This window comes from Bos mutus, chromosome 11 (assembly GCF_027580195.1).
Source record: "Bos mutus isolate GX-2022 chromosome 11, NWIPB_WYAK_1.1, whole genome shotgun sequence".
NCBI lineage: Eukaryota > Metazoa > Chordata > Mammalia > Artiodactyla > Bovidae > Bos > Bos mutus.
The window spans coordinates 5,341,731-5,467,858 of record NC_091627.1 but is presented as its reverse complement, the minus strand read 5'-3'; the positions used below and the strand labels follow the sequence as shown (position 1 = coordinate 5,467,858).

General features: G+C 50.9%; 1 protein-coding gene and 2 non-coding genes across 15 annotated transcripts; all 3 read left to right on the top strand.

Annotated features, from left to right (window-relative positions):
• Nucleotides 1–43,896: 43,896 nt before the first annotated feature.
• Nucleotides 43,897–124,404, top strand: PRRC2B (proline rich coiled-coil 2B). 13 transcript variants are annotated; one of them, XM_070378820.1, is made up of 32 exons: nucleotides 43,897–44,054; nucleotides 71,990–72,159; nucleotides 73,145–73,322; nucleotides 75,349–75,451; nucleotides 77,728–77,800; nucleotides 81,756–81,899; nucleotides 83,778–84,019; nucleotides 84,476–84,597; nucleotides 85,032–85,174; nucleotides 88,777–88,867; nucleotides 91,174–91,360; nucleotides 95,347–95,665; nucleotides 97,224–97,417; nucleotides 99,792–99,987; nucleotides 104,357–104,573; nucleotides 105,203–107,269; nucleotides 108,544–108,740; nucleotides 109,305–109,450; nucleotides 109,910–110,051; nucleotides 111,529–111,611; nucleotides 111,919–112,107; nucleotides 112,253–112,450; nucleotides 113,012–113,098; nucleotides 113,605–113,709; nucleotides 113,858–114,050; nucleotides 114,818–114,915; nucleotides 115,809–115,936; nucleotides 116,417–116,657; nucleotides 119,159–119,335; nucleotides 119,788–119,879; nucleotides 122,529–122,610; nucleotides 123,828–124,404. In XM_070378820.1, exons 2-32 carry the CDS (start codon nucleotides 72,045–72,047, stop codon nucleotides 123,960–123,962), a joined length of 6,684 nt encoding a protein of 2,227 aa, XP_070234921.1. In that variant the 5' UTR covers nucleotides 43,897–44,054; nucleotides 71,990–72,044; the 3' UTR covers nucleotides 123,963–124,404. The 13 variants fall into 13 exon arrangements, with proteins under 13 accessions (XP_070234921.1, XP_070234920.1, XP_070234917.1 ...); XM_070378819.1 differs by having other exon boundaries at nucleotides 91,168–91,360; nucleotides 95,350–95,665; nucleotides 111,922–112,107; XM_070378816.1 differs by having other exon boundaries at nucleotides 91,168–91,360; nucleotides 95,350–95,665.
• LOC138990042 (small nucleolar RNA SNORD62) lies at nucleotides 114,529–114,614 on the top strand. The gene has a single exon (XR_011466217.1). It is a non-coding gene; the product is annotated as a small nucleolar RNA SNORD62 (small nucleolar RNA).
• Nucleotides 118,518–118,603, top strand: LOC138990041 (small nucleolar RNA SNORD62). The gene has a single exon (XR_011466216.1). It is a non-coding gene; the product is annotated as a small nucleolar RNA SNORD62 (small nucleolar RNA).
• Nucleotides 124,405–126,128: the final 1,724 nt, after the last annotated feature.

Below are 126,128 nucleotides of genomic sequence, written 5' to 3'. Positions count from 1 at the left end.
ACCGTGGATTCCTGTCCTGGCTGCCGTTAAGGAAGAGCCACAGACTGGCGGCTTAAAACAACCATAGCGTGCTCTCTCTCAGTTCTGGAGGTTAGGAGTCCAAACTCAAGGTGTCGAGAGGGCCACGTTGCCTCTGAGACTCTGGGTAGAATCCTTCCCCACCTCTTCCGTGGAGGCTCAGACCGTAAAGAATCCGCCTGCAATGCAAGAGACCGGGGTTCAATCCCTGGGTCGAGAAGATCCCCTGGAGAAAGGAATGGCTACCCACTCCAGTATTCTTGCCTGGAAAAGTCCATGGACAGAGAAGCCTGGTGGGCTACAGTCTGTAGGGGGGCAAAGAGTCAGACACGACCCAGCGACTAACCCTTCACTTTGACCTCTTCCGGTTTCTGGTGGTGGCTACATCACTGCAACCCATGCCTCTGTCATTTCGGGGCGTTCTGCCCTCGTCTGTTGTCCGTCTTCTCTTCCTCTTGGACTAGGGCCCACCCCACTCAGAATGGCCTCATCCTAACTTACATCTTAATCATGTCTGCAAAGGCCCTTTCCGGACATGGTCACGTCCGTAGGTGCTGGGAGTCAGGATTGCAATATCTCAGGAAGACACGATTGAACCATAAGAGGCAGGATCCTCTGGGGGAGAGACAACTTCCTCTCCCCGCCGCCCCGCTGGGAGTGGATAGAGATGTGGCCCAAGCCTACCTAAGGGACAAGCTGCTGATGATGAAGGGCGGGGTCTCCTGGGCCCAGAGCACCACCCCCTCTGCTAGGCCCAACCCTCCAGCCTGAATACCTTCTTCTCTAGATCCCACACCCTCAGGGGTCACGGTTCCCCAGGGCCAATCCCCTGTAGGCAGGCCCCAAGCTGCCCCTGCTCACCCTCCCAAGGCTTCTCTCTGGAGCCTCCTTTTCATCCAGACCTGCTGGGGGTGCAAGAGCTCTGCCCCTAGTCTCTGCCCTAAAGGAGCTCAGGGAGGCCAGACTCGGCCGGCCACCATGATATCGTTGTTGTTGTTCGGTGGCTCAGTGGTGTCCGACCCTCTGCGATCCCATAGACTACAGCATGCCAGCCTCCCCTGTCCTCCACTATCTCCCAGAGTTTGCTCAAACTCATGTTCATTGAGCCAGTGATGCCATCCAACCATCTCATCCTCTTATGTCCCCTTCTCCTCTTCAGTCTTTCCCAGCATCAGGGTCTTTTCCAATGAGTCGACTCTTCATATCAGGTGGCCAAGTATTGGAGCTTCAGCTTCAGCATCAGTCCTTCCAATGAGTATTCAGGGTTGATTTCCTTTAAGATTGCCTGGTTTGACTCTCAAGCATCTTCTCCAACACTGCAATTCAAAAGCATCATTCTTCAGCGCTTAGTCTTCTTTATGGTCCAACCCTCACATCCATACATGACTACTATGATGAAGACCCTCAACTTCCAATCTCTTGAATGCTGGCTGATCCGGGGTCTTCAAAATACATTCTGCATGCTCCCACAGACGCTCCTGGGGGGCGCGTCCATGCGATGCTGAGCAGAAGGGGTGAGGATGGCTTCCTTTGCCCCTCGCCCCCACCCTTGGGAACCTGGGAGCCTGTCAATGGGGCGAATCTGGCTCCAGCTTTGGACAGGGGACACACTCCCGCTGTGCAAGGCCCACGCCTCCAATGGGCCCCCAGGGCCTCTGCCTCTGCAGGGGTGGGTGGTGGCCTTTAGAGTCTTTAGGATGAGGAAGGGTTTTCTGAAGAACGGAGGGCTCTCGGCAGACCTCCTAAGCTCAGGGTGGGTATTAGAATCCAAGTGCCTAACAGACAGTTAGGAGGATAATCTCCCTGGAGAGGCAGTGGGCAGCTTGCCCAGGAGAAACATCCTGTCCTGCAAAGTGTTAGCAGCACCGGGGGCTCGGGCCAGAGCCAGCACTGACACAGCAGTCACCTCTCCGAGCCTGGTGTCCTGAACTATCAGACAGGGCTGACAGGGGTCCCTGTGGGGTCGTGTGTGACCCAGGGGTGCTCCCCGAGGAGGGGCACCTGGTGCAGGGTCCACCCTGCCATCCCGGAAGGATCCTGCCGGCCGGGGGGAGCCCGCAGGAGCAGAGCCGGGCATGGGGGGCAGGGAGGGGCCTGTGACTCCTTCAGGAACACCCCATTCCTGGAGAGACGCGAATGCTCACTCGCCTATGGTTAACGCACTTCAGTGATGGAAGCCAACAGCCGTTCTCACTTTCTTATGGTGAATTATAATATTTGGTTCTTAATGGTAAGCCCATCCTGCATACCTGGGATAAACCCCACGTGGGGTTACCCTAAGTGAAGTGAAGTGAAGTGAAGTGAAGTCGCTCAGTCGTGGCCGACTCTTTACAACCCCATGGACTACAGCCTATCAGGCTCCTCCGTCCATGGGAGTTTCCAGGCAAGAGTACTGGAGTAGGTTGCCATTTCCTTCTCCAGGGGATCTTCCCTACCCAGGGATCGAACCCGGGTCTCCCGCGTTGTGGGCGGACACTTTATCCTCTAAGTCACCAGGGAAGCCCTAACCTTTTCTAAATATCACCGCCTTGGGACGTCCCTGGTTGTCCAGTGGTTAAGGCTCCACCTTCTAATCCAGGGGCTGCAGCTTTCATCCCTGGTGGAGGAGCTAAGAGGCCACATACCTTGGGGCTAAAGAAACCAAAACATAAAGCAGAAACAATGTTGTAGCAAATTCAATAAAGACTTTAAAAATGGTCCACATCAAAAAAAAAAAAATCTTAAAAAAATAAATATCACCGCATGGGATTAGATAAAGATTCTGTTGGGACGTCCCTGGCGGTCCAGTGGTTAAGGCTCCATACTCCCAGTGCAGGGGATACAGTTTTGATTCCTGGAGCGGGGAGGGGTGAGAGCTAAGATCCCACATGGCAAAAAAAAAGAATTTGTTAAAAATGTCTATCCACAGGGGATGTTCACGTTGTCTCCTTGATTTGTTCGTGTCCACTTCGGTTACCAGGGTGAAGTTTGTATCGAGTTGGTTTTATCTCTTTTCACTCCTCTGTATCTGTCCCTCATTCTTAACCTCTCAGAGATCAGCTTGTCCGTGAAACTGGCATTCAAGCTCGTGACTTGGGGCGAGGCGAGGAGGGAGTTTATGGCTTCCTAAGTCCTTCACCTGCCTCATTTCACTGATTCCTCATCATGACCTTGTCCCTACTTCACAAGTGAGGAGACTGAGGCTCTGAGAGGGAAAGTCATTTCTCCAAGATCACTCAGCTAGGACTTGGCCAAGTCAGGATCGGAACCCAGGACCCAGTGGCCTAGGAGCAGAGAATCCTCTGGAAAACAGAAACACAGGGCACCCCACCAACCTTGGAGTGAGGCTTGGACTGCTGAAGTGTTGGGCACAGGGGTGGGATGGCTTTTATCACTCTTTTTAAATATATATATTTATGTTTATTTATTTGGCTGCACCAGGTCTCAGTCAACATGCAGGATCTAGTTCCCTGACCAGGGATTGAACCTACGCCCCCTGCATGGGGAACTTGGAGCCTTAGCCACTAGACCACCAAGAAAGCCCCCTGCTTTCTTCTTTTTGCAACAGAGAGTCCAGTCCCACTGTGCCGGATGGCCGCTGGTGCTGTCTGAGCTTGCCCTTGGCCAGACTCTGTGGGCCCCGTCCAGACTGGATGTTGGGTAAGACGGGAACAAGGCCCACCGGCCCCGGTGCAGCCGCAAAGCTCAGCCTCGGTGTGTCCTCCCCGCTTCCTCACTCCGACCCACACCCACCCCCAGCCCTGTGCGCCCCTACCTGCCCCTCCCCGAGCCCAGAGTCAGTCCTGAACTTGCCCAGCGCCCTCCTGCCTCCTGGCATCATCCCCAGGTGTCATGGGCAATGTGACCACTTCCCAGAACACAGAAGTTCACCTGGGTTTCTTTTGTCAAGGTCACTGGGATAGTGAGCCAAGAGGGGCTCGGGGACAGGCTGGGGGTGGTCTGGGAAGAGTGATCTTGAGGAAGGAGTGCACACATGGGAGTCAGACCCTAAGGGCCCTAAGTTGTTGAGCCCTTCTGAGCCTCAGTTTCCCCCTCTCTAAAATGGGGATAATGCTACCTTGCATAACGCTGGAGCATCCAGAGCTGTGTGGCCCAGGCGGGCACACTGAAGGGTCAAGAAAGGAAGACAGAGCTTCTTGGGCTGCACCCGCCCCCGCCCAAGAACCACATGTCCCTGCTGGGCACTCAGGCACAGGGCAGGGTACTCTGGGGATCGGATGAACTGGAACCAAGAGATGGGCACCTATCCATGTCACGGCGGACCCAGTGGCTTCTTTTCACAGATGGGGGCACTGAGGCCCAGGAGGGGTGTCCGGCCCACACCAAGTATGCAAGCACTATGCAGCCTGCTCTGAACCCCACCACCCACCTCGTGCTCCCCGGCTTCAGGCTGTGGGCGGGCGAAGGGCGTGTGAACTGACCCCTCCCACCCTGAGTCTGTCTCATTTCTCCTCCAGGTTGCCCAAAACCTCCTTCCAACAGAGCTGGGATTTAGGGCCAAGGAGGTCACCCCTGCTGACTCTGCATCTTGGTAGGGTCTCTACTGGATTCCTAGTTGTAAAATAAAGAACAGTAAGTTGGGGCTCTGAAGACCCCTGGCAGCTATGGCCTGGCGATGGCGAACTGGCCTGGGAAAAGCCCACTGCCAAGAACACACTATTGTGGTGTTAACAGACTGAACTGTGCCCCCTCACCGCAATTCATATGTCAAAAGCTTAACCCCCAGGACCTCAGAATGTGATTCTATTTGAAGACAGGACCTTTAAAGAGGCAATTAACTTAAAATGAGGTCATTAGGAGGGCCCTTGTCCAATAGCACAGGTGTCCTTATAAGAAGGAAAGTTGGACATAGACATTCGGAGGGACGACCCTGTGAAGACATAGGGAGAGCACAGACCTCCACGAGCCAAGGAGAAAGCGAGACTGTTAGTTGCTCAGTTGTGTCCAACTCTTTGGGACCTGTGGACTGTAGCCCACCAGGCTCCTCTGTCCACGGGATTTCCCAGGCCAGAATATTGGAGTGGGTTGCCATTCCCTTACTCCAGGGGATCTTCCTGACCCAGGGATCGAACCCTGGTCTCCTGCATTGCAGGCAGACTCTTTATCATCTGAGCCACCAGGGAGAGGCCTCCAGCATGGACTTCCAGCCTCCAGGAAATTGAGGGAAAGAATTTCTGTGGTTACAGCCACCCAGTCTGTGGTCCCTTATGGTGGCAGCTCTGGTTTATCAGGTCAGCTGGCCATCACCTGTCACCACAGGAAGAGCAAGCCTCAGGGGAGAATGGGACACAGGTCAGGTGAGTTGGGGATCGGGTGTGACAGGCTGCTTCTGGGCGACATGGGGAGACCACTGAACTAGGAGCTGCCCTGGGGGCGGCTCCTCTCAAGACACCGTCACCTTGTCCTGAGCCCCTGCCAGGGGGAGGCCACTTCCGGGCCGAGGCAATTGGTCCAGTTCAAAGTCCCCAGGTCCCAGCCCCTGCCCTGCCTGGGGAAAACTCCAGAAGGGGCAGGAGAAGGGGACAGCAGGAGCTCAAAAAATGCATGAACTCCAGGATCAGCCCCCATCTGGCTCCAGTAAGAGACAGAACATCTGGCCGCAGCGCTGGGCCCGGCATTTATGTAACCCGCGTGCAGACACACGTGGCTCGCCAGGCAGGCAGGCGAGGCTGGGCCTGGGCCCGGGCCGCGCTCCATCTGACCTTCCCCTTGGGAAACGGTCCTCGTAGGGAGAGAGCTGTCGTGAGCCTGCGACGACACCAGGCTGGCATGAGCTGACAGCCAGGGAGCCCTCCCCATGCATCCCAGCCCCCAGCCCCAGCTCGGACACACACGCACAGACACACAGACACGTGGGCAGACTGGCTGGCCTCCACGTTCTCACATGTACAATTACGTGCGGGAGATCTCCAAGCCTCCTTTCAGTTCTAATGTTCTGTGATGTGCGTGTCTGTGGACACTCGCACAGCGGACACTTCATGTGCTTGGGTGTCACACATGTGCATGCAAAACAGGAAAACACACACATGATCATCTTTGCACACAGATACATTTATACATTCACTTCCATATCCCAAACACTTCACAGTCGTGCACCGGCTCAAACACGCAGTGAAATCTCTCTACACATGTCTTCTGGTGTGCGTGCACCCTGGTGACGATGTACACACCTGGCCTTGCATATGTTGATACACACACGTGTGTGCTCTTGCAGGGTGTACACACTTAACCACATCTAATTTCTCTGCATGTCCATTGTTGACAGGTATCAGGCTCACCAGATTAAGCAAATAAAAATAAAGGATCAGGGACTTCCCCAGTGGTCCAGCGGTTTAGAATCTGCTATCCAATGCAGGAGGCACAGGTTCCATCCCTGGTCCAGGAACTAAGATCCCACGTGCTGCGGGGCAACTAAGCCCAGACACCACAATGAAGGACCCTGTGTGTGCCAACACAGATTGCCATGTGCTGCAACTAGGGCCCAATGCAGTCAAACACATTAAAAATATGAATAAATTCTATTACATCTTAAAAAAATTTTTTAATAGAGGATTCAATCTTTAGGATATAGTGATACTCAAAAACTGCATTTATCTGACATATGTAACCAAGGTGTCTATTTTATCTGGCAACCCAACCCTAATATGTAGTATAGATTCACACACACACACATACACATGAATTCATGAGGCCATCATGAGGCCCAGTCCAGGACATGCTGTTTCCCTGGGAGACCCTCTAAGACCTTCTCTGAGTCTGGTCATTAGAGCCCAGCTCTGGCCTCAGCAGAGCTCCAGGTCCCCAGTTACGGCTTTCAACAACCTAGCCCAGGACCCGGCTTGCTAGTGGGGAGAGGCAGGGCTTCCAGCAGGAGCAGCGCGCCAGCGGGGGCGGCTTGCTGGGACCCTGGGAAAGCTCCTCTCACCAACAGCCCAGCTGTGAGATCTGGCAGCAGCGGCCAAGCCCTGGGAACCCCACCCTAGCCCGGTTATCGTAGGGCCAGGACTTGAGGAGGGACGTCCAGCTGGGGTCAGAGAAGCAACGTGAGGCCCTTGAGGCCGGCTTGGCTGCTGCTCCATTCTGGGGCTGCTTCTACTGCTGGGAGACGAGACAGGGCAAGAGGGTCTTGACATCCTGTTTCTTCCGCTTAAGTCCTTCAGCCAGAAAGGTCTGTAGAGGGACAGGATCGGGCAAGGCCCTAGGAGGGGCTTAGCTCTGGGAGAGGGGGTCCCGGGGGAAAGACCCAGACCTGCCCCTCCCCACGTGACCTGGCCGGCCTCCCGCCCACTCCCAGACAAGAGAGGAATTCTCGTCCTAAGCCCGGGGCCGGCAGATGTGTGATGAGTCTCCCGAGAGCCTCACAAAGAACAGGATGAATTTTTCTAAGGAAGTATCTGGTTATCTTGTGTTTTTTTGGTTACATAAGAAGACATTTTCATTATTTCATGGAAAACCAAAAGCAAAAAAAAATTTTTTTTTCTTTTTCCTTGCAGACATTTTTCTCTACCTTCCTAAAAACAGTGACGTGATTTTGACCCAAAAGTCACTGCACGCCTTAGCTTTGTGACCTGCTTTTATCCTGTATAACATATTGTGAATCACCTTTCTGCATCAATAATTCAACATCTCCATCCTGACTGAGAGCAGCCTCCAGTGATTCCTTGTATGGAAGAGACTCTCTTTTTCTTTTCCGACATTTAGATGGCTACCAGTTTGTTTTTAATTGCAGTGAAATTCACATAATATAAGATTAGCCAGTTTAAAGGGTACAATTTGGTGGCGTTTCTCACATTCATCAGGTTGTGCAACCACCACCTAGTTCCAAAGTATTTTCATCACCCAAAAAGGAAACCCAGGAGGGCTGTTTGTCCTCGCCCTCCCTCCCCCCAGCCCCTGGAAGACACGGTCTGTTCTCTGTCTCCATGGATTTGCCTGTTCTGGGCATTTCACATGGATGGAACCACAGACTACGCAAGTTCTTGTGTCTGGCTTCTTTCAATTAGCATAACGTCTTCAAGGTTCAACCGTGCTGTGGTAGAGATCAGTACTTCATTACTTTTTATGACTGAATAATATTCTAATGAGGCTTCCCTGGTGGCTCAGTGCAATGCAGGAGACTCGGGTTCCATCCCTGGGTTCAGAAGATTCCCTGGAGGAGGAAACGGCAACCCATTCCAATATTCTTGTCTAGAAAAACTCATGGACAAAGGAGCCTGGCAGGCTACAATCCATGGGGTCACAGAAGAGTCAGACGCGACTGAGCAACTAACAACAACACTCCATTGTGTGGACGGACCACAGTCAGCTGTCCACTCCTCCCCTGATGGACGTCTGTGTGTTTGCAGCTTTTGGTTGTTGATTATTTTATTTACTGCTGCCCAAGTGTCATAGCGTTGGACACGACTGAGCGACTTCACTTGCACTTTTCACTTTCATGCCTTGGAGAAGGAAATGGCAACCCACTCCAGTGTTCCTGCCTGGAGAATCCTAGGAACAGGGGAGCCTGATGGGCTGCCGTCTCTGGGGTCACAGAGTCAGACATGACTGAAGCGACTTAGCAGCAGCAGCAGCAAGTGTCATAGCTTTATAAGTCCTGATATCGGATGGGATACATTCCTGTCTGTATTCCTCCTCTTTTGGAGTAGCACAATTCTTTGCTTGCTCATATTAAACTTTAGAATCACTGGTCAAATTGAACCTGGGTCTCCCGCATTGCAGGCCGACTCTTTACAGACTGAGCCACCAGGGAAGACTCAAATTCTAAAAAAGCCCCCATTAAGACTTCAGTTGGAATTGCATTGAGTCCACAGATCAATCTGTGGAGAATTGTCATTTTTATGCTAACTGGCCCTCCTGTCCTTAAGCATGGGATATCTGTCCTTTTAAGCCTCAACTTATTTTCATGGACTAGTATAATTTTCTGCCTAATTCTTACCTTCATTTCATTAGACGTATTCTTGCATCTGAGTGCTCAATTGCTCAGTTGTGTCCAGCTCTTTGTGACCGCATGGACTATTATATACCACCAGGATCCTCTGCCCATGGATTTTTCAGGCAAGAATTCTGGAATCAGCTGCCATTTCTCCCTCCAGGGGATCTTCTCAACCCAGGGATTGAACTTTCATTTCCTGCATTGGCAGGTGGACACTTTACCACTATGCCACCTGGGAAGCCCATAGACTTATTCTTGGATACTTAAAATTTTTGCACTCTTAGGACTGGCCCTACCCCCTTTTTTAAAGTACATTTTCCAGAGTCCTAGTATCTAGAAATGCAGTTATATTTTGTGTATTGTTCTTGTATCTAGGTGTCTTGCTAAACTCTTCTTTTTGGTTTCCTATGTCGGTGAGCATATCTGAAGATAATGTGTTTTGTTTTCTCTTTCCCAACCTTTGTGTTTTTTAATGAATTTTTTACAGTATTATTGTTAAGGGAGGATTTCCAATCTCATTGTTGAACAAGAGCAATAATGGGAAGCATAACGTTTCTTTTCTGTCTTTGGCCTCACCATGCTGCATGTGGGATCTTAGTTCCCTGACCTGAAATCAAATCCACGCCCCCTGCAGTGGAAGCACAGAGTCCTAACTGCTGGGTTGCCAAGGAAGTCTGAAACATGATGTTTCTTATGTCTAATCTCAGAGGAAATGTTGCTAATGTTTACCCATTTATCAGCCAAGGAAATTCCCTTCTATTTCTGATTTACTGAGAAGTTTCCTACCACGAATTTATGCTGAACTTTTGAAAATACTTCTTCAGCATCTATTAAAATGATCCTGTAGTTGTTTCCTCCTTTAATCAGTTAATGTGTTAAATGCCATTGATTTCTCTAGCATTAAACTATCCCTTGCAATCTTGGCATAAAGCTCATTCCATCATGTGTATTACACTTTTTTATACACTACTGTATTCAGCCTACTAATATTTTAGGTAGTATTTTTTTAACATTTTATTTTGTATTGGAGTATAGCCGACAGCAAGAAGATCCAACCGGTCCATCCTAGAGGAAATCAGTCCTGAATATTCACTGGAAGGACTGATGCTGAAGCTGAAACTCCAATACCTTGGCCACCTGATGCAAAGAGCTGATTCATTTGGAAAGACCCTGAAGCTGGGAAAGACTGAGGGCAGGAGAAGAGGGGGACGACAGAGGATGAGATGGTTGGATGGCATTACCGACTCGATGGACATGAGTTTGAGTAAGCTCCGGGAGTTGGTGATGGACAGCGAGGCCTGGCACGCTGCAGTCCATGGGGTCACAAAGAGTTGGACACGACTGAGCGACTGCACTGAACTGATAGCCAATTCACAATGCTGCGATAGTTTCTGGTGAACAGTGAAGGGACTCACCCATGCATATACATGTATCCATTCCCCCCGAATTCCCTGCCCGTCCAGGCTGCACATAGCATTGATCAGAGTTCCCTGACTATACGGTAGGTCCTTGTTGGTTAAACATTTCAAATACAGCCATGTGTGCATGTCTATCCCAAACTCCCTATCCCTTCACCCCATCCCCCCCGCCAGCAGCCATAAGTTCATTCTCTAGGTCTATGTGTCTGCTTCTCTTTTGTAAATAAGTCCATTTGAACCATATCTTTTTAGATGCCATGTACAAGGATGTCATATGATATGTCTGCTTCTCTGTCTGACTTGACTTCACTGAGTATGACAATGTTCATTGCAGCACTGTTTACAGTAGCCAAGACATAGAAAAAAAAAAAAACTAGATGTCCATCAACAGAGGAATAGATAAAGTAGATGAGGAACATATATAGGATGGAATATTGCTCAGCCATCAAAAAAAATGAAATAATACCATTTGCAGCGGCATGGACTGACCTAGAGATTTAGTACTTTAGTATCCTTATGTTTTTGAGTGACATGTGTCCCTAATTTTTCTTTATTGTACTGTTCTTGTCTGTTTCCATATCAGCCTGGTGGAGTGAATCACCCTCATTTATTTCCTGGGAAACCTGGTGTGATATTAGAAGGATTTGTTCCTTAGATGTTCACTAGAATTCACCTACAGATCATCAACTCCTGGTGTTTTCTCTCTCTCTCTTACTCCTTAATACTTAAAAGGATATTTAATTCTTTTTCATAGTTTTGTTTGGGGCTTCCCTAGTGGCTCAGTGGTAAAGAATCTGCCTGGCAGTGCGGGAGACACAGGTTTGATCCCTGGTCGGGGAGGATCCCACTTGCCGCAGAGCCACTAATACTGACCCCGCGTGCTCTAGGGCCGGTGCTCTGGAAAAAAAAAAGCCACCACAGTGAGAAGCCCTTGAAGAACCAGGAGAGAAAAGCCTGAGCAACAATGAAGACTCAGCACAGAACAATAACAAAATAACAAAATTTACTAAACAAAAGTAACAAAATAAACAAAGTACTTTAAACATAGTTGTATTCAAGTGTTCTACTTCCTGATCCCATCTTGGTAGGTTATATTTTTTCCAAGTTTTGGACCATTTCATCTAAGTTTTCAAATGTATTGATACAGTTATTAATCATACTCAGACCCTGGACTTACCTGGAGGTACAGTGATTAAGGGGTGGGAGGCGGTCCTTGGAATTTTCTCCTATTTTATGAGACCTGCAACACTTCCAAGAATAGTCTCCACCCAGGGCCAGTGGCTATAGAGCAGGTTTGTCCCTTGGAGCTCCCAGAGTCATCCTTCAGAAGCTGAGGCCCTCAAGCGCTGAAATGTGAGCCTGTTTGCCTGCTGCTGGAACCGCCGCCCTCTGCTGTGTCCCAGGCTTCTCACTGTTGCTGACTCTGCCGTGATGCCCCGGAGGGCTGGCCACTTGCCATGGGGTACCTGACCCCCCACTGACCAGCCAGCCTCCTTTACTTTTAGAGTTCTCACGCCATCCTTTGATAGCTCTCCCCCACCTGCCTTGCCGCCAGACCCTCCGGGGCCACACGGTGCCATGGCCCAGCTTGCCTCACCTTTGGGTCCAGCCTCGCTGTGGTTTGTGCAAAGCGCAACCTGGTATCAGAGCGCTGGGCCGTCGGCATTGACTTTGACAGTGCCCAGCCCAGACCTTTTTCTGCGTATTTTCTTGGCCATGGTTGGGCTGAGACCGCTGGGCCGTGAAAATGCTGTGTAGACAAGGTGATAACTGAGCTCATTTGAAGGAACGGGACTGTGGCCGTGGAGAGCTTGCAGTGGAAGTCAGACAGACTAGGACCCAACCCTGGCTCCTCCACTTAGAGCTGGGTGACCCTGGACTAGCGACCTCACACATTTAAGCTTCAATTCCTTTCTTTTTTTTTTTTTTTTGGCCTCGGCTTGTGAGAACTTAGTTCCCTGACAGGGATGGAACCCATGCCCCATCCACTGGAAGTGCAGAGTCTTCACCAACGGACCCCCAGGGCAAACCCTAAGCCTCAGTTTCTTCATCCACACAATGGGAATCACAAAGATCTCTCGATCTGAGAGTGCTGGGGACTAGGGATGGTGCTTGTCCGAGTGGAGAGGCAGGTGCATGCCTGCCAGGTTGTTAGTGCTGAATCAATGTGTGTGCGTGCGTGTGACCCACAGAGAGGGGTTTGCAGCCCTGCCTCGGGTACCAGCGGCATACTTGGCCCTCTGAGAGGTAAGACCCTCCATCACCTGCAATCTGAGCCTTGATTCTCTCATCCTTAAGGGAGTGGACAGACCAGTGTGTGAGAATGATGGTGCTTTGAGACCCTGCCCAGAGGGTATATGATATGATATATGGCAGAAACCATATATCAATATACAATATTGTAAAGCAATTATCCTCCAATTAAAAAAACAAATAAAAATAAATCAGGCCAAAGAAGCAGCTGTCCCTCCCCCAGGCCCACCTAGCAAGGTCAGCGCTTCCAAGGGTCACACTCCAGCTCCCGGGGTTTTCTTGTGCCAGTTGAAGAATCCAGTGCTGGGGCTTCCTGTTGTAATAACCCCCTTCCTGTCCCTGGAGTGCCCCTTCCCCACTTGGTAAAACTCAGAAGAGGGGCCGGAAAGTGGCAGGCTCTATTTTCCCCACCTTCCAGGGGCGGTTGGGTAGAATGTGTTCCCTGATAATGAGCTGCGAGGGGCCGGGCCAGGGCGGGCTGCCCGACCTGTGCTGTGTGGAGCTGGCTGATAAGGGCTGCAGAGGGCCTCGGGAGCCAACGCCCAACCCAGGGATGGTACCCATCTCCTGCACTGCAGGCGGATCCTTTGCCACTGAACCACCAGGAAAGCTCAGATCCCTCATGCTGCAGCTAAAAAGTCCTTCATGCTGTAACAAAGACTGGAGATACCAAGTGTTGTAACTAAGACCCAGTGCAGCCAAATAAATAAATAAAAATAGTAAGAACTCTGTAATCACCCAGACCTGGGTTTGAGTCTTGGCTTTATCACCTAGTGGTAGCTGACTTTGCTTTGTGGGCCTCAGTTTCTTCATCCAAAAAATGGGAAGAACAGGTATGTTGTGAGACTTGGAGAACAGGCCATGTGTATCTCACCCAGGCTGGGCTCTGGTGTCTGGGAGGTCCTCAGCGAATAGTTTTAAACCATGACTGGGGAGCTCCAAGGGCCGGGCAGTCAAGAAATGATCCACCTCTCCCCCCCCTTGCAGGGCCCTGTGGAAGTCTGGGGAGAAACGAGGATGTTGCACGGGGAATACAGAGCGGCCTCCTGGATACTGGGGTGGGAAGTGGGTACAGAGGGCTGAGAGCCAGGGGCTGGGGGGCTGCTCTCCTGGGGGCGCCTGTCTTTTCACACGTCTGCTGCAGTCTGGCTCCTCTGTTGCCATGGACACACCTGCACGGATCCCTCACCACCTCCTTCCCCGAGCCCAGATGCTCTTCCCTTCAGCCAGTGCCCACCCCATGTGACCAGAGTCCCTGAGACCCAATTCCAAATGTCTGGGAGAGTTCATCAGTTTGGCCATAGGAGGGGCCCAGCCTCTGTCTGGGCCCAGCTGCTGGCTGGGGGACGCCACGTTGGGCAGGCGGTGAGCTCTTTGAGAACCGGACCGGGCTGTTCTCCCACCCTCCTCCCTGCTCTGCCCCAGCTGCCGGGCCCACAGCAACAAGGACTGGGCTGGGCCCCTGGCAGGGCCTTTTCTGGAAGGGCAGCTCCTGCTCTCAGCCGCTCCAATGTGCCAGGCCTTGGAGGAGCAGTGCCTGGACCGGGTTCTCGCCTCCACCTCTAAGTCAGGTGAAGTGACCTGCCCCTCTCCAGGGCCACCTGACTACTCAGACCCGCAGGGCCCCCAGCCCGAGGTGGGCAGGGCAGGCGGAGAGAGGACGCTGGGGAGTCAAGGATATTCCTGACTCTTGTCTTGTGATGCTGAAACTCAAGAGCCCCCTGACTCAGCAGGATATTAATAAGCCTGGAGGACTCCCAGGGGGCCAGCTCCACCAGGGGCCAGAGCGGGAGGACTTCCAGCCCGCTGGCCTGGGATCTCCCTCCCCACATCCACAGCTGGCCCCACAGCCCCAGCTCCTTCCCCAGGGCCCCCTGGGAACCCCCACACCCCAACCTCTCCTGGTACGGAGACCCTCTCCCCATTGCTCAGGAGGCCTGGGTAAACCTCACTGAGTTAAGGGGAACTATCTAGAAGGGACCCAGGAGGAGAAACGGAGCCAAACATCATGGGGGTTGGGGGGCACGTGGTCCACCCTTCGAGCTCTGGGGTCAGGATCAAGTTCAAGCTTTAGCTCTCTCTAAAGTGAAAGTGAAAGTTGCTCAATCGTGTCTGACTCTTTGCGACCCCGTGGACTATATAGTCCATGGAATTCTCCAGGCCAGAATACTGGAGTGGGTAGCCTTTCCCTTCTCCAGGGGATCTTCCCAACCCAGGGATTGAACCCAGGTCTCCCGAATTGCAGGCAGATTCTTTACCAGCTGAGCCACAAGGGAAGCCGAAGAATACTGGAGTGGGTAGCCTAGACCTTCTCCAGCCGATCTTCCCGACCCAGGAATAGAACTGGAGTCTCTCGCATTGCAGGTAGGTTCTTTACCAACTGAGCTATGAGGGAAGCCCCTCTAACTTAGAGACTTGGGCCAAATCACTTAAGGATGCTGAACTCAGTTTCTTCATCTGTAAAGCGGCAGAGGGGGCGCTGACAGCACTTAGCCCAGGTTCGCTGCAAGGACCCAGTGAGGTGGTCCTCACAAAGGGCAAGTCCCGGGAATGACAGCTCCTCCTCACCTGTGACCCCTGCTGGTTTCAGCTGAACAGGATGATTGGTCCATTTGGGACTCGGTTTCTGTCCCACAGCGCCCTCTAGTGTGCAGAGATGGTTATTGCAGGGGCTCCCTGCAGATTGTGTGGGTTCCCCTGCTCCTGAGCTCCAAAGGGTCGAAGAGGTACCTTTTCTGATTGACTCAAGTTCGTGACCCCTGTGATGCACTGGCAGTGCAGACAAAGAGGATGAAGACCCGCTCCCTTCCTTTCAAAGTTCAAAGCACACGGCAGCCTGGTTCGGCATCAGTGACACATTTGACGGGAAAAATCTATCAGATTTCTTTCAACAGAAAAGAGATGTTAGATAGGAAACTTCTTTATATCTTGCATTAAAGGAACAGGAGAATGATTTTAAAGGTTTTAGGAGTCCACTGTGGCTCCTTTGCCTGTGTGTGAAAGGGCTTTCTTGGTGGCTCAGGTAGTAAACAATCTGCTTGCAATGCAGGAGATCCTGGGTTTGATCCCCAGATGGGGAAGATTCCCTGGAGAAGGGAATGGCAACCTACTCCAGTATTCTTGCCTAGAGAATTCCATGGACAGAGGAGCCTGGTGGGCTACAGTCCATGGGGTCACAAAGAGTTGGATATGACTTTGCCTGTGTGTATTGAACTGTAACTTCCTCCAATTTTAAAGAAAAACTAGAGAAACATGACAATAAGTGAAACAAAATTAGGCACAGCAGTCATTGTTTTTACACAGTAGAACAGTTTTTAAAACAAGTTTAACCATGGAGTACTTTTTGAAAATAATATATTGATAAAATATTTTAAATGTATTAATACAGCCTTAAAATATAGCAGAGAAATGGTTTCACATATTGCCAGTAGAAATGACAAAATTTTTATTAACCTAGTATGCAGTAAACGGAGAAGGCAATGGCACCCCACTCCAGTACTCTTGCCTGGAAAATCCCATGGGCGGAGGAGCCTGGTAGGCTGCAGTCCATGGGGTCGCTGAGGGTCAGACACAACTGAGCGACTTCACTTTCACTTTTCACTTTCATGCATTGGAGAAGGAAATGGCAACCCACTCCAGTGTTCTTGCCTGGAGAATCCCAGGAACAGGGGAGCCTGGTGGGCTGCTGTCTCTGGGGTCGCACAGAGTCGGACACGACTGAATCGACTTAGCAGCAGCAACAGCAGACCTCCGTAAGTCCTGTCCTGGGCCGTGCCCCCTTCCAGCCTGAACAAGTCACAACCTCCATCACAGGTCTCAGCTACAAATAGGAACACCAAGCCCGAGAGGCTACACACAGGAGCTGGGCACAAAGTGAACCAGGTGCCTGCACACCAGCACTTAGGGGATTGACTCCAGCCCAAGACCCCCACAGTGGTGGATTCAGAGAGAACTTGAGGACCGGGTCCTCGGGGGTCCCTTTTCAAGGCTGCCCAAGGGGAACATTTGCGGACGGCAGACCCAGTCTGTCTTCTCCCCGCCTCCTAGCCCCTCCTGCTCCCCAGGCTGGGCAGCCTGTTGGCTTAAACAGATGTCTGCTTGCTGAGGGTTCCCCAGGAAACCCCCCTTGCCTGCCTCAGCAGAAAGTACCCACATTCTAGGTCTCTTCCCTCCCCCACCCCCAATAAAACCCTTTCCATCTCTGGAGCTTCTGTGGGCAGAATGGGACCAGGGAGCGCAGGCAACCAGGGAACCAGGGCAGCATGGCAGGTCCTGGTGACCCCGCAGGGCTGGCAGTGAGCTCCCCAACTTGGGGGTGTTTATGCAGAGTGGCTGGTCACGTGGCCAGCATGTGGGAGAGGTGAGCCCACCTGAGGAGAGCTGAATTAACAGATCTTACATGGTAAAGCATCTGCCTGCAATGTGGGAGACCTGGGTTCGATCCCTGGGTCAGGAAGATCCCCTGGAGAAGGAAATGGCAACCCACTCCAGTACTCTTGCCTGGAAAATTCCATGGATGGAGGAACCTGGTAGGCTATAGTCCATGCGGTCACAAAGAGTCAGATATGACTGAGCAACTTCTCTTTCACTAAGGGCCCCTTCCAACCCAGCAGGTCTCTGGTTTTCTTCAAAACTTTCTAATTTCTCCTAATTTTTTTTTTTTTTACCAAAGTCATAAAAGAATAGAATTCAAAAAGAAACATGAGGCCCACCAATGTTCACGGCAGCACTGTTCACAGTAGCCAAGACATGAAAGCCAAGACATGGAAGCAACCTAAACATCCACGGCCAGATGAATGGATAAAGGAGATGTGATACAGCTTCTTCCTGGGTGGGTCCAGTGGCTAAGACTCCAGCCTCCCAGTGCAGAGGGTCTGGGTTCAATTCCTGGTCAGGGAACTCTGCCACAACTAAGAGTTCACATGCTGCAACTAAAGATCCCATGTGTTGCAACCAAGATCTGGTGCAGGCTAATAAAGTAAATAAATGTTTACCAATGACGACAACAAAAGATGTGGTAGAGCGCACCTCAGGGACTCAAGATCGTCTTTCACCTTGCGGTGTGTGACCCCCCGAGAGAGCTCACTTGGTCATTATCACTGGCTGCAGTCCCTGACCCCAGCAGCCTTCTCCTGAACAGGGCAGGATTCGGGTTCCTTCACATTCCAGACAGGCTGGCTCTCCCATGGCTCTGTGATAAAGAAAACCACAGACAGATTCCCACGAACTTGTGACAGCCTCGTTGCTGGGAAGGCAAAGCTTCCTTCTCGCCCTCAGCACTGCCCCAAGGAAGCGGGCAGGAGGCAGGTGGGGGAGACAGAGAGGGTCAACTGTCTCACTTCAAGAGGACAAACAGCTGGGACCAAAAATTAAAGAAGAAATAGGAGGCAGCTCCATGCTGTGCCCACTCCTTCTTCCATAGCAACTTAACCTCTCTGAGTCTCAGATCTTACAAGCCAAACTGCTCTGGTATGTACTCCATTTTTAAAATTAAAACCCATGGGCCCTTTTTCATCCTGTCTTAACATTTACCACTCACATGTACAGGAGACTTGGGAGTTTACAAGGCCGTGTGTGCACGCTCAGTCGTGTCCATGGACTGTAGCCCAACAGGCTCCTCTGTCCATGGGACTTCCCAGGCAAGAATGCTGGAGTGGATTGCCAACTCCTACTCCAGGAGATTTTCTCAACCCAGGGATCGAACTCACGTCTCCTGGGTTTCCTGCGTTGGCAGGCCGATTCTTCACCACTAGTGCCGCCTGCCTCGTTCAATTCCTCAGTCGTGTCTGACTGTTTGTGACTCCATGGACTGCAGCACGCCAGGCTTCCCTGTTCTTCACCATCTCCCGGAGTTTACTCAAACTTATGTCCACTGAGCCGGTGAGGCCATCCAACCATTTCATTCTCGGTTGCCCTCTTCTCCTCCTGCCCTCAGTCTTTCCCAGCATCAGAGTCTTTTCCAATGAGTCGGCTCTCTTCACCTGGGAAGCCCCTTATAAAGCTCATCAACGAGTCAATGCATGGCAAAAACCACCACAATATTGTAAAGTAATTAGCCTCCAATTAAAATAATCAATTTAAAAATTTTTAATGGAAAAAATCTATTATCATAATCAATTCTCACCACAAACTCAGGAGGAAAATAGTAGAAGTCTATTTTCCCACTTATGAGATTAGAAAACCCATGCTCAAGACGAGGTCATCATGGATTAGGAAAGACTTTAACCCCACGACTCGAGTTCTTATATGAGAAAAGGAAAGCGTGGACACACAGACCTGCCCAGGAAGAATAGCACGGGACGAAAGAGGCGGAGGTTGAAGTGACGTGTCTCCAAGCCCAGGAACATCAAAGATCACCAGCGAGCACCAGAAGCTAGAAAGAGGCAAGGAAAAACTGCCCCAGACCCTGCGGAGGGAACATGGCCCTTCTGATACACCGACATTGGATACCAGCCTCAGAACTCTGAGAGAATACATGCCTGTTATTTTGAGCCACCAGCTGATGGTACTCTGTTGTAGCAGCTTCAGGAAACCCATTCAACAGCACGGGAAGAAGAGAGGCTGAGTGAGAGATCTGTCCAGACGCCATCTGGGCCTGAAGCTCTGGCCCCTTCCGACTGGAGAAGTCTTTGAGGATTTCATTACCCATGTGATCCCTCCCATGTCATGGAAATCAGGCAAAGCCCCGTCTCAGTTCATTGCAGAGAAGGCTTTCACAAACATTGTACAGGGTTTTTTTTTTGTTTTTAACTCTGAGTATTTTTTTATTTTAAAAAAACTTGTAAATTGAAATATAGTTGACTGTGATATTAAAAACATATGTTATACATATAGATATAATGATATATGTGATGGAATATTACTCAGCCATTAAAAAGCCATAATAAATAATATCATTTGCAGCAACATGGATGAACCTAAAGATTATCATACTAAGTAAAACAGGTCAGACAGAGAAAGACAAATATTACATGATATCATTTATATGTGGAACCTAAAACCATTCCCATCAGTTGGTCTTAGCACCCTTGTTGAAAATCAATTGATCATAAAGATGACTGTTTATCTCTGGCCTCTCAATTCTATTCCATTGGTTTATTTATCTAGCCTTATGCTAGTAACACTCATTTGACTACTGTAGCTTTATGGCACATTTTGAAACCAAGAAATGTGAGTCCTCCAAATTTATTCTTTTTCAAGATAGTTTCAGCCATTCTGAGCCCTTTGAAATTCAATATGAATTTTAAGATGGATTTTTCCATTTCTGCAAAAATACCATTGAGGACATCCCTGGTGGTACAGTACATAAGAATTCGCCTGCCAACACAGGGCACATGGGTTCGATCCTTGGTCTGGGAAGATTCCGCATGCCTCAGAACAACTGAGCCCATGCACCACAACTGCTGAGCCCATGCTCTAAAGCTCTCAAGCTGCGACCACTGAGCCTGCATGCTGCAACTATGAAGGCCGTGTGCTCCCAACGAGGGAAGCCACTACAATGAGAAGCCTGTACGCCACAGCAAAAAGCGGTCCCTGCTCACCACAACTGGAGAAAGACCACACGGAGCAACAGAGAGCCAGAGCAACCAAGAAAAGAATAAACGATTTTTTAAAAAACACCATTGATATTTTGGCAGGAACTGAATGGAATCTGTATATGTCTGTGGGTAGTATTACCGTCTTAATAAGAGTTAAGTCTTCTAATCCAGTAACATGTCTTTCCATTTATGTAGCTCTCTTTTCATTTCTTTCAGCAATATTTTGCAGCTTCCAGGGTACAAGACTTACACTTCCTTTACTGAATTTATTCCTAGTATTTTCTTCTTTTTCATGGGATTATAAATTCATAATTATTCTCTTTATTTCCTTTTTGGATTGATCATTTCAGCACCTAGAAACACAACTGATATCTGAATGATGATTTTTTTATCCTACAACTTTGCTGAATTCATTTACTAGCTCTAACGGGCTTATTTTCAGGTTCTTTAGGATTTTCTACATATAATATTGGGCTTCCCAGGTGACTCAGTGGTAAAGAGCCCACCTGCCAATGCAGGGGGCTCAAGAGACACAGATTCAGTCCCCAGGTTGGGAAGATCCTCTGGAGAAGGAAATGGCAACCCACTTGCCTGGGAAATCCCATGGACAGAGTAGCTTGGCAGGCTACAGCCACGGGATTGCAAAAGAGTCCGACATGACTTAGCGACTAAACAACAGCAATGGACTAACATATGCAGAACACTTGCCCAGACCTGCATGGAAACAGAGAACCTTGGGTATTTGTGGGTTGTCATTGTCTTCTCTAGGGGATCTTCCCAACCCAGGGATTGAACCTGGGTCTCCTGCACTGCAGGCAGATTCTTTACCATCTGAGCTACCAGGGAAGCCCCCTGTGTAGTTATTAGTTATTATTATTGCTGGGCTGGATGAAGCACAAGCTAGAATCAAGACTGCTGGGAGAAATATCAATAACCTCAGATACGCAGATGATACCACCCTTATGGCAGAAAGCCAAGAACTAAAGAGCCTCTTGATGAAAGTGAAAAAGTTAGCTTAAAACTCAACATTCAGAAAACTAAGATCATGACATCTGGTCCCATCACTTTAGGGCAAATAGATGGGGAAACAGTGGCTGGCTTTATTTTGGGGGGCTCCAAAATCACTGCAGATGGTGACTGCAGCCATGAAATTAAAAAATGCTTACTTGACCAACCTAGATAGCATATTCAAAAGCAGAGACATTACTTTGCCAACAAAGGTCTGTCTAGTCAAGGCTATGGTTTTTCCAGTGGTCATGTATGGATGTGAGAGTTGGATTGTGAAGAAGGCTAAGCATCGAAGAATTGATGCTTTTGAACTGGGGTGTTGGAGAAGACTCTTGGGAGTCCCTTGGACTGCAAGGAGATCCAACCAGTCCATTCGGAAGGAGATCAGCCCTGGGATTTCTTTGGAAGGAATGATGCTAAAGCTGAAACTCCAGTACTCTGGCCACCTCATGCGAAGAGTTGACTCATTGGAAAAGACTCTGATGCTGGGAGGGATTGGGGGCAGGAGGAGAAGGGGACAACAAAGGATGAGATGGCTGGATGGCATCACTGACTCGATGGACGTGAGTCTGAGTGAACTCCGGGAGTTGGTGATGGACAGGGAGGCCTGGCATGCTGTGATTCATGGGGTCGCAAAGAGTTGGACACGACTGAGTGACTGAACTGAACTGAACTACTCCTTGGAAGAAAAGTTATGACCAACCTAAACAGCATATTAAAAAGCAGAGACATTACTTTGCCAACAAAGGCCCATCTAGTCAAGGCTATGGTTTTTCCAGTAGTCATGTATGGATGTGAGAGTTTGGACTATCAAGAAAGCTGAGCACCAAAGAATTGATGCTTTTGAACTGTGGTGTTGGAGAAGACTCTTGAGAGTCCCTTGGACTGCAGGGAGATCCAACCAGTCCATCCTAAAGGAAATCAGTCCTGAATATTCATTGGAAGTACTGATGTTGAAGCTTTAACTCCAATATTTTGGCCACCTGATGCAAAGAACTGACTCATTTGAAAAGACCCTGATCCTGGGAAAGATTGAAGGCAGGAGAAGGGGACAACAGAGGATGAGATGGTTGGATGGCATCACTGACTCAATGGACACGAGTCTGAGTAAACTCCGGGAGTTGGTGATGGACAGGGAGGCCTGGCGTGCTGCAGTCCTTGGGGTCCCACAGAGTCACACAGGACTGAACAGCTGAACTGAACTGGACTGATTGATGTTTCAGCAGTACGCCCCCTGCTGGTTTTGAAGAACTCACCGATTTAGCAGCTTTGGTTATGTGACAAAAGTAAAAATATGGCTAGTCCTGTACTGATAGAATAATCTCAAGTGTTTTTAATCTTCCTAGAAAATTGAATGACCTGGGATGCTCTTAATGATCTGATTTGGGGGCATTTTCAAAACAGCTATAAGGCAGAATGCTCTTCATGTTGTCTATTTAAAATATATGTATATTTATTTGGCTGTGCCGGGTCTTAGCTGATGCATTTGGGATCTTCTATCTTTGTTACGGTTTACAAACTCTTAGTTGCAGCACATGGGATCAAAACCGGGCCCCCGCACTGGGAGCATGGAGTCTTAGCCACTGGACCACCAGGGAAGTCCTTCCTGTTGTCTTTTTTCTATCTTCTATGGCACCTCTTTATGTGCCTGTGTTCCCATGGGTCTCTTGGAAATACTGTTATGAAGGTGACTGGCTGAACGGACCTCACCTTGTAGTATCACTATGTCCTTTTGAGAATATGTTACCCTTGTTCAAGGCCAGGGTGCGCTGTTGCAGGGATTTTCACTAGGTGGGAAAGTTCGCTTCAGTTTATTAAATATAATCAAGGGGCATCACGAGAAAACCCATCATGATTGTTTTCTGTTGTCCCTGATATCATGGAAATTTTGCACTTTATTCAGATTGTTGCTGTTGTCACTCTTACCACTGTAATCCCACAGGCAAGTACACTGTGCATCGCTGAGAACTCGGAGTAAGCTTGCAAAAAACCTTCTCCCAGAAAGTGAATCGGATCTCTACTAGGGCCTCAGACACCTCACTGATGAAATTGTTGATCCAGAAAAATGTCTGGCTTTTTGTGGTGATGGGTGGAGCCTTCCATTTAAATTCTTCAACTTTATGACTTTTTTTTTTTTTTTTTTTGCCATGCCTGGTGGCTTGTGAGATCTCAGCACTGGACCAGGAATGAAATCCAGTCAGTAGTGAAAGCGCCGGAGCCCTAATCACTGGACTGCCAGGGAATTCCCAGATGATCCTGGTAGATAAGCTCATTTCCCCCAGATGTTTGTTCTTCTGCAAGAATTGTGTTCAGGACAAGGTTTATTCGCCCCCCAGGTCACAGAGCTTCAGACAGGAGAAGCTGTGCCCAGATTTCTGATTGCATTTCTCCTGGATCCTTCTCCCTTGGTCAAATGTCTTCAATTCCTCCATTTGGCTCTGGAGATGAGTTTATAGGCTGACAGGCCTCGCTGTTAGCAAACAGCGTTTTTATTTGTCTTTTCAGAGTTCCCTTGCTTATAAACCTCTGGCGGGCAGGTCATTCCTCTGCCGCAGAAGCTCCACCTGCTCAGTCACACCGTTTCCTATAACTGCTCCAGACATTGTGGCTATGTGCTTGAGCACAATCTTCCAATCCTGGGTTCCAAACCACTTAGGACTTCCTAGGCTCGGTGGCTTCCCAGGTGGCTCAATGATAAAGAATCCACCTGCAATGTAGATGTCTGTTCAATCCCTGGGCAGGGAAGATGTCCTGGAGAAGGAGATGGCAACCCACTCCAGTATTCTTGCCTGGGAAATCCCATGGACAGAGGAAACTGGCGGACTACAGTCCATGGGATCGCAGAGTCAGACACGACTTAGCGACTAAACAACAAGGTTCGGTGGCAAAGCGGGCGCCCTGCCAGGGGTCTCGTGTCAGACTACGACGTCTAGCTTGATCGAAATCTCCTCCACCAAGGTGCCCGATGGCATCGAGGCAGGTCGTTCCCGGGGCAGCGGCCGCCATCCCGCCTCGCCTGCACCTTTGGCTTCCCCTGGCCCCTCCATCCTCGGGCCGCACCGCCTGACCGGCCCCACAACCCCTAGGCCCAGGGCTCAACCCGTGCCGCCCAAAGGAAAGCACCGGGAAATAAGCGCCCACCCGGAGCGCGAGCCTACTCCCCGCGTCGCCGTCGGGACAACGCGAAGGTTTGGCCAACCCCTCACAGCACCTCGGCCAATCGACGATGCTCATCGGTAGATAGGCGGCGGCTTCGTCCAATTGTGTCCTTCCGATCACAAGCGGCTCGCCCAATCGCTAGGGGACGTAACCAAGGACGCCTCCGGAAGAAACTGGGAAGGCGGGGGAAATAGAAGGGGTGTGGCCACAAGGCCCCGCCTCCCATTCTTCGAGGCGGAGGTTCTGCGCGTGCGTGATGGAGCCTGGGGCGGCTAGGGTGGCGTCGTCTGGGCGTCCGGTCATGGTTAATTCTTTACTGGAATCTTTTAAAACCTCTTGTCCACCCTGTGAGAGCTAGCTTAGCCGAAACTAAACATATCACACTGATCCCCTTATCCAATGACTGCTTCTGTTTATTCTAGAAAAAAAATCAGTAATATAAAATTTTGCTTATCACTTCTTGGCCTTTGGGCTAAGATCAAGTGTAGTATGGGGACTTCCAAGGTGGCACAGTGGTAAAGAATCCGCCTACCTGTGCAGGAGACGCAGAAGACGCAGGTTGAATCCCTGGGTCAGGAAGATCCTCTGGAGTAGGAAATGGCAACCCGCTCCAGTATCCTTACTAGAAAAATTCCATGGACAGAGGAGCCTGGTGGGCTACAGTCCATGGGGTCTCAAAGAGCCTGACATGACTGAACACAGACAAATTTTACTAATACATATACAGATGGATCCTCAACTGAGAGAGGGTGACAGGATCAAGCTGTGTAATACATACTGGCAAAGTTTAATATCACTCATTAAAAAATTTTTTTTTTTATTAAACTATGGTTGATTTGCAACATTGTGTTTAATTTCTGCTGTCCAGCAGCACATTGACTCAGTTATACATCTATATATTCCCTTTCATATTCTTTTCCATTATGGTTTATCATAGGATATTGAATATAGTTCCCTGTGTGATTAAGTGGCATCCCACTCCAGTACTCTTGCCTGGAAAATCCCGTGGACAGAGGAGCCTGGTAGGCTGCAATCCATGGGGTCTCGAAGAGTCGGACATGACTGAGAGACTTCACTTTCACTTTTCACTTTCATGCACTGGAGAAGGAAATGGCACCCCACTCCAGTGTTCTTGCCTGGAGAATCCCAGGGACGAGGGAGCCTGGTGGGCTGCCGTCTATGGGGTCGCACAGAGTCGGACATGACTGAAGTGACTTAGCAGCAGCAGTGATTAAAAAAAAGAATAAAGATGAATCAAGACTTCCCCGGCAGTCCAGTGACTAGGACTCCACATTTCAAGAGATTGCAAGGGGCACAGATTCAACCCCTGGTCAGGGAACTAACACCCCACATGCTTCATGGCACAGCCAAAAAGAAAAGAATAAAAGGTGAATAAAAGGATCATATTTCCCTCTTCCCTAGTGGACCAGCTGGAATTCCCTCCAGAGTACTAGCGCCTCACTTTGGAGGCTCTGCCCTACAAGTCCATTTGTTGTCTTCAGAGACAGGAGAGAGGCAATGCTTTATCTATACTTTGGAGAAAGTCTGCCTAGAATGAGCCCAGGCGAGTCAGTTAACCTCTCTGTGCAATTTCCTCATGGTTAAAATAGGAGTATTAACAATATCTGTCTCAGAGGGGATTGGGGGAAGATGGAGTGAGTCAATAATATGAAAGTGCTTAGAGCAATGCCTAACAGCACAGGATAAGCTCTTAAATGATAATGATGGGTGAGTAGGCGTAGTGTCAGAGCAGCTCCCCACTGCTAATCTGTCCTTACTTCTTTCAATTACCAGCTTTGGAGTCAGAGTGATCTGGTTCCACATTGATTTATTCTTCAAGCATGAGCCTCTCACCTCCTTGCTGTTGTTGTTGGGTCACTAAGTCGCAGCCGACTCTTTGCAACCCCATGGACCACAGCACACCAGGCTCCCCTGTCCACTATCTCCCAGTGTTTGCTCAAACTCATGTCCATTGAGTCGATGATGCCATCCAACCATCTCATCCTCTGTCACCCCTTCTCTTCCTGCCCTGAATCTTTCCCAGTGTCAGGATCTTTTCCAATGAGTTGGCTCTTTGAATCAGGTGGTCAAAGTATTGGAGCTCTAGCATCAGTCCTTCCAATGCATATTCAGTGTTGATTTCCTTTAGGATAGCCTTCTAAGACGTACTTAAACTTTCTGAGCCTCCGTTTCCTCCTCCATAAATGAGAGGCGTGCTGTGCTTAGTCACTCAGTTGTGTCTGACTCTTTGTGACCCCGTGGACTGTAGCCCCCCGGGCTACTCTCTCCATGGAGATTCTCCAGGCAAGAATACTGGAATGGGTTGCCATGCCCTCTTCCAGCGGATCTTCCCAACCCAGGAATCCAACCAAATGAAAGATGATGTACAGATAAAATGACAACATGAGTGTAACTTATTTATCTCGGTGCCTGACATTTAGTAGATTCTCAGTTTAAGAAAAAAAGAACTATCATTTTTGTTGTAGCAGAGACTAATGTGTTCAACAATCCCACTTCCTTTTCCTCCAGGGCACTCCACTAGACTATATTTCCCAACCTCCCATGCTGGTAGGCGGGGACACAAGACTGAGTTCCAGCCAGTGGAGTGTGGGCAGAAGTAATATGCACACGTCCAAGGCCTGCCTTTCTCTGGAGTGATGGTAGAACTAGAGGATGGAAGGTTCCTGAATTCCCGAAGGAATTTCCAGAATTCCTGATTTCTGCTCCATTTGGAACAGAAGGAAATAGGAAAACCCATGTGGGAGAAATAAAAAAATAAACTTGAATTGAAATGCACCGCTAAAATGCTGGGGTTGCTTGTCACAGCCTTGAGCCAACCTAATACATAACCATTTCTCTTGTTATCATACTTTTTTTTTTTTGAAATCTCAACTCTCCTGACTTCAGTTGGCACAAGATTTGTTCTACAATTCAAAAGTATGCTGTTTGGTGATGGCATTTTAAATGTGTGCACCCTGCCCCCTCAGCAGGACTATAAACCCATCTTTGAGCTGTTTCTTCTGTGCACCCTCCCTCGCAGTCCTGGGTCCCACACCCACGGAGCCCAGATCCTCCAGTGGTACCTGTGGAATGGTGCAAGGGTAACTATCCACAGATGGGTGCAAACGTCGTGCCCGGCTTCATCACATTCCTAGCTCCCCTGTTTTTCCTCCTCTCTTCTCCTTTTTACAGGTTCCTGTTTTAAAAAATGTTAATTGTATATTGGAGTATAATTGATTTACAATGTGTTGGTTTTAGGTGTACAGCAAAGTGATTTAGTTATACATATACACATATACGGTCTTCCTAGGTGGCGCTAGTGGTAAAGAATCCACTTGCTAATGCAAGGGACATAATGAGATGTAGATATGATACCTGGGGTTGGGAAGATCCCCTGGAAGAGAGCATGGCAACCCACTCCAGTACTCTTGCCTGGAGAAACTCATGGACAGAGGAGCCTGGCGGGCTGCAGTCCATGGTGTCTCAAGAGAGTTGGACACGACTGAAGCAACCTGGCACGTGCATGCACGCATACACATATATCTATTCTTTTTTTTTTTTTGGCCACGTTGTGTGCCTTGCAATATCTTAGTGCCATGACCAGGAATTAAACCCATGCTCCCTGCATTGGGAACATGGAGTCTTAACCACTGCACTACGAGGCAAGTCTTTATCTAGTCTTTTTCAGATTCTTCTCCAGTTTAGGTTATTACAGAATACTGAATAGAGTTCCCTGTGCTATACAATAGGTCCCTGTGGATTATTTTAATATAGCAGTATGTATATGTTAATCCCAAATTCCTAATTTATCCCTCTTCCCTTTGGGGAACTGTGTTTCTGAAGTCTGTTTTGTAAATAAGTTCTTGTGTATCATTGTTTTAGATTCCACATATGTGCTGTCATATGATAATCGTCTTTTTCTGACTTACCTCACTTAGTTTGATAATCTCTAGGCCCATCCAAATGGCATCATCTCATCCTTGTTTATGGCTGAGTAATATTCCATTGTATATATGTACCACGTCTTTATCCATTCATCTGTCGGATGGACACTTAGGTTGCTTTCATGTCTTTGCTATTATAAATAGGACTGCTGTGACCACTGGGGTGCATGGATCTTTTCAAATTACAGTTTTCTTTGAATATATTCCCAGGAGTAGGATTGCTGGATCATATGGTAGCTCTTGGGCCTCCTCCATGACTCAGCAGGTACAGAATCCACCTGCAGTGTAGAAGACAGGGGAGACACGGGTTTGATCCCTGGACTGGGAAGATCTCTTGGAGGAGGAAATGGCAACCCACTCCAGTATTCTTGCCTGGGAAATTCCATGGACATGGACATAGGAGCCTGGTGGGTTACAGTCCAAAGGGTCACAAAGAATTGGACACCACTGAGCGTCTAAGAGCACACACACACACACACACACACACACACACACATGAAGTACCTCTATTTTTAGTTTTTTAGAGAACCTCCATACTCTTTTCTATAGTGGCTACCAATTTATATTCTCGCCAACAGTGTAGTAGGGTTCCCTTTTCTCCATATCCTCTGTGGATTCCTTTTTCATTACCTCATTTATTTAGCAAATATTTATTGAACTCCTTCCAATGCTGTGCTAGGCACTGTGTGAGATTTGGGGATGTAGCAGTGAACACGCAAACACCATCCCAGTCAGAGGATCTTACAGCCTAATGGGCAAGACAAGCAAGCAGGATTTTCAATGTAAAACACTGGCCCATAGGCTCCATGACCATCATATCTGTCTTGTGAGCCTTGGTATCCTGGGACTAGTGCCAAACAAGCCATAGAGATATGATGCTATGGGAATTTGGAGGTGGGTGTCAACAGGAAAGTGTTCTTAAAACAGGTGATATCCATGGGAATTCTCTCATGGTCCAGTGGTTAGGACTCCAAACTTTCACTGCAGGGGGCACAGGTTTGATCCCTATTTGGGGAACTAAGATCTTGCTTGCCATGCCACACAGCCAAAACAAACAAACAAAATTAATAAAAAAACACTAAACCCAGGAACATTAAAAAAAGAAAAAAAAAGGAGATGATGTCCAGCCTGAGTGTTGAGGGTTGAGTAGGATTCCACTAGGCAAAGGAGGTTGTGTGGGTCCAGGGACAGTTTATTCCAGGCAAAGGGAACATGCAGTACCAAGTCGGCTGGCGAAACCTATGACCCTGGAAAGTGATGGGGTGAGAGATGAGCCTGGAGGGATAAGATCATATTTCAGAAGTCCAAGGAGGTTGGCCTGTGGCATTAAGGAACACCTGACAAGACTATCATCTGGTGTTTCACTGGTTAATTCCTCCCCTGCAAAGAATAGGTACAACCTCAGGAGTGACTCAGTTAAGCTTCTGAGGGAAAAGCCATTCTTAGCCACTCTAGATGCTTTCGAACTGTGGTGCTGGAGAAGACGCTTGAGAGTCCCTTGGACAGCAAGGAGATCAAACAAGTCAATCCTAAAGGAAATCAATTCTAAATATTCATTGGAAGGACTGATGCTGAAGCTGAAGCTCGATACTTTCGCCATCTGATGGGAAGAACTGACTCATTGAAAAAGACCCAGATGCTGGGAAGGATTGAAGGCAGGAGCAGAAGCGGGCATCAGAGTATGAGACGGTTGGATGACATCATCGACTCAATGGACATGAGTTTGTGCAAGCTCTGGGAGATGGTAAAGGACAGGGAAGCCTGGCGTGCTGCAGTCCATGGGGTTGCAAAGAGTTGGCCGTGACTTAGTGACTGAACAACAAGTTGCTCTAGAAGAACTTTTGCAAGTGTGGCCCCTGACCAGTGGGGACCCAACCCAGGGCAGCCCAGCCATCTCATTATTCTTGCTACTTCATTTTTGTTTCTTTTGGCCTTGCCTTGTGGCATGCAAGATCCTAATTTTGGATCAGAGATCAAAACCGAGCCCCCTGCAGTGGAATCTTGCTACATTTCATATCCTGCAGCTGGGCCCCACTGGTTGTCATTTCCCCTCTCTGGCTATTGTTTGTGTCCAGTCCTCCAGTGGGATGATAAGATTCTGGACACCCACACCCAGCCTTTGTGAGAAGGGACTTGCTGCCCTGATTATCACCCATCAATCGTTTTTTGGCTACGCCATACTGCTTGCAGAACTTTATTCTGTGACCAGGGATTGAACCCAGGCCACGGCAATGAAAGCCCTGAGTCCCAACCACTTGACCTCCAGCGAATTACCCATCATTCGTGGTATACCCTCTTTAGACCAGCTCTACAGTTAGCTGCTAACCCACTGGCCCAGGCAAGTGGAAGCATCATGTCTTCATTCACTGTGTTAACTAGGAAGTAAGCATATGTAAGCAGGCATCTTGTTATTCAAACTTATTTAAAAATTTGCTTAAATTTTCCTCTAATTATTTTCCTTTCTTTTTGTTCATCTAATGCTACCCCAAAGATTTTGCTGCCAAACAAGTTCAGTATGGCATAAGGATTTGAAATCAGGCAAAACTGGGTTTGACTCATGGATCTGGTCATCGTTAGCTGTGTTGGCTAGTTACCTACTCTCTCTGAGCCTTGCTTCTCTCATCTGTAAAATGGGGATGACAGATTCAGTGAGACAAGGTATGTGGACTGTTTAGCCCAACACCTGGCATGCAGTAAGCCGTGTAGGTGGCAGCCATTCCTCAAGATTCAAAAACTATTTATTGAGCACGTATTAGTATGCATGCACGCATGCATTATGAGTCATGTGCTCATAAAGTAACTCTACATGAGCCTACTTCTGGTAGTTTTTATCTGTTCTGCCTTTTAAATTTTTAAAAAATATTTATTTGGCTGCATCTGGCCTTAGTTGCAGCACAAGGGATCTTTGATCTTCTTTGGGGCATGTGTGATGTAGTTCTGTCAACAGGGATTGAGCCTGGGCCCCCGTGTTGAGAGCACAGTCGTAGTCACTGGACCAGCAGGGTAGCCCCTACTTTTATTTTTGTTGTTGTTTTTGACTGCCCAGTTTGTAGGATCTTAATTCCTCAAACAGAGATTGAAAGTGCCCTTGGCAGTGAAAGTAGAAAGTCCTTACCACTAGATCACCAGGGAGTTCCTTTTTCTGCTTTTAAATTATGAGAAGAGAAACATACTCAGGCACACTGTTTCCAAATTGTGGGCTACAGACCTCTCACCTCTTAAGGACCTAGAAGAGTCAAAACCATTTTCATAAGAATACTAAGACACTATTTGCTTTTTCACTGCGTAGACAGTTACTATGGTGGGTAAAATTGCTGGCTGCCTAGCTTGAATCAAAGCAGTAGCTCCAAACGGTACTATGAAAAGTTGCATTCTGCATTGCCATGCTCTTTGCAGAAAAAAAGGAAGGCCACTTGTGCTTTAGAATGACACTGATGAAGCCGTAAAAGTAATTTTAGTAAAGCTCAACTCTGAAGGACGTACCTTTTTAGTATTTGTCTCGCAAAATGGGAAGTACACAAAGGCACTTCACTGAAGCAGACCAAAGAACTCCGGTCGTCTCCAAGAAAGGCACTTGTGTGACTCAGTTGCCAGCTGAACTGGCTGCTTTCCTCAGTGATCACCATTTTCCTGAAAGACAAATGACCGCTATGGCTATTCAGACTGGGCTATAAAATAGATCTGCCATCCACCTGATTGCCCTCAGCTTGCCAGCCTCGTCATCATTAGGCCATCTGCTCCTCATGGGGACCCAGGAGACTCCTCAGATGCCATAGGAGAAAGTGTCCCTGACTCCATAAATCCCGTTTCCCCTTGGACTCAGATGAATAAGCCGTTTAGAAATAAAGTGTGCATTTCCCTTAAAATTTAAACATCACCAGGAAGGTTGGAAACCTAAATATACACGAGGGACTTTCCTGGTGGTCCAGTGGCTGAGATCTGTGCTCCCAATTGCAGGGGGCCCGGGTTCCATCCCTGGTCCAGGAACTAGACCCCTGATCTGGGAACTAGATCCCACGTGCCACAACTCAACGTCTCATGCTGTGACTAAAGATCCTGCATGCCCCAACAAAGATAAAGGATCCCATGTGCTGCAACTAAATAAAAGACCCGGAGCAGCCAAATAAATAAACAGATAGATCTTTAACATTAAAACAATAAATACATGCACGTGAACAGATGGCAGTAATGTAACCGACCGAGATCCCAGCAAAAGTGCCATTTCAAATGAGGATATTTTTATTGTGGTAAAATATACACACTGTGAGGTTTAACAGTTTAACTACTTTAACATGTGTACATTTTGTACACTTGCAATGTTGTGCAGCCTTCACCTCTATCTAGTTTCATCATCCCCATAAGGAAATCCCACACCCATTAAGCAGTCACTCCCCATCCCCACTCCTCCCAGCCCCTGGCAACCCTAATCTGCTTTCTGTCTCTGTGGATTTGCCTATCTGGGGTATGTCGCATAAACGGAATTATATAACATATGGCCTTTTGTATCTGGCTTCTTTCTCTTTGTGTAATGTTTCCAAAGTTCATCCATGTTATAGCACCTAACAGTACTTCTTTCAATAGTTAAATAATATTTCACTGGCACTAGTGGTAAAGAATCCGCCTGCCAATGCAGGAGATGCAAGACATGTGGGTTCCATCCCTGGGTCAGGAAGATTCCCTGGAGTAGGAGGTGGCAACCCATTCCAGTATTCTTCCTTGGAGAATTCCAGGGACAGAGGAGCCGGGCGGGCTGCAGTCCGTGGGGCCAAAGAGTGTTGAACACGATTGAGCAACTGAGCACGAGTCTACCACATTTTATCTACTCAGCTGTTAATGGACATTTGGGTTGTTTCTACCTTTTGACTACTGTGAATAATGCTGCTATGGACAGTCCTGTATAAGCTTTTGTTTGAACCTCTGTCTTCGACTCTTTTAGGTAAACACCTAGGTGTAGAATTGCTGGGTTATGTGATAATTCTACGTTCAATGTTTTGAGGACCCTCCATCCTGTTTTACTGAGCAGGTACACCATTTTACCTTCCCATCAGCAATATATGAGTGTTCCAATACATTCCCATCCTCACCAACACTTGTTATTTTCCATACAGGCATCCCAGAGGGTATGAAGCTGTATCTCACTGTTCTTTTAATTTGCATTTCCCTGATGGCTAATGATGTTGAGGCTTTTTTCATATGTTTGTTGGCCATTTGTATATCTTCTTTGGAGAAATGTCTGTTCAAGTCCTTTGCCCACATTTTCATGGGGTTGTCTGTCTTTTTGTTACTGAGATGTGTTCTTTAGATACTCTGGATATCAGACCCTTTTCAGACATATGCTTAGCAAATATACTTTTTTCTCAATTTGAGTTGTCTTCTCCCTTTTGCGCCAGAAAGTTAGATTTTGAGATCCATTATTTCTCCAGTACCACATTTCTGGAATCCTGCCACAGAGGGCAGGACCCGATTCCTACACTCTCCTGCCAATGACCTTCCTGTACTCTTCCCTTAGGCGTACCTCCTGGTCACGTGTCAACGCCTTCAGCTGGTGTGGCTTCTCAGGCTCCATGCTGAGGAAGATTCAAAAATGGGAAGATTCTCACTGGGAAAGAGAACCACAATCCAGGAATCCTGCCATTCAGGTCAGATCAGTCGCTCAGTCGTGTCCCACTCTTTGCGACCCCATGAATCGCAGCACGCCAGGCCTCCCTGTCCATCACCAACTCCCGGAGTTTACTCAGACTCACGTCCATCGAGTCAGTGATGCCATCCAGCCATCTCATCCTCTGTCGTCCCCTTCTCCTCTTGCCCCCAATCCCTCCCAGCATCAGAGTCTTTTCCAACGAGTCAACTCTTCGCATGAGGTGGCCAAAGTACTGGAGTTTCAGCTTTAGCATCATTCCTTCCAAAGAAATCCCAGAGCTGATATCCTTTAGAATGGACTGGTTGGATCTCCTTGCAGTCCAAGGGACTTTCAGGAGTCTTCTCCAACACCACAGTTGAAAAGCATTCGGCGCTCAGGCTTCTTCACAGTCCAACTCTCACATCCATTCATGACCACAAGAAAAACCATAGCCTTGACTAGACGGACCTTTGTTGGCAAAGGAATGTCTCTGCTTTTGAATATGCTATCTAGGTTGGTCATAACTTTCCTTCCAAGGAGTAAGCGTCTTTTAATTTCATGGCTGCAGTCACCATCTGCAGTGATTTTGGAGCCCAGAAAAATAAAGTCTGACACTGTTTCCACTGTTTCCCCATCTATTTCCCATGAAGTGATGGGACTGGATGCCATGATCTTCATTTTCTGAATGTTGAGCTTTAAGCCAACTTTTTCACTCTCCACTTTCACCTTCATCAAGAGGCTTTTTAGTTCCTCTTCACTTTCTGCCATAAGGGTGGTGACATCTGCATATCTGAGGTTATTGATATTTCTCCCAGCATTCTTGATTCCAGCTTGTGTTTCTTCTAGTCCAGCGTTTCTCATTATGTACTCTGCATATAAGTTAAATAAACAGGGTGACAATATACAGCCTTGAGTTGGGACTTGCTTTTTTGGTACTTGGCATCCCATCTTCATTTAGAAGCCTTCTTAGTGAATTTCTTTTTTCCTTTCCCTCCTGGTGATCAGTTGCTAAATTGTGTCCAATTCTTTGCAACCCCATGGACTGCAGCCTGTTAGAATCCTCTGTCTATGGGATTTCCCAGGCAAGAATACAGGAGTGGGTTGCCATTTCCTTCTCCAGGGGATCTTCCCGACCTGAGTCTCCTGCATTGGCAGGAGGACTGAGCCACCAGGGAAGCCCTGTCCCTCAAAATTTTCACTCTCTCCTCTCAGCCGAAGTTACCAAGTTTTTAACTAAATGTACATGTATTCATTTGGCTGCACGAGGTCTTAGTTGTGGCATGTGGGATCTAGTTCACTGCCCAGGGATCAAACTCAGTCCCCTGCACTGCAAGCTTGGAGTCTGAGCCACTGGACCATCAGGGAAGTCCCAGAGTTGCCAGGTTTTAAATCTTATCTTCACACATCTTTTCTTCCCCAGTCTTGGCTCGTTCCCTCTCCTGGGTCTCTCTCCGTGGTGGAAAACGGAGGGCAAATTCGTAAGACTCAGGTGTGATGTTGAGAAACTGAAAGCACTCCAGCCCTGAACTCCCTTTGTCATGAGCCCCTCAGAGGAGACCTCGCTTTTAAGCCCATCTGTGTCAGATACTGTGGAGAAGGCAATGGCACCCCACTCCAGTACTCTTGCCTGGAAAATCCCATGGATGAAGGAGCCTGGTAGGCTGCAGTCCATGGGGTCACTAAGAGTCGGACACGACTGAGTGACTTCACTTTCACCTTTCACTTTCATGCATTGGAGAAGGAAATGGCAACCCACTCCAGTGTTTTTGCCTGGAGAATCCCAGGGATGGCGGGGCCTGGTGGGCTGCCGTCTATGGGGTTGCACAGAGTTGGACATGACTGAAGCGACTTAGCAGCAGCAGCAGCAGTGTCAGGTACTGAGACCCAGATGTGATGCCAAGGTCTGTGCAGGGCCCAGGCTGCCTGTTCAGACCGAAGAGTCATATTTTTAGCCCAAGGCTCCCATTCCTGCCAGAGGGCACATTTGCTGGGATGTGGCTACTTTTCCGATTGCCACCAGCCAGCCCATGGTCCCCTTCTGGGGCCCAGATGCTCCCATTTCTGGCCCTTCATTCAAGCTGGTCCTTCCATCTGGAATGTTCTTCCCCAGTCTCCTCTGATTAAACTCTACCCTTCCTTCAAAGCCTGGTGTCAAAAGCACCTGCTCCAGGAAGGCTCCCCCAGCCTCCCCGGCTGGAAATAATTTCTCCCTGGACTACGGTCTTTTTTTCCTTCAGTTAAGATGACCACATTTTCTGAACCGTAACTGGGACTCAGGCTCTCTGTCACTGGTACAATTGCCTTTTGGAGAACAGGTGCAGAGAATATGACAGCAAGCCCATCCAGGAATCCCTGGCGTGTGGGATCACTGCACAAGTTGTAGGCTCACATTCCTAGATTGTACTGCAAGTTACTGTAGTTCTGAGCCGGGAGAGTGTGCTGCTGCTGCTGCTAAGTCGCTTCAGCCATGTCTGACTCTATGCGACCCCATAGATGGCAGCCCACCAGGCTCCCCCGTCCCTGGGATTCTCCAGGCAAGAACACTGTAGTGGGTTGCCATTTCCTTCTCCAATGCATGAAAGTGAAAAGTGAAAGTGAGGTCGCTCAGTCGTGTCCGACCCTCAGCGACCCCATGGACTGCAGCCTTCCAGGCTCCTCCGTCCGTGGGATTTTCCAGGCAAGAGTACTGGAGTGGGGTGCCATTGCCTTCTCCAGGGAGTGTGCTACTAGGTCAGAATCAGGCCTGGATGATTCAGACCCAGCTCAGGCCCACACCTGTATAGTAGGGAAGAGTATTTGTATTCTATTACACGTTAAATCACTAAAGGGATGTTGCCTGTAAGCCTCAGTGATACATAATGGCCTATCTCTGAGAACCGTGCCTCCCAGGTAGTGAGCGTTAAACTAAAATACCTTTGTTTAGCTCACCAGGAAACCTCCTGACCAGGCCCACCTGGTAAATGACTGCAGGAAGGGAGAAATGAACACAGATCCTCCAGAGGCTGACCGGAACCAGGAAATGTTTGACTTTACTACCCCCTCTTTTTAGTATAAAAGAAGTCTGGATTCTAACTCAGGTAAGATGGCTCTTGGAACATGAGTCTATCATTTTCTCAGTTGGCCAGCTTTCAGAATAATCGCCATTCCTTGCTCCAAAACTCGTGTCTCAGTTTATTGCCCTGTCTTGCACAAGACTACAAGCTTGAACTCGGTGGCACCTGGAGGTAGCGAGAGCTTGATGAATCAGTTTTTATTTTTGTTGGGTTTGGTTTGTTGTTGTTGTTGTTTTAATTCCTCTCGAAAGTTTCTTGAATGAAGAGAGAAGTTATTTCTCACCTTGCCATTTCTCAGCACTCTGACTGGCTGCCATGATGGATCTCAGTAAATATTTTCTGGCTTCCCTGGTGGCTCAGATGGAAAAGAATCTGCCTGCAATGCAGGAGACCTGGGTTCAATCCCTGGGTCGGGAAGATCCCCTGTAGAATGAAATGGCAACTCACGCTGGTATTCTTGCCTGGGAAACGCCATCCATGGACAGAGGAGCCTAACGGGCTACAGTCCATGGGGTCGCAAAGAATTGGACACAACTGAGTGACTAACACACACACACACAGTTTTTTCAGTCGGATGGAATGTCTTCACTAGACAGAATGAGTGGAGGCTTGGCTAAGACATGGGTGAGGGAAGGCAAGAGGTTGTGAGAACTGACTCACTGACTGACAGATGCATTTGTAAGAGGGCTGTCAGCTTCCTCTTTCACTCCTTTGGGACCCAGCTGTCATCTCTGAGGAAGCCCAGACTGTGTTTCCAGAGAGAGGGACCACAAGGAAAACCCTGGAGCACGAGAAACCTCGTGGAAGAAGAGACAGTGCAGCGGCCTCAGTGACCCCAGTCGTACCAGGTGGAGTAGAAGAACCCACCCAGTTCAGTGCAGTCGCTCAGTCGTGTCCGGCTTTTTGCAACCCTGTGGACTGCAGCATGCCAGGCCTCCCTGTCCATCACCAACTCCCGGAGTTCACTGAAACTCATATCCGTTGAGTTGGTGATGCCATCCAACCATCTCATCCTCTGTGGTCCCCTTCTCCTCCTGCCTTCAATCTTTCCCAGCGTCAGGGTCTTTTCCAATGAGTCAGTTCTTTGCATCATGTGGCCAAAGTATTGGAGCTTCAGCTTCAATATCAGTCCTTCCAATGAATATTCAGGACTGATTTCCTTTAGGATGGACTGGTTGGGTCTCCTTGCAGTCCAAGGGACTCTCAAGAGTCTCCTCTGACACCACAGTTCAAAAGCATCAATTCTTCGGTGCTCAGCTTTCTTAAAAGTCCAACTCTCACATCCATACGTGGCTACTGGAAAAACCATAGGCTTGCCTAGACGGAACTTTGTTGGGAAAATAATGTCTCTGCTTTTTAATATGCTGTCCAGGTTGGTCATAACTTCTCTTTCCAGGAGTAAGTATCTTTTAATTTCATGGCTGCAGTCACCATCTGCAGTGATTTTGGAGCCCAGAAAAATAGTCTGCCACTGTTTCCACTGTTTCCTTCCTTGCCCTGAAGTGATGGGACCGGATGCCATGATCTCAGTTTTCTGAATGTTGAGCTTTAAGCCAACTTTTCCACCCATCCAAAACCCCCCAAATTGTGAGAAATTACAATTTGTAGTTGTTTAAATTTATGTATCTGTTTATTTTTGGCTGTGCTGGGTCTTTGTTGCTGCGAGCAGGCATTCTCTGCTGCTGCTGCTGCTAAGTCGCTTCAGTTGTGTCCGACTCTGTGCGACCCCATAGACAGCAGCCCAGGAAGCTCCCCTGTCCCTGGGATTCTCCAGGCAAGAACACTGGAGTGGGTTGCCATTTCCTTCTCAATGCAGGAAAGTGAAAAGTGAGAGTGAAGTCGCTCAGTCGTGTCCGACTCTTAGCGACCCCATGGACTGCAGCCTACCAGGCTCCTCGGTCCATGGGATTTTCCAGGCAAGAGTACTGGAGTGGGGTGCCATTGCCTTCTCCAGCAGGCATTCTCTAGTTGTGGCTAGCAGGGGCTCCTCTCTAATTGTGGTGTGCCGACTTCTCGTTGCAGTGGCTTCTCTTGTTCCAGACTCAAGAGCTCAGGCTCAGTAGCTGCAGCACATGGGCTTACTTTTTCCTGAGCCATGTGGAGCCTTCCTGAAGCAAGGACCGAACCCGTATCTCCTACATTTGCAGGCAGATTCTTAACCACTGGATCACCATGGCATTCCTTGTTGTTGTTTTAAGCCACTAAGTTTTGGGGCTGCTTGTTACAAAGCAACTGATGACTAACAAGGCAGGCTCCAAGGTGTGTGAGATGAAAAAGGAAGAGCAGTAATAAGCAACATGTGCTGAATGCCTGCTAGTTGCCAGCTTGTGCTAACAGCTGATACCGTGTGCGCATCACCTCATTCAACGCTTGCGACAATCCTCTTCCCCAGTTTTCAGAGATTCAGTGAGTCAGAGCCACTTGTGTAAAGACACACAGTAAATGAGAATAAAGACAGAATCTAACTCAGAGGCATCTGACTTTGAATCCTGCATTCTTTTCAGACCATGGCTCCAGGCTGGGGGCAAGCCCAGGGGAACGGCATAGACTCAGTGCCTGCTTCAGGGCTGAGCGTGGACACCCACCGGAGAGGTGAGTTCAGGTGAGCTGACTGGGCCTCTGTGCTTTCTGGAACCTGTGGGTTGTGTGCATGGCCATGCCATGGACAAGACTCAGGCTTCGAGTGGCTGAAGGGAGCCTTGGTTCTGAAGCCAGACGGGGCCACCAGGAGAGGCTTCCAGAGCTGTCCCTGGACTCCTTGCCTGGGTCAGTGCTTTAAGGCTGGCTTCCTGTTTGTGTTCTGTGTCCAGTGGTCCTCCACTTCCCTTCCCTTCAGTGGGACATTGATTTGCCAGAGCTTTCTGAGGTCTGGAGGGCGAGAGAGGTTCTCTTGTCCATCTCACAGCCAGGCAGTGGTGGTGGATGAAGGTCCAGTAGCCTCAATAGATTGATCTGTAAAATGGGGTTGATGATAGACCCTAACTCACAGAATCATGGTGAAGAGGCTGTGATATACAGAAAGTGGGAGCGGTGCAACAAGCCCTCAACAAGTGTGTGTTCTCCTTTCTACTCAACTCTGTCATCAGCTCCCTATGGAAACTCAAGCAACTCAACAAATCTGTGTTTTAATTTCCTTACCCCAGAGTGCTCAATAAATAGTGACTATTCTTTTTGTGTGTGCGTCTGGTTTGGGTCTTAGTTGCAGCATGTGAACCCAAAGGTGCAGCATGTGGGATCTAGTTCCCTGACTAGGGATGGAACCCAGGCCCCCCGCATTGGGAGCACCGAGTCTTAGCCACCGGACCACCAGGGGATGGAAAGAAACCCGGCAAAGTCTCAGACTCTCCAGGCAGTGGAGTGATGAGGGGCAGCTTTTCTGGCTTCCTTTTGAGGCCAGGACTATAGGGCACCAGTAGAGGTCAAATTCTGACCCTCAAGATTCTCTGTCCCTTCATTTTTTTTCTCTTCTTTCATTCAATCATCTCTTATTAAGCACCTACGATGTGATACAGATTGTGGGCTAGGGGAATTAAGAAAATGAACAATTCACTGAGTCTGTCTGGAGAAGCTCCTAGTCTTGTAGGGGCCACAGATATGTACAAAGATGAGGACCACCAAGAAGACTGGGACTGTGATAGAGGGAAGGTTGGAGTGTGCCACTGGGGGTTAAAGAAGAAGAAAGTAGAAGGGAAAAAAAGAGAGAGAGAGGAAGAAAAGGGAGCATAAATGGAGGCAACTTTCCAAAGGACTAAAAAGAAAAAAAAAAGACCTGAATATGACCAATGATGGGCTTTCCATGTTCCACGTGAAATTAACACAAAGGAAATAAATATCTATCCATAATGTGGTTTTAGAAAAGAAAATCATGAATAAAGAAATATATGTGTTATACAAAAATATTAAATTTCAATGTAACCAAAAACAGTGAACACATTTTGGGACAAATAAAATTATGGATTCATAAAATCTGCAATTGGCTGTGAGAAATAGATGGAATCCTCCCCCTGACTCAGTTTAGGGGTTCAGAGAGATTTCTCCACTCATAAGCATAGTTTCTGAATATTTAAAAGAAGAAGAAGAAAAAACCCTAAGCTGAACAAGCTATGGTTTTTCCACTAGTCATGTATGGATGTGAGAGTTGGACCACAAAGAAGGCTGAGTGCCAAAGAATTGATGTTTTTGAACTGTGGAGCTGAAGACTTTTGAGAGTCCCTTGGACAGCAAGGAGATCAAACCAGTCAATCCTAAAGGAAATCAACCTTGAATGTTCATTGGAAGGACTGATGCTGAAGCTCTAATACTTTGGCACCTGATGCAAAGAGCCAACTCATTGGAAAAGACCCTGATGCTGGGAGAGATTGAGGGCAAGAGGAGAAGGGGGTGACAGAGGAAGAGATGGTTGGAGGGCATTACTGACTCAATAGATATGAGTTTGAGCAAACTCTGGGAGATAGTGAAGGACAGGGAAGCATGGCATGCTGCAATCCATGGGGTTGCAAAGAGTAGGACACACCTTAGCTACTGAATGACAAAAAAATAAAACAAAACAAAACACTGAACTAACTCTTGTCCATTGCTTCAGGCCAGCTCTCCCCAGCTTTGCCTCGCTTGGCCCACTCAGTCCACACTTCCTTTCAATGTTCCAGCTCTAACTACTGCTGTTTACTTTATAGCTGTTGTTCAGTTGCCAAGTCATGTCTGACTCTTCTCAACCCCATGGACTGCAGCACACCAGGCTTGCCTGTCCCTCACCATCTCCTGGAGTTTGCCCAAGTTCATGTCCATTGAATCGGTGATGTCATCCAACCATCCCATCCTCTGTCGCCCTCTTAGTAACTTTAACAAAATGAAACTGGCACATTGACTGTTCCCGTCTACATTGCCCATAGTCTCTTGGGGATAAATGACCGCAAAGTCCAGCCCTGGTCCAGCCCTCACACTCTGATCCCTTTCTCCTTCCTACTTCTGTCCTCTCTAGGTTTTCAGTTCTGGGAGAGCTTGATGGACACTTCCAGGGTCCTGGAGAAACCCCAGGTACCAGCCCTAACTGACAGTGTTAGTCCAAGGAGTTGGACTAACTAACACTAACTAACACTGTTAGTCCAACAGCCCCTCTCCCTGCTCCAGCACCTTCGCCTTGTTTTCCCCACAGACCAGCACAGCTGGGGTCAAATCCTTGCTCCACCACCCATGACCTCAATTTCCTTATCCATCAAGTGGGAACAACAGTAACTGTCTCCCATGTATTGAGTTATCTCTTGTAAAGTGCTTACCAGCCTGCCCAGCCCAGAAAAGTGCTCAACAAACAGTACCTAGCATTGTGGCTGTTGTCACCCCAGAGAAGTGCAGGATGAAAATGATTTCCTGAGTCTGGGACAAAAGCCGGGTTTCCTGGTGCTCGTGAAGCACTCCATTTCAACTCGCAGGGACTTAGCAGCTCTTGCTGTCCCCAGAGGGCGTCACTCTCCTTTCACGTGCCCACTTGACTTTCTCCCTTCCTGCCATTTGTAGTATTTCCTCGCCTGTTTTCCAGAGCACTCAAAACCCTCCAAACTTTTCATCTTTTTTTTTTTGGTCCTCTCTCTCCAGATAATAAAAGAGATAACCTCCTGATTCTTAAAGAGTTCCAGAGTCCCTTAACTCCCAGCCAAGAAAGTCAAGGGCCAGACACTCATTCATCTCCATTCCACAAACCAACCAACATTCACTGAGCGCTACTACGTGTCAGGCACTACGGTGCTCAGTGCTAAGCATAAACTTCACCCTGATCCGAGTTAAGTTGACGCGGGTTCACTTTCCTCCCAAGTCTGGCTGTGTGGCCTTGGACAAGTTCCTTCACCTCTCAGAGTCTCCGTGTCTCACCTGTGAATTGGAACAATCAACATCCGCCCAGCTGTTGGGATGAAACGAGACCGATCACTCCCCCGCGGCTGGCCGCTCCCCGTCGGTGCTGACTGTGTGTATGGACAAGTGCCAGACACGATTTGGATTCCCGGCTCCAGACGCATTTCTTTGTCTTTGCTCTTTCAAATCGCTTGCTTTCCTAAGTGCCCAAGTATCCAGACTAAAAAGCGAGAATGCCTCCTGAGCCCTCAGAATGCCCCCTGAGCCCTCAGACCGCAGAGGTCTCCGGGGCAGCGTGCCTTCTCCCTGACCTTTTGTTTGGCCTTCACACACACTCACAAACACTCAAGAGGCTGGGTTTATTATTGTCCGTCTTACGAAAATGTAATAAAGTATCTAGACTGGGCGACAACCTTGCTTTTGAATTAACAATGTATGATGCCTGCGGTTCCCTTTCCGGGCTTCTGTGAAATAACGTGTTGTAACAACAGCCGGGCTCCCCGTCTGGCGGCGGGCGCCGCAGTTCTGCGGGGGGGCGGGGGGCGGGGATCCGGGCTCTCACCGCCCCCCGAGCGCCCCCCCACCTCCCCCCACTCTTCCCAAGCCGCCCTGCGCCAGGGCCTCGCCCGCCCCTGGCCCCCTCCAGCCCAGCCCCCTCCTCTTCCGGCCCGCTCCGCCCGGCTCCCGACCCAACCCCGCCTCAGGGCCTCCTTCCCTTTCCCTCAGCCCCGCCCCTCAGGCACCCCTCCCCCCTGACTCCCCCGGCCTCTTCAGGGGGCCCCCCATCCCAGATTCCCCCTCTCTCAGGCCCCCTACTCCCGGCTTCGTCTCCTAGGCCCTGCAGGCCCTCCCCTGGGCCCCTCGCGCGAGCTCGACCCCCTCTCCCGGGACCCCAGCCCCTCCTTTTCGGGCCCGGAGGCGGCTGGCGACCGCGGGTCCCCGGAGGCGCGGCAGGGGGCGCTGCGCGGGCTGAGGCGCGGCTGCGGGCTGTGGCGGCGGCGGCGGTGGCGGCGTGAGGAGGAGGCGGGCGGAGGCGGGGGCGGCGGCAGGCGGGGGGGCGGGGAGCCGAGAGCTGAAGGGAGGCGAGCGGCGAGACACAGGCTCCGAGGCTCCAGCGAGCGAGCGAGCGACGAGCGAGCCGGGAGGGAGGGAGGGAGGGAGCGAGCGAGCAGCCGCGCCGCCGCCTCGCAATCCGCCGCCATCCCGCCGCTTGACCGCCGCCCGATCGCCATCGCCCGGCCCAGTCGCGCCCGCGGAACTACACCAGGTGGGCCCGGGGCGCCGGGCGGCTGGGGGCGGCGCGGGGCCGGGGCGGCGGCGGCGGGCGCGGCGCTAAAAGATGGAGGCGGCGCGGCCCGGGCCGGCTTTTGTCTCTCTGTGGCGGCTGACTGACAGCGGCGCTCGGGCCGGGCCGACCTTTGTCCGCGATCGCGGGGGCTCAGCCCGCCCCGCGCCGCCGCCGTCGGCCCGCGGGGCCGGGCTGGGGGCGACCGTGGGGCGGGGGTTGCGGCGGGCGGCCCTCTCCCCATTGTTGTGGCGGCGTCGAGCGGCCTGGGCTCGGGCGCGCGGCGGGGTCGGGGCGCCCCCGGGGCCGGGGTCCTCCGAGGGAGGGGCCGCGGGGCGGCCGAGGCTGCGGAGAGCCCGGGGAGTCGCCTTTCCGGCCTAGATTCCGGCGGCCGCGGGTGTCTCGGCGGCCGGAGGAGTCTGGGCCGGTTTCCTGCCGCCCGGACCCCCATTTTGCTTCCTCCTGAGAGCGGCCGCGGGATGCAGGGCCGGGGCCCGGGGCCGACCCTCGGGGCCGGGGGGCGGAGTCCCTCGCCCCCCGCCGGGTGTCCCCGAAGTTGGTGATCAGGGTTGCCGGCCTGGGTGCGAGGGGCCGGGGGCTCACAGCCGCCCAGACGGCCGCGCTTTGAGTGCGGGAACGAGAACATTATTTTCAAAACACTTAATGCTCTGTTGCTGAAAATGTTTAATAATAAACAGGATCTCTCCCCGCTCAGGGCCTGCCAGATGGGTTTTTTTTCTCCCCCTCTCTTCCTCCCCGCCCCACCCCCAAGTAAAACCCAGCACTGTTGAAATCGTGGGCCTCTGAAGAGTGGATTTGCCTTCGTGAAACTGGAAGGCGTTTTTTTTTTTTCTAACCGTTTTTTCCCTCTTTCGAAATACCGTGGGAGGTCCAAGCCCACCTTGAGGCGAGCCGAGGAGGTGTTTTTCAGCCGAATGGTCGCTTGAAGGAAGTCGGGGGTAGGGAAGGGGGGCTGGGAGCTCTCCGGAGTGTGTCATTTGCTACATGGCTGCCTGAGAGAAACCTTTAGAAGGCTTTGGTTCACAGGATTGTTCAATTGTCCCTGAGATTGTTGTTTTTCTGTAAGGTTTTGTGTGCATTTTAAGTGGCCTTGTACATCATCCAGTTTGGTTCCTGTAACCGTCCGTTTGAAGTCTCAGCATGGTTTCTGGGAATCCACTTGCAGCCATCTAGCCCTGTTTGTGCAGTGCTGGGGTGTTAGGTGGGCCTGGGGAGGCCCTGACTTTGAGGTTCAAGCCCTGCTTGTGTCAAACAGCTCCGGTTCCCAGAGCCTTCGTTGACACACGTAGGGACATTGCATCCTCTCCCTCATAAGGCCTGGCACACAGTTGGTGCTTAATGGTGGTTTCTCCTATGGCTGTTTGTACACCTGCCATCAAGTCCTAGGATGGAAGCTGAGCCACTGGTGGTGCCACCCTTCGTGCTGAGTGGTCAGGCAGATGCCACAGGTGCTGGGCTGAGGCATGGCCAGGGAGAAGGATTGCGGGGCACAGAACATCACTGGGCTCTTGCTTGTTCAGCGCTGGGGCTCAATGGGGAGACCAGGCTGGAGAAGAGCAGGCTTTGGAGCCCTCAGGAGCTCCATCGACCTGGGCTGTGTGGTGGTGGGTTTCTCCCCTGGGATCCGGGTGCCTGCCCTTTCTGAGGCTGTTCCCGCAACTGGGTTTAAGGCACAGCAGAAAACATGAGATGCTCGAGGCTGAGGACAACAAGCAGAGGCCCAGGGAGTCCTGCCTCTTGAGGGTTACTGCTTTCTGTCGGGAATGGCAAATAAACATTTGCTTGGACACATGTGTCCCTTGGAACCTGGATTCTGGTCCTCATTGGGTTAGCTTACGCAAGTCTCAGCCTCAGCTCCTGCATCTGTAAAATGGGAATAATTACACCTTGCCTTGGGTATCTGTTGGGGCTCTTGGGAGCCTCACATACTATTTGCAGCAAAGCACTTCCATCCATGGGAGGGTGATGAAAATGTATGTATGTTTTTGTTGGTTATCTGGTTTTTTGGTGTCTTTTTAATTCCTGATCTTTTGCTCCTGTCATTTTGGTGGATGGAACCACCCCAAATTCTGTCTGCAGCTGATGTTTTGATTTTGCCTGGTAGCACCAGAACGGCCAAAAGAGCGAGGCTACTCAGCCAAGTCTGAGGTTTGTGCTGTTTATGGGAGACCGTAGGAAGGACTGAGGCTAGTTAGGGGAGACTGACCCCAGTCTTGGCCATGGGTAAGGACTGAGACCTAAGTTACCTCTGGACCAAACCTATAGCTTGTTTGTAAAGGGCCCTGGAGACTGCTTGAACATAAGGTGGTTCTGCAGTCAGTGGGGAATTTGTTTCAGTTCATTTTGGCATTCCCACAGCCACCTTGGTTTTGTTTTGTTCTCTGTGTGTGGTTTTTTTTTAAACCTCCTTGGAACCTTCTGGCCTCCTGGCTGTGTGACTGAGACGTTCTAGTGGGTCAAGTCATCCTTTCAATTTTCCCTGCTTCCTGCCTCTTGGCCCATCCTTTCCGTCTGATTTCAGTCTGGCCCAGCACTGTGGATGGAGGTTAGCTGGGTGGTGATGTGATGAATTCACTGCCCCTTCCACAACCTTTTTATTTACCTGTGAATTTCAGCTCTGACTGGCTCCCTAATGCTACCTGCACGGTGGAGGGGCTTGTTCCAGCCAGTTGTGGGTGCTTGTCTCTCCTTAAACATTCTGGGTCCTCTCCAGTCTCCTTCAAGCCCAAATGGGTAAAAAGGGAGTCTGGGGAAGGAAGAGCCAGAAAACCTTGGGAGAGAGGAATTTCAGGAATGGCAAGTCAGAACTAGTTCCTGCCTGGTCTAGTTGCCTGGAGCCTGGCCCAGGGATTTTTGTTGTGCCTTTTGGTTGGCCCATCCCCCACTCCCTTTTAAATTTCAGTTTTTTTTTTTCCCCTGAAGGATTATTTATTGTGCTTTCAAGTTTTTTTTTTTTTTTATTGCACAAAGTACTGACTCATGTTGCTAATGAATGTATGCTGGTTGTATGTCTCATTATTCTACCGCTTTAAGATTGCTCATTTCTGTATTTGTTTCTACTTCAAACCAGAATAGGCCAGTTGGGCCAGTACTTGTATTTCTAAATTTGATAATGAGGCTTCTCTTTTGTCAAAGGTGTGTATCTTGCTGTGGGTGGGCAGGTGTTAAATAGGGCCTGTCTACACTAGATTTTAAAGTAGTGCATTTCCCTGTGAAAAAGAGAATTTCTGAGATGTTGGGGTTTGTGTCCTGAATTTCATATTTTACTCAGGGCAAACTAGACTGGCTTCTTTTCCAATCATTGCTTGATTTCTTTCTTAAGATTTTTTTCCTGGGGGTTGTATAGACTTAAACCTTAGATTTGTCCTTTGAACAAAGAAATAAAGGCATAATTTGGAAAATATATGTACGTATAACTGAGTCATTTTCCTGTACACCTGAAACTCAGTATTGTAAATCAACTATAAAATTCAGTGAAAAAATAAAAAGGCAACGAGGTATATCACAGGAGTATATTGAGTATCTTGTAATAGTGTATAAGGGAAAATAATCTGAAAAAGAAAAACATATGTAACTAGATCATTTTGCTGTACACCTTAAATGTGTTGTAAATCAACTGTACTTCAATTAAAAAAAGAAAAGTAAGGACGTCTCTGGTGGTCTAGTGGTTGAGACCACTGAAAGACTCTGTGCTTCCAACAGAGGGGGTGCGGGTTTGATTCCTGGTCAAGAAACTAAGATCCCACGTGCCTTGTGGCACAACCAAAAAATAAAGTAAAACAAAAAAAGAAAAGGCATGGCCTGTGGTGCTGGAGATGAGAGAGAGGTGGGAGATGGTGAGCTTTCTGATGGAATAAAATTGTTTGGACAGGCTTTTGGGTGAACAAGGTGCCATTTGGACTGGCGTCTTGTGCCATTTGGACTGGCGTCTTCCCCTGGGAACAGGAGGACCTGGGCTTTGCTGTAGGTGGTGTCGCTGTGCCTCTGTGGGTGGCACGTGGGAATCTGCTCTGGGAGGGAGGCCTGCCTTCCTGAGTTGAGCCAAAAGTCTTGGTTGGGCTTGTTCTGAGCTGTGCTTGCTTTTTTTTGGTGGTGGTTTTCTGTGTGGCCTGAGCTCAGGGCTGGGTTGCTCCTGTGAGGGTGTTGGCTTGTGAAGCTGTGCAGGTGGGGAGGTGTCTGTGGGCAGAGCGTGGTCTATCTTGAGTTGCTGGCAGTCCTTCACATTCTCCCAGGTGACTTCCTTCCGCTCTCACCTCTGCAACTGGTTTTGTAGCTCTGCTCTGTATTCTTCCTCCTTTCAAGAAAGCTGCCAGCCTTTTCCTCCTTGTGGTAATGCAGAAACAGTATGTGTTGCTTTTAGAAGTCACTGCTGGACTTTGGCCAAGCATGGTGCAAGGCTCTTTAAGTACTTTTCCCCCAAAAGCAACCTTTCCCCCGAGGGGTGGGGGGACTGCAAAATACTGAAAAGAATAAAGACAAAAATAAAAACACAAATCACCTCTAACTTCACCATCCAGAGATAACTGCATTAAGACTTGTGTATTTCTTTCCTTTGATTATATGTTTTTTTCAAAATTAGAAAATACTGCTGTATACACTATTCAGGGATTATAGATCCTCTTAACGTTATAGTATATTTCCCCGAGTTATTGAAAACATGATTTTTTAATAATTGTGTAATTGCTGTTACATGGATATGTCATGATTTACTTAATCCTCCATTATTAGATTGTTGTTACCCACTTTTTGTTCTTACAAATAAGACTTTAGGGAGCATCCCTGCTTACAAAGCCTTGGGTCCACATTGATGTTTCCTGTAGGTAGAATTCCCAGTTGGAGGGTGTGCAGGCTCCTGCTTTGGCTTAGCAACAGTGTCTCCTGCAGCCCTGGCTACCTCTGTCCAGCCTCCGTCACAAGGTGGCTTCCTTCTTAGACCCCGGAGTTCTGGGTGTCTCAGTCCTGGCGAAGCCCTTTGATGAGCGAAGTTGGGGTCTTACTCTGTTTCCTGGCTTGGGTGCGGACAAAGGTCTCGATTTAGACATTTACTGTTCTGGGACTTAGACGTGGATACCCCGCTCATGTTCCTCAGGAGCTCGTGTCCAGTGGGGGGAGACGGCACCTCCTTAGAGAGGCCTTCCAGGCCCCCAGCCCATCTCCATCATCACCCTCCGTGATTCTTCCCTAGCCCTTGCTGCTGTTCTGTTTGCTTTTTTCCTCTTGCTTTTCTTTTTACAACTTTAAATACAGGGTTTTTGTTGTTGTTGTTGTTGTTTTAAAAAATTATTGTGGGATAGAAATGACATAAGATTTACCATTGCAGCCATTTTTAAGTGTGCAGCCTAGTGGCATAAAGTACATGCCCAGCGTTGTGCAACCACTGTCTCCAGAACTGGATCGTCTCTGCACGCTGAAACTGCGCTGATTAACACGCCCCCCTCCACCAGCTTTCCCCCTGCCTCAGGCCCTGGCAGCTTCCAGTTACTGTTTGTCTCTATGACTTTGGTTAGTCTGGGTCCCTCAGATAAGTGGAATTGTCCGATATTTGTCCTTTGGTGAATGGCTTCTTTACTTAGCATGGTTTTTCAAGGTTCATCTATCTGTGGTGTTGTGGCATGTGTCTGAATTCCATTCCTTTTTAAGGCTGAACAGTAGTCTCTTACAGGCTTCCCTGGTGGCTCAGCTGTAAAAGAATCTGCCTGCAATGCAGGAGATCTGGGTTTGATCCCTGGATTGGGAAGATCCCCTGGAGGAGGGCCTGGCAACCCACTCCAGTCCGAGTGCCTGGAGAATCCCATGGACAGAGGAGCCTGGTGGGCTCACACAGAGGTGAAGGCGACTGAAACGACTAAGCAGCAGCTGCAGTCTATATTACACACACAGCGACCGCATTTTGTTTATCCCTTTGTCTGTAGATGGCCTACAACTTAGAAATACTTTGGGTTTTTTTGTTGTTGTTGCTGTTTGTTTCTGTGCTGCCCTGCATGCAGGATCTTAGTTTCCCCACTAGGGATCCATCCTGGGCCCCCTGCAGTGGTAGCGCAAAGTCCTAACCACTGGACTGCCTGGGAACAGCCCAACATTTTTGCTGTGTTTTTTTGACTCGCCCTTACGCCCCAGTGGAACGCGTGTCACATGAAGCGGATTCTTCGCTTCCCGCCTCCCGATGCTCTGCGTCTCACACAGACGGCTCTGCATATGTACACATCGGGTGAGAAGTTGAGCCCAGCTCGGCCTGGGTTCAGGCGGTCAGGGAAGGCCCTCTGGAGAACGTAGCTGACTTGAAGTAAGCACCTCTTGAAAATAGGGAGCCCTGGAGTATTAAAAATGTGTTTCTAAGTTGAAATGCCTAGGCTGCAGAAGAAAGCTAGTGAGTCAGCTTGCTTTCCAGAGCGCTAGGCCCTTCAGTGTGGATGCGGTGAGAGTGCTGGGGGTGGGGTGGGGGGTAGGACTTCAGCTCCAGGCCTTGAGTTGATTTTCCCAACGTGCTTCGAGCTCTTCTCTGTGTGGAATTGGGGGGGTGAATCTCACTGCCGCACCAACTGGAAAAAGGAGGTCACCTCCAGCACTCTCTCCACGCTTCCTTTGTTTCTTTAGAGCTTTTTTTGGCAGGTGTTGTTTACATCCAGTTCAGAGCTTAAAGAACTGCTCTGTTCCAGGGCGTGCAGAACACACAGGCTGGTCTGGGAGGGCCAACCTGTCCGTGGGTCTGAATGGGCTGAGTGTTCAGAAATAGCTGGGGAGAGTGGAACACTGCCCCGAAGCATAAAGTGGAATTCTTTCTGATATAAAATTAATTGCAAAAATATACTTACTGGGGAAAAAAAAAAAGCAAATGTGTGTAGAAAAATGAATGATCTTCTCTTCAGCTTCCAAGGCAATAGGCGTCATTTATGTTCGGTGTGTTTATCCTTCTCATACTAAAGAGCAAAGATGGGCTCATGCTGCTGTTTTCTTCATTTTCAAACTTAATCATGAGCTTTTTTCCCCCAGACTAGTATATACAGATCTATCATACTGTTAATGTTTTAAAAATAATATTTGTAAGGTTTTTTTTTTAATATGCATGTGTATGGAAGAAGAAAACAAAAATAGGTCTTAATCTTAACCTTGGCCCAGACAGTCCCAGTTGACTTGTTTTAGAAAGTACTTAGGAAAATTAAATCTATATTGAAAAATATAAGGGTTCTTCCCCAATCTCTCTGAAAGGAGACCGTTGTTTGAAGTTTTTTTGTGTGTGTGATTCCTAGCAGGGAAGAAAAATAATGCACATTATCGTGTGCGTGTGTGTGTGTGTGTGTGTGTAGACCTACAGCAGGCTGCCCCTCACTTAATGTCGTGGTGTGCTCCATGACACCTGTGTAGACTGATTACATCATTTATTTTAGCAACTACAGAGAATGATCTGTGGATTCACATGATTTTACCCTGTTTCCTATCGGTGGACATTGGGCTATTTCTAATTTTTGGATAATAATACAGTTTTGGTGAAATTCAGTCAAATTTGTCTTCATAAACATATAATTTGCATGTGATAACACTTGAGAGTATGTTTCTGTAGTGTGGGGTCTTCCCGTTGAGTAGCGTTTCGGTAAGAGTTCCGTTAAACTCTTTTTCAAAAAATTTTGTGCCAATTTACATGAAGTAGTATACGAGAGTGGGTGTTTCTGAACTGGGGGCTTTTCTAAGTGAATCATCATTTGAGGTCATTTTGGGTGTGCACGTTTCCCAAATTAAAAGCAGCGACTGTTGAAGGCTTCCTGTGGTCTGGTGTAGGATCTCAGCCTTTGATTGGCATTGACAGGCACAGCAGAGGTGGTGTTTCCCGAGGACTCCCAGTGCAGGTGCCTGGGCATCTGCTCAGATGAGGCCGGTGGGGGCTGGTGGGGCCGATGTGTGGAGAGGCGCAGGTAGCCAGGTTTCCTTTTCGGTTAAAGTCACGGTGCTTGGCACAGGTGTTTTCTTCTAGCCTTTGTGTATTCAGAGACCGCCCCGTTGGGGAGTTCTCACAGCAGCCCTTCCGCGCGTTTCTGAGGCTCGGTTACAGCCCTCGGTGGTCTTGCTGCTGGGATGCAGCTGACTGTGTGGGAGGGGTTTATCTGGAGGCCTCTGCTCTCTTGCTCCCAGTTCCCTACTCATCCACTTGGTCTCTGGCCCCCACTTTCCCCGCCTGTCTATTCTAGGAGCTCACACCTAGTGGGCAAAGTGACTACGGAAATGAAGACCCTGGAGATGCCTGGGTGGGATTTCATCAGGCCAGGTGCTCCGGGAGACGAGTGCCCAGGGCGGGGTGCCGTGGGAAGTACAGAGTGCCGGCCCTTGCGCTTGCTATTGTTCGTTGGAACCTGAAGAGAATCCATCAGATTCCTTTTCCTGAGGGAGAGTAGCCCTTGGCTTTGGTCAGCTGTCTTCATATCCAGGTTCTTCCACTTGTGAGCTGTGTGATTAAGATGATTTAATCTTCTGGAGTCTCCATTCTCTTTGTCTGCAAAATGTCACAGTGACACCTGCCTCCTAGCATTGGGGGAGGATTCGATGGGTCCTATGCTGAAGTGTTTCTAAGGTGCCTGGCACAGGTGGGCAGGCGCTCAGTAAACAGTAGCTATTAATGGCTCCTGGATCCAGCACTAGCTGAGGGCCTGGGGGTTTGGAGCAGGCAGGTTTATACACTTGGGGCTCTTTAGTTTGCTAGAGGTTAGGGTTTCTAATTGTGTGCTCAGCCCTGTGCTGAAGATTTAAACCCAAGTCTCACAGCCCCTGCCCTCACCAGCAGGAGCTCAGTGTAACCAAGGGCCTCTCTGGGGCATTGGCACTCTCCCTACTGTCCACTCTCTCCAAGGTAAACACCCCCAACAGGAGCATCTGATCACTGCCTGCTGCCCTTCACTGAGTTTGTTCTTTTCTTGGAGAGTTTTAGGTAAATGTCTTGAAAAGAATAAAGACAAGGTTTGTTGAAGTTGATGGCGTCAGGCAGACAGACCTTCTGGACCTTAAACAGACCTCCTTCACCCCTGTTTGCATATGTGAGCCTCCGGTTCTCAGTCTGCCCAGAGCGGGTGGAACTTGCCTCCCAGGGTTGCTCAGAAGCAGGACGCCATGTCGATTCTGTACCGCCAGGTTTGGTGGTGGTTTAGTCGCTCAGTCGTGTCAGACCCTTGTGACCCCATGGACTGTGGCCCGCCAGGCTCCTCTGTCCATGGGATTCTCCCCACAAGAATGCTGGAGTGGGTTGCCATTTCCTTCTGTAGGGGATCTTTCCCACCCAGGGGTCGATCCCGGGTCTCCAGCATTGCAGGCAGATTTCCTTACTGACAGAGCCACCAGGAGTTCTCACAACTCAGTTTACCCAAAACTAAAAGAATGTAGTGAAATGACAGGACAGGCCTGTGACACAAACCCCAAACACTCCAGAAAGCTCACAGAGTAGAAAATCAGTCATTCCTTGCAGTTGCTCTCTCTCTCTCAGATTGAGAGATGAGTGCTGTCTTAAATAATTTCGTTTTCTAGTAATGGGAATGTTTTAACCACCTGTGAGTGCTTACCCTGGCGTGACCACTGGGAAACGGGAGCTAGGAACCTGCCTTTATGTGTATATACTTAGATGTCCTGTGTGTGGTTCCCCAGCGCTGTCACTTTGGCCCTTTCCTGCCTGGAAAGGGCCATGGTCGCTCTCTGTCCACTTGGGTGAGTCCTCGCGGCGTGTTGGTCGTGTCTGGCAGCAGCAGAGCGTAGGGTTCGCCAGGCACTGCTCTCCACAGAGCGTCAGGTGAGTGATAAGGTGTTGGCGTGGGGAGTCCGGGGAGCGGGGGCAAGGTGGGCGTGTGCTCTGTGGCGTGGCCTTGTCGGGAAGGGGCAGCACAGTCTGTGATAGTTGGGAAACGGGGGCTGTGAGAGCAGAGCTCTGTCTGGAGGGGGCTGGTCCTGTAATAGCCGATTCTCATTAATAACCGCTGGGAGGGATTGGGGGCAGGAGGAGAAGGGGACGACAGAGGATGAGATGGCTGGATAGCATCACCAACTCGATGGACGTGAGTTTGAGTAAACTCCGGGAGTTGGTGATGGACAGAGAGGCCTGGCTTGCTGAGATTTATGGGGTCGCAAAGAGTCAGACACAACTGAGCAACTGAACTGAACTGAACATCAGCCTGTGTGCGTGCGGATGCATGGCTCCTCTTCTCCAGTGCCGAAAAGACAGATTGGCATCCTCCTGAAAGCCCCTGGGCAACACTTGGCCCTCCTTTTTGGGGTTCTTCCTTTTCACACCTGGTCTTGCCTGATTGGTGGCCCGGGACTGTCATCGTTCTGGGTTTCCTCTGGAGTCCGAGGCTTGGAGAATAAATGGCATACAGATTCCCAGACTACAGTCCTTTGGACATTGTTGGAGAGCATTGAAACCAACCCAGCCCTTTTATCCCCCTGCCTTCAGTATGTGTGTGTGTTAGGCACTCAGTCGTGTCTGACTCTCTGCGACCCCATGGACTGTAACCCACCAGGCTCCTCTGTCCATGGGATTCTCAGGGCAAGAATACTGGAGTGGGTTGCCATTCCCTTCTCCAGGGGATCTTCCCGACCCAGGGATCAAAACTTTTAGGAGGATGTCGACCCCATAAATCTCAGCATGCCAGGCCTCTCTGTCCATGAGGGGTCTCCTGCATTGCAGGCAGATTGTTTACCATCTGAGCCACAAGGGGAAGCCCTGCCTTCAGTATATTGGGATTTTATTTTCTTCCAAGAGGAGTGGCTTGGGGTGCTTAGTTATTGATGGACCATCTCTGTCACAGCACACACCCTGCTGCAGCGGCTTAGCCCTGAATGGGCATGATAGAGTGTGAGAGGGTGTGGTGCGACCTTGGCCTGGTCCTTCACTTCTTAGCCTCCACTCCCTCATCTACAGGAGCCACAGAGGACGGCCACCCCAGCGTTGTTGGCAGGATCCTCTGCACAGCTGTAATTACTATTCTGCCAGCCTGGTGGAGTAATTCCCTGCTCGGATTAGAGGGAGGCGTTGCCCTCCAGGTGGAATGCTTTGTTGCTAACAAGCCTCCTCTGGGGCCACGTGCAGCCTGAAGCTGGGGAGGGCGGTGGGTGGAGGAGGGCTGCCTGGGGAAGACAGGGTCTGTTCTAAGGGTGCTGTGTGCCACATCCCCGTGGGCATGAGCTGCCGGAGGGCTTCCCGTGTGATGAACCTGATTATAGAGGTCTGGGGTCTGAGCCCTGCTGGTTTCTCTGCACTGCGTCCCAGTTCTCTCCTTCCTCATCTCTCTGTCTGCCCTGCGGTTCTTTGGGCACAGACTAAAAATAGGCTTCACAGAAATGTCAGACAGTTCAGGAGTATTGGCCCGTGTGTAAAGTTACATGTAGCAGGACGTTGGCTGTAGCATTATTTGTCACAGGACAAGGTTGGAAATCAGTTACATGTCTGGAGAGCGTGGGTAAACACATGTGGCACAAATGTGCAGTGAAATACCAGGCAGGCTTAAAAAGAGTCTCAGGGTGGTGTGCATTTTCTTGGGAAAAAAAAAAAAATGGCCACAGTGTGTAATAAAAAGCAAGCAATAGTAAAAGAAAGAAGTTTCTGCATGGTACAGTAACAACCCTCATCTATAGAATAACAATCCAAGACCACAAACTGCTGATAGCTTTACACAGCATCCACCAGGTTCACATTGTTACCTTTTGAGTTGGATTGACTTGTTCTGCGTATTTTAGGATCATTTGAATTTGTTACACTGAATGTGTATTAGAAATACCTGTTAGTTAACAGAGATAACTAATTACAGAGGTAACCCATATAAATTCAAATGAAGACACATACCTATGGGCCAGACCCCTGGGTTGGTGCGGACTGGTGCCTTACTGGCTCTTTCCTGGTAAGAGCATCATCCAGGCTCTGAGTTTTGCTCAGACTTGCCTCAAGTGTCTCACCTCCTGGTTCCAGGGCCCTGATGGGGGTCACAGGAATCCAACCAATTCAGTTATGTCTGTTTATATATCACTGGTCCTCAGAAATTGCTTTGTTGAGCTAGTTAAAAGGAACAATCCAATACAAATGCCATCTCCAACTTCTGTTCTCTGCTAAATCAGATTTTACAATGTAGATTGCGATGGCATTTGCAGAGTGCTTCTCACTTGATAATTCGCCATTATTTGGAGGCAGAAAAGGAAGGAGAAACGGAAATAGAGCTTATGTGTCCTGTGTCTCTTTTATTTGCCAGGTCCTTGGTAAGTTTTGACCCTGGGCAGGGAGACCTTTGTGTGGCACATCCGTCCAGCTGTCCATCCCTGGCTGTATGTTGAAATTGCCTTAAGTTTTTTATTAAAAATTTTTTTTTCTACTTGCTAAGTGAACTGCATGTTGAAAAGGTGAGATAGGCCAGTAGCTCTCTGCAGATTGCAAATGGATTTCTAGCTGAGTCCTGTCTCAGGCTTCAGCTCAAGCTAGTGTGCCGCTGAGCTAGGTGAACAGGGACTGACCCCACTGCCCGTGAAAGAAGGAGTTTTAAGAGTTTTAAGTAGATTAGCAATGATGACGATGGTCACCGGTCCCATTGAGCAAGTGCTGTGCTTGGGGACACGCGAGGCAGACCCCAGTGGGTGAGGAGCCTGTGGCCGGCGCACACCATGTGCCCGTTGGACCCTAAATTAAGAGTGGGGTTCTTTACCTGATGCTTCCCTGCTCAGACCCCACTCCACCCTGGGCCAGACTCTCCCTGCACAGTCACCGGGGCCCCAGGGGTACGGACAGAGCCTGGGAGAACTGTGGGCATTTTATTTTGGGCCTCAGGGCCCCTTGGTGGCCAGCATGGACCTTGTAATCACAGTAGCAGGTGTTTCTCCAGTGCCCAGCACTCCTGGAGGAGTGCCTGGATGTTAGACTTGACTGGGTTCAAGTTCAGGTTTTGCTGTGCCTTAATGGCACCCCACTCCAGTACTCTCGATGGGGGAGCCTGGTCGGCTGCCGTCTATGGGGTCGCACAGAGTCGGACACGACTGAAGTGACTTAGCATAGCATAGCAACCTGAAGCTAGTGACCTTGGGCCAGTCATTTAGCCTCCCTGAGCTTTGATGTCTTGTCTGTAATTGAGGGTACAAGTACTTTTCTCTAAGTGGCTATTTTGTTCCAAAGAACTCCTGTTTTAAATTCCAGCTTTATTCAAATGTGCTCATTAAGTTACTTTTGGCTGTTTTCTTTGTTAATTGTTCCTGCTTGCCTTCACATTCATTTGTGTCTTTTTTTCTGACTTCTTATCAGATGCTTAATTTCATTCTTCTCTGTTAGGAATTTTAAGTTTTTAGATGATTAAGTTTCCTCTGAGTACAAATTTGTCTTTGTTTCAGGTGTGGTGTTCTTTTCTCCATCTGTGCTATTTCCTAGGTATTCTGCAACTGTGATTTTGAATTCCCCTTTGAGTCAAAAGTTTTTTAAGAGGGAGTTTTAGGTTTTCCAACTGATAGCGTTATTTTTACTTCTGCTCTCATTACATCTTGTTTTATTGCACTGTGGTCGGAGATTTTTGCTTTTTCAGGATTTGGGGCTTTCCTTGAAGTCACACGTATAGAATAACTTTTTGAACATGTTTGCTGATGTACCTTTCACATGACTCATTAGTTTCTGTTTGAGTGGGCTTTAGATCAAATCTTACCTAAGACCAAGGTTTCGCGATTTCTGTGTTTTCCAATGTTCTCTACTTATAGTGATTCTTTTCATTTTTAAATTATTCTATAAATATAGGTTCATGACAGTTGTATTTTCATTGTGGAGTGTACTCCCCCCCCCACGTAAAATTGACTCTTTTCATTCTGCTTATGTGTCTGGCTTCTTTCATCAGTGTTATTACATGTATTTGTGAGTTTCACCCGTGTAGTTGTGTGTGAGTTTATTCCTTCTCATTAATCTTTTATCCAGTTTTATTGAGATATAATTGACAAGGTGTACAGGATAGTGACGTGACTTTCATACACTGTGAAATGATTACCCACAGTAAGTTTAGCGAATGTCATCTCATACAGATAACAAAATTAAAGAAATAGAAAAAACTTTTTTTCCTCCTGATGAGAACTCCTAGGATTTACTAACAGATTTTCATATATAACGTACTGCTGCTGCAGCTAAGTCGCTTCAGTCGTGTCCGATTCTTTGCGACCCCATAGACGGCAGCCCACCAGGCTCCCCCGTCCCTGGGATTCTCCAGGCAAGAACACTGTAGTGGGTTGCCATTTCCTTCTCCATGCATGAAGGTGAAAAGTGAAAGTGAAGTCACTCAGTCCTGTCCGACTCTGAGCGACCCCATGGACTGCAGCCCACCGGGCTCCTCCGTCCGTGGGATTTTCCAGGCAGGAGCACTGGAGTGGGCGCCACCGCTTTCTCCGCTGTAACATACAGTAGTCTCAGTTATGTTTATGTGTTGTGTATTGCATCCCTGGTACGTACTTATCTTGTGACCGGAAATTTGTACCTTTTGACCACCTTCATCCTTTCCCTCTCCACTCCCCTCTGGTAGGCACATATCTGCTCTCTTTTTCTGTGAGTGAGTTATAGTTACTTAGTTACCTAATTACTGGCACTTTGTTTAATTGGCCCACAGCACTATATTGGTTCTTGGTACACAGCATAGTGATTCAGTATTTTTCCACGTTTCAAAAGATCACCACGGTAAGCCTAGTTACCACCTGTCTGCTCCTTCTCATTGTTAAATAGTATTCTGTTATGTGAATATAGTGGCTTCCCTGGTGGCTCAGACAGTAAAGTGTCTGCCTGTAATGCGGGAGACCTGGGTTCGATCCCTGGCTCGGGAAGATCCCTTGGAGAAGGAAATGGCAACCCACTCCAGTACTCTGGCTTGGAAAATCCCACAGGGGAGCCTGGTGGGCTGCAGTCCATGAGGTCGCAAAGAGTCGGACATGACTGAGCGACTTCACTCTCACTTTCCTGTGAATATAGTGCTTGTTGGTTGTAGTAGTGATAGACTTTTAGCTTGTTTCCATTTTGAGCTATTCTGAATAGTGCTGGCTGCCATGAACACTCTGACACGTCTTTCATGCGTGTGAGTATGTGTTCTCTTGGGTTCATACCTAAGAGTGGAACTGCCAGGTCACAGGGGAGACGCTTGCTTGGCTTGAGTGGACGGCTGCCTGTTTTCAGAGATGCTAGCGGTTGGCATGCCCACTGTGGGGCAGGAGCAGTGTCCTCCACACTGTAGCGCTCGTTGTCAGGTTGTCTCGGCCCTCCCCACACTGGTCTCCGGATTCCGTGTCATTCCAATTCCAGACTGATTTCTGAAATTGATATGAAAATCAAAGGCCAAGGATAATCAAAGCATCCTTGAAGAACACAGCTGATGTACTGAAGAACACAGTGCTAGATGTGAGGACTTGCTAAGAACTACGGTAAGTAAGGCATCGCAGTGTCGGCAGAAGGACAGACAAATAAATGGATAGAATAGAACTGATCTTGAAACAGACTGCGCATGAATAGTCACTTAATTTGTGACAAAGGTGCCACATGACAAATGGGAAAGGTGGCCTTCTCAAAAGTACTGGGAGGGGGCTTCCTCCGTGGTCCAGGGGTTAAGGCTCAGCCTTCTAACACAGGGGGCATGGGTTCAACATCTGGTTAGGGAGCTAAGGTTCCACATGCCATGGTGTGGCCAAAATTTTTAAAAAACATAATATTAAATAAAAAGTACTGGGAAAGTTGGGTTCTCTGTATAGGGGTGGGGGGAGAATTTTTCTACCCAAAATCATATGCAGGATCAGTTTTAGGTAGATTACAGAGCTAAACATGAAAGAGAAAACAGCTTCTAGAATAAAACAGAATTAGCTTTATGATCTTGGAGAAGACAAAATTCTTTAAATAGGATACAGAAAGCACTACCAAAATAGGAAAGATTTATAAATTGAAGTGTACTTTAAACTTCCTATATTCTTGAGCAAAGATTACAGATGCTCCAATAACATGCAACACATACTGTTTTGTAATTGCCCAGATGCCTTAGAAGATCTGCCAGTTCCGTCTGCCTGGGGACCCCTGCCCTGCTTTCGTCAGGGCTGGTCCGCTCTTGCTGTAGCAGCTGCCATCTTGGGCCTTGGGTGGTGGTCCCTCTGGGTCTTGTCTCTCTCTGCTGGATCCCTTGTTTCTTGCATCCTGTGTGTATCATCAGTTGGGGAACGTGAGCATCGAGTAACAGCAACTGTCTTAAGCTGTCTTAAACAATAAGGAATTTATTGGCTCAAGTAAGTAGAACTCCAGAGGTGGGCAGGTTCTGGGTGTTGGTCCTGTGTGGGGTGTCCCTAAGGAACCAGGTGGGTCACTGGTAAGGAGGCTGAGTTTTTCCCTTAGACCAGGTGTGCCCCTCGCCCAGCCGGGCATGGGCCAGCCTCTCAGGCCTCTTGTCTGCCTGGGGGAGGACTAGGTCACTTCCTCTAGAAAGGAAGAAGGGAGAACTGGCTTCCAGGCAGGAATGGCTACTGCATTTATTTGCCTCTTATTCACTGGAGCATCTTTCCTTGCACCTTTCTAAGAATGTAAATGTTTTGTGGCCTTGTGTGAGTTGAAAACGTCCTTCCATCTCCACACTTGGCTCGGTCAGCTGGATACGAGGGTTAATGATGCTCATGAGAGTCAAGTCACTGGCTCATGAGGACTCACTGCCATTCCCATTGTTCCTCCCCGGGACCTTTTTTGTGGGTCGTGGTTGGCTTTTGGCAGCTTTGGGGTTCTTGTCTTTATCCCTGATGTCCTGAAGTTTCCCGTTGTCCTGTGTTCTGTTTGCACTCATTTCTCTGAGCACTTGGCAGGTCCTTGCAATCTTGTGTACTTCAGCTCTGGGAATTTCTCGTGTAATTTTTATTTGATAATTTCCCTCCTCTTGTGTTTCTGGAAATCTTAGTTAAATCTGGACCCTTGGATTAATCTAATTTGGGGTAGGAGTAGAGACTAGTATTCACTTATCCCCCTTGTTAATTTTTCTGGGAGATCCTTTGTCTTGCATTTCTTCTACTGATGTGAAAGTTAAAAATTTGTAGGAATAGTTTGGATTTATAGAAAAGTTGGAGGTTCTGTATATTCTGCTCCCAGTTTCTCTTAAAAAGATCTTCCATTATGATGGCCCATTCCTCCTGGCTACTTAACCGGTATTTATACATTGAAGTCTGTATTATTCACATTTCCTTAATTTTTGCCTAATGGCCTTTTTCTGTTCTAGGATACAATGTTTAGTTGTCACATTTAGGTTCTTCTAGGTTGTGACAATTACCAGATCTTCCTTGTCTCCAGTGACCTTGAGAGTTTTGAAGAGAGATTTTGTAGAATGCTCCTACTTGTGATTTGTCTGGTACTTTTCGCATGATTAACCTGACATTATGGGGGTTTGGCTGTCTTGTCTTTAATTCTTCCTTGGGCTTTTTCCTGTTTTCTGATTGCCCCTTAAGAGAAAAAAATCCTGATGCTTGCATGCTGCATCTTCTCTTAATTTCCTCAGGACATTAATTAAAAAAAAAAGTCTTTGTTTCCTGGGGCCTCGTCTGTTTCCTCCAGGTTCTTTTGTTTGTCTGTTTATTTGGTTTCTGTCTTTCAGTCAAGCTCTCAGATGAACACAGCTGATTGGAAAACCTGGTGGGTGGGTCAGAAGGAGCTCTTGGGGGTGGGGTGGGTGAGTGAGAAGCCATCCTTTTATTCTTGAGTTCCCAAGAGCCTGCATTTTTTGAGAAGACCCCTTCTTTGCCAGGAGTGTGGAGACCTCGAGGGAGGCAGTCTTGTTTGTCTCCCTCTCTCCTGTGAGGCCAACAGCAGAGGGAGTCTCAGGCCCTCAGGGTCTGCGCCTCAGGTTTTCACTTAGCTTCTGTTTTTAGCTCCTTTCTTCACTCCCACCACCCTCTTTGACCTGGTGTTCTCAAGTCCAGGCTTCTCTTAATTTATCCAGAGGGGTGGGGAAGAGGGAGCTGACGTGGGAGGCTGGCTGTTGTACATACAGTCTTTCTGCAAGTGCTCCCAGCTCTAATATCCTCTCCCCGCTCCCACCCCTGCCCTGCAGTCTAACAGGGTACCCAGTGCTCCTAGGACTTCCTGAGCTCTCTGGAGTCCTGTTTCTAGGCTCCTTTAATCTCCTAAGTTTGTTACTACTCATGTCTGTTATTTGCTAAAGTTGTCCCTGTCTTTTGGGTTCTCTTTGTTGTTGTTGTTTTTTAGAAGGTTTTGGAAAGATGAGCCATAAATGCCTGTGGTCCTTATGCCATGTTTAACCAGAACACCCCTGCTTTTTAAAGAGTTTCTGTGAATCAAATGAAATTGAGTGAAGGGTCATATCTGGGATGTGTGTGCACATGTAGATAGGTATACAGTCACGTTTACGTACGTATGTGTAATTGTGTGTGTGTGTTTGTTGATGACACCACTCAGCTGCTTTTTTCCACGTGATCAGTGGTGGTTGTCTCATAACATCAGGACATCTAGAGCTGCCTTTTGCAGTTGTGGCAGCAGAGGTTTGCAAGGCCCTGAAGAAAGGATGGGTTGGATGTCTGGTCATTTGGCACCATGTCCTTACAGAGCTCTCTGTTCTCTTGAGAAGGGAGGGAGCCTGAAGATGCAGGGGGGCTGGGGGTAAGGGAGTGACCAGGCCTGTTGGTGGATTCCTGCTCTGCCATGGAGGTCGCCATCGCACCTTGGGACCACTATCTCTAGTCTCTGCAACAGCCTTCCAAGTAGATCTTCTGTCCCCACAGCGGGTTTGGGCTCACAGGCTCCTTCCATCTTGGCGATCTGTGTGGAGAGAGCTGCTGCCTGCTGGAGGGAATTGGTCCTCATGGGGAGGGCTTGCCCCCAGAGTCTGTGCGGCAGCACTGGCTGCTCCCTGGTGATAGAGCTAATCTCTCTCTCTCTCTCTGTACCATCCTCTGTTTTCAGCAGTGGATCTGTGAGGTCCTGGGGTTTGGGGAGGTTGGAAGGCGTGCTGTCTCCTGAGCTAAAGAAAAGCACTTCCTGCCAGTTAGTCCTCTTGCTTGCTTCCAGTGCCCAGACTTCCAGCTGCTGCGGGTGACGTCATTCCTACAGGAAGGGCTTTGGGTGTAAACAGAGTCGCTGGTGGCTGCGCCGGGCCGGGCGGGGAGAGTGACAGGCGCGGCCAGCTGGGCCAGCGGCCTCCAGTGCTTGTGCTCAGCTTGTCTGCAATATTCTCTAAGCTCTCCTTAAAATCGCTTTCATAATTTTTTTAAACAATGATCTGTTTAAAATTCAGATAGTTTTTGACTTCCGTTGCTGAACTCTTGAAGTAGGAAACAAAACCACAATGGAAGAGTAGCAGGAGGCAGATAATTAGCATCGCAGCCCAGTGGCCCCTGCGTCCCAGTGACTTGTGCTGGTGAAGAGGTCCAGCAGTGTGACTGGGAGCTGGGTGACGGGTGATCATTTTTCATTTTGTTTTTTAAGCTTCACGGTTTTTCTGTATCAAGCATATATTCCTTGTTACTAAGACATGTTGGGGGTAAATGAATGAGCAGGACCAGGGCTGTCCACCGCAGGTCTGTCCTCACCCCGGCGTGTGGTTGCCTTGGATACCCCTGCTTACTGCCCTCATGTGGGATGCCTTGAAACCGGGGCAGTTCAGTGCTGTTCAAAAGGTGGTTGCAGTGAAGTGTTGATCTCGAGGGTTTCTGAGCATTAAAGCACATCTCTGTCTCCTAAGAATTAATTAAAGGCATTCACAGGCAGATCTTGAACCCCCGAGAATTTTCGGTCTTGGTTTGAAGGTCTGCTCTCTGCCGTCAGGGTCCATAGGCTGTGAGACCACAGAGAGGTCCCTGGAGCCTGGAGGTAGGCAGGAAGCTGGAGGCGTCACTGGCTGCAGAGGAGAGGGAAGATTGAGTAGTGTTGCAGGGCCAATGGTGGTGCTGAGCCTGGGACCCGACCTGTGGGAGAGCCTTGGATCGCGTGTGTTGTGTTCTTCATTCATTTATTCCTGATGCCAGCCTTTGAGGTGCATAGCAGGGTGTTCATCTCAGTAAATCCACAGGGAAACCGGCCAGTGTGGAGGTGACATGCTGACCTGAGTTTGGAGAGAGGAGAGCGGCGGGGGTGGGGTGGGGACGAGAGTGGCAGGGGTGTGGGGTCGCCTGTTGGTCCTGGATTTGACCCTCCAGCAAGCATTGGGATGAGGTTGAAGGTGTCTGAGCAGGTGCCCGTGACCCGGTTTGGTTCTGGTGGGGGGTGTTTAGGGCTGGATGGGGTTCAGGGCAGCGGGGGGGCAGGGCTTGCAGACCCCATGTGCCGGAGAAGTGGGGGTGGGGAAGGGCTCTAGCCCCTGCAGCGTGGCCTTCGCCCTTACTGCCTTTATGTTTAACTGCTATAGCTTCCTGAGTGTGCTGTCTCCTGGGGGTGTGGCCCTCCTCGCATTTCTCTCCTGCATTGTTCCCACCCCTTTGTTGTCCCTCAGGCCTTTACTTTCCTTCTGCTTATTCTCCTTCCTGTGGAGGTTCGTGCTGTGTTCTGCAGTCATGCCTCACGCCTGTCCTGCAGAAACCTCACCTGCCTGGGGCTCCTGCAGGTGGAATGATTGGTCCCAAGCTCCAGCTTTGCAGGTGGGCCAGCTCCTGCCTGTTGGGGCCTGGAGAGATGTGGCGGGGGTCCCCTGCTTCTGGCCAGCCAACCTGATTTTCTGACTGGGGCCCTGAAGGGAGCCACTGAAAGCCGGAGGTGTGGAGTTGGTGGTGCTATCGCTGGGCGAGACAGCAGAAGCTCCCCTGCAAACCCAGGTGGGGTTCCCCACCCTCCACCCTCCACCACATCCTGGGGCATATGTGAACCCCTCTTTGTTGAGCCCATTTCCATATCTACTTCTCCCTTTAGACTAGGGGTCCGGTGGCCGCAGCCCCCAGTGCCGGCCCCCTTCCTGTTTCTGTGAATGGAGCTTCGCTGGAACCCAGCTCTGCTGCTTCCTGTGTTCTGGTCGCAGCAGTGCAGGGCAGGGTACTGTGTGCCGGAGGTGCCTAGTCCAGCCCTCCACAGGAGGCACCTCCACATGCCCAGTGCTGAGTAGCCCCTCGGCAGCCACAGAGTGGGCAGCACACATCTGAGAACTTGATGGTTGGCACCTACCCTGTGTTAACGTTCTTTTTCCACAGATGCTGACATGTTGGAGAAGGATGGGATTATTTATTCATCTCATCCTGGATTGTGTGGTGATGGTTCTTTATGTTCTGACTGAGACTGGACAAGCATACTGTCTGGCGACCATGTCCTTTCCAGACCTGCTTATTTCCTGACCTGTTTACCCAGCCTCGCTCTCCGCTTCCATTCCTGAGCGGTTCATGCTTTTTGGTGTGTTCTTTGTGGCAGTGGGATCTTTCTTTGCTTTCACCTCATCCCAGGTTGGGGGCTTCTGCTTGTGCCTGGTGACTGTGGCACCTAGGCTGAATGCACTGTTTTTGTGGCTTGTGGGTCTTCCCCGGGGACCCCCCCTCTCTGAGCGAGCAGTGGGCCCTTCAGTGTCGGTGACTGGAGGAGAGAGCCACGTGGTGCTGGCTCCAGGTGTCCTCAGGATTGAGGACTGCTCAGGAAAGCAGATGATTTGCCCAAATGTTGCCAGACTCAGGGACACCTGTGAAAAGCCTGGATTTGCCCCGATGTAAACCTGGCTGTTGTTGGTCAGCAGCATTGGCGTGTAGAAAATGTTTTGTTTTTAAGCACTTTGTCCAGTCCCGTCATCTGTACAGTCGCCCAGGAGGCACCCTTTGAGCCAGGGTTGCCACATGTCTGAGCCAGGGCACTCGCTGTCCCCCAGGCCGAGCCCCAGCAGCCTAGAGTCAGGGTCCCTGGGCAGAGAGTCTGCAGTCAGGTGTCCCCGCCTGGGCTCCAGGCCTGCCCCAGCACTCAGTGGCCTGTGACCCTGGACGGTTTACTGCTCTGTCCTGACCATAATGTAGTGTCCTTCTCTGTAAAGCGGACTGATGACCCATAGTGTCTTCTGAGCATGGAGGGCAGCGAGTGTCAGCGGGTGCCCCGCTCTCCCTGAGTGCTACCCTGGGGAGTCCCTGGCTGGGCGGGCATCTGCCGCTGGCTGGTATCCAAGTGGAAGTGAAATGAATCCTATTACTCGGAAATGGCTTTTTATAAGCTGGAAGCTGGGAGGTCCTCCCTCTAGTGGATGAGAGCAGGCGTCTTCTGGTGACCTGACGGCTGGGACTACTGTCTGGAGGGGCGGGGCCTGGATTAAGTTGCCTTTGTGGGCGAATCTTTCTGGCTCCTTTGTTCTTGTAGAGCCTGGCCTCTCAGCACTTTTAGGAAAGGAAAGTTGCCAGATTAGGCAGATCCGGATTTAAGATGTCCTTTTCTTCATTCCCCTAAAGTTGTCTTCACACGGATTTGGGGTGCTTTTTGCTTCTTTCTTTCTTGGTGAGAATGCCCAGGGACCCAGGCAGGGCCTGGGGAGGGCGGGCCTGTATGGTGGGGAGGGCTTCCAGCAGGAGGGCAGGACGGGGCTCTAGTTGCTGTAGATGGAGTACCAAGGACCCAAATTAGATCTTGTTTAGGAAAAAAAAAGCAACACCCCAGATAAGAATTCTGCTGCCTACAAAAGGGAGCGCGTGCAGAGCGAGAGCCCTGGCTGGGCTCCAGGCTTGCTCTGTGCCGCCCACAGAACCTGGAGTCTCCACTGGTTCGTCCCCAACGAGCCAGGCTGAACAGACATGCCCCTGACCCACCAGAAGCGTGTTCTCTGGCCTCCCAGCCTCACGAGCCACACCCACATGTTTGTCTCTGCCATGTGACAGGCTAGTCGAGCCCTCGACTAGTAATCTTTGCATGTGTATTGACAGACCAGAAACTCAGCAGATATTCATAAGCTGGGTAAAGCCATACCAGCAGTATTCTGGGCCTGATGTTTGTGAAAACCCAGGGGTAGGTAGAGCAGCCAGAGACGCAGGTGGGGCAGAGCTGGGCCCTAGACGTGACCCCGATTCTTGGAGGAGATGGATACCTGTGTGCTGCTGGGGAAACCAGAATGGGTTTATTTGTATTTGGTATTTGTTCAGTGAAGTCTTCATGCAAAGAACCCTTGCGTGCCCCGAGGCTGGTGTCTGTAACCTTGCTTTGTAAGGGGCCAGGTATATACCAGTAGTTGTTGCTCTCTGGGCCCCCTGCGGCCTCTCGCAGTTTGGCCAGGCTGGCTGTGTGTAACTGGCCTGCCCTGCTGGAGGGAGAATTGGGCCTGAAGGACGTCCATCTGTGCGCTCTACGTGGAGCCTTATGGTGAACAAGTATCAGGCCCCCTCCCCCACAGGGGCTGTTTCCATAGCAATGGTGACTCAGTCGCATTGCCTGTTAGCACCCCAGATTTCTGTAGCAATGCAGAATCCAGTCGTGATGTGTGGTGAGACGCTGCTTTGACAATAAACCACGTAATTTCATGGCCGTGGGTTATTAACATTGGGTATGTTTGATTTTAGAACCTGTTGGCATTTGTGAAATCTGGCTGTGGTCCCTCAGTCTGTGTGGGAAAACTGAGGTCTAGAGCGGCCGGTAGTGTTCTCAAGTACATAACTTGGTTAAAAAGTGGGAAAAGGGCCTTCTAAAAAGTATGCCTATGGGTTCAGAGCAGGTGTTAGCCCAGCGTGTTCCTGTCTTGGCCTCACTGAGGGGCTTTTGTCAAAAGGAGTAGAAAGCATATTCCCTAAACGTAGTACGTGCTCAGTTAGCATTTGCTGAGGGGTTGAGTTATTTAGAGGGTGTAATTCAAGCAACAATTGTTGACGGATTAACACTCCTTAGCTCCCATTGGTTCATTTATTTTCCTTACTTTTTTCCAGGATGCCAAGAGTGGGGGTGCAGTCAGGCTCTGGTTCCCTAGTGCTTCTTGTGGGGGGACTGGTTAGTTCTGAGTGGTGTGGTGTCACCAGGAAACCCACTGAGCGCTCTGTGTCCACTCTGACCTGTGTGCACTCTGACCTCTGCCCCGGGGCCCAGGCAGTGCAGAATCAGGGAGATCTGTTTGTATCAGTGAACTGGTGGAAATTTGGACTAACGAATACTTATTCCCTAAGATTTATTTTTTATTGCGGTAACACTGGTTTATAACATTGTATGTTTTATCTGTACAACTTGGTGTTTCTATTTCTTGTGCCCCAGAGCATGCTGACCACAAGAAATGAAGTTTCCATCCATCATACAGATGATCCTCGGCCATTTTTTCCTCTTCTTGTCCCTTCCTTTCTGCTCACCACTGTTCTCTGTATCTGTGTGTGTGTTTGCTTTGGTTTCATTTATTTTTTGTTTGTTGGTTTGATTTTTGTATTCCACCTGTGGGTTGAAATCATACAATATTTGTCTTTCTACATCTGATGTATTTCATTTAGCATTATACCCTAAAGGTTCATCCTTGTTGTCACAAATGGCAGAGTTTTGTCTTGTATTTCATTGTGTATATGTATCACAACTTCTTTATTCGTTCATCCTTTTGGCTATTGTAAATAATGCTGTGATGAACATTGGGGTACATACATCTTTTCAAATTAGTATTTTCGTATTCTTTGCATAAATTCCCAGAAGTGGGATTGTCAGGATTATGTGATAGTTCAAGTCTTAATTTTTTTGACTGCCCAGAATGTCTGATGAATAATTTTTATTTCACTTGTCTTTGTTGGTTTGGTTTTTAATTCAGTAAGGAATAGTGTATCTGGATTTAAGTGGGTGATGCTGCATCTGTAGTCCTGCAAGTTGTGTGGCTGGGAGGAAGGCACCGCTGGCTTTGTTTAGAAGTGTTTGTAGGTTCAGGGGGAGCAGAGATGTGGCTGTGACTTAGTGTTTCCCACGACAGTGCTAAAGTGAGACATTCTGGAACATGCTTCTTATTAATCAGCTGTGTGACTGCAGACGTGTAGGCTGGACGTGGGGCGGAGGTTGTATCCCAGGCCCAGCTCAGGGCGTGGACACATGGCAGTGCCTGCCTGGTAAAGACGTGTTGAATGAATGAATATATTAGTTTTCTGTTGTTGCTGTGACTGATGACCATAAAACTCTAGCGGCTGAAAACAAAACAGACACATTCTGTCCTGGTTCTGGATGCTGGAAGTCTGCAGTGATGTCGCTGGGCTGAAGTCAAAGCAGCGGCAGGGCTGCGTTCTCCTGGGGGCTTTCCTGGCCTGTGCAGCTTTTCCGGGCGGCCTGCACCCCTCTGCTCTTAGTCCTCTTCCACCTTTAAAGAGCCTTACTCCAACCTGTGCTCCTGTTAACCACTCAGACTCTGACCCTCCTGCCTCCCTCTCTAAGACCCTTGTGATTACATTAAGCCCACCCGGATAATCCAGGATGATCTGTCCATTTCAGGATCCTCAATTTAATCATACCTGCAAAGTCCCTGTTGGCTGGGAAGGTAACATACTCACGGGTTCTGGGAATTAGGGCATCCACACTTCCGTTACTCAGCAGGCCGCGGGAGTGTGTGGAGAGTGCTCAGAGTCCTCAGTGGAGTAGTGCCCTACTGATGAATATGAGACTGCACCCCTCTGCCTGGGCGGCTCCCACTTTGGTGGGGCGCCCTGCTTGGACCCCTGCTGGAGCTGTAGGGCCTCCTCAGGGGTGCCCATCTATTTCCCGTGTTCAGGGCTTTTCCTTTTAGACCCAGAGTCAGCAGATTTTGCCAACCACATGTCCTGTTGCATATTCTTTGTTTTTTAAAAACAAGTGTGAAAATGGGGGGTGGAAATCATCTTTACCTTGAGGGCCTTACAAAATGAGCCATTGACTGGGGCCTGACTAGTATTTTGCCAACCCATGGTTTGGACTGAACCCTGCAGGCTGGGGCTGCCTATGGCTGTCACCTTGGGGGCAGTTTTCAAGGGCTCTTGTTAATAGTGTGATGTGTGCGCGCACGTGAGTGTATTGGGAGGGGTTCATGTTCCTACCCTAGTGAACTTTTCTATTGTTCTATCTGACAGAAACATCTGAAAATTAGATCTTATCTAGTCTTAATGGAGAATTTCAGGTGGTTTTCCATTTGAAAGCTTATTAATTACTGGTCATTTTGACATGGGACAAGATCCAGTCTCTTTCCTACAGGGCCTTGCAGCCCAGCGTTGGGAAGCAGTCTGGGGAGGTTAGTTATTACCAGTTCTGACTGTGGCAGAAACTCCCTGTGTGCAGCTTTAGAGGCGGGGATTTAAAGATAGAGGGTGTGTAGCCCCTGGCTTGTGGGCAGGCACCGGAGAGGGAGCTGGCGTGGAGCGCTCTGATGGGCCATCTTGGTGAGCACTTGCGTTTGTTTCTTCATGGGCCCGCTCTCCTTTCCTGGCCACTGCCACACTGTTGGCCTCCTGGGGCCTGAGCGCTAGGCTGCGTAGGGGCCTCTCCCTGGCCGGCTGTGGCTGCCTAAACCGGGATCTGAGTGAGGAAGGGAGTTAAGTACCCATCTTGGGTGGCTCTGTCCTGGTGGCTCACTGGTAAAGAACCCACCCATCTGCTAATGCAGGGGATGCGGGTCCCATCCCTGGGTTGGGAAGATCCTCTGGAGGAGGAAACGGCAACCCACTCCAGTATTCTTGCCTGGAGAATCCCGTGGACCGAACAGCCTGGCGGGCTACAGTTCATGGGGACCTAAGAGTCAGACGTGACTTAGTAACTAAGCCATGCCACACCGTACCTGGGTGGCTGAAGCCCTGTGGGGAGGAGAGGGGCACTTCCGTGAAGGAGGGCGACTGCTGGGTAGGTGACCCCTCCACATTGTATGCAACTCAGGACGCTCAGCCCTGGGTATCCATCGAGGTGCTGGAGTGTTTCCAGATGCAGAGCGTGTGCTTCTCTGTTCCTGCACCCGAGACAGTGACGGCAGGGCTCGAGTGTTGTGTTTCATGTGACATGAGTGGAGGGACGGATGCGCCCAGCTCACTGGCTGTGCTCCTCCGGCCGTGCTGGCTTCAGAATAGGGCGAAACGACTGCAGCAGCTACGCCGGGTGCCTGTTGTGAGTCATGGATGTTTTCACTTCCGTTTTGTCATTGAAAACAATTTTATCACTAGGCCTAAGTTGATGCTTTAGCTTTTTTCCCCATATGTTAATTCCAGTGGGAAGTAACAGTCACTTGTACAAGTTTTTGTTCTCCCACGATCAAACTTAGAACCTAAAGCCAAGGGTGAGTGTAGAATGAAAGCACTGGAGCCGGTGGTCCTCAGTGCCCGGCACGTGGCCTCACTGGGTATTTAAATCGATGAATGCCAAAGTGAACAAGGAAGGTGCTTCTGGAGGAGCCAGCGGAAAGGTAGAAGGTGGCACTCAGGAGACGCTGCTTCCTGGGCTGGCCTTTGAAGATTTTCTCCCAGTGGAGGGCAGGTGTGGACAGTACTGCCCACATGGGCTCCTCTCCCCAAGGAGGCCTGCTCTCCTGTCCATGCCTCAGAGAGCCCTGTTCTTGGTGCCTGAACAGGTGTTTCCCTCTGGGTGCTGGTTCTTTGGTTTGAAAAGCGCCCATACCAGCTGCTTCAGGTGATTTCCTGGCTGTACACTTCCTCTGGCTTGGTTTTGCTCATCCTGGGAATGGACAGCTTTCCATGAGGAAGGCGTTATTTGTGATGTTACATTGTTGTGCTACAAGGGAATGAGCCTTTGTTTTTCCACCTTGAGGAGCTGTCCTTGATTCAGAGGGCCTGATGTGTGAAGTTTACCTCTCATTGTGGCTGGTGAGTGAGAGAGTGCAGCTGATTTGCAGGCAGGGAGAGTTCCTGTCATTGGAGGTGGGGTGGTGTCTACAAGATGCTCTTTAAATGTGAGAAAGGCTGCCTGTGCGTGGGAAGGGCATCTTTCTAGGGACAGAGTCCGAAGCTTTCTTCACATCTTCAAGGAGATCCATGATCCCTAAGGATTCAGTTCACTGGATCAGAGGTTCTGGTGGATTAACACTTTTTTTCCCCCCATTTCAAAGGTAGATCGGGAGCGGTGCCGAGAAAAATTTCCTTACTAGATGACATTTCATCGCAATGTCCGATCGTTTGGGGCAAATAACCAAGGGCAAGGATGGGAAAAGCAAGTATTCGACTCTCAGCCTGTTTGACAAGTATAAAGGAAAATCAGTAGATTCAGTCAGATCCTCAGGTAAGAGCTGGTGGGGGCCCAGTACCCTGTGCTTTCCCTCAGGTGAGACTTTCGGGTCTAGGACCAGGAAAACCTAGGGTGCCCTGTCTGGTCAGACAGATGTGGTCCACACAAGCCAGTCTTCTGGGCCCATGGGGTCACCCCCATAGTTATTGGGGAGGCCATTACCCTCTACTTCTATTCCTGACTGCTGTAGCAGGATTTTTTCCTCATCTGTCTTGTCTTATTGAAGCTCTGGCTATTTTGAGCCCGATGGGTAGAATGGAATTTAATTTGCACTAGAGTTACCCTTTTTAGCTTTTGTGGTTCTGCTGTTCCGGAACTTGGTGGGAAAATTTCCTGTTGATTCTGTCCACACCCCCTGAGAATCTTTTGAGTGTCGGGGGCCCTGCTTAGGCTTGGCTGAGTCCCCGCAGCCCTGCTGTCATGAGGCCAGAGCAGTCTCCCCTTGCAGAGGGCTGGTGACCGTGTGGGATGGACGTTTTGGGGCCTGGCTCTTCACTGTGTCCTGAACTTAAACTCCCTGAGCCTACTGCCCACAAGTAACCGGAAGCCTCTGCAGTGGCTTCAGCAGCCTGTGTCTCTGAAGTCCTTGGTGAAGTGACTGCAAGTTACGACCAGGCACTTTTGTGTGTTTTTGTTTCTGTTTAAAGTATTTTTATGTATGTATTTAGCTGCACTGGGCATTAGTTGCCACACGCAGGATCTTTAGTTGCAGCATGCGGGATCTTAATTGTAGCGTGTGGGATCTAGTTCCCTGACCAGAGATTGAACCCAGCGCCCTGCGTTGGCACTGCAGAGTCTTCAGTCACTGGACCACCAGGGAAGTTCCTTCTGTGTGTGTTCATGGCAGATCTGTCCCTCGTGTTTCGTTTGGTTGCCATTGTCATCATCACTTAGAGTTTAGAAGAGCAGCTGAGTAAACCCAGCATCTCTGCTTCCGTGACTTCCTGTGCAACATCTCTTTCCATCCCTCCCCCCGCAGTTATTCCTCGACATGGCTTACAAAGTCTTGGGAAAGTTGCCACGGCCCGGCGCATGCCACCACCTGCAAACCTGCCAAGCCTGAAGTCTGAAAACAAAGGAAACGACCCCAACATCGTGATAGTACCCAAGGACGGAACAGGATGGGCAAACAAGCAGGACCAGCAAGACCCAAAGAGGTGAGAGTGAGGGGTGGGCGGTGGGCGGGAGTTGGAGGACGCCTCTTCCACCTCTTGTCCTGCTGCTGAGTTGTTTCTCGCTTCCTGGCTCCTGGAGCCAAACAGCAGGGTTTCTGTGAGCCACCTAGTCCCAGTGATCAGTGTCCCTTGTGCCTTATTAAAAAAGCCCTCGTCACTCCCAGAGGAGCTTATGCAATGACTCGAGCCAGTTCCTGCACAAGCCACTGTGGACAGAGCCGAGTGCTTGATTTTGGTTGGGGTCCCCGGGTGCTGAGCCCCAGGTGGAGAAGGAGGAGCCTTCTGCATTGAGGGATCGCAGCGCCCCACACAGGCAGGTGCCCTGCTCCCCACGACCTGGTCACTGAGGAGAGCCACACTGGGTCCAGGCACTCCGCGTCAGTATGCAGCTGCCCTGCATCGGGGACGGGCAGGAAAGCATCAGGGAGGGACATGGCGTCACTAAGGCCGGCAGGCAGAACCCGGCTGCTGGGGTTTGCTTGTCACACGGTGGAAACGGAGCAGTTTGGCCTCGTCCACCTTTGTGTCCCTGAGGTCTGGCTGCTGATACTCTGGACCCAGAAAGTAAAGGTGGCCCAGATCACGGCCTGCCAACCAGGGTCCTTTTCTCTAATTGAAAATGGCCCAAAGCTTCCTGTAGTTAATTCAGACAAGATGTAGAGAGTGAACAGATTATTTGGCCAGGTGATCGATGAGTAATAACCAAATATTGTAAACATTTCCTAACAGTCTGAATAGGAATCGTCCCGATTCATGGTATAGTGTGACTTGTAGAATCAGACACTGCTGTGTGATTTCTAGCCAGGCCATTTATTAGCTTTGTGGAAGCTGGGGAACCATTTGACTTCTGACCATCAGTGTCCTCCTGTGAAGTACAAATAACCCCTGGCTCCAGGGGCGGCTACAGGAGAGGGACGAGAAGACACGGTTTACGTGCTTGGCACAGGGCCTGGTGGGTAGCAGATGTCAATGTTACTCTTCCTGTCAATCATAAACACTGCAGCCTCTAATGAAACTGATGCTACACGTTTCAGTGTAAGCAGTGAAATGCCTCTGCTACTGCTAGTTCTAGAGAGAGAGGACAAAAGCTCGCTCCCTCCTTTTATCCAGTCTTAATGCACCGTCGGCATGGCATCAGGCAGCTTGAATGGGGCTGGTGTGCTGAAGCATGTTTGCCAGCGAGAAGTGGAGAGCGTTGGTAGTGGCGGCAGACACCGGCACTGTGTCTCTGCTGCCCCTCCCTGGTGGTCGGGGAGGTGGCCAAGTGGGGAGGGCCACCCCTGCTGGGACACGGTGTGTGGAGCACACAGAGAAGTTCGCTGTGGTTTTATCTGTCATGGAAGAGAACCTGGAGATTGGCACATTCTAGGCCTTTCGCCTGTGTCATTAGAAGAAAGCAGTGGATCCACATGTGTTGTCATAGAAAGATGTCGGGTACGGAGTAAAACACAAGTTACTGAGGTGTGTGTGTGGTGTTAAACCACTTGTGTTAAAAAGTACTATGCTAACGTGTGTAGAAAAATCTGCTAGAGTTTCTCTCTGGAGGATGAGATGGTGACACATTCTGTATTGTGTGTATTTATTTTTGCCTTGAGCATATATTTTTTTTCATAAACCAATAGGTTAAAAAAAAAAAATCTCCTGTTTCAGAGTGGTCAGCCCCTGAGGAGCTGTGAACCCTTGGTCAGGAGTGAGAGGCGGGGGCCCCTCCACCCACCGCTGTAGCCGCCCTTGTGGCAGATCCTCCGTCTCTTTGTTGTTCGCCCCTTTGTTGTTCACAGCGGGCTTTCAGTCTTTGCAGACAGAAGCTGTGCAGGAAGGCAGAGAACTGGCCATCCTGTTAGGGGTCGGTGAGCAGACCTCATATGTGGTCCAGTTTCTCGTTCTCTTGGTCAGCCTAGGAGTCTGCCGGGTGGAGGTATTTTTATCCGCCAGAGGAGGTTGGAGTGTGGAGGGACCCTGAGGCCATGGCCTGTCTGATCCTCATGTGTGTCCTGCCTTTGTCCAGTTCCAGTGTGACGGCCTCTCAGCCGCCGGAGTTGCTGCCGCAGCCGGGTTTGCAGAAATCTGTCTCCAATTTGCAGAAGCCGACACAGTCGATCAGTCAGGAGGTAGGTGCTGGGGACCCTGTCGCCGAGAAGGGTGGCTCCGTGTGACCTGCCCAATCCAGAGGCCAACCTGAAGAGTGACTTTCAAGAAAGACCCAGATTCAGGATAGAATGTAGATGCCTAGCTGGATTCCTGTTGGCTTAGCTCAAGGTGAGTCACCTGAGCAGCTGCATGCTAGATCCGGGCCCCCCAGTGTCTCCCTGGAAGCGAGAGCCATAAGGAGACAGCAAGCATTAGGCCACAGGAGGTTCAACAGTCTGGTGAGTTTAGAAAGCAAAACAAAGCAGTCGCCTTCACTGGGTTTTCTTAGTGTCAGACTTTCTCTCTGTATCTTCAGTATGCTGATGTGTCCTGGGTCTCCAGGTGAAGGACATTGTGGACAGCAGTCCCTGAATTTACTTGTCCTTGGAAATGTCTTTTAGCAAACTGTCTCTGGGGACTAGCGTTTCTCAGAACACACTTTGTGGAATAATGAGGTATAATCCTTCATTTGTTGATGTATTTCAGACACCTCTAAACAGAAAATCATGGTTAATCAAGAAGTCTTACTGTACTTGGTCCATCAGCATCTGTGGGTACAGAGGCTGGTAGCTGGAAATCTGGACAGATACCTGGCACTCGCTGGCTGTCTTAAAAAGAACCACTCTGGGGGGAACATTCATGGCTTTGCCAGAGGGACACCCTCCTCCAGCCAACACTGAACTGTGCTTTAATTATTATTATTTTTTGAACTGTGCTTTTAAATCAAAGGAAAAGAAGAAAAAAAAAATCTACGTTCATGTGAGACTCCATGTTCACCAGCCTAAGTCCACTGAGGCGTGTTGAACAGTGGGTATCATGGAGTTCGTGTCTCTTTCCCAGATTTGAGACCGAGTGCAGTTAAGGGGCCTTGGTTGTTTCTGCAGCCCCGGCTCTATGTCAGAGCTGGCTCTTCGAGCCTGTTGGAGATGAGCTCACCGCGTCCCTGCCGCGCAGTGCCTGGGCTCCCGTGGAGCATGGGTGCTCTGGGACTGTTGGGGTTGGGTCTGGCCATGCCCTGGAGCCAGCCCGCGGCCCCTCTGTCTGGCGCTTCCTGGCTTTCCTCTCCTGCAGAGATGGTGAGAGGAAGAGACCCCCAGTGTTTTCCGGCTTTGAAACCTCATCTCAGAGGCAGTTCGACTCTGGGCACGCGATTTGCTGCAGTGTTAGTAACCCTTCCTTGGCCGGCCCCATAGGCCTTCTCTTCCAGTTTGGTGCCCTTGGTGGGTGAGGGCCAGGGGCCCTGTGACTGCAGACGCCAAGGGGGTGGCTGTGGGATAGCAGTGACCTGGGGCCTCTGCCTCCTGGTCTGGGGGCCTACCTCCGGCCCCCAGCTGTTCAGACTCCCCAGGGCTTGTGGGCATTCCAGGTCACTGGGGCAAGTGTTTGATAAATGAGTTGTTGCACCCGGTCAGCTCTGCCTTGCAGGCTGGAGAGACTACCGTCTGCCCTGAGCGTGTGTGGAGGTGGCAGCAGGGGAGGAAAGAAGGAGGAAATTATTTGATCTGGGATCCAGTCCAGTGGGTGATGAGCCGTCACGCTGCGTCAGCTTGGTTTTGTGTATCTTTACCTTCAGTTGTTAAGGCACGTTGCTGGGAGAGGCAGCTGAGCTCAGTGGTTGGGGACCTGAAGGGGCTTTGGACCCTGGCAGGGTGGGAACAAGTCCTGGTCCTCCCTCCCTAGTTGGGTGTCTAACCCAGGTGACCCTGGTGTGCCTGGCACCTGGTCTGCATGTAGGGAGCTTTCAGCAAAGCTGCGCCTAGCTGGCGAGCCCAGGTTAGGCGGGAGTGGAAGGCTGGGCTTGGGGAGTCGGGCCTTGGAAGATGACAATAGCCATGGGAAGTGGTTCTGGGCTGGCCAGCGACACAGCAGGCACGTCAGCTTTCCCACGCGTGTGTTCTCTTAGCAGTGGCAGTTTTTAAGGTACGCACTGGAGTTGGGTTTGGTCTTGTCCCTGGAGCAAGACAGAGGAGCTCTGTGTGGGCACGTGTTCCAGGCTGTGGCTCCGGCTCTGCTCTGTGACCGTGGGCTGGCCGCTTGCCCTCCGGCCTGCTCTGTATCTGTCATGTGGCCAGTGCTTCCTGAGCCCGGGCTGCTTCCTGAGTGGAAGGCTATGTGGCAAGCACGTGTGCTTGGGTCCTGCCCAGCTGGTGGTAGTGGGTACAGCGATGTAGCCTCGGGGCACCTTGCTGTGACACGGTCGGGGCATGGACAGCAGCCCGCTGGGCTGGCCCTGTTCTCATTCTCTTCCTTCTTTCAGAATACAAATTCAGCTCCAGGTGGACCAAAGTCATGGGCACAGCTGAATGGAAAGCCAGCAGGACACGAAGGTGGTAAGTGAGCATGTGGTGTCGCACTGGGTTGTGGGAGGGACGAGTACCTTTTCTGGACTGTCCCAGTTCAGTCCAGGCAGTCTTTAGCCTGAAGCTTTGTGGACTCTCCTTGCTGAGCGAGGTACTGCCTTTGCCTGGGACGGAGGCGCTGATTCTGCGGACCATGTCAGCTCTCTGGTCTCATTGAACATTATCACTGAAGACAGTCCCCCAGGTGTGCGGAGGAGACCCCAGCGCTGGCCCTGCACACCCTGGTTGGCTGAGCTGCTAAAGGAACAAGTCCTCACTCAGCGAGCACCCGCCTCCTCCCTGCCCCACCAGGGAGAGGCTGGCTTGCGGCCCGGGTTTGTAAATCAGCAGCCCTGGGAGCTGAGCTGCTAGCTTTTGGACGGTGGCACCGGAGCAGGCAGAGGTTACGTGGGGTTTGTTGCCATAGTGTCCTGCCTGACACAGGGAGACACACTCAGACAGCTGTTCAGCCCAGGGATGGCGGAGGGCGCGTGGGAGGAGGAAGTGTCCAGAGCCTTAGGTCAGTGCTGAGTGGCACGCTGAGATGGCCCCAGGGCAGGCCAGGGTACAGTGGCTGCGTGGTGCGGCGGGGGGCTGGGCTGTGGGCCCAAGGTCAGCAGGTGTTTTTGCAAGGAGCCAAACATCCGGATTTCTCTCTGGACTCTCCTGGTTTTCCAGTATTGGGGGTGTGTTTCTAGCACAGCGTGGCACCAGGCAGCGCTCCGAGCTGGAAGAAGAGGGATGGAGGTGTGAGCAGCTCGACCACAGCTGCCCTTTCCTCCGTGACCAGCGCAGGCCACCGTCTTTACCCTCAGCCCTGTCCTGGCATTGCCTCTGTCTTCTGCGCATCCCTGCCGGCCGAGGCCTTGCCAGGCCTCACATGTCATGGTTGAGAGTAGACACCAGCTCCACGCGCCAACTGCCCTGCGCACCTGGCTGCTCTCATGCCCTGAGCACGGGCCCTTCTGGGTTGGGTTGCCATGCAGGTGAAGACTCGCCCCTTCCTCCGTCTCCAGTGGGGATGTCAGTCAGTTGGTGTGGCGGGGACACGCAGCTCCAGCCGGGAGGGCGAGGTGGAGGGAGCCAGACAAGCAGAGAGGGGTGGGTGGGGGGTGTGACAGGGCCTTTCAGACCTACACAAGGTCCTTCCAGAGGCTTTGTGGAGACCGTTCACTGGGCTGTTCACAGTGGGTCTTTGCTCTCTGTACCCTCTATTTCTGTGAAGTTGAAGTATTTTTAAGTAAGTTCAATGAACTTGTTTTTAATGAACAGGAACAATAGAGGTTACTTGAATTAAAGTTGGCACAGCTCTTATGGAGGGCAGCCTGGCACTGCCTATCAGTACCAGCCTGATACCCTCTGACCTGGCAGTTCCTCTGTGGGGCGATCACCCTGCAAGTGATACCTGTTACAGCTGTGTGACACAAGATCTCACTGCCACATTGTAATCGCAAAAGATTGGAAGCAGCCACTTGAAATGTCCATCAAATTATGGTACTTTAATGAAATGCTGTTTGGCTAGAAGGAAAAAAATGCAGTTTTCTACTGATCTGGCAAGCTTTCCAGGACATATTCTTAAGTGAAAAAAGCGTAGAATAGTACGTAGAGTATTTTATCATTTGTGCAAAAAATCAGGATGAGAGAAAATACGTTTCTAGAAAATGTATGTGCATTAAAAAAAAAATCTCTGGAGGGAAACATAAGAGGAAGGAAGAGAGGGAACAAAACAGAAAAATGCATATTTTGTGAGGACATTTGATGTAGCTCAGGGCTTCCCTGGTGGCTCAGACAGAAAAGAATCTACCTGGAAAGCTGGAGACCCCAGGTTCAGTCCCTGGGTTGGGAAGATCCCCTGGAGAAGGAAATGGCAACCCACTCCAGTATTCTTGCCTGGAAGATCCCATCGACGGAGGAGCCTGGCGGGCTGTAATCCACAGGGTCGCAAAGAGTCCCACACGACTGAGCAACTGACACTTTCACTTTTCTTTGATGTGGAAAGATTGGGTACCTGGGTGGGAGGAGGGTTTCTGTTGATTCTTCTTTAAGGCTTTTTACCTTTGAACCTTTTGATTTACTTATGGAAATAAAACTTGGTTTAGAAAATAATTCTAAAACACAGTAAAATATCCTGTCAACATGTGGTAGCTCGTCTGGGAGGCGGCAGAATCCAGTAGCCCAAGAGGAAAGAAAAGACGTGTGCTGACTATGACCCCTTCTACGCGGGGGTTACAGCCTGTGAGGCTTCCAGGGCTGTGCACAGACATTGTCACGACTTTGGCACTGTTGAGGTTCTTCCGGAGTTGACAGACTCTGCATGTGGAGGGTGGTCCCGGGCCTGTTTCACCTGGACCAGGCCCAGGCCTAGGCCTGCCTGTGTGGTTCAGGCAGAGGCCGGAGGCGCGTGGCCCGCGGGCTCTGCTGCCTGAAGCACCAGCAAGCAGGTCCCTCTGGGGCCGTGCGAGAAGCCCCTGACTGTGCTGTTTCCGCTCCTCCTGGCAGAGAGCAGAGGGCAGGAGGGAGTGCTGGGTGAGCATTACCTTAGGAGTATGACTTTGCTGTGAATGCTGGAGTTCTTCACCTTCTCCTTTTTATCTCTGGAGGGCAAGTTTTATTCATGATTAGAATATCAGCTTCATGATTATCAAGACAGGAAAAAAGTACTAGGCTTTTATTGTTTTTTTGGTTATTATTTTGACTTCACACTGTCTACTTTTTTGTGTGTGTGTGGCCACATGACATGTGAGATCATTCCTTGACCAGGGATGGAACCCATGCTCCCCTGCAGTGGGAGCTCGGAGTCTTAACCCCTGGACCACCAGGGAAGTCCGTCTGTTCATGCTTTTAAAGTATTGACTTTCATATTTCACTCCTGCCAGTGACCTTTTGATACAGTGAGGCAACTGTGAGAGCAATGGTCCTCCTTCGTGACACCTGGCGATTGTCTCTCAAGTGAATCATTGGTTAGTAATGTGTCTGTTTACCCCCCTGGTGGGTTCATTTGACCCCCCCCTGGACCTTTTTACTAAGGGGGATGGTGAACGGATGGCCACCTTGAGCTTCTGCACTAACCCTACTGCCTCTTTCTCTCAAAGTCTGCTGTCGTCAGCAGGTCCTCTGATCAATGATTCCTAGGGACAGACTTGGGTCTGTCTGGGGGTCAAGGTGAGCCACGGTTGGATATTTTACTGTGTAATGTTGCTGCTGTTAAGTTTGTGTGGTGCTGCACATGCGCTGTGTGTTCCCTGAAGGGACCAGTCCCGCTCCAAGCCCTAAAATGCATCACTTTTCAGTACCCGTTCATCGAAGAGATGATCGCAGGGTCCCAGTGCTCCTTGCTCTGAGTGGTAGGAGCGACGCTCAGGAAAGGCTATTTCTCTGCAGGGGTTGATAGTGTTGGGCACTGAATGAAAGAACAAGGAAAGAAGTTGTTCCTGGGATTATAAGAGTTAGAGTGTTTGGCCTTGCAGAACTTGAGGAGCTTTGTAGGAAATGGTTTACTAGAGTGGACAGACAATCCAGGAGGCAGTGTGAGCTGTGAGGTGTTGGGGAGGGGCATTACCTCCACCCAAAAGCTGCTGACTCCACTGGATAGGTTTCCCCAAAGACCATGCTTGGCTCCCCCTGCCCAGGACCACCGCCGAAAGGACGATACTGCCTTCCTCCAGGAGTGGGAAGGAAGGCTCAGACCACAGTAGCTGCCATACCCAACCCCTGCTGTCTGTGACCAGCTCTGGCAGGGGGCCTGCTGCGGTCTGCAGGCAGCCTCCCCTCGTCACCCTCAGGAAACCCTGGTGCCACTCTGTGGGCACAGAAGGCCAGCACAGACGGCACCGCGGGAAGCAGCGCCCTCAGAGTGGTGGGGCCGCCAGTGTGCTCCAAGGCTGAAGCAGAGAACCATGGACCCCAGTCTCACCTGCCCCCTGAGTCTTTCTGATTCTCTTGACAGGTTTAAGGGCCTCAAGCCGACTGTTATCCTTCTCTCCCGAGGAATTTCCGACGCTGAAAGCAGCTGGAGGGCAGGACAAGGCTGGCAAAGAAAAGGGCGTCTTAGATCCGTCGTATGGGCCAGGACCAAGCCTCCGCCCTCAGAGTAAGTGAGCTGCAGCCCCCGTCTGGGAACAGGAGAGTTCCCCTTCAGCTTCTACCTCTCAGACACGAGCCATCTCTCAAGCAGCCAGGCTCCTTGCCTGGAGAGCACAGCTGCCGATCCTGTACCGGGTCCTTGTGTCTGTGCACTCACTTCCCGCGCTGGGCTGAAGGTCGCGCCTCCCTTCCTGTCCTTTGGGTCAGTCCAGGCCTGTGTCCGTCTTCCCAGCAGTCATCGGAGGCTGTGCTGTGCCTGGGTGGTCACGGCAGGGACAGCTGGACCAAGGGTCAGTTAACTTGATTCCCAGTTCAAGAGCTTATCTTCTAAGCAGTGGTTTCCAGAGCTAGCTGAGTCCTGTCAGAATCACTTGGGCGTTCGTTAAGTCTGATTTCCAGCCCTCTCCTACCCCCTAGCCGAATTAGAATCTGTTTTTTAACATGTTTCTCTGGTTGAGTAGCCAGCCCAGCACTCATCTCCATGGCCCCTCATCTGGGGTCTGGCCAAGGGGTAAGCAGGGTTGTGTAGCAATTCTTATCGGTAATACTTTTTTTTTTCATAGCCTTGGGTGGTTAGAATTTAAGGTGTTGTTTGGGAATGGGATTTTCCATCAGTTTTAATCACGGATTCTGAAATAGCCCTTGAGGTGGGGAGTTGATCAGGTTTTGAAATATGAGAGACTTTTTTATCTGCTTGTTTTGATTAATTCCCAAGTTATCCCAGAGTCAGAATGGATATCCTATAAATGAAATGATCACCATGCAGCTCTTTGATAAAACATACTGTCTTCTCAGTGGTCTATGCTGGGTTATTTTGTTTGTTCCAAATATATAATCAGATTTCTTAGGCTAAAAACATCAACTTTCTGGGATTAATTAAGATGAGCTGCTGTAGGACTGTAACAGTTTAGAACTAGAAGAAGCTTCTGGAATCAGTTCTGTCTCATTGTTTGAGAAGATGAACAAGCAGATGACCTTGGGTGACCAGGGCTTGGCTAAGGTCATGTACAAGGGGACTGAAGAGTTGGGAACAGAGTGACTTTGTGGCTCCGATCCTGGGTTCCATTCTCTTAGGGGTCAAGTACTCAAGGACCTTTCATGTTTCAACTTCTGTAACTATAAGTTGACTAAAAAGAGAAGTCTTTTTGGCTCATCTGATTCCTTGTTGGCCTATAATCCCACCAGGTTTTGCTACGTTGAGCAGGAGAAAGCATCATCTTAAAACGATGGTCAGAGAGGGTTGGCAAATTTCAGTCTGTGAACTGCAGGAGGTTCCCCCAGGCCACTGTGGGAGCAGGTGGGATGAGGCCTGGGCAGGGGGGCCCAGACCCTTCCAGCCCCTACTTGAGGGAACCAGTAGCTGTTTTCTACATCACATCTAGGAAGTCCCTGACTAGAGTTAGCACTGCTGAGCAGCGTTTGAACTTGCGTCAGGAACTCTGGTTCCAACATCAAGTCCAGTGCCAAGCCCGGTACCAATCCCAATGGGACTGGGTCAGTATTAGTGGAAACAGTGGCCCAAGACTGCTCTTATGGGACCTTCTGGGTCTCTTTGGGGTGTTAGGTCTCAGGTTGTGTGATCTCTGAGTTGATGAAGGAAGACCACCCCTTGTTTACACTTGCCTTCCCTCTGAGGAGACTGTGTTTTGTGTTTCTCTGACAGTCAGACACCCTCAGCAGTTTCATACTATTGGCCAGATGTCTGCCTCCCACCTTCCCTTACAGACTTGACCAGTCGACTCAATTCTTCACTTTGGGTTTTTTTTTTGTTTTTTTTTTTTTAATTTTTGGTGAGTGAGGGGGGTCCCTTGACCTTCAGAACCTCATACAATCCCTCCTCCCCCCTCCTCTTTCCTCTCCCCTTTTGCCCCCTTTCCATTTCCAGATGTGACAAGCTGGAGGGAGGGCGGTGGGCGAAACATAATTTCTGCCACGTCTCTGAGCGCCTCCCCAACTGAGCTGGGCAGCAGGAATTCGAGTGCGGGAGACGGAGCCCCCTCCTCGGCGTGCGCCAGCGAGTCTAAGGACCCCTCGCTCCGCCCGCCTCAGCCTGTCCGCAGAGGGGCTTCACAGTTCTTGGGGAGTGTATACCACCCACCTACATACCATGACATGCTTCCTGCCTTTGTAAGTCTTCGGAGTGTGCATTCTGTCCCCACAGAGTCAGATCGTTCATGTCCAGCAGAACCTACTTCACGGGGTTGAATGTCCTCCGTGGGCGTCCCCCATCCCCGCCCAGTCTCTCTGCCCTGGTGCCTTACCCTGAAGGTTTCCATTGCTTTTGCATTTTCATTCCCCCTGTTTCAAATTTTAAGGGCCTCTGGCTTCTTTCCCTGGTGATGCGGATGTTATCTTAACCTTGGTTCTTTTAGAAGAAGGAGAGGCAGGTATTCCCCAAGACACAAGTCCCCAGATTTGTGTACTGATGGCAGGAAAAATGGGGGAGATGGTGATAGGATTAATTGGGAAACCCCAAGACTTTCCTGTTTCTGTTTCCCATTTGCCAGAACAAATTCTGGTGCCAGTGGAACTTAGACTCTGGGCCATTACTGGAAAACCCTGTTCATTGATGTTATGTTTCAGATGTGTTCGCCACAGTCATCAGAGAACCAGGGTACAGTGGAACGAGGATCTTTTCCCCTTCCTCAGCTCCGTCTTGAACCCCGTGTTCCTTTTAGACAGTTCCAGATGAATGACCAAGACGGGTAAGGCCATTGCATTGTAGTCACGGATGTAGAAGTCACCCTGGTTGGTGATATTGGGACAGTACAGTGGGTTTACATAGGAAAGTGCTTTGAGACCTCAGAAGCTAGAGACCCACCTGATACTCCAGGGTGTGTGGGAGGGCTGGCCTCTGGGGCAAAACGAGAGGAGGGGTTGTGAGTTCAGGTTCCTGATAGTTGTTTATTGCTGTCACCGTAGATTTAACACCGAGCATCTAAAACTGTAAAATGAAGCAGAACTTCTCTTGGGGATGTATTTGTTGATTATATGTTCTTTAAAAAGGGGAGGATTATAATATCAAGGGCACACGTGAACCTTTGCAGTGAGGGATGTAGTTTTGGAGAAGTATTTGGGTTTGCTTCCATCTGTGTATTTGACACCAGCCCAGCGTCTTTACCCTTCTCTCTGTCATCAGAAAAGAAAATAGACTGGGAGTGAGCCGCCCGATCCGTCCACTGAGGCCGCTGGTGGAGCGGGTGCCACGACCCACCATCGTCAATGCAGAAAACCTGAAGGGCCTCGATGACCTGGACACTGACGCCGACGATGGCTGGGCAGGTGGGTGGTGGCATTTGCCTGTGGGCTCTCGACTGGCGGTTCAGCAGGCGGGGATTGCACTCTTGTTTCTGCTTCTTGCCAAGGTTGGCAGTTCCTGTGACAGAGTCTACGGGGACCCCTGAGGGCAGGGGGCAGCAGACAGCCTTGGGCCCTGAGAGATCCTTGCTGGTACCCTTACCAGCAGTTGCTTCCTCACGCAGCCACGTTGTCTGTCTTGGTCTTTCATCTTACTCTTGGAGGGAGAAAGAGTTTTTGTAACGAAAGAGTTAAAACAGGAGTGTGATGAGCCCCACACAGTGCCCTGTCACTGCATTTCAGCAAGTTCCAACATTCTTCATTCTCATAATCACCCACACTCCTGATCTGATTATTTTCTTTAAAAATTCTTTTGGATGTTTGTTTCCAAGTAAAAGGCACACATTTAGTTGTACAGTTTTGGTAAACCCATTTGCTTGAGCAGCACAGCCACGTCAAGACACAGTGCTCACTTGTCCCTTCCCAGCCAGTCTTCCTCCTGACTCTGCCCAAGGCCTCCCCCTTCTGATGAATCCTAACTGCAGATGGGTGGAGTGGTGCAGCTTTCCTTCAGCTGTAAGGTTTGTGAGATCCATCAATGTTATTACATATGTCCGTGGTTGCTTTTAATTACTGAGGTATGTGTCATTGTATCAAATCCTGTAATTTGCCCGAAAGTTTATTATGGATGCTGTTGTCCTTTCTCTTGAGTTAATATCCAGTAGTGGAGTCGTTGGTTAAAGAGGAGGTGTGTGATTAGGTTTGTCAGAAGCACGCAGACCTCCGTGGTGGCTGGTGTGCACTCCAGCGGCAGTTCTGAGAATTTGGCTCTGCATCCTTACAGTGCTCTGATGTTCATCTCTTTAATTTTAGCCATTCCAGTGGGTGTGTAGCGTTAGCTCATTGTGCTTTTAATTTGCATCTTGCTGATGAGTAATCATACACTCGTTTTCATGCCGATTTGGCTACTGGTATCTTTTTTGAGTGTTCAGATACACATCCTTGGAGACTTAACATTTCACAAAAGTTTTGATCCATTTTCTCAGCACTGCGTTTTGATTAGCAGAAGTTTTAAATTTTGGTGAAGTTTAACTTATAAATTTGTGTTTTTTATGGTTTATTGTGTCTTTTATAAAAATCTTTGTCCCTCCTGGTGGCAAAGAAACTCCCTTATGTTTTATAATTTTAACACTGATTTTTAGATGTGTGGTCCATGTATTAATTTGTATATGGTGTGAGATGGGAGTCAGGGTTCATTTTAATCCAACAGGATACCCAGTTGTTCTACACCATTTGTGACAAGACTCCTCTTTCCCTGTGGCATTGCTTTGACACCTTTGCCAACAGTTGATTGATCACATAAGTGTGGGCCTAATTCTGGACCCTGTTTGTTCTATTTATTCATCCTTATGCAATACCACACTGTAGCTCTGTAGTAAGTTAGTGTAAGTTTCCCAGCTTTGTTTATTTTTAAGGTTATTTTACTCTTCTAAGTCCATTTTCATATAATTTTAGAATCTTTTTTTAAAAAAATGATGTATGTAAGATTTGTAATGATATAGATATCACTCTTTTTCATCCCTGATAATTAGGTAATTTGTATTTTTTTCTCTTGTTCACTTCTGCCAAGAGCTCATTAGTTTTACTCATCTTTACAAAAAGCTTTTGGCTTTAGTTTTCTCCATTGTTTTGATTATTTTCTAGTTCACTGATCATTTTAATTGGAACTTTCTAGATTTCTCATTTAATTCCATTGTAGTCACAAGGACGTATTCTGTGTGACTTCCATTCTTTCCAGTTTATTAAGACTGGTTTTATCACTAAGATACGTGGTCTGTTTTGGTGAATAGTCCAAGTGCATTTGAAAAGAGTGTATTCGATAGTTGGATATCACATTCTCTATGTATCAGTTTAGTCAGGGTGGTTGGTAGTGTTGTTCATAACATTTTTGTCTAGTTCTATCGTTACTGAAAGTAAGGTATTAGACTGTCTACTACAATTGCAGATTTATCTGTTTCTCCCTTTAATTCTGTCAGTTTTTGCTTCATTTATTTTGAAGCTGTTCCACACATTTTTTATTTTTATGACTGATGTGCTGACCGTTTATATTGTTTTCACATACTCTTCATCTCTCCTAACACTTCTTGCTTGGAGTCTGTTTCACCCAGTGTCAGATCATTGTTCTGACGGTATTTATTGCTGTCGTGCTGTGTTTTTGCACCCACACCCTTCAGCCCACTTGTGTCTGTATGCAGCGCGAGGCTCTGGGAGATGGTATGTGATCATACTTGCTTTGTTGTCAAATCTAACTCTAACTGGATTGGGCTTTTTGTCACATCCCTTTTTTCAGTGATATAATTCATGTGACAGATTTTCGTATTATGTAAAATTTGCCCCCTTAAAGTCTACCATTCAGAGATTATTAGTATATTAACAAGTTTGTGCAGTCATCCCCACTGTTGAATTCCAGAATATTTCCATCACCCACAGAAGAAGCCCCATACCCATGAGCACTCACTCCCAGTGACCCCTCCCTCCACACACAGCCTCTGGCAAGCACCATCTACTTTCTGTCTGTGGATTTACGTGTTTTGGATGTTTTGTACAAATGGAGTCTCACAGTAGGCTATGAGGCCTTTCACACCTGGCTCCATCACTCAGCATGATGTCTTCAGGGGTCATCATGTTGTAGCGTGTGTGTGAACTTTTTTTTTTTAATATGGCCAAATCCTGTTCCATTGTGTGCATCTGCTGCATTTTGTGTACTTGCTCATCAGTTGATGGACACGTTCTGCCGCCTGAGCCACTCGGGTTGGGGAAGGCCCTGGGGTGAAGCAGCCACTCTCAGATCTCACCTCTCGGGAGTGTGTGTTGGCAGGGAGGCCTCCTGGCTGGTTTCTACCTGCTTCTGCTCACTCCTCACCTTCTAACACACTTGCAGAAAACTTGGTCTGCACAGATTTAAGGACTGTTTTCTTAACAGCATTAATTTAACCAGGGAGGCTACTGTGCTGTGACCAAAGCCAGTACTGTCTTTCGCTTGTATTTTTGTTGGTGTTGTTTGTTTAATTTATTTATTTTTTAATTGAAGGATAATTGATTTACAGAATTTTGTTGTTTTCTGTCAATCTTCAACATGAGTCAGCCATAGGTGTACATATAGCTCCTCCCTTTTGAACCTCCCTCTCTCTCCCCATCCCCCCTCTAGGTTGATACAGAGCCCCTGTTTGAGTTTCCTGAGCCAGACGGCAAATTCCCGTTGGCTATCTATTTTACATATGGTCACTTGTATTTGTTTTAATATGATATATGTTTATTTGGCTGCATCACGTGTTCGTTGTGGGATCCAGACCCCTGAGCAGGGGTCAGGCCTGGGCCCCTGCATTGGGAGCGTGGGGTCTTGGTCTGTGTCCTCCACCTCTCTCTGCAGTGTGTGTTCTGGTGGTGGCAGCCGGGGGTGCCCCTTAGCCAGGTGGGCTGGCGCCCTTCCTGCCTGGAGGCAGTGCTCCCCCCGCCCCCAGCGGTGCTCTTCCCACTGTTGGGATGTGCATCTTGTCTCCTTCTTGCTGGCCCTCCTCCTGTTGCAGGCCTCCATGAAGAAGTGGACTACTCCGAGAAGCTGAAGTTCAGTGATGATGAGGAGGAGGAGGAAGTGTTGAAGGACGGCAGGCCAAAGTGGTAAGGGCGCCATCCCTGCTCACAGCACCGCTCCCGGTGGCGGGGGTTGAGGGGGGCATGTGACACTTTACAGATGTATGTGCACTGGTGTTCTCAGTGCTCCCGTGCACTTTGCATGTCCTGATCACCCCGGCGACCTCACGTGGCCAGACACCGTTTCCATTTTGCAGATGGAAGGACAGCTGTTTGGGGGCGGGGAGCCAGGGTGGTCACCAGGCGTGGGTGGCTGAGTCCTAGCTATTTAGCCACCGTGCCCGCATTTTTCCCAAGTGTGTCTTGTAGACTGACTGTTCTGCAGACTGCCATGAGTGTGTGGTGCCCCTAAAGGCTTCTCTGGCCAAGCAGACTTGGGAAACCGCCTGGGTTCAGCTCTACTCCAAGGGTGCCCAGAGCCTAGGATGTGCGTGCTACAGCCTGCTGGGGATCTGGGCGTGGGGGGGAAGCCGAAAGTGGGGTATGCCACGTTGCCTAAGCATATTTGACAACTTGAATCTTTTCTCTCTCTTTTTTTGGATCATTTCATTGGATTGATGCTTGCTCCCAATACCATTTGGAAAATACTTAAATTGTAGTCTAGCCAGTCTAGTTTTTAGCAGAATACCAGTAGCATGGGTTTGTACTTTTAAAGTAGTACCTATGGTCGCTTTAATTTGCATCCCCACCCCACCAGCACCCCAGTATTGGCAAATGTGGATGCTTCTCTTTGTATGGAATTGCCTGTTTCCTTTGTATATATATCTGTTAGACTTACTGTGCTTTCTGTTAAAATGTGAGTACTGGTTTATATTGCTTAGATAGTAGTGTTTTGGTATTTTTTCCTTTTGTCTGTTTCACTGTCAGTAATTGAATGTTTATGTAGTGGGTCTGCAAGTCTTGTGTCATCTTCGGCTTCATGGCTCCTCTTCTGCAGGGAGCTGGTAATGCTCTTCTGTCACTCTTCCTCAGCTGGCACACAGGCAGTTAGCTAATTGAGGCTTCTGTAATTTATTTTAATGCTGCTTGATTTCAACTGAAGCTTTGGATGCCCTTGGGAAAGAAATATCTATGGGTCAGTTTTTGGAACTAAGCTCAGAAGGAGATGTGATCCAGAATTTAAATCAGTGGAAATGTGAAGCCCTGTAGATTCATTGGAGCAGCAGGCCACTCCGTTCCTCTCTCTGAATTGATGTGACCTGACTGTCCATCTGAGAGAGTGAGACTCTGGCTGTAGTGACCAGGGACACACCACATTGAGTCCCCAAGCCGGCCACCACTCAGTGTTCTCTGAGCTGGCTGAGACTCCTCCTGCAGCCCCCACACGTGATGGGCTCCCGAAACCTCCCTGGCTCCATCCCTTCCTGTTCACTGTCTCTGGGAACACTGGGACCTGCATCCTTTCTTTTACGCAGCATCCAGAGGCTGGCCAGCCTGTCCCTCCTTCCCTGTCACCGTCGCCCTGTGGCTTAGTCATCATCTTTGAGAGACTTGGGTCTTTCCTGGCAGATCAGGAACCTTTTGTGGGCCCCACACCTCGGCTTGCCGTCAGGAGGCACCGGCAGTCGTTGCTCTGTCTCTGGTCTTCTGACTCTCCTCACCTGCCTCATCTCCCTCCACCTCCAGAGTGTCTGTGCATGTGTGTGTGTGCGTGCAGGAGCACGTGTATTAGCCAGGCCTGACTCCCTGGCTTTCTCTGTGCTCCCCCTGGGCTTTTGGGCACCACTTCTGCACTAGCAGAGGTGTGAGTAGATGCACACGTGTTTTGTCACAGAGCCTTTGTTTGCACCACAGCGTGTAAAGGTGAGCACCACTCAGCAAGCCTTCCCGGAGCCTCTGCTGGCGTCTGTCTCCTCCTCCTCTATCCAGTGTGTGCGTTGCTCCTCCTGCTCTTTGTAATGTATCACTTAGTGAGCCTTCTGCTGTCGTGAGGAGCATTTGTTCAGTCCTGGGACGGGGCTTTGGCATAGACAGAAGGGCCTGCAGTGGGAGGCCTGGGTTCAACTCTGTTAGTTCTTTCTTGTGAACAGCTCCCCAACTTCCCGGAGACTCAGTGACCAGCTCTTTAAAATGGAGGAAGTAGAGGCGTTTTTGTTTTTGTTTTTTTTGCAGTAGATGAAGTAATGGGTGTGAGGCATCCTGACTGGAGCTGTGTCTTTAAGACTGACTTGGTAAAATGGGTGCTGGTGTAGGTGCTCTGGGTGGGTGCGCCGTGGGTCTTTTATGAAGGAAATCAGTTTGTAGAAGCTAACTTTCGAATTGCTAATGGTCTGATGAGACCATGCCTGGGCCAACCAGGAAGACCAAGTCTTCACGGTTTGTCCTAGGAACAGTTGGGACCCCAGGAGGCAGCGGCAGTTATCCTTGAGCTCTGCAGACAGTGCTGATGCCAAGCGCACCCAAGAGGAAGGAAAAGACTGGAGTGAAACAGGAGGCGTGACCCGTGTCGTCCGGAAGGTGCCGGAACCTCAGCCGCCTTCCAGGAAGCTGCACAGCTGGGCGTCAGGCCCTGACTACCAGGTACCGTGGGCACTGCGGGGGAGGAGTCCTGTGCCCGTTTGGCTGGGGGACATGGATGTTCGTGTGCGCATACACAAGCCCTTTCCAAGTTCAGCTGACTAGAGATCCAAGGCAGAGACTCCAGCAGGTCACCTGAAAGGCTGTTCTATGCATTTACAGTGAACAGGAAGGGATGGAGCCAGGGAGGTTTCAGGAGCCCACCGTGCGTGGGGGCTGCAGGGGGAGTCTCAGCCAGCTCAGAGAACACTGAGTGGTGGCTGGCTTGGGGACTCAATGTGGTGTGTCCCTGGTCACTACAGCCAGAGTCTCACTCTTTCAGATGGACATTCAGTTAGGTTTCACTGAGTTCAGTAGTCTGGTTGGTTTTCTGAAAAAGTCTAAGCAGACATTTCTCTCTCTCTTTTTCTAAGCTATTTTAAATTGGAGGATATTTGCTTTACAGTATTGTCTTGGTTTCTGCCCTACATTAACATGAATCAGCCATAGGTATAATATGTCCCCTCCCTCTTGAACCTCCCTCCCTTTTTGTTTTTTTTTGACCGCACTGTGCAGCATGTGGGATCTAGTTCCCTGCCCAGAGATTGAACTCGGGCCCCCTGCGTTGGAAGCACAGTCTTAACAACTGGACCTCCAGGGAAGTCCCTCTTTTTATTTTTTTTTAAAGTTAAAAATTATTCTTTTAAGATTTTGAGAACAGTCACAAACTTACAGAAAAGTTGGTGTAATGCAAAGAATATTTTTTCCTGAGCCGTTTGAAGAGTAAGTTGCTAGTCTGATCAGGCTCCACCATACAATGAATGCTTCTTAGGTCAGCACAGTCGGATCCAGGAAGCTCGCGTTGACGTACCACTGCCACCTCGTCGGCAGACCCCATCCCACTGCCCCCACTGCCCAGTTGATGGTCTTGGTGCAGAGGAATCTGGGTCAGGGTCAGGTGTCCTTCAGTGTGAGGTGGACCCTCAGCCTCTGCTCCGCTTTCCTGAGGTTGACGCTCTGGAAGATCAGAAACCAACTGCTTTGTGCAGTGTGCCGTTTGTCTGGAGCTTCCTCATGGTGGCGTTCAAGGCTTCCCTTTTTTGGCTAGAGTCTCTCAGAATTGGCACTGACTGTTCTCATTGCTCCCGCCTGGGTGACCCTGGTCCCTCTCTGCCTGCTGTGACAGCCTTACTTTAATCTCAGGATTGAGGTGCTGGCTACTGGGTTTCACAACATCGAGCTTTCACATGCACCACAGATTCATAATTGATAGCAGTTTTGTGGCTAGTTACTTTAAGACTATGAATATCCAGTTTCTCATCAAATTTTTAATTATATTGTTTCTGTGGATGTTCAGGTTTTCTTTGGTTTGGGGGCTTCAGGCTGGCAGCCGGGTGCTTTTCACTGTCTCCATTCTTTTTTTGAGGGATTCCTTGCTTTCTGGTAGAATAAGCTTTTCCAAGCTCATTTTGTCCTTATCTAGCTTTGGAGTCAGCCTTTAATGACACTTATAAATCAGTATGTGGGCACCAGGAGTGCTGCTGCTTCTGGCCTTTTCCGTGGATAGTTGGGAAGTGTATGTACGTGAGAGAGACACACACACAGACACATACACATGGAGTTGGGGAATGTATGTATGTGAGACACACACACACACACACACACTTCATTCTGGCTGTTTCCCGTTGTCTCCCTAGTCTTCCTGTTTCTACCCTCACCCTGTCCCTTGCACAGGTGCTCTCCTCAGCTCCTCAGATGTCAGCCCCTCTCCCAGAGACCCTGAATTCCCTGCTGAACCATCTCTTCTAGAAGTTCCTTCCTCCTCCCACTTGATTGGGCTCCACCTTCCTCCTCAGCCACACCTCCATGTGGACACCCTGCTCAGCTGCCTAGGTTCTGACCCTGCCCTGAGCTGTCTGACCCCCTGGGCGCAGGCCTGGCGCTGCTGCATTGCCTGACTCTGGGATGGAACTGAGCAGGAAGGGTGAGCTGCGGAGGGGAGGCATTCATTTAAACAGACTGGCAGCCTTGCCATTTCCAGTGCCCTGTGCTGTTTAAAGGACTTCCACGTCTTCCTCTAAAGTGAAAATACCCGTTATCTTGAGTCTTTTGTGCTGAGCACATATCATCTCTTGCTAGGCATTGTGCTCATACAGGGGACACAAGAATGAAAACAGACTCAGTACAGCTCTTAGGAATTATCTTGCGATTAACCCAGATTTCATCCTTATATTGGGGTTGCTCAGTATTCAAAAGAAGGTTCTTTTTACTTTGATCTGCTCATAACAACCCTGAATTATCTCGAGTGTTTTTATTATCTAGAGTCAACAAAGATAAAAATCTCTTATCATTTCATGAATCCAAATTTCTGAAAAGATTGTCACAGCTTAAATGTTTTGCAGAATATTTAGTTTATAAAATGATAGCTCACTTCAGGCAGTTTTGAAAGGCATATGTATAGTTTTAATGAGATGCACATACCCTTTGATGGTATTTAATTTCTGGGAAATTGTGAAGGGAATAATCAGGGGTACGCCTTAGGGATCATCCAGGTGTCCTGAGCATCAGGGGGTGAGATGTGTCCTGGTGAAGACTCGAGGTGAGATAGTACATGGCTGTTACAGTGCCTGGACAGATGGCAGTGGTCGGGGCAAAGTAAAAGGAGAGTGCACACTTGGCCCCAATTATATTATGTAAAAAGTACCTTTGTGCTTCTAAATTAGACATTTATAATCTTGTAGTAATTGTCTCTGGATTATAAGAAGTTAGTTTTTAGAAGAAAAATCACTCTCTACTGTCACTGCTACTTACTGCTTTTATGGAGGTGTAATTTACATAAAGGGCTTCCCTGGCTTCTCAGTGGTATAGAACCTGCCTGCCAGTGCAGGAGACATGGGTTCAATTCCTGGGTCAGGACTGTCCTGTGGAGAAGGAAATAGCAACTCACACCAGTACTCTTGCTTGGGAAGTCCTGTGGACAGAGGAGCCTGGCGGGCTACAGTCCATGGGGTAATAAGGAATCAGACACAACTGAGCAACTGAGCACTATTTTAAACCTGAGGCAGCCTTTCTCTTGAACCTTATAGTCCATGGGGTTGCAGAAGAGTCGTACAAGACTTAGCAACTGAACGATGACAATTAAAATACAAGAAAAGACACAACAGATCTTGGTTTTATATGTCTGATGACTTTTCAACAGTTACATTCATCTGTGTAACTATCCCTCAAAACAAGAAGTTGCTGTTTTTCTGCCAGTTGTATGTCATTAGACTTCCAGCGGCTGGGGTCCAGGGACCCAGCCCATCCTTTGGACTGCTGCATATTCTGCTGTGCAGCCTCTCTTCCTGCAAATCAGTAAGAAATCTTCCCAGAATGGAGAGGTTTTCACACTGCATCGTTGGCACCCTATTGGTTGTCTAGTAACTTAACAATCAACTTGAGACTTAAAAGTAGATAAAATACCTTGAAGAGATGTTTTTAGAGATGCTGTTTCGTTTTTACATTTGATCAGTTTGAAACCTCACGTGTGAGTGTGAGTTCTGGTGTCTTGGGGCTCTTTGTATCCAGAGGTTCATCTGCTCTCGTGGGAGGAGCAGTAGGGCAGCTCTGTGGCTGAGGAGTGATGAGCATGTGGTTTTCTGCTCCTGTTCTTTAGCAGTGGATACCCTGACCTTGCATGCCCAGAGATGGCTGCCGGAGTGCCTATTCTCTTGAGTGTTTCCTGCATTTCAGTCATGGTGTTAAGAGGTTTGCAAATGATTCCGTGCACCTTTACAACCCAGAGGGCTTCCTTGATTATCAACAGTTTCCAAAAGAGAAATTAGGGTTTAGACTGTTGGTGCTTGCCCAGCCCTCTTTCCAAATACAGTGTAGGGCAGAACAGGATCGAAGCTCAGGTCCTCTTGCCATAGGCCTCTTGAAGGTGCCCAAGGGTCTTGAGAAGGGAGCTGACCCCCTCCAGGTGGTGACCTGTCTCTGAGTTGTGACATCCTCTGACCGTCTTCTCTCAGCAGAAATCCTCCATGGGCACCGTATTTCGGCAGCAGTCTGCCGAGGACAAAGAGGACAAGCCCCCACCGCGGCAGAAGTTTGTCCAGTCTGAGATGTCCGAGGCTGTGGAGCGAGCCCGGAAGCGCCGGGAGGAGGAGGAGCGCCGTGCGCGCGAGGAAAGGCTGGCTGCCTGTGCTGCCAAACTCAAGCAGCTTGACCAGAAGTGCAAGCAGGCTCAGCGGGCCAGTGAGGCCCAGAAGCAGGCAGAGAAGGAAGCTCCCCGCTCTCCGGGGGCTGAGAAGGTGACTCCCCAGGAGAACGGCCCTGCCGTCCACAAAGGTGAGCAGTGAGCCTGGCCCCTGACCTGGAAACAAGGGCTGTGTCACTGGGCATCTCCCTGGCTTCTTAGCATGAACTGTGGCCAATGGCTGGATACACAGGGATCCCAGTTGTTAAGAGTTCAGGCCTGGATCAGGGGCCTGGGTTCACGTCCTGTTTTCACCACTGAAGCCAGCTGGCCACGTGCTTCCCCTCTGACACCTCCCCTCTGACTTCCCACTTTCCTCGCCCATGAAGTGGGTTGGGGAGAGTTTGTACCCACCTCCTGTGCTCAGGGTCCTGGGAGATGATGTCACAAAGCACATGGCACATTTCTACATGCAGAAGCACCTGCCTTCTCACAGGTGCTTCTAACGAAGCACTGTCTTCATTACCACTACTGCTTGGCAGAGGAGATGTGGGTGCCGGAGGACCTCAGTAGGAGCACAGCACTCTCTGTGACGCTGAAGGAAGCCTGCCCACTTTTTAGAATACATTTTCCCTGATGTTATTCCTAAAAGGACTGGATCACGTGGCTGCACTAGAGACACCAAACAGTGTTAAGTGGTGAAGGGTGTCTCTTGCTCTAGTTTTTAATAATATGATCAGTTATGTTCTTTGTGACTTTCTTAAATGAACTCAAACAAAGTCTCTAAAGTAGAGAAGGGCCTGATGTTAGTTTTAGTTGCTGAAAGCTTCTCAGATGGAGGGCGTACCAGTGACCTGGTGGTCATCAGCGCCCTTTTGGCCGAGGAACTCAGATGCTGGTCCTTCTGTAAATGCTGTGTCACTGAAGTCTGGGTGAAGCCTGGGCCCAGTGTCAGGGACCTACTGAGGGGGCAGTAGAGAGTCAGGGAGTGGACCGCAGGGTGTAGAGTGGGCCTGGGTGTGGGATGTGTCCCCGGCTCTTCCATATGCCCCCTGCCCATCATCATTCCTCTGGAACGCTGCCCTACCTCCAGGCTTTGCACTGGTGTTTGCTCTCTGCAGTAGATTTCTTAAGAATGGAAACATCAGTTATAATAAAGCTGGAAAAAAGAATGCAAAGCTGGGATGGGGAAGACAGCAGGGGATTCCAAGGGGCACAGTCTTGGAGATGGTGGGGAGCATTCCATTTGAAGTGCACTCCGTGGACTGGCCCAGTTAATGCTCACAGAAGCCTCGTGGGATAGTTGCAGCTGTCGTCCTCAGAGGGGCTGCCTGGCTGGCCTGACTCACATAAATGGATGGAGGTGGGGGCACGTGGGCTCCCTTTGAGGCCTCATCCACTCTGTTGCGCTGGGTCCATTTTAATAGACCCTCTCTCACTTGGAATTGTATCCCAGCTCTACTGCCGACCGTGCGACTTCAGGCAATTCATCTGATCTCTCCACCCTTCGTTTTCTAATCTGTGATGGGGGCCAGGGGGAGGCTGTGAGCTTGGGCATGGGAAGTGTTAGCTCAGTGCTGGGGTTTGGGGATGCAAGTAGTTTAGCAGTGGAAAGTATGTGCCTACAAGAAAAAGCATTTGCCATTAAATATTCACTCAGCCAAGCTTTCATGAACTGACCTGGCCACTCCCCAATTACTTGTTCTGTAGGCTCCCCTGAGTTCTCTGCCCAGGAGACCGCCAGCACGTTTTCAGAAGAAGCCCCCACAGCTCCTCCAGCAGTGGCTCAGAGCGGTGGCAGTGAGGAGGGGCCCCGGGAGGCTGGCTCCCCTGCACAGGAATTCAACAAGTACCAAAAGTCACTCCCTCCCAGATTCCAGCGCCAGCAGCAGCAGCAGCAGCAGGTAAACAGGAGACGCTTAGCCCATATTGTAAACAGACCCGCCCCTCCGTCTCCCTGGCCCCTTCAATTAAAGCAGATGACACCCACCCTCCTGTACCCCAGTTGCCAGCAGGGACGTGGAGAGTGGGGGCCTTGGAGATCAGCCCTGGCCTTTCGTTTCTCCAGGTAATTCATCCTCTGGATGAAAACCTTTGTTGGTAGTTTGTGGACCCTGTTGGCTAGCATTGAAAGGAATGGCTGGTGGTGTCTGAGTGGTTTTTTCACTGAGAGGTGTACAATGTGGCCACTCTTCAAACTGACGGCGGCCCCACCCTGGAGCCTCTCTGGGAGGAAGAGGCCTGGGGGCTGTGTGGAGAGCACTGGAGAGGAATGTTGGCTTTGAGTTAAGGGCGGAGGCTTGTAGGATTCCGTCAAACAGCTTTGGGTTCTGGTGCTAATGGTGCTGCTTATCTAGCCGTGTGGGCCTTGGACAGGTCGGTGTGAAGCGGAAGGAATGAAGCCCTGACTCGGCGTGGCGGTGAGGAGTCTGCGATGCCTGTAGACTAGTTTATCGGTGGTCCAGTAGTGTCTTTATTGGTGTTCCATTAATGTTCTTAAAACGTTGTCTCTCTCTTTGTTTTGGCTGTGCCGGGTCTTCGTGGTGGCATGTCAGCTTCTCTGGTTGCAGAGTATGGGCTTAGGTGCCCTGTTGCATATGGGATCTTAGTTCCCTGACCAGGGATCAAATCTGTGTCCCCTGCATTGAAAGGTGGATTCTTAACCAGTGGACCCCCAGGGAAGTCTGGTAAATTATTGTTAGTAATCGAAAATGTTCCAAAATGCGGGTGCCCTGGGGAAACAGATCAAATTTTACAGCTTTACCCAGAAGTTTTTTAAAGTTGCCTTTACAACCTTCACCCCAGACCCTGTTTCCCTTGGGCTCCTAGGAAGCATTCCAGAAGCCCACCGTGGCCTGTGTTCTAGACAGTTAGGTACGTTCATTGTGCTGTTGTAGTTTTGTACCGTGAGCAGGCACCATGCAGTGACTCCTGGGCTTGGTGAAGATTTACTGCCCACTGGAGAGATCTCTGGAGTCACTCCAGCCAGACACAGTTGTAACAGCTGCTCTAGGGAAGTCTTCTGGGGAGGGTGGGGATGGGCAGTGACAGGTAAATCCTTCCTGAAGAGTAGGAGAAAGCCTGAACGTGCCAGAGTAGCCTGAGGGAGTCTGGCAAATGGACTGTCGATTTGCTTCCCTGGGGACCTGGGGTTTAGACAGGAGGAGGAGCTGTGGGCAGAGCCCTAGAGAGCTCCGCTTACTGAGTGCCGAGTGCTCCTAAGAGGTGCTGGGAGCACCGGCGAGCCATCCGGGGAACCCAGCCCAGGCTGGAGTTGAGCCTGCTGGCTGGTGGGATAGGGCATGCTGGGTCAGCTGTCCCACTTGTTTGACTGTATCTGTGTCTGGCCAGGATGCTGGTTTGGGGTCCGCTTGTGAGGAAAGCCCCGGGGGTCACTGGTGCTGTGGAGCAGGTCTGAAATGAACCCTCATTGGGTCTAGGTCCTTGATTTTTAATACTCTTTTGATGTGTTAGTTCATTCATGCAGTGAACTCTTTCCATACCTTGTCTGATGGTAGAGGTGAGTGGACTGCAGTGAACTTGGCATATGATCCCCTGATATAGGGAAGGGAGGCAACCGCAGGAGAAACACCAGTGCTGTGAGAGCCGAGAACAGGGTACCTGACCTTCCTTGGAACTTGTGGCAGGCTTCCGAGAGGAAGTTCTCTTTAAGCTGAAACCTGAAGGAGGGGTGTGGGTGAACAGGTTTGGGGCCCAGGGAACAGATGGCCCAGCGTGTTTCCAAGGCCTGAAGCAGGCAGGCAGGCAGGTGTGTGGACTGGAGGCTGGGGCAGTAGTGGGAGGTGATGCTGGAGAGGCAGATGGGTCAAGACCCTATAGATCACATGTAGCCCCATGGATCCCAGCTGTTAGATGGAGAACTGTGGAGAACCCAGGAGGACTCTGGCCGTGATCAGGGTATCGGAGTGTGGAGAATGAATTGAAGGGACAGTGGGGGCTGGGGATGGGGAGGAGCATTGGGGAGAGGTGCTCTGGGAGGTGTGCTGGTCACGTGTCAGCTCCAGGAGAGCCTTTGATCTGCGTGAGCACCCAAGCTACCGTGTGTAGTGGAGGAGCCCAAGGGCCCTGTGTGACGATGGGATGACTGTGCATCCGTCCTGGGAGAGGGCCTGGGCCTGAACGTGGTCTTGCGTACACTGGGGCCTGCCCTCTCTGGTCTTCTGTCTGGGTGGGTTTTCCCTGGAAGCTTGTGTATGCGGGCACGCGCAGCCTGTCTGCTCCGTGGCACCTGTGCAGCCAGATCTCTGTCTCTGCCAGGAGCAGCTGTACAAGATGCAGCACTGGCAGCCGGTGTACCCTCCGCCGTCCCATCCACAGCGCACCTTCTACCCGCACCACCCCCAGATGCTGGGCTTCGACCCCAGGTGGATGATGATGCCCTCCTACATGGACCCACGGATCCCGCCCACTCGGACCCCAGTGGATTTCTACCCCTCGGCCCTGCATCCCTCAGGTAAGCACCAAGGTGCAGTGAAGGCCAGGGTATGTGGTGTGGGCAAGGGCGTTGCCTTGGGAGGTAGACAGACCCCACCTGGATTCCAGTCTGGCCTCTGTGCAAGTCACATATCCAGTCTGAGTTATAACCTCCTTGTTTGCAAAATGAGGGTGTAATAGTACCTCCTACAAAGAATTGTTAGGAAGAGACTAAGATTATGAATCATAAATTGTCTTTGTTAATTTTCGTATCTCTGCTCCATTCTTGAGTGTTCTTTATGTTCTCTCTTTTCCTTGATTAGTCTTTCCCAAGGTTTGTCAAATGCCATTTTTTTAATGCCATTTTTTAAAAAGTATCTTTTGAGGTTCTTAATTCCTGTCTTTTATTTGGTTTTTATTTCATTAATTTCTGTCCCCCCCATTATTTCCACTGAAATTATTTTGTTCTTTTTCCGATTATGTTGGATGCTTAATTAGATCACTAGTTCCTGAGTTTTCTGATGTATTTACGTCTCACCTGAGTTTATGAGCCATTGAGTTTTAAAATAACATTTTTATTACTGTACAGTTTTAAATATTAGTCTGATTTTGAGTGATTTTTAATGGTATATTGTAAAATTTCCAAATACAGAGTTTTAATATCATCCATATGTTGTTAATTTCTACTGTGGCTGCCTTTTGGTCATATATCATGGTCTGTATGATATAGACGAGCAGTCAAAATTTTTTTCCATTAATACCAGATAATAAATATTTTAGTCTTTGAACTGCTACTCCAGTTTTGCTGTTGTAGAACAAAAACAGCTATAGACAATAGTAAGTGAATGGGTGTGGTTGCTTTTCAGTAAAACTTTATTTTTAACAAGTGGCAGATCAAGCTTCACTCAGGGGCTTGAAAAGAATGTATTCTCCTATTGGACATGGTCCATTAAAGTGTGCTTGCTGACTGTGCTGTATGAATATCTATCATCACAGTTTTTTTACCCCTTTGATCAGTTTCTAGAGGTGTGTGAACATTTTCCACCGTGATTGTGGATTTATCAAATCTTGTAAATGTGTCAGTTTTTGGTTTACCTATCTGGAAGCATGTAGGCTTGGGGTGACTGCATCCTGTTTCTTGTATTTTCGCATCGCACCTTTGTTTCTTGTGTTTTCTACCTTTAACAGGTCTGATGATAATTTCATTCCAGTTTTCTTTTGATTAGTATTTGTGTGGTATCTTTCTACCCCAACTTTTTATTGTCAGCCTGAGCCCTTTGTGGAGGAGAATATCTTTGTATGTTTAAGATGTGTCTGGTTTTACCCACATTGAGTGGGTAAAACTGTGACTGTAGTTACCAAAGTTGTTCCCTTTAGATTGGGGGCATAGGTGTCAAGTTTTCCGATTCCTTTTGTTTTCCTTCTGCATTCTGTTTCTACTGTGAGTGGTTAGGTTAAATTCTAACATGCACCCTTGACTTAACAAAGGCTAATCAGATTACCCTGAACCTGAGTTCTAATTCAGGAGTCTTTTAATTTTTCCCTGGAATTTTAATTCTTCCCTTGTTTTGATGCTTGCGAAATTATTATCTTTGTTGTTTTATTCAATCTATGCTTGTTCAGATCTGTCTATATGTTTACTAGTGTCTTTGCTGCTTATCCTTCCATCTGAGCTCCATTTATTTTTTCAGAACATACATTTTGTCAAGGCCTCTACGAAAGTTTTTTGGCGATACATATTCTTCACATGGGGCTTCCCAGGTGGCACTAGTGGTAAAGAATTTGCCTGCCAGTGCAGGAGACATGGGTTCCAAACCTGGGTCTAGAAGATCCCCTGGAAGAGAAAATGGTACCCCACCTCAGTATTCTTGCCTGTGAAATCCCATAGACAGAGGAACCTGACTGGCTACAGTCCATGGGTTACAAAGAGTTCAACGCAACTGAGCACTATTTTTCATCTATGGCAGCCTTTCTCTTAAACGATAGTGTAGCTGGGTATAGAACTCTAAGTTTGCAGTTACTTTCTTTTAGGACTGTGAAGATAGTATTCCTTTTCTTCTGGCTCCTGTGTCTGGTTTGTGTTGCTTTAAGATCTCTTTGTCTTTGGTCTCCTGTAGTTTTTTCTCAAAATGCTGTGTCTAGGTATATATCTATATCTATCCTTACTTTATTCTGCTTAAAACTCATAGTCCTCAAATCTAAGGTTGTATTGCTTTCATCACTTCTGGGAGTTTCTCTTCTAATTATCGTGTTAACTATTTGCCTTTTTTCATTCTTTGTATCCTTTCTTCCTATGTCACCCACTTAGATTATTTGTACTGATTGTGCTGTACAAATGCCTGCATCATCATGATTCTTCTCACTTTGCCTCCAGGTCTCCTGAATACATGAGAGCTGATTTTTGTGGTACCTTCTGGGAAAATGCTTAGAATTATTCTCTAATTCCTTGTTCTCTCCAGCTGTGCCTAATCTGCTGTTTTTATTTTTTACTGTCCAGTGGGTTTTTAATTTCATGACTATTTTTATTACTAGACTTTTTCTCTCAAATCTTTTTTTTTTCTTGTGTCTTATATTTTTTGTGAGTTTTCAATTCCTTCTTAATTGCTTTTAATCATATAAACCGTAATTCTCTGGTGTTTAGCATTTTGATGTGTTTTCTGAAGTTCTTAGGGACGGTGCATGATCCTGTGGACTTGTCGTGGTGGAATGCTTTCCCGGCAATGTTCTGGGAGTTTTGACTTATAAGTTCATTTCCAGCAGAGCTATTCTTACCTTGGGGATTTGGTGCAGCTTGATTTGAGAGTGTATCCCTCCAGGGTGGCCCTGTGTTTTCATCTGCCAGCCTAGAAATACCTTTATTGTAACTCAGGAAGTTTTTGGAGAATTCTAGGGGTGTAAATCTGAACTCCACTCTACTACCCCCAAGCCTGTGTGAAAGCTGGCATGTGGCCATGAATTCCTCACTGGGGACTGTTTTCCTTGACTTGACCCTGGCCGGGTCACTAGCTCAGTCATCTCCCTGTCCTAAAGAGTGTGAGGTTTTTCTGGTCTGCCTTGTAATTGAACGCATAGCCCTTTGAGGGTCTTTGTGTAAGCAGCACCTCAGCTGTAACTCTCTGCCTTGTGCAGAGAAGCCCCATCTCTTGTTGGGGGGTGAGGGGGTGGTATTTAGGAGCACAGCTGTAGGTTACTACATCTGACAGATGTGTCCCTGGGTCCCCTCTCAGGAGCCCTGGCTCGTGCCTCTGGCCCATGGCTCTTGCCCATGGCTGTGGTTTCCGCTCCCTGGGGGTTTCCTGGTTTGGGGGAGCAGAGCTCTGCAAGTGAAATGTGTAACATGTTTTGTGTAGCGTTTTTGTGATAGGAGGTTTCTTCAGGTGATATGAGCTGCCATATTGCCAAAAATAGTTCTGTGTAGTGCTCAGCAGTTCTGCCTACCTTGTGATCAATACTTAGTAAACGGGGTGTAATTTTAGGATTCCAGAGAGGGTCCTTGACCACATGACTCAGACTACCTTTGTGCCGGAGTCGTATATTGGTAACCTTTGGACAAAGCATCCACAGCTGAAAGAAAGTATAAAATCACTAGCCTGATGCAGAATCATTTTCCTGATCAGATTATCTCAGCTTGAAAAATGGGCACAAAAAAAACTGGCCCAGTAATTAGCTTTGTGAAATATTTGAAAAATCAGATCCTCTTTTCTACACAGACTCTGGCCCAATGGGAGGCCTTTAATGTCATCTACAGCATCCCATCTGGTAGAAGTGGACAGAGGGGCCCTAATGAGGGGGTGCCGTCTCCCAGGCTGGTTTGTATCTCATTGGACCAAGATGTCAGCTTATCCCTGTCTCCTCGGGCCAGTTAAGAGTTGAGTGTCATCTGTGTGTCCCCTTCTTCCCTTCCCTGGAGAGAATGTGGATTATCACTATAAGCTCAGGGGCAGAAACAAGCAGAACTGAAATCCAGAGCCCTTTCTGAATCTTGCAGGGTTTGGAAGCAGGCAGACTCTGGCTCCTTGGTGCGTGTAGGCTTCCTGGAGCATAGCCCATCTTCCCTGTGTCTGTGCAGGAGACCCTTGTCATCTCCCGCTGCTGGCTGCCTGACCCCTTAGCTTTCTGCCGCCAGACATGAGCTCTCTAGTTGGTTGTGTCCTGTTTCCATTTGCCAGTTTTTCATATCCTTCAACATAGGCGCTGTTCATCAGGAACTAAGATTGGACCTCCAGGGTCTTTGAACAGGCCTTTCAGATGGCGTGCCTGTGTGCTTTCAGAGGTTCTGTGATCAGATGACGTGAAGCAGGTGGGATGCTGCATCCGCGTGATAGTCGGGGCAGCTTGTCTCCTCTGGGCCTGTAGGCGACCCATGGCTTGCTGAACGAGGTGACCGATTAGCTGTTTGCCTTCTTCAGGATTGATGAAACCCATAATGCCCCCGGATTCCCTCAGTGGGACTGGCTGTCGCTCTGAGGACCAGAGCTGTGTGCCCCCGCTGCCAGAAAGGAAGGTGACCGCCATTGACCCTGCCCCCGTGTGGAGCCCTGAGGGTTACATGGCGTTGCAGAGCAAGGGCTACTCGCTGCCCCATCCGAAATCCAGCGACAATATGGCCATGGACATGCATGTCAGGTGAGGCGACGCTTGGTCCTGCTGCCCTGCAGCTGAAGGAGGAATCTTGGTCCTCAGTGAGATGGGCTCTGGGAGGAGGCCCTGTCCCAGGAGACACCGCCCTCAGGGAAGGGGCGCCTTGGGAGGGACCAGTGTGCTCTGGGAAAGGAGAGTGAGATGAGGATGGCTGGGTGCTTTCATGTGAGAGGCTCCAATGGTGACTGAAGGCCCAGGAGGAATCCTGGGGTCAGAGGCAAATCCCACAGAACCTTGGGCCAGGGCCACGGGGTGGGGTTGAGCACATGTGTTATGGCTCCTTCCTGTGAAAGTAAGGTGAGCTGGCTCTGCCAGCCCAGCACCCCAGACTCTTCTCGGACTTCCCGGCTCCAGCGTGTTTGAACCAGAGGATGCCCAGCTGTTCGTGGAGTCCGCCAGCCACTGATCATCACTCTGGACTCCAGGGGCTGCCACCAGCCCATGGCCCAGCATCTTTGAGGCCCATTTAAAGATAGAGCGAATGTTCGTGCCTATGTTTTTTTCTTTTCCTTTTTAAAAAAAAAAAAAAAATTTTTTTTTTTAAACTGTGTTCAGCGTGGAAACCAGGAACCAGGCTCCAATCACATTGACTGATTTTTCTGGTTCCTTTTCAGGAGTGAAAGCTCTTACTCTGCCTCCCCCGGAAGGTCAGGGGGCGTGAGTGCCCAGCGCGAGCTCCTTGAGGAGAGAGGGCAGGAGTACTTGAGCGCTTCTGACAAGAAGGCCCCAGCAGACTGTGACTCCCGTGTCTCCTCTCAGAGAGTAGGCCAGGAGCTTTTGTTTCCACCCCAAGAAAATGGGCAGGAAGCAGGCACTCCTGTGAGTCACACCCCAAACCTCAGGTGCTCCCCACTGGAGCCCGACTTTGCCCCCACGGAGAAAAAGCTCGAGTATGGTGACTGGGATGTGAACCACCAGTCAAAGGTTGCCAACCCAGACGCTGCGGTTGAGAAGGAGGTACCGCGGGAGGAGCCACCCTTCAGCGTCTCCTCCTGGGAGAAGGAAGGGAGCCCGAGCAAGCCGCCGGCTCTGGAGCCCGAGTGGACGCCAGAAGCCCGGGGCACTGGCAGCCAGCACCCGGAGCAGACCAGCAGGACCCGTAGGTCCGGCCCCATCAAGAAACCTGTCCTGAAGGCCCTCAAGGTGGAGGACAAGGAGAAGGAGCTCGAGAAAGTAAAGCCGGAGCTGGCAGAGGGCAGCACCCGCCTGGCCCGGGAGCCAGGGCCTGTCCATGAAGTGGCTGAGGACGAGGACCAGGAGAACGACCCCGCACTGGCCAATGCGGCCCCGGCCACCTCGGAGGACCAGGGCTTAGCCCGTGCCAGCTTGGGCCGTGAGGCCAGCCGTCCTGAGGAGGACAACAAGCCTGATGGGGCCCCGGAGGCCAGACCCTCCAGGGAGGCCAGCCACACACCCCCGACCAAGAGGAATAACTGGATCTTTATTGATGAGGAGCAAGCCTTTGGGGGCCGGGGGCCAGCCCGGGGCCGAGGCCGCGGGTTCCGAGAGTTCACCTTCCGCGGGCGGCCCACCGGTAGTGGCCTGTGTGGCGGGGGCGTCCTTGGGGCACGCGGCCTCTACAGCGGCAGCCAGAGGAGTAGCCGGGGCCGGGGGCCGCGGGAGTTTGGGCCGTCGGATGACTTCCCCCGGGCCAAGCCCCGGCGGAGGATTGCCAGTGAGACCCACAGCGAGGGCTCTGAGTATGAGGAGCTCCCCAAGCGGCGGCGGCAGCGAGGCACTGAGCCTGGGGATGAGGGTGCGCTCCCGGAGCGGGAGGAGGCCACGGGAAGGAAGGGCGACTTCAGGGAGTCCTGGCGGTCCGGCAGGATGCACCCTGAGGACCATGGTGGGCCTGAGGCCAAGAACCGAGGTCCCCGGGCCTTCGGGCGTGCCCTGCCCCCGCGTCTGAGCAACTGTGCATATGGCCGGAGAACCTTCGCGGCCAAGGAGGTGGCCCCTTGGCCCAGCCGGGGTCCTGGCGCCTCCTGGCAGGAGTCTGGCGCCTCTGACGCATGTGGAGCCCGGCGGCCCTTAGACAGAGACTACATCCCAGACGCCTACAGACGCCCCGACGCCTTGGGCTCCCGGGGCTTCGAGGATGGCCGCCTGGAGGACCGGAGGGCCTTCTTCCAAGATGACCACGCCGCAGAGTCCGAAAACGCAGAGAACCGGCCCTTCCGGCGAAGGCGGCCTCCGCGCCAGGACAAGCCGCCCCGCTTCCGGCGCCTCCGGCAGGAACGGGAGGCCCTGGGCCTGTGGGGGCCGGAGGACGAGCCACCTCTGGCAGCCGGCCAGTGGCCAGGCCGTCCTAGACCCTGCCCCGGGGACAGGAGCAGCGCCTCAGGCCGCAGGTCCCCTGAGCTCGCCTATCAGAACTCCTCCGACCACGCCAACGAGGAGTGGGAGACGGCCTCCGAGAGCAGTGACTTCAGCGAGAGGCGGGAGCGGCGGGCCGGCTCCGAGCTGGACCCCCAGGCTGATGGCAGCCCCTCTGGGGTGAGCGCAGGCGAGAAGAAGGAGCTGGCCAAGCGGAGCTTCTCGGGCCAGAGACCCCTGGTGGACAGGCAGAGCCGGAAGCTGGAGCCGGGAGGGTTTGGGGAGAAGTCTGTTAGGCCAGGTGGCGGTGACACTTCTCCCCGCTATGAGAGTCATCAGAACGGGACGCCTCTGAAAGCCAAAAGGTAAACCAGAAGCAGAGTCCCGGGTTCTTTTTTATTGTTACGCTTCTATTAGCCGGTGTTCCCGGCAGCACCTCACGCATGCTGTCCCGCCGTATGTCAGGGCCCCGACTCCTTCCCCCTCGTTGTGTTCCAGGGTGACTGCCAGGGTGTGTGAGCACCTCCGTCATTGGCTCTCACCCTGCTGTCTGCTTCTCTTGTGGTGTGTTGTTGTTGCTTCAGAACCAAGACTAGAGGCCCCATCCAGTAGTCCCCTGCAGTGGCTGTCCCAGTACCACTCCATGGTTCAATCTCCTTATGTTTCCTTGGAGTCCACCCAAGGGGCCACCACCACAGGGTTGGGGTCACTCCCTGTGTGTGGCACCTGGTGAGCACTGGTCTGTTCCCCAGACTCCTCGGCCCCCGAGTGTGTGCCAGGCAGTTTCTTCGCTGGGGCACTGCTGGCCTCCTGGCCCTGCAGAGAGATCTTCCCTGAGTGCCTTTGCTTTTCCACAAAAGACAAGCAACCCTACCCCAGGGATTACCCCCCACACTTGATGATAGCCAGGTAGCAAGCAGGGGCTGTGAGTGACTCCCAAGGCCCAAAGGGCACCTCTCCGGACTCGGAGGCGTTGGGGTGGGTATCCTGTGCTCAGTGTCTGCTTGCTGCCCACAGCTGGCCTGGGATCAGGGTAGGGGCAGAGCCTGTGCAACCTGCATCCCTGATGTGGCTCCGGCTCCGCCCAGGTGCCAAGGAAGACAATTTTCCCGCCTCCCGGCCTCCTCAAGAGTTCAGGGCACATAGGCCTGGCCTGTAGTTCACTCGTATCTCTGAACAAGGCGCCACAGGAGAATGTGGATTCTTGTCAGTGTGGGTCTAGAGGAGCTTTCTAGGCCCCAGATGCCAAGACCTGGCTTTCCTTCTGGTTTCTGCCCCAGAGGACTGGCAGTGGAGCAAGGCCTGGGCTCCCTCTGCAGCCCAGTTCTAAGCCTTGCCCCTTATCTCTTTTCTGGAGCCCTACAGGGTATGGTAGGCAAAGGGAAAGGACAGGAGTACTAGCTGGGGGAGGGGGTGAGCACAGAGCAGCTTTCCCAGGTGCTTTGCTGGAGCAGTGGTCTGGGGCAGCCTCCCCACGGGCTCGCGACAGCGTGTAACCAGCCACCCCTTCTGCTGGGTCGAGGGGACAGCAGGAGGAAATGACGGAGACGAGGGCTGAGCTTGGTTGTGTGCTAGGCATGTATGTGGTTTCTCCTTCTTGGGCCACTTCTGAGCTGATGAGATCCTCCTTCCTCTCTAGGTCCCCAGACGAGGCCTTGCCTGGAGGTCTTGGCTGCGGCAGTGGGAGCGGCCATTACACGCTGGAGCGGGCAGCCCATGCTGCCTCTGACGTCACCGAAGCCTCCTGTGAGAAGGCAGAGAAGGAGGCCAAGCTGGCCGCCCAGAGGTCAGGCGAGCAGGGAGAGACCATGAAACCATTTGACCTGAACTACGGACGTGAGTGTCAGCTCACATCTTCAGGGGAAGAAGGATCCAGGCAAAATGGCAGGGGGATGGGTCATGGCCACCACCATGGGTTGCTGAGTTTGCCCTTTCACTGAATATCTTAGGTTCTGGGCACGTACTGGGTTAAGAGCAAAACAGGAGGGATTCCTGCCCTCGTGTTGCTCACAGCCCTGCTGCACTCCTGTAACAGCCCTGCAGCGTCTGTTTTAAAGATGGGAAGCTGAGCCCCAGAGAAGCTGAGTGGTTTGTCTAGGGTCACACAGCTGGTTAGGAGTGGAGCTGGGACTTAGGTGTGTGTGTCTCTGAGGTCTGTTTTCTTAACTGTGACCTGTTTGGTTTGAGATAACAGTGCATTGCAGGGTTGTGAGAAGGGTGTAGAAATCCTCACTGGGTTTCCTAGACCCTGGTAATGGTGAATATGCTGAGGCCCAAGCCAGCTAAGCGCCTGGCCTTTTGAGCTGACTCAGTGCTTAGCTATCAGGTGTCCGTAGGGTTTGGTTATCCTTAGCTTTCAGTAAATGGAACCATTGCCCTTCCTTGTGAATCTTGGTTCAGACGCCATCATTGAAAATTGCGGATCCAGCCCTGGGGAGGAGAGTGAGGTGGGCTCTCTGGTGGGCGAAGGCTTCATTGAGGTCCTGACCAAGAAGCAGCGCCGCCTGCTGGAGGAGGAGAGGAGAAAGAAGGAGCAAGCCGTGCAGGTACGGGACGCGCTGTGACGCAGGGACACCTGTAGCCTATGGCGGCAGAGTGTTCTGAATTTGGCCCGGGCTGGGAGAGGAAGAAAGGCATACTTGTAAGCAGGCACTGCCTCCCAGGGCCCACTGTCGCTGTGCCCGTGGGGTAGATGGTGTGATTTCCCTGCTCTCAGAGGGTAACTGATCCTTGGTGACACCAGCTGAAATGGGCTGAGCAAGACCTCTGTCAGCTCCTGAATCCAGCCTGCTCCTACTGTGATCTCAGGTCTCAGCCCACTGGGCACTTGCAGGTGTGGTGTCGTCAGCACTGCAGTTCCCGCGTGGTTGAGGTCTTAACCGACGGTTGGTGAATCTCTGGAGCAGTTTCCGGGTGTGGTTTTGGAGCCCACGGTCGTCTTCCGGGGGGGACTCATTTTTCAGGTCTGCCATCGAGGCTGGACCCTATCACCCTCTTCTCCGTAGGTTCCTGTCAAAGGCCGAAGTCTCTCCTCTCGAATTCCTCCTCGGTTTGCAAAGAAGCAGAACAACCTGTGCCTGGAGCAGGGTGACGGGCCTGTGCCTGGCAGCAGCCTGGGCACCGAGATCTGGGAGAGCGGCAGCCAGGGTAGGAGCTTGTGTTTGGACCCCGAGGCTCGGGCCGCCTCCCAGGCTTGGGGCCCTTCTCAGGGAGGATTCTGCCCTGGGGCCACGAGCATAGGCACAGCACTGACTGTCTCCTGGCTTCCTCTGCCGAGTCTGCGGTAAAGCCTTCTGAGCACTACGTGCCACTGCAGCCTCTGAGCAGATGTAAGAGTCTCCCTGCCTGAAGCGTGGTGGCGAGCAGAGCATTCTGCATCCAGTGACGGGAGTGGGCCCCACCTCGCCTGGCTGAGGTCGCCCAGGAGTTGGTTTGACTGTTGCCCATGTCAGTTATCCTTCCTTCTTACTTGAGGGAGAGCAGTAGACAACTATTTGGGAGAACAGGAGTCCATAGCTTTCCCATCCGTGCTGTGCACCCTTTCCTTGCCAGAAGGAGGTTTCTGTCAACTCCTCCCCAAATGCTGTCTTAGACTTGAAACCAGACTAGGGTGGCCCTTAATTTATAGAAAATCTGTTTCCCTGAAGTTAAAAGAATTTCCTATCCAGTGGTATTTTTCTGGTAATCTTTCATTTTAAAATACAAAACCATATAAGCAGATTGTTCTTGAGTTCCTGCTCTGGGCAAGGCCCTGCAGGCCTGGCAGCGGGAACTGGTGGGATCACCATTGCTAGCTCTTTATTCAGAGCAACCAAGGCTTCCAGAGCCACGTGACAGACACCCAAGAGCCTGGGTTCTGAGCCTGATGCTCTTAATTTTACCACACGGCCTGTCGTCATGCTTGATTAAAACCTTGAGTGTAATACATTTCAATGTAATAATGGGAAATTGTCAACTCTGACTGAAAGTAAAATAGCCTTTTAGTAAATTTTGGTATCAGTCAGTTTGGTTTTGTGAGAGTGGTGGGTGTTGCAGCGTAAATGTCCAAAAACACGTACCTCCCAGCTTGGTCAAGCAGGGCGGACCAACCCAGGTCGCCCTTGGCTATCAAGGCTTTCCCTCCTGGCTTGTGCAGTGTCTCGTGGTTGCTCAGACCAGGGGTGTGTGGATGGCTTCAGAAGGGCCCTGGGTCTTGGGAAAGAGCTTGGGAGGTTTTGTGCACACAGACAGGATCTGTGACTTTTGTTGGATTCTTAAGAATGATTGAGCTAACAACAGTTGAGTAATAATCAGCTTGACTCGTTCAAAGACTTGTAGAGAGGTGCCAGTTTGTAGAAATAAATAGTTGGCTTTTGTGAAAAAAGCTTTACCACAGCAGAGGTAGTGATACAGAGTTCTAATCCCTATGAGTGAGAAGTTGCTGGTGTGTTTACCTGGAGCTCATCGTCCATGAAATCTCGGGAACCTCGTTTATGGAGATGTTTCTGGGGATGTTGGGAAGTTGAGTGAAGGTGTCAGACTGAGGAGGGAGGTGGCTTGGAGAGTTTGTGTGCGCTGCCTGTGGTCGTGTTTCTGGCTTGGTCGTCCCTCTTTGATGTCCTGACTCTGTCTTCCTCCTCGGCAGCCCTCCCGCTTCAGGCCTCGACCAGTGACTCCTGGACCAAAGCTGCCACTGCCTTCACCAGCGCTGAGCCTGGCTCTGCTGAGGTGAGTGGCCCCCAGGCACCAAGCGTGTGCTCACAGTCCAGGGCCGTCACAGCCTCCCGCCCAGCCTCTCCCTGGCCAGGCAGTGAGCCTGGCCCATTGCTGGTCTCCAGTCTTGCTTTCAGGTGTGTGGGAGGGAGAAAGAGGGGATGGCAAGGGAGTACCCACCCTGGGTCCTCGGCGTCTGGCCATGCTTACAGTGCAGGGGCCCACATGTACCGGAGATCACGGGCTTGGGCCAGGAGACACGTCATGCCCCAGGTCTCACTCTGCGGGACTCAGGTGCTGACTGGCCGTGTGTCCTGCACAGCAGGGCTTTAAGAGCAGCCAGGGAGACAGCGGTGTTGACCTGAGCGCCGAGTCCCGAGAGTCCTCAGCGACCTCCTCGCAGCGCAGCTCTCCATATGGCACCCTGAAGCCCGAGGAGGCAAGCGGGCCCGGCCTGGAGCCCAAGGCTGATGGCCACAAGGAGCAGACTCAAAAGCAGTCAGAGCCAAAGGTAACCTGGAGCCTGGCTCTCAGGGGCCAGGCTAGGCAGAAGGGCTGGTGTCTTTTGTTTTCTTTTCCGGCTCTCGGTTCCTTGGAAGCTAGAGGTCAGGGTCACTCCAGGCTCTGTGTCTCAGCCTCTTTGCTTTTCTGTCAAGGATTCAGAACAAGGCTCAGGACAGAGCAAGGAGCACAGACCAGGACCCATTGGCAATGAGCGCTCTCTGAAAAACAGAAAGGGCTCCGAGGGGGCTGAACGGCTGCAGGGGGCTGTGGTTCCCCCTGTTAACGGGGTGGAGATTCACGTGGACTCTGTGCTGCCGGTGCCACCCATTGAATTTGGAGTCAATCCGAAGGTGAGGCTTGAAGTGTTTCTTATACCCACCTCCCCAACCCCCGTTTTTGGTGCTTGGAGAGGAAGGAGGGGCCTTTCCTGGAGGAGCAGGGTGGTAGGTGCTGGCAGCACTCCAAGGGATGTTGTGGGGTGGCAGCGTGGGTGAAGAGCTGCGTGGGCTGGTCCCGTCTCCCTGCCAATGCCAGGCAGGCTCTCAGACCACGCAGGAAGCCAGGCAGAGAAGGGGATGGCCGCCTTGCTTGGGGGCTGTCAGGGAACAGCTGGCTGTTCTGTTCACGTGGTGAATACTGCTTATTTATTTCTGTGGCTGTGCTAGGTCTTAGTTGCATCACATGGAGTCTTTGATCTTCGTGGTGGCACATGGGCTCTAATTCCCTGACCAGGGACTGAATCCGGGACCCCTGCACTGGGATCCCAGAGTCTCAGCCCCTGGACCACCAGGGAAGTCCCATACTGGGTGTTTTGAGTTGCTGAGGCTATGGGTCTACTTCATGTGTGTCTCTGCCAGAAGGTGAGCCAAGGTGATTTCTGTGGGCTTTATTCCCCCTTTTTTTTCCCCTAGGACTCTGATTTCAGCTTGCAGCCTGGCTCTGCCTCTGGTCCTGCGGGGAATCCAGTTGTCAAGCTTCAGGACGCATTGGCCAGTAACGTAAGTCTATGCTTCTCCCACCTAGCTCGGTTTGTGTCTTGGTGCCGTTTCTAGTTACACGCCCGTGGCAAGTTGTTCCATGCCCTGGTTTTGTGAACTTAAAGTGGAGTGGTGTCACTCCTAAGGTCTAGTGTATTTGGCACTTTGTGATTCAAACCTTTCCCGGTTCCACGGTCACACACGTTTGAGAATGCTGTGGTAAATAAACAAGTTTCTTTACTCTTCAGTTTCTCAGAAATCCTGTGACCTGCAGGTGGGTGGTGGGCACGGCAGGAAGCGGGTCTAGCGCTGTATTTCTGACCATATTTCTAGGGCCTCTTTTCACGGTTTGGGGGAAGGGGCTGAGACAGGAACTGGGACCCCCACGCCGTGCAGTGTGGCCTGCGTGCAGGCCGCCAGCCGGGCTTCTGTTGCCGAAACATGGCAGCCCTGCTGGAAGGCTGGGTCCAGGCAGGAGGGGTGTGGCTCCCCCACCTGCAGGGGTCCCACCGTGTTCTTCCCTCCAGGCCGGGCTGGCCCCCAGCATCCCCATCCTGCGGCGGGACCACCACATCCAGAGGGCCATCGGCCTCTCCCACATGTCCTTCCCTACCGCCGACCTCACTCTGAAGGTAACTCGGGGCCCAGCTTGTGAGGGGGCAAGAGCAAGCAGACCCCACTCCAGCACACCCCCTCCCCGCACCCCAGGGCTTAGCTTTGTGCCGCCCCCTGCCTTCCGGGTGGTAACTTCCATCTCCCCCCACCTTCTTGCTTCCAAAGATGGAGTCTGCGCGCAAGGCTTGGGAAAACTCGCCCAGCTTGCCGGAGCAGAGCTCGCCAGGAGGCGCTGGCTCAGGCCTGCAGCCCCCATCCTCCGGGGGGGCCTCCAGCGGGGTCAGCTATAGCTCCTTTGGCGGCGTCTCCATGCCCCCCGTGCCCGTGGCCTCGGTCGCACCTTCTGCATCCCTTCCAGGTACCTCTCCCCTGGTCCAGCTCAGGGATGCTTCTCCATCCCCTCGAGGGAAACACAGGGTTCGTAGCCCTGAGCACGGCCCCGCCTTGACCTAAGGAGTGTGTTCCCGGCTGGGGGCCACGGGTTCCTGTGTGCTCTGGTCTCTGGCACTTGCTGCTCTTGGCTTCCAACCTTGGGAGGCGACAGGACTCTGTGACCTCGGCAGGGCTCTCTCACCTCCTGGAGAGAGGCCCCAGCAGAGAGACTGTCACAGGAACAGCTGTCTGAGCCTTTCCCCCTCCTCTGTGAAATAGCACAGGGTCATGATGGCCAGGTGTGGGGTCACCATGCTGATGAGATGAGCTCATACCTGGGAAGGGTTTTGTATCAGCTGAGCCTCAATAAGTGGGAGCCAGTTTTACCCCAGTTGTTGCTGTCCTTGTCACAGCGTCAGTGCCCGAAGGAGCCTGTGGGGATTCAGGGGGCCCAGCTGCCAGCGTCTCAGTGATGCGATTCCAATAGATCCTTCTGACCCTCCACTGTGGACTCAATAGCAGGGAGATGAAGAGGAACGAGACTGAGAGACCATGGCAGCCTCCTTTACGACCGAGCCCTTCCTGGGTGTGCGGGGCGGTGGGCGAGAAGGGAGGCCGGCTGCAGTGGCCCCTTCCCCAGGCTGCACAGGCGCCCAGGGCCAGCTCTGCCACGTTCCCTCCCCCACTGCTTCGCGGGACCTTCTGGGACAGTGAGACTTGATCCTGTTCCCCTGCCTCGAATTCTGTTTCCAGGCAGCCACCTGCCACCTCTCTACCTGGATGGCCATGTGTTTGCAAGTCAGCCCCGACTGGTTCCTCAGACCATACCTCAGCAGCAGAGTTTCCAACAGGTGATGCCGGCGAGACAGGCGACCCAGGGGCATGGGGGAGGGCGCAGCACGGGGCGTGATTGGCTGCTTCACGTGCCCGTTCACGGCCTGTCTCGTGTTCTGCACCCTCACGTTACAGCAGCCAGGCATTGTTTACTGAGTGAGCACGTGAGAGCCGAGGAGGAGGGACAGAGCCGAGTGCTCTGGACCACTTAGCTTTCCTTTCCTGACGCTCTCCTTCCTGCACCCTAGCCGGGGAATTCACTGAAATGGAATTCTCTTTGGTAATCAGGTATCCTTCTGATGAAGAGAAGAAAGGCCTAGACTCCCAGGCATGGATGCGTTAGAAAGAGGTAGTTGTAGAAGTGAGCAGGTGTCTGTGTTCATGCACAGTGGGCACACTGCTGTGCTGCCAGGGGCCGCGTGTGGGAGTGTCCTCCTGAAGCTGGTGCTGGGCCTTCCACGGGGGGTCCTGTGCCTGCAGAAACCAGGGCAAAGCGCCGCCCCAGGGGCAGAGGACATGGCCCGTCCTGGTCTTTTCAGAGCGTATTCTTAACATGATGTCGTTTGGTTCTGCAAGGTCTCGTAACCGGGTCATACCGCACGTATTTCTCTGTCCGTGGCCTTTTCCAGCCACTATTTGGTTTCTGAACTTGCCTCTGTTGGTCGTGGAGCTCGGGCTCGTTCGTCCCGCTGTGCAGGGTCTAGCGTAGGGATGGTTGTGCTGGTTTGGGGTTGCTGCCAGTTCTTTGCTCGCTCCCGAGAAGGAAGGAAGCACAGGCAGGCTGTGTTGAGTTCACGTTGAGGGCGGTGTTGGCTGCCCCAGGGAGAAGGACCGGGGTGGGGGTGCTGGTGGCGGGCTGTGAGAAGCAGCTTGCAGGGCAGGGCAGTGACCACCCGCCTCCTGTCTGCAGGCTGCCGCTGCCCAGCAAATCCCAATTTCCCTTCACACGTCTCTACAAGCTCAAGCCCAGCTGGGACTGAGGGGCGGGCTGCCCGTCTCCCAGTCTCAGGAGATCTTCAGCTCCTTACAGCCCTTCAGGTGAGATGCCTAGGTGGGGCTGGTCCCTTGGCCACCGGTTGCTGTGCGCATGTCCGAGCAGGCTGGGAGTTGGGGAGTGAGCTGTGCCGTGGGAGAGGCCGTGGGCCCAGCCTTGTCTTTTGTCCCCGAGTCCTCCTGCTCCCTCCCTGCTCTCCCTCCTCGTTGCCTCCAGCCCGCGCGCTCAGCATGTCTGTTCTGTGCTTTTGGCATCACACAGGTTTTCCTGTGTCTCACACAGCCTGTACATCTGCTTAATACGGCGATGTTCAAACTGGGGTCCCTAGACTAGCAGCAGCAGCAGCGTCTAGGAGCTTGTTGTAAATGCAGGTTCTCAGGCCCCATCCCAGGCTTCTGAGTCAGAAACCCTGGGGCTGAGCCAAGAGCCCGCGTGGGAGCAAGCGCCCTGGGGTCTGAGGTGAACCAGCTGGTGCAGCCGGCCCAGCCGCGTGCCTGACCTGACTGTCTGTCTGGCTTTCGCAGGTCTCAGGTGTACATGCACCCCAGCCTGTCACCGCCCAGCACCATGATCCTCTCCGGAGGCACAGCCTTGAAGGCCCCCTACTCGGCGTTCCCAGGCATGCAGCCCCTGGAGATGGTGAAGCCCCAGTCCGGCTCGCCCTACCAGCCCATGAGTGGGAGCCAGGCCCTGGTCTACGAGGGCCCGCTCAGCCAGGCGGCTGGGCTTGGCGCCTCCCAGATGTTGGACTCCCAGCTCCCGCAGGTCAGGAATTCAGTCATGCCTGCTTCCAGGCCCCAGATCTCTTTTCTTCATGACCATCTTCCCCTGTATCTGCCTCTTGACGCGCCCTGGCTTCCGTGTGGCTTGTGGCTGCTGTGACTGGTGCCTGGGCTCAGGCCCGGGCCGGCTCCTCCACCCACCATGAATAGCCCCGAGACCTGGCTTCTCCTGCAGCCTCTCCCCCTACCCGGGCTCAGGGGTGCTGAGTGTCCTCTCTTGTGCTCACTTATGCTTCTAGACGCTCTAACCCTGGCCCTACCCCCACCCACCATATGCTGCAAGCGCCAGGCGACAGGATCTCTGGTTCCACGTCCTCCTGGCCCCTGGGCACCATTAGACTGTTCTGAGGGTCACTCCCTTCCTTTGGCCCCCGGATCAGTCTTCAGCTCCACTCCCGTGTGGTTCTCAGCAGGGCGGACATCTCTGTGGATGACCCTCCCGCAGCCTCCTCACCCCCGGGGCTCTGCTCACCAGTCCAGGGTCTGGACTAGTCCCTGCCCACAGCTGCACCTCTCGGGCTTAAGGGTCCTACCCGGTCACCACCTTGAATTTTTTCACCCCCTCCCTCTAGTGACCAACTACTTCCAATCACTTTTTAACACTGCCTCCTACTTCCCTACTCCTTGAGGGATGGGGTGCACCATGGCTTGTAGGATCTTAGTTCTCTGAACCTGTGTAGTCTGCAGTGGAAGTGTGGGGTCCTAACCACTGGACCACCGGGGAATTCCCCCCTCCTTGTCGTTTGTACTCAGCTTCCCACCCCCACCTCTGTGCTCACCCAGGTTAAACCCTGGCCTGTCTCTGCATGTGGATGGATTCAGGCTAAATAGAGGCCCTTCACAGACACAGGGTCCTCCCCACCCAACACACAGCCCCCTGCACACACAGTTCCCGTTGGCTGGATTCAGACTGAATACAGATCTCTCCAGACAGCCCCCTGCACTCACACAGGGCCCTCCCCACCCGAGGCACAGCCTCCCTGGACGCACAGTTCCCGGTGGTCTTGGTGCCTCGCCTCTTTATTGCCTTCTCCCCCACCTTGATGGTGCCTCTTATGTCCACAAAGAAATGTGAGTCGTAACCAGGAAGAGACCATCTACAAGCTCCCAGAACCACGGTTCTGAAGGCCAGGAGGAGCCCTGGGGCAAGGGCGGCAGCCGTCCTCACCCACCTGGGTGCTGCCCTAGCACGCGTTAGCGCCTGCCACCCTCGGCCGTGAGGGTCTTCCACCCTGCGGCCGCATCCCCAGGCAAACCTGTCTTCCTCTTTCTTCTAAAAAAGGAAACCCTTTAAGGACATTAGCCCACTCCACATTACTGAGCCTAACCTTCTTCATCCTCCTTCTCCTGCCCGGTCAGTAGCATCTGACCTAGGGGTCAGGCTCGCTGGGCCGTGGGGACGCTGCCCCTAGTTCTCTGCCCTCCCTGAGGCCCTCCTCCTCCGTCTCCTCTGCCGTTTCCTCCTCGCCTCCCCTGGCAGTAAGTCACTGTGCCTCCTGGGCTCTGTCTAGACCTGTGCTTCTGAGCCTCATCCCAGCTCAGCTCGCCCTGGTTCTGTCTTCAGTCCAGACCTGTCTCTTGGACTTGAACTCAGACCCAGTGAGCTGCCTGCCATTTCTGCTCAGAACTCACAGTATCTCAAACTTAAGGGAAACAAACTTCATGTCCAGCAGGGTCATCTTTGGGTTCCTGTTCCCCCCAATCCCCTATTGATGCTTAAGCCCATTCCGTCAGCTATACCTCTGAGAAGTATTCAGAGTCTGGGCCTTTCTCGCCCTGTCTACCCTGCTCCCACCCTCACCCCAATCAGGGCTCTACACAGGGTACGTGTGACTGCCACTCGTCTCAGTGATGCGATTCCAGTAGATCCTTCTGACCCTCCACTGTGGACTCAATAGCAGGGAGATGAAGAGGAACGTGACTGAGAGACGACATGTGGTGACCCCCAGACCCCGCTCCTGAGGGTCTCCTGACCCACCTCCCTGCTCTCTCACACCTCGTTCCAGCCTTTAGGAGCATTCCCTTGGGCCTGGTGGTCCCCGACTCATCCTGTCATAACAGGCTTCAGAAGGATCCAAAGATGCTGGGAACCCTAAGCCCCAGACCCTGGTTGTTTTCCAGACCCTTTGGAGGCAAAGCATAAAGGACTCCTGCCTTTTTGTGCCACAAAAGGGGACACAAAGATACCCTTGCTCTCCCGCTCTCCTCTCTGGGGGATTCGCTGGGTCACTACTTAGGAGGAGGTCTCTGGGCCTCACTGACCTTTCTCTCCCTCCCCTTGACCCCCGCAGCCAGCCTGTGGTTCTTTTCTCCTGCTCTCCCTAGAGTGTAAAATTAGGTTGATTTCTGCTGTGGTCTGTCAAGAATCTCTCCTGCTGGGGGAGGGCCTTGGTTCCTCGTCTGGAATGAGAGACCCTGGAGTGCAACACGGGCTTGCTCTCGGACGTGCGTGCCATCCTCCTAACTATGCCCCTTGTCCGGCAGCTGACGATGCCCCTGCCTGGCTCCCAGCTGCCTCTGCCCCGGTACGGCTCCGGGCAGCAGCCCCTGCTCCTGCCACAGTCCATCCAGCTGCCCCAGGCGCAGAGCCTCTCAGTCGGGGCCCCCCGCAGGATCCTTGCCCCCGGGTCCCAGCCTTCGGTCCTCAACACCAGCAGAGAGGTGAGGCTCACTCCGTCTTGCTGTGATCCTGGGATGAGGGGCAGGGTAGTCCTGGCCTTGGGGGTCCCTCCTGGTAAGTCAGGAGCCATAGCTGTTGTACAGCGTGGAGGCTCTGGGCCTCACCAGACGGCTGGCTTCCTGCTCTCTGCCAAGTCCTCTCGGTCCCAAGGCAGGAGCTCCTTGCTCACCTGTCACTAACAGCATAGACAGGCCTGGGTGCGTGGATCAGGAGGGCCTTATGGGGCTGCTGCTGAGGTCTGGGGGCCAAAGCCCTTGCCAGCTCCAGGGTTCCACACAGGGTGGCCTCGGGATGGTGCGCAGTCCATCCTCCCCATCTCATGGTACCACCACCCCGACCCTGCAGCCCCAGCTCTGCCCAGGGTGGTGGTGTGGGGGCAGCTGTCCCCAGGGCCCTCCTGTGACTCTGTTGCTTCCCTTCCCGGTATCTCTAGTCCTCTCAGATGGAGATGAAGGGCTTCCACTTTGCCGACAGTAAACAGAATGTTCCTTCAGGAGGCTCCGTGCCGTCACCACAGGCCTACAGGTAAAGCCCATCCTGGGGTTGGGCGCTCACAGTGAGCCCGCAAGGTGCAGCCATGGGCCCCGGGAGAGCAGGGCGCTGAGGTGGGGTCGCCTTTGTCAGCCCACCTGTCACCAGGAAGCTGCAGTGCGGGGATGCAGGAGACTCGGGGCTGGTTCTGCTTTTAATCATTATCATAAACTGTTCTGATGCCAGAGAACTTTGTGGAGAAATAGGGAAAGGAAAGGTTGATGTTACGATAACATTAGGCCCGACCCTGGCTACTGGCAGCCTTCTCACCAGATTCTTCGTAAAAGACTCACTGGCATGGGGGGTGCACACTCTGGAGCGGGGATTCCTCTCCTGGGGCCACGTGTCCCCATGGGCTTCTGACCCACCAGGGCTTGCTGCTCTGGGCTCACAGGCATGAGTGGACCTCCTCTGGATCTGCCTCCACCTCTAGTAAGTGTTCCAGGTCGCTTGCTGGATTCAGAGGGGGCTTGGTGTGTGTGAGCCATGGGCTGAGTTATGGCTGACCCTTGAACGATACAGGGGGTAGGGGTGCTAACCCTCCACGCGGTTGAGAATCAAGTATACCTTCACAGCCGTTCATGCCCACGGTTCCCTATTTGAGGATTCAGCCCACTGTGGGTTGTGTAGTACGTGTATATTGAAAAAAATGTGTGTGTAAGTGGACCCCGTGCAGTTGTTCAAGGGTCAGCAGTTCTTAGTATGTTAGCGTCCAGTTCTGACAGCTTTTGCACCGGCTGGGAAGGCCCCACACTCTAGGGTCTGGCCCAAGGGTTGGCACAGTCAACTCTTGTTAACCGTGGAAGGTTCCTGGAATTCCCTCCTGTTTGCCCGTGAGGAACACAGGTGTGTGTGACCTGCAGGGCCTGTGCGAGGTGACTGCGTAGCTGTGGCTGAGCTCACCCCCCACACAGCCAGCCGCCTGCCCCCTCGACCCGGGGCGTGGAGGCCGGTCGCCCTCCTTCACGTCAGTCCTTTTCAAGATGCAGTTCCTGAGAAAGGGGTTTTTGTCAATTGCCCCCTGATTCATTATCTTTCCTGTTCTTATTTTCACTCTCTTGGCTTGACTTTTTTCCTGTTTGTTGTTTTCAAGCATATTTTTCATACAGGCCAAAACAGGCATATTTTTCATACAGACCTGTAAAAAGTATGTATGGGCAGCAGCAGCAAACAATGAGTTTGGGTAGAAAAAAGGAAGCTTCAGGCACAGATTCCCCTGCTGCCACAGGCAGGTTTTATCCCCGTCTGATTGGAGAGCCTTCCTTGGAGGCAAACCCGGAAAAGGCACGCTCACGTAACCAGAGTCGCTTGTGTCCATTCACTGTCGGCACGGCTGCAGCAGCTTTGTTTTTGGGAGAACGCTTAGAAAAGACAAAGCGTAGCTGGTAGCCTTTGTTGGTGTCTTAGTGGGGTTGGGAGAATGGGAGTGGTTTACAGTGCAGTGTTGCCCACGTTTTCTGGAGACAGGGCTTCAGATTCATGCCCTGTCAAAGAAGGGTTCCTTGACCAGATATTTCCGGCGGGGGTGAGCCCAGGAGGGCTTGCTGGGGAGTCAGGGTGCACCTCAGCAGAGAGCCTGCATTCCTCCAGCCCTCAGGGGGTCTTGTTGAGCTCTTCTTATGACCTTTGACCACAGAATCCTTTTACACATGTTTTTTAGTCACTAAGTGGTGTCCGACTCTGTGGCCCCATGGCCTATAGCCCACCAGGTTCCTCTGTCCATGGGATTTCCTAGGCAAGAATACTGGAGTGGGTTGCTATTTCCTTCTCCAAGGGATGATCCCTACGTAGGGATCGAGGCCGCATCTCCTGCGTTGGCAGGTAGATTCTTTACCACTGAGCCACCAGGGAGGCCCTTTTTTCCACACAGCACCTGATTAATTAACATCCTTGGAGCTAGTTGTCTGTCAGTGGAACACATGTAGAAAGGTGATTTACATTTTTATTACTTTTGGTATTATTCTTTGCTACTTACTGCCCTTCACTTCCCAAATGAAGACTGGAAGGATGCTTGGCACAGCGCATGTATCAGGCTTTTGGGGGGCGGGGGGCACGCTGTGTAGCTCGCAGGATCTTAGTTCCCCAGCCAGGGGTCGAACCTGGGCCCCAACAGTGTGAGCACCTAGTCCTAACCTCTGGATCACCAAGGAGTTCCCTTCTTTTTAAAGTCTAAACTCCTATTGGAGTTTAAGCTCATTTTTATTTTTTATTTATTTCATCAATTATACATACACATATGTATCTGCCATGGCACTCGGCTTGTGGGATCTTAATTCCCTGACCAAGGATTGAACCCAGATCCATGGCAGTGAAAAGCAGAGTCCTGACCACTGGACCACCAGGGAATCCCTTCATGTGTCAGGTCTTACAGCCCTTTTGTCTGGAGCATCAAGTTGGTCCAGAGCCTCCAAACCTGAGAGACGGTTGGTGACTGTCTGTCCTTTGGTCGGTGTCTGCCCATGGTGGGGACCTGGCCACCGCCTCTCAGGTGCATCCTGTGAACTGGGTTGGAGGTGCCAGGGCCCCGTGGCGACACCCTCGCCCCCCGTGCTCTGGCTGTCTGGGTCTGTATCCTCCGATGGAGGCTTGACTCCGTTTCCGTGGTGACGCGTGTGTTCTCACCCCCTCCTTTGGTTTTTTCAGGCCTAGCTCTGCTAGCCCCAGTGGGAAGCCCTCTGGATCAGCAGTTAACATGGGCTCTGTGCAGGGACACTACGTTCAACAGGTAGAAGATGGCTTTCCAGACCCTCCAGCCCTGGACGCTTAGGCCCGTCTCCAAGTGCCAAAAGAGGAGGGACTGTCCAGCCCGTTTGCGTGCTCCTCTTAGAAAGAGACATGCCCTGGTGCTTAGAGAGTGGGCGCCGGGAGCCCGTGTCCCTCCTGGAGAAGGCGCTTCTCCTTTTGCCGGGCGTCTGGATCCTTCCTTGTCCTGCTGAGAAGGGAGGATGCGGATTCCTCAGAGGAGGTGACGCCGGAAGGGGGACTCTCCCTCCGTAGCAATTGGGCTGTGAAGGCGCTGGGACCCGGTTAGGCCCGGGGGTCAGCTCTAGAAGCCGGGGGTATGCGGGCGCGTATGCGCCTGGCGTGTGTGCCTGTGCGTGCCGGCCTAGTAAGTGCTGTGTCTTGTCCTTGTCTTGGCCGGGTGGGGTCCAGACGGATTGACATTCTCCCGTTTATAACAAGAGGGCTGGCTCAGCATCTTTGCCTTCGGCACGATCTCTTCACTCCTCTAAAATGTGACCAGGCTCCAGAGCTCAGACAAGTCAGGTGTGGGATGTTAGCGAGACAGCCTTCCCGGCTGGTGGAGGTAGAGGCTCTGTTGTTCAGTTCACTTCTCCTAACTCAGTTCCCCAAGGGTCACTCTCTGAGTTGCTAGGCCTTAGCTTCTAAAGATTTCTTGAGAACTCACAGCACCGTGTGAGGGGCAGAACCAGGCTGCTCACTCGGTGACACCCCTCACTGTGCAGAGTTGCAGCGTAAGGGGGCCCTGGCTGTGACTCTGGAGGTCACATTAGGGGCTTGAGGAAAGGCTCCCACAAAATGGGAGTCGGGAGGGTTGAGGATCTGGGAGGCCGAGTTGGACGAGAGGCCCCATGCCCCTGCAGCACGGGCTGGGGTGCACTGATTTGAGAAGGTCCCTGGGGTGGCCTTGGGTGGGCCACTCCTGCAGAGGCCCCTGGGCGGCACAGATGCTTCCCCGGGACCTGGGCCTCCTGCCTCTCCGAATCACTCACTCAGCGCCCTGGGAGGGAGCAGAACCTTCTCAGGCCAGGGTCCTGCCCAGGAGAGGCACTTCTGAGTCTTGGTCCTTGACTGGAAGATGGGCTTCTTAGGGTAGCTTTCCTCTGACGCAGGAGCAGGAAGCAGGTGGTGGGGCCATGGGTCCTGGCAGGTATGTCCGCGCAAGGCTGACTTCCTCTGTCTCCGTCTATCTGTCCAAAGGCAAAGCAGCGAGTGGATGAAAAGCCCGGCCTGGGAGCCGTGAAGCTGCAGGAGCCACCCTCAGCCGCTTCCCCGCTGAAGCGAACTGGAGCGATCAAGCCCCGGGCGGTCAAGGTGGAGGAGAGCAAGGCCTGAGGGGCTGTGCCCGGCCTGCCCGGGAGGACTCTGCCCTTGGCCTCACCACCGCCTGATGCTGGGGAGTCTCGCAGGGGGATCCCCTGTCCACCTGCCTGGCCCGGACTTCGAGATCTCCCTTCTCTCCTCCACTCCCGAAAGCTCCGTTATCCAACCGGCTTGTACCCGTGGATCTCTGGCATTGACCTGCTTGCTTTAATACGAAACGAACAAGCAAATGACTCCATTCCCATCTCCTTTCCATCACGACCGCGGAGTGACCAAGCGTGGAGTGACCGAGCGTCATGCCATGCAGACTAACCCCGCCCTCCCCCGCTTCTTCCCCTCCCCGCCTCCTGTCCCCGGGCACCGTGGTCTGGCAGCAGGGCCGTTTTAGTTTGAGGCTTTTTGTTTTAAAAAGCAGCTACAGGTTTTTACAGAAGAGAAAGGAAAAGAAAACAAAGACACAAGCTTTGTATAGCTGGACTTTGTCTGTCCTTTGCCACCCTCTCGCTGGCCGCCTCCTATCGCAGTAGTTTGCTGTCATCTCCCCTGCTCGATGTGGTAGGTCGCTGCGGTACCCACAGGGGTGATGCTTGGGAGCACACCTCTTCTGCTCTCTCTCTGCTGGTTACTCGTAGAAAGAAGTGGTTTCAGACACTGCTCCTGAGCTCAGGAAGCGGTGAGTTGTGGGGGGTGGGGAGCAGGCAGGTGGACTGGCATTTCAATGGCTTCCAGCCTCTGGGCTGATGACCACAGGGAGCTTATGGTCAGCCCATTGACATTGATGTTTTTAGCGTAAGAATGACACAGAACTTCTATCTCAGACTCTTCCTAAAGCTGGTGGGGACATTGACCACTGGGAACCTGAGGTGAATCATGAAAATAAAAGGCAGTGGTATGTCCCGTCTTGACCGGGGTGGTGTGAGCTGACAGCACCACCCACCCCCTGCCCCCCATCAGTGCCTGCTGCACCCACAGGGCCTGATGTCTTCTCGTGCTCCCTCTCCTCCGAGCTGCCTTGTCTCTCTGGGTCCTCTGTCCATCCACCTCTCCTGCAGCTCAGCACTGGAAACCCTGCTGTCCTCTGTGGCGACAGGCGCCTGGACCATTGTCACAGGAGGTGACAGGTGTGGTTGGGGCTGTAGCCGCAGCCTGAGCTCTGGGAGGAGGCGGGAGGGCTTGCTTCTCTCCCTTTCTCTCCTCCCAGCTGTAGGCGCAGGCTATGGGGCCGGATAGGCCTGAGCGGGGCAGTGGGGTCTCCAGTCTTTCCAGAGGCCAGAGCAGGGCCCAAGGGGAGGTGGGCGAGTGCAGGGCTGGCAATGCTGCCAAAACAGCCCGCCTAGCCTGTTAACGTGTGCAGAGCTATTGCTGTCCAAATGTGGAGGCATTTTATGCTAAGTCTCTGATTTTAAAGTAAGAACTAGAAGGAAATCATCCTAAATTCCAAGGAAAGGTGAGGGGAAATTTGAAGTTTTGCCTATGCTCTTGAGAGAACTAAGCGCTCGTCAACCTGCTGTTGCTGGCAGGTCTGGGGAAGACTTGGCTTGGAGGATGGGAAGCAGGGAGATGGCATGGCCCGCAGGGTCCGCCTGCAGCGTTGCCCCAGGTGGTGATGGCTACTTGGGCTGAGACTCGAGGCTCTGTTTGGTGCGGAACGCTGGGAAAGAAGGGCCTTAGGAACCATTGTAGGCACTCGATGCTCTTCGCTGCTTTAAGGAAGTGTGGGAACAACAGGCTTCTGGCAAAAGGTGCAGGGTTTCAACGTTTAATCAGTGGTGTCCAGCACTCCCCTCCTTGCCTCCACTCTCAGACCTTACTTCTCACTGGTGTGTTATTTTGTTTTTTCTTCTCCTTCATCCCGGAGTTTTTACTCTGAAGTCCTTTCTTGCAGGGCTGCCACTGGACGGAGCTCCCTGTGCGCTCACCTTCCCTTTTCTCCCTTCCCCCGCAAACGCCTGGCTACTGTCCCCACTGAGACAGGGCTCCCCTCCCCTCCCGTGGCCCCTTCAGGGGCCTCGCCCTCACAAACAAACGTGGCCAGACCCCTCACACCTGATTCCAGTGCACATTGTCAAAGGAAAAAAGGCTTTCTCGTCTCGAAATGCAGCAGGACAGGCCTGCACACTGTTACAAACTCGTTAAGAGGTGTCCTCTCAGGGGACCTGCCCTCAGAGTGACAGTGCT

Bases quoted from the DNA above. Each gene is read 5' to 3' on its own strand.
- PRRC2B (XM_070378814.1), top strand. From the start codon at position 72,045: ATGTCCGATCGTTTGGGGCAAATAACCAAGGGCAAGGATGGGAAAAGC. The intron at 95,666-97,223 runs GTGAGCAGTGAG...CTTGTTCTGTAG, and splicing joins CGGCCCTGCCGTCCACAAAG to GCTCCCCTGAGTTCTCTGCC. The intron at 111,612-111,918 runs GTGAGTGGCCCC...TGTCCTGCACAG, and splicing joins CTGAGCCTGGCTCTGCTGAG to CAGGGCTTTAAGAGCAGCCA.